At 38.1% G+C, this 144,179-nt stretch overlaps 1 protein-coding gene across 1 annotated transcript; it reads right to left on the minus strand.

Moving 5' to 3' along the window:
• Positions 1–6,893: 6,893 nt before the first annotated feature.
• On the minus strand, positions 6,894–61,296 carry RAB27B (RAB27B, member RAS oncogene family). Its single transcript, XM_037508484.2, has 6 exons — positions 61,061–61,296; positions 23,022–23,193; positions 21,310–21,395; positions 16,438–16,541; positions 12,185–12,308; positions 6,894–11,116 (listed from the first exon to the last, which is right to left on the minus strand). Exons 2-6 carry the CDS (start codon positions 23,172–23,174, stop codon positions 10,927–10,929), a joined length of 657 nt encoding a protein of 218 aa, XP_037364381.1. The 5' UTR covers positions 23,175–23,193; positions 61,061–61,296; the 3' UTR covers positions 6,894–10,926.
• Positions 61,297–144,179: the final 82,883 nt, after the last annotated feature.

A 144,179-nucleotide genomic window follows, 5' to 3' on the forward strand; every position in this document is an offset into this window, starting at 1 on the left:
GCACCAGGACAGGCAGCCCCTGCTTCAGGACTGCAAGGAGGACCAATGGGCCAGTTCCAGTGCTATGGCTCCCACTAGCAGCAGGCAGTAAAGAGGCCGTTGGATTTGGTGCCGAGATCGTCCAATGGACAGATCAGGTGCAAACTATGAGCTGATTGGTAAATGGTCCAGGCACAGGGTAATCCAGGGCTTAAGCCAAAGGCGCCCCCAGGAGGGGGTTGCTGGTGAGGATGAAGAGACCCAGGGGAAGCATCTGTGAGGGTGGAGGAAGGAGGGAGGGAACAGAGCAAGGAGGGAGTGATGAAGGAAGGAAGAAAGTTACAGTGATTATAATTTGAGAGAATTTTGAGTTTTGATGCACTGGGTCCCTAATAATGGAATTTCTATTATTTACAGGAAAAGGAAAGGTAAGAATTTTCAAAGTGAAGAGTATGAATTTATCATTTTTTAGGTGCTAGTCACTGGAATATTGGAAAGCAAAAAAATGGAAAGCAAAGGAAAACTTCATTTTTGTAGCTCATACAATTGTTGGTAGAGAGAGACAGTTGTATCAATGACTGGAAAGGAGAGTCCATAACTAGACCCATATATGTGATTGATGTTTGATGAATTTGTCCAGACTATTCAATGAGAAAGGAAAGTCTAGTAAATGATGCTGGAAATACTAGATATTTACATGGGGGAAAAAATGAACATCAATCCTTACCTCAAAATATACAATAATTAACCTAAAATGTATAATATGTCTAAAGGTAAATGTATCAGGAAAAAAAAAAAGATTATCTTCTCAGTATCAAAGGAGCACAATTCTTAAATAGTAAAAAATGAGCACAAACATTTAAAAATTCATAAATTGAACATTGAAATTAAATATTTTGCTCTTTGAAAGACATAATTGAAATACAAAAATGAACTATAGGATGAGACAAAATAATCATAACATATATAGGATTTGCATGCAGAATATATAAAGAACATTTAAAATGTAAGATAAAATGTCCACTAGTGATAAAAATGAAATCACTTCACAATGAAAGATGTGCAAGTTACAAATACACCTAGAGAGAGATTCATAATATATTGTTATCAGGGAAAGCAAATTAAAACCAGTAAGAAATATCTCCAAACATCCATTTAAACAGCTAAATTTAAAAACAAAACTAAAAGTCTACCCAAAGGACACAAAAAAACACTAATTTAAAAGAAAACCTGGGCCTCCCTGGCCACGCAAGGGGTTAAGACACAACCTATGAAGCTAATCACAGCCACTGCAGTGTGAGTTCATCCCTGACCAGCCGGTGAGCTACCCACATGGCACAGCAGACCTCTCCTGGCTCGCCTGCTGCTCCCCTCAGCAGTGCATTTCAGTCAGTCTGCCTGTTCTGTTCCCCACTGTCTCCGGTGAATCCTCTCATGCCCCACACCTCTGGCTCTTCCCCAGTTCTTGCATGCATAAATAAACAAATCTTTAAAAAAAAAAATAAGGAAAACCTGTGCTCCTATCTTCATTGCAGCACTATTGACAATAGCCAAGCTACGGAAACAACCTAAATGCCTCAAAACAGATGAATGGAGGGCCTCCCCGGTGGCACAGTGGTTGAGTGCCAGGTTGTGAAGCTGCCAGCAGCTTCTGCAGCGCCGGTTCGATCCCCAGCTGCTCCCTGGCCACCGGAGGAGGGTCCTACATGGCGGGCAGACCTCTCCTGCCGCCTGCTGCTCCCCTCAGCAGTGTACTTCGGTCCTTCTGCCTGCTCTGCTCCCCGCTCTGGCTCTGGTGAATTCTCTCACCCTCCCGTGCTTCTGACTGTACCCAGTGCTTGTATAAATAAATAAATAAAAATAAATCTTAAAAAAAAAAATTCTAGTAAAAAAAAAAAAACAGATGAATGGATCAAGAAGATAAGGTTTATATAAGCAATGGAGTACTACTCAGTGATCAAAAAGATAAACTCATGCCTTTTGCAGCAACATGGATAGAGCTGGAAGGGATTATGCTCAGTGAGTTAAGTCAGAAAGAAAAAGGTAAATATCAGATATACACATGAGAAAAACCAATCAAAGGGTCAGAAAAAAAAAGACAAATCTCGAAAGCTGACCATAAACCTGAGGCATACAGCAGGGGAAGGGGAGGGAGAGATACCAAATAGGGGAGGCAAGAGCACAGGGGTTATGGTGATGGATCACAGGAGTAGGTGGGGGGGGGGAAATACAGGGAGCACCAACACCAGAGGGGGAAATCAAATAATGTCCAAATATTAACAAAGATATAAGAAAATAAATTTATTTTAAAAATTAACATAAAATAAAAACAAAACTGGCCATACTGAAGGCAAGGAGCAACGAAACTCACTCTACACGTAGGAATGCAAATATACTACCACTTTGGAAAACAGCCTGTTTCGTTAAGTTAAATAAATGCACATCTTTGTACAACCTAGCCACTGCATTCTTTGACTTTCACATAGCTTCTTGTCCACATAAAGCTCAGTCCGTGAATTTTCACAGCCTCTTTATTTGTACTAGCCCTGAGCTAAGAACAAAACAAATATTCAGGAACCTATGAACAGGTGAATAAAATGCGATTCTTCCATACATTGGAATATAATTCAAGAATCTAAAGAAAACCAATCACAAAAAAAGTACTACTACAGTGAATAAATTGCAAATTCATTAAACTTAGTTAAAGGAGTCTGAAAGTAAAATAAAATAAAATAAAATAAAATAAAATAAATGACCCCACAGAGACAAAGAGCAAATCAATAGTTGCCTGGGGATGAAGAGATGGCCAGGGCTTCTTGAACAGTATTCCTTCCTTTCGTCTTTCGACAAATATTTATTGAGTGCACTCGGCAGGATGCTAGGGCTACAGCAGTGGATAAGGGGATGCAGGTGGAGGAAGAAAGAAAAATCTCTATCTTCATGTAAATATAGTCTTGTGATGAGAAACTCATAACATAGTGAAGAAAAATAAAGCAAGAAACGGGGACAAAGAATTATCAGTGGTGAGAGGCTGGGATGCGATTTTCAATAGGGTGATAGGTTGAGTTATGGTAAACTCATCGTTTAGTAGATTGGCCATTTAAATAGCATAGTAATTTTAAATAAATACTCTCTCTTTGAAGGTAAAATTTAAGCAAAGATAAAAGAAAGCTAAAGAAGTCATTGGAAGTTGATATTATTTGGAAAAATGAGGGGTTCAGGAAAGGACAAACAGACACAGAAGTCCCCCAGGATGGGCAGCCCAGGTGTGTCCTGGAAACAGCCAGGACGGCAGCATCTTTTTTATAAATCCTTGTTTTTACTTGGTTAGCATTTATCCTTCCAGATCTTTGAATTCTAAGCTGTGGGAAGCTAATGATTTTAGGGATCCTCTATAACGGTCCCCGTTTTGTCTTCATTTCCCAAATATACTGAGAGAACCTGTGTTCTCTGGAAGAGATAGTGAAGAGAAAGGGATCCTGAAAGGTTTGGTCCATCCAGTGGTCTGTTTTAATCTACCCTCTTGACTTAGAGAACTCATGAAGAGTTGCTCTTGGAAAGCAGGGGAGAAGCAGCCCAGGAGATGGTGGCAAAGCAATCAAGATGGCAGTAAAGCACTTAGCACTCATAATCCAATATATTAATTAGTAGGACTCCAAATACCCACATTGCTCCTTCTGCTTCACTTTTTCATCAGAATGAATGCACCTGTGATGTAAATTTCTCTGGGGAATTGAATAGATTGAAGTCTTCTGCTTTTAACCATGTAGTTACTTTTTCAAAAATGATAAAGGGGAGTCTTTCAAAGACCTACAAAGGTGGTCGAAAACTATGAAACTGTGATCGCTTCACAAATCTGATTACTATCACAAAATGTTTCTATTACCTATAGTAAAGCCTTAGTCAAATTACAGTGTGTTGCCTTCCTAAACCATGATGCGAGTCACCAAATACCTAACAGAATAGTATTCCTCTCCACTTTTATAGCTTTCTCCACACATAGCAATCCATATTAGAAACACAAAATTTCTTGCTATAGAAACTAAACAATATCCAAACTTTACACTCAGTTTCATAAAAATGAATGCTGAATGGCCTTTTTTTTTTCCTGCTGAGATGGCATGGTATCACCATTTAAAAATTCTGTGTAAAGGCCTCCCTGGTGGCGCAAGGGGTTAAGCACCACACAATGAAACTGTCCGCAGCCTCTGCAGCACGAGTTTGATCCCCGGCTGGCCAGGGAGAAACCAGCAGACCTCTCCCGTCTCTCTTGCTGCTCCCCTCAGCAGTGTATTTCAGTCAGTGTGCCTGTTCTGTTCCCCGCTCTGTCTCTGGTGAATCCTCTCACCCCCCCCCCAACGTCTCTGGCTTGTACCCCAGCTCTTGTATGCATAAATAAATAAATCTTTAAAAAGAAACAAATAAAAATTCTGTGTAAACATGGAGGGAAAAGTCCCTAATGAGTTACCTTGAATTATTTAAGATAAACTCAGGATACAAAGACTGCCTATGTGAAACAGCACTGTTGCTAGTGGGGAGTAAACTAAAGAGGATGATATCAAGGTTTTCTTTACGTGCAGTGGGAGAGTTGTTTACCTTTAAAATTAAAAACTCTTCATTATCTTAGCAAAGGCTGTCTCAACAACATGGAAGGAGAGCAAGTCCGCAAATAGGGCAATATTTGCAAATGAGCATTTTAAAGGCTATTGTATGGTTGTGGTCTTGAGTTGGCTTTAAACTTTGGATCCTCTCACCCACTCCATCTCTGGCCTACACCTCAGCTTTTTTTTTTTTTTTAAAAGATTCATTTATTTATTTTATACAAGAACCGGGGTACAGGCCAGATGCGTGGGAGGGTGAGAGGATTCACCAGAGACAGAGCGGGGAACAGAACAGGCAGACTAATGTAATACACTGCTGAGGGGAGCAGTGGGCAAGATAGGAGAGGTCTGCTGAGCCATGTGGGACCCTTGCCGGGATCAAACCGGTGCTGCAGAGGCTGCGGACAGCTTCACAGAGCTGCGCTCAAGCGCCTGCACCACCAGGGGAGGCCCTACACCTCAGCTTTTATATGCATAAATAAAATAAATCTTTAAAAATAAACAAACTTTTGCCCCTTCATCTGCAAGTGGCTAAGGGAGATTCCCGCCACCTATCTCTTCATTTTGTTAGGGGGAAGAAATAAGTTATAATATATGGAGATACTCAATTACCATGGAATATTTGAACATGTTAATAAATACAACCTTCAAAAGTATTAGAAAATTTCCCTTGCAAATCCAAGTTATCAAACAATAACGGAGAAAATCTCTTGATTGAATCCAAATCACTTCTTTTGTCCTAGTTCCTAACAGAGACCATTGTTCATGTGATACAAATTCTGTGTTGATACCATTTCAATGTCCCTTGCTCACTATATACTCAATTTCAGTTCTGGAAGAAGGTTCTTTGAGTACAGGATGTAGTTGATAAAAATGCATTTTTATTGGAAAAGTATACAGAAACAATCACTAAATACAGTTTTCAACCATAGTATTCAAACCCAAACACCACAAAATTGCTGAATGCTATAATTTCTGAAGCCACTAGAACTTTGGTACAACAAAATAGTGACCTAACAGAGTTTGTCAGGTATCACAGTCTATTCAGGGGCATATAGAATAGAAACTCCATGTTTAAAGTGTTAAGTTACATTTCATAGCACTAGACAAAACAGAGATCTGTGTAGATGACAGAAAAAACAAACGTGCTTAGCCTAGAAACAAGGATAATATCTCTTAACAGTAGACTGCCGGGATACAATGAAGGACTTAAGTGTTATGTCAGAATACTGCCTACCTTTGACATATAAAACAGGATAACATACTTTTCTTAAATAATTCCAGATACACTCAGAATCTTTTACAAGGCTGTGGGTACAAGCCCTATTTGTACAAAGAGAATTTTGACCAAGTTGTAATATACTAACATGTAATTAGATTCCTCAAAAGAAACACCAGGTGACACACAAAATGAAATAGAACTCAGTTTTTTCCAGTAACTTGAAATATATTAAACATTTTCAATCAAACACAATGACCTCAAGTTGACTAACCTTTAGAGCTTCAAATACCTCTACTAAAATGAGTGCCTTCTCCCTGCTAGAATATTCTACTCAAAAATGCTTTAAATTAGGACAGTGATTTTTATTACTTCTTAGCTTATGATGGTAGTGTGTCTGATTATGAAATGGAATATATTGTTGACAAACCAGTTTCTTACTGGGCATGTTCTTTGAGCCTGGCTGACCTCGTGAGGTGTGTTATTAACGGTGATGTTTTTCAGGAGGTTTATGAGCTTCCTGGGAGAAGCCACAAATTTAATGATACACACAAATTGCTCTTTCTACAGTTCTAGGCTTCTTCTCAAAAGACATTTGAAAAATTAACCTAGAGAATGGAAGAGTACGGATAAGCATATATTATTACTTTGCAAGGACAGACACTATTTTCATGTGCCAACAGACATAACAGACACTGGTTAAATAAGGGATCCATTAGGTTAAGGATAGACATTCTGGCTCCCACTGAATTTGCTAATGATCCTATAAGATTGTCAGCTGAGGGATATTAGCCATGACTTTCATGACCTGTTAGAAGGAAAAGAAACTGGGAACAAATGTAAAGGACTCTATTCAAAGATGATTCTTTTGTATATTCTCCCCCAAAAAGATGACACACTTTTAAATAATACTTTTGGTACTGTTTTGTGGTTTGTTGTTCTTTTTATATGTGAAGTCAGAAAATAATCTCAACCATATACTGTTGATAAAAAGAACTCTGCAGAAAAATCTTAGAGATGTCACTCTTTGAAAAATTAATCAAAGAGCAATTTATAAGAAAATTTAATTAAATGGAATAAACAAAAAGTTCCAAGCTTCTTAAATGTTGATGGCAATAATGAAATATTTGGTGACTAAATATTTTTATTAGCTTAGTTGTAAGGGCAGAAACCTTTACCTCATAAATAAATATTTATATGAATTTAGTTAGAAAAATTTTTTCTGTTACTAATTCTTTTTTTTTTAGTTTCATACCTAAGATTTTACCTTTTCCATATTCTGGAGGACATTTAAGAACTCTATTTAGCCAAATTTTAACTCATTTTTCTTTGTAAACTTGGCTCTGCAATGTCTTCATGGTTGAGTTTCCACCCAAAATGCCAGGGTAGTAAGGTTATAAAATTCCCTATTTAACTAACAATGATTTTTATCAGATTTGATTTCTGAAATTTTATACCTTCATGGATTTATGAAGCTTTGACACTCATTTATAACACTCATCTCAGGTAATACTTTATATGTTTTCCATATTTAAGAACTCAGCAGTATCCCCAGAAATAAGTCTAGATCAACTCAGACAAAGAATAAGAAAAATATAACTCATGGTGAATTTTTAGACAACCTTTTCAAAAGAGACAGCATCTTAGCATTTCCCCAGTTCATACTACCAGTACAGTTTGGCAAAGAATAACTTGTACTAGAAGCCAAACAAAGAGACCCCTGATACACAGAATGGCCCATCTGGGTTAAAAAAAAATAAATAAAATACTTACTTTAGAAAATGCTGGTTTTAAATTTTTTTGCTTATAATATGGAATTGATAGCAAGTTGGCTAGATTGCTGACTTGCAAGGATTTTAGAATCCTTATCTAGAGACCCATAGCTCAATTCCCAGAATTTAGCATTTTCTCTGCCAGTTCATGACTTGCTACCCTCTTGATACGAAGATAAACATTGTGATATATTTTTAAAGATTTTTTTCTTATACTTTCTAGATTAAAAGGTCACCTTGTACCTAATCACAGTTAAATGTCTCAAATAATGCCCATTCTACAAAAAGTGAGTTAGGAGACGAGGAAATGATAGTAGCAATCTCCAGTTTCTGCTAACAATCTTGCACACGGTACTAGAGATATCAGAGGACCTTTAGGTGTGAGACTTTCCTGCAACATGATATTCTGGGAAGTGAGCTATGTGTTTGGTGATCAATTTGGTCATAGAAGTATCTGAGGCACCATGATAGAGCAATGTAAACATCAAACCGGTGTAAACACTCCAGATATGGTTTCACTCTCAAAAAGGAATTTCATATATATTTTAAATATTTCTGCAAAATACAACAGTGTTTACTAAAGCATTTGGGAGGTTGTGATTACAGGACACATCTTAGTTAAAAATGTGCTATTGTAGTTTACAGGGGAGTCTTCAATTCTTTATAAGAATCCATATACTTCATGGTTCTATATCAATTTGAAATGGTAAAGCGAATTACACAGAAAAATTAATTCTGAAAAAGAAGAGAAGGAATGTTAGGTGATGGCTACATATAATTTGGGCCAAAGGCCAAGCTTGAGCACGAAAATGTTTTTTAAATTAAATATTTATTACTAAGTAGAATTTCTTTTTCTAGAGATATCACTTGTACTGGGAAAGCTACAAAGGGAAAAATGTTAATAAGAAACAATAGAATCCTGTTTTAAATTTCTTGTCTGTTTTAAACTTTATTCCTCTTGAGACCACTGCCCAACAATTGTTATTTTTATAGGCATTTTCTGTAGTTGTGGGCATCAGTATTCTCTGTTTCATGCTACATGATCAAATGACAATCTTAACGTAGGCCCTGAATAAATGCTTGTTAGATTACTCACACTGACAGAATCTTGGCATCAATTAATCAATCATATAACTGGAAAATTAATAGAAACAAAAACATGTATCCAAAATAGAATACCTTTGGGTTTTACAAAGGCCAGCATTCCTGACTATGGAAATGCAGGGAACATGACACTGAATCCAAAGAAGAAACTGATGTTATAAGTTACCAACGTTCACCAGATTTGGCCACAGCAACAGCCATCTTATTTCTGCATGCTTTTCTACTAGAACAAACATCTTTAATCTTAGGTAATCACATTGTGTCCCCATGGCCCACGCATGGAGATCAGGAAGAACTACAAGGAGAAAACATCATTGAAGGGAACAATCAACCTAGATCCAGTCCAGGTGTTGGTGTTGCGCCAGGGACACAGGAGCTCGGCACTTACCACTGAAAGTCCTACCAGGACTTAACCCCATCCGAGCTTCCAAATTGCTTTGATTCATGGTACATTTCTGAGTCTAGTCCATTCAGAACATTATATACAGAGAATTCCTAGAATCTGTATTCCTAAAATTGATTCAATGCCAGATGGAAAGTTGCAGGGGAGTTTAAAGAGGTTTCAGGCATTGAGGGTTTCCAATGTTTGTAAAAAAAAAAAAAAAGTTCAGAGCATGAAAAAGTAAAACACAGTTGGCAAAATTTTGTAGGAAGACCTATCCTGTTGAAAATCATATACTCAACAAAAACAGGAAACTTGACAGACAATGTCTTTGCTATTGATAAAGTTGACTGAAATATTTAAATGATAGTTTAATAGAAGTAGCTTCTTTTAATCAGAAATTAAGGTAAAAAAACTAATGTGATATAACTTTAGACAATAAGAAGAGGCCAATGTAAAAGACTTTTGTGATCATTTTTTAGAAAGAAAAGGCAACTTTATGTAAAAAAATAAAATGACTAAATTTTTGGTGTGATACAATATATAGATCTATTTCTGCCCAAATCCCAAATATAATCCATGAGTATTTTACTTCAGGCAAAATAAAAATGAATTGCTAAATATATTGTAATATAGCATGTCATCCATTTTTATGTAATTAATGACATGACAATCCAGAGTGATCATAAAATTGATCCATCATTATTCTAAAGTTGTTGATCTACAAAGTGACACATCTGTATTTTTGCAATAGATTCAAAGACATGGTAAGTTGGGTTGGAGGGGAGAAATATGATATTGAGTGTCCAGTGCTTGTGTGAATGAAAAGAACCCTAAATTCATAGTGACTTTTTGTGTGAAATCACCAACATATTTTTCTAAAAAAAAAAATTTAAGGCTGAACAATTTTTCTTGACTGCACTTAAAAAGAGATATTTAATAATCTTTAATATTTCCTTGTGACTATTACCTTTACTAAGACTAAAATGAAATATGAACCTGAACACATTTCTAGATGTTGTTCGAAATGGAAACTGCTGGAGATCCTCTTCATCCCAACTGATGTCAACTTTTCATTGCCTTGAGTGAAATTTGACTAAGTAACTCTTCTAGACAACAGTAACAGATATATTTAATTTTAGTTCTTCAAATACCATATTCCTATGCTTTTATTTTTTGCCAGGGCATTTCTCTGGCATTTTGTCATTCACAGTGCTACCTGCCATTTAATAGGAATATAAAATGGCATTATTACACAATCTCCTACATTTCAGCAGAAGTCTGACATTCACTCTTTCATAAACTTCCATAATATTTAGTCATTCAAGTACAGCTTATCGGATGTATATAGTAATGTCATTCTTAATAAGCCATTAAGAATTCTTTACTGGACATCCATTTTTGGCTAATATATTCTTCCCCTCCCCAAAGCAAACCCAAAAGTACAGGTCAGAATCTATATAACAAGTATATCAAATTTTTTTTTTTTAACTCTTCCATGGTCTCCCTTTAGAAGCCTATTTCATTTCCCAATGTGACACAGGAATTTTTGCTCTGATTTAAAACTCCCTGAAATTTCTTCTTGTAGACCCTTTTATATACTCATTTTCTTTCTAAGAAAAACAAATTGGGTGTCCGTGATGGGGAGATCACATTAGGAAATCTTTGATCTTGTTTGAAGGGACCTCACAGATAAGTGGTCATTCTTTTGAACACTTAATTATTCTTTTTGCTTAAAAGAGAATTTTCTGGCAGAAAAAGACAGACATGTCATTATATATGGTATACTCAACAACAAATCTGTGGTTCGTTGCTGTTTGGGGCAGTGTTATTTGGGTGGGTGGTTGATCACCACCTTCTAAGTAAAACCTAGCAAGCACACTTCTTCTCAGCTGGCTTTTCTCCATCCAGCTTTCCAGAATTTCCTCCATTGACAGCGTCGGGGACTTGTGTCTTCTCTACACACTGTTCCATTCGCTTCATTATTAAGTCCAGAAGGGTTTCCACAGCTTTCTCTACATTCTGGCCAGTGGCTGCACTTGTTTCAAAATATGGAATGCTAGCACAGAAGATGTGACAAACGTTATTAAGAGGAAGAAATCAGGAAAAGATACAAGATGTACAAATGAGTCACACATACAAAACTTGACTGCTGACAGATGCTCATGATGTTGTTGGCTGAGCTGGAAAGCACCCTTGTTTTTTCTCATGTGTAAAAATTGGGAGGATTGCTCTTTCCTATTTGTGCTGAGACCCTTTTTAGTTTTATAGGGAAGGAAACTGATACAGGAGGTCTTCAAGAAATTGAAGCCAAGGGATTGTCATTCTGAATTTTGAGAGTAAAAATGCTTAAATGAACAATCAATATTCCATTAAATTATTCCATCCCTTCTAATCGATCATCTAAAAATCTGATTTACAAACTCAGCAAGCACTGAATAGGATATTCATGTAAGCACAGTCTATTACTTGGAATCAAAATTTCCAAGAGAAAAATGTGTTTTTAAAGATCTCAGAATTCTTTAATAAACATATGGCAGATATTCTGATGCCTCTTTAAATTTTAAAAATGACAAATTTTACTGTGGAAGGCAATTTTGCAATTGCACAGGGTGTTTAAAAATTTTCTTAATCTGCATTTAAATTGAACCGGGACAAAAGTGACAAAAGCATGCTCATGCCACGTAGTATTCCTTAGAGTTTTATTGTATTGAGTCAGAAGAATATAGTGTAGAAGAGCATGAACTCAGAATCTGTCTGACTAGGTTGAAGTCAAGATCTGATATTTATTAGCTATGTGACTTCTCATCAGTTACTTGACTTTTCTGTGCCCCAATCCCTCATATATAAAATGGGATAACTATACACCTCTTATGTATGGTTATGAGAGGTTAAATGAGTTAAAATATAGAACAGTTGCTTGTACATTTTAAGTTATTTAATAAATGTTAGCTACTATTATGATTATGAGCTTTCTTAAAGACATCACACACATTCCTTTGGGAGCTGGATTTCAATCACACACTGTTGTTGATTCAAGGGAATCCACATGTCAACTTCGTGTCCCTGCTCCATCACTATGTGGCAGGACACAAAGTCAGAGGGCAGTACCAGGTAACTGACTTACCCGTATTTGTCAGCCAGTTCTCGGGCATGCCTTTCATTGACTTCCCTCTGGTCTGGCAGGTCTGCCTTGTTGCCAATTAATACGATATCTGGATTTTCACAATAAGCATTTGCTTGCAATTGGCCTTGGAAAGAAAGCAGATGGAATCAGCAAGTTAGTTATAAACAAGTGATGTCAAATGACTGCTCATACTTCAGATTCCTTATCTAACTGTTCACCTCCAGTTTGGCAGTTAGTTCGTTATATTTGCCAATTTACTTAACTCTTCTGAGCCACAGTTTCCTCATCCATAAAGTGGAGACAGGGCCTCACAAAATGCAGATTATGAAGGCTAATCATAAATTATAGGAAGCACCCTCATAAACCCCTATGCATGCTCTTCCACCGCTAGAGAAATACCTTCTGAGATGGACCTACTTTTTCATATCATTTGTTTCTCAAATATAAGTGGAGATAATAGAAGATGAGTTAAAGCATGTAAGTCTGTTCTTTCCTCTAGGAGGTTGCTGTGTTTCTATCTCCTGAAATTCAGTGCATAATATTTTTTATTTATTTTATTTAATTAATTAATTTTTTAAATTTTATTTTTATATTCCCCATACAATTGCGACCCCCTTATTTTGACCCCAATCCCTCCTTTTCCCGCCCCCAACCCCCATAGAGTGTCTCTGGTTCATAGTTGTTTGTTGATTTTGATATTTTCTTTCTTATAGTTATTCTTTTTCCTGGTCCCTTATTTAAGTTTTCTAGATTCCTGCTATGAGTGAGACCATCTGGTATTTTTCTTTTTCTTTCTGGCTTATTTTGCTGAGCATGATCCCTTCCAGCTCCATCCATGTTGCTACAAATTGCATGTGTTTATCTTTTTTGAATGCTGAGTAATATTCCATGGTGTATATGGACCACATCTTCTTGATCCAGTCATCTATTTTTGGGCATTTGGGTTGTTTCCAAAGCTTAGCTATTGTAAATAGTGCTTGCTATAAACAGGGGTGCAGGTGCTCTTTGGAATTGATGTTTCTGTGTCCAAATGGCCATCCTACCAAAAGCAATATACAGATTCAATGCTATTCCAATAAAAATTTCAATGTCATTTTTCAAAGAAATAGAACAAGTACTGATGAAATTTATATGGAATCACCAAATACCCCCAATAGCCAAAGCTCTCCTGAAAAAAAAAAAGAAGGGAATGGAGGCATCACAGTCCCAGACTTCAAATTATACTACAAAGCCATAATCATCAAAACTGCATGGTATTGGAACAAGAACAGACACACAGGTCAATGGAATCGAATAGAAAATCCAGAAATAAACCCACAGATATACGGTCAACTAATCTTTGACAAAGGAGCAAAGAATATGCAATGGAGCAAAGAAAGTTTGTTCAATAAATGGTGCTGGGAAAACTGGGTCGCTACATGCAAAAGAATGAAGCTTGACTACTACCTAACACCATGCACAAAACCAACTCAAAATGGATTAAAGAACTAGACATAAGTCATGAAACCATAAAATACATAGAAGGAAATACAGGCGAAACACTACGTGATTTGCACATCAAAGACATCTTTACAGGCACATCACCCAAAGCAGTGATAGTGAAGGCAAAGATAAACAGCTGGGACTACATCAAATTAAAGAGCTTCTGCACAGCAAAAGAGACAATAACAAAAACAAAGAGAAACCCCACCAACTGGGAGAACATTTTTGCACACAACACTAATGATAAAGGACACATAATATTTTTAAATCATGACAATTTTATGTATCTATATGAATCCAATTTCATGTAAAAACAATTTTGAGATACATAACTTATTATTTTTCCCCTTCTCTTGAAAACACCTGTCAAAAGACAGAGATGAAAGAGGGAGACAGGAAGAGAGGGAAGGAGGGGGGGAGGGAGAAAGCGGCAGGAAACCTTCAGCTGTGTTTTCAAGGTCACCAGGGCTACATTAACATCTATGTCAGTTATACCATGTGCAATCTTGCTGAGGCTGGAGGAAGGAGACAAAGGATTATCCTATTGTTATAGGATATATTTATATTTGGATGTTAGAAATTAAAGTCTTATTAGACATGGAAATTAATTAACTTAAATCCCAACAGAATTCTTCTGTTAATTTTTAAAATCATTTGCCTTTATAAAAGGATGAACAAATCATTCTCTGAAGGAATCTAATAATCTTATTATCTCCTTATCTCCTCAGAATCTAATAATACCACCAAAATTTGGATAAAGAAATGTAATAATAAAAGAAAATAGAGACAGATCCTAGGATAAACATTCATTTGGAGAAGCTATTAAGGAAGTCAGAATTTGTTGATATTTTCCCCAGTGGTAACAACCGTATCATTGAGTTCATATTTAAAGCAGTTTTATATAGATATACACACACGTATATAATTACATATTATATATCATTATAAATATATGTAATAATATGTAATTATGCATCATATATAATTTATGTGTGTAATGTATAATTATAAACATAATTATAAATGATATGTAATAATAAGAAATATATATATTTTGAGCATTTGCTCTGAGTTAGTCACCCATCCAGGCTCTAGGCAACTGCAGTGGGACAAAGCAAAGTTTGCACTTCCACAGAACTTACATTCTAGTGGTGGGAAGAGTCAAAATCACAAGTAAGCGAAGAAATAATTAATGCTTCAGGTAGAGGCATGGCCAGATGAAATGTGCTGAGGGGATGCAGAGTCACAACAAGCCCTGCTTTAGGTGGGGTGGTGATGCCAACTTTCCTGAGAGATAAGTCAGATTTGAGCAAAAACTGGAGATGAAAGAACTAGCATGTGCTGTTAAATAGGAGAAGAGAAATGAAGGCAGAGGGAATCAGAGATGTGAAGTTCCCAGGGTAAGAATGTAGTTTCCCTCCTGTGAACAGCATGAGTGATGAGAGAGGTTCAGTTGGAGGCCAGTGATGGGGCAGAGAGAATCAGAAAAGCCCCCAGGCCAGATCACAGCAGCCTAGAAGGTGGGTGAAGGACTCTAGGCTTTATTCCAAGTGAGATGGTTACTCCTAGCAGGACTGTGAGCAGACAAACAAGATGATCCCATTTAAAAGAAATTACTCTGACCACAGACAGCCGCAACAAGCCTAGAAATGACAAAATTAGCACCAACCTCTTAGAGGGCTAATATGTCCCTATTAGGATCAAAATGTGTATTTGTAAGAAAAATGCAAATAAAAAATTCTCTTTAATGCTACATCAATTTTTTAAAAAGGAAAAATCAAATACTTCTATGACAACATATACTAAATTGACTTTAATAAGTGATTAGACTGTGTTTAAACTTTATGTTTAAATTGTCATAGAGGCTGAAAATGTTTCCATTAAAAAGACTCCTTATAGGGCCTTCCTGGGTGGCGCAGTGGTTGAGCGCTGGGCTGAAAAGATGCCCGCAGCCTCTGTAGCACCGGTTCGATCCCCCGCCGCCGGCGAGGGACCCACATGGAACGACAGACCTCTCCTGCCTCGCCCACTGCTCCCCTCAGCAGTGTACTTCGGTCCTTCTGCCTGTCCTGCTCCCTACTCTGGCTCTGGTGAATTCTCTCACCCTCCCGTGCTTCTGACTATACCCAGTGCTTGTATAAATAAATAAATAAATAAATAAATAAATAAATAAATAAATAAATAAATAAATGAATCTTTTTTTAAAAAAAAAAAAAGACTCCTTGTATTTAAACAGATTTTTAAAAGTAAAAATTCAATATGCTCCGACTGGCATTATACTTTATCTTCATGTGCCTGGTCTGCTCTGAAGCATTTTCTCACCTAATTCATCCATTAGATAAAATTAACCCATTAGTTAACCCACATGCAAGGGCACACATTTTAGTTACCAGTGTATCCTCTCAGAAAGCATGGCATTTTTTTCTGTGTCTTTTTCAGATTAAATTTAGTAGATGTGCTCAGTTTTGAAAAGTCATACAAGACTTACTGCACAAGTGGAATTAATGGCCTTTCCATGGCAATAATAAAGACCTGTAATTCAGGTGATGATGAATTAACATAGGCTTCTTGTAAGAGTCTCTGAGAAGACACATTTTCAAGCCATCATCAGTGATCCATACAAAGGCCACCACTTTGAAGGTGACACAGGAAACACAAAACTCATGACTTCCCAAGGTGAGTCTGTGGTGCTCAATCTGGTTTCATCTTGCAACAGCACATAGAGCTGTTGGGTTTTAAAGCTGTCAACACAATTACTTGTTCCCACTTACTCATCCAGTTTCTGACATTTAAGAAGCTCTGTTGACTGGTGAGGTCAAACATTAGTAAGAAACCCATGGCGTCTCTGAAAAATGCAGTGGTGAGGCTCCGGAACCTGCCAAGAAAGCACAGTAGACATTCCTGAAAGTTACTCACTATACACATGACAATGACAACACAAACATGACCTCCCTTTTTTTAAAAAGATTTATTTATGCATCCAAGAACTGGGGTGCTGGCCAAAGGTCCGGGGGGTGAGAGGACTCACCAGAGACAGAATGGGGAGCAGAACAGGCAGATCTATTGAAATCACTGCTGAGGGGAGCAGCGGGCAAACCAGGAGAGGTCTGCTGTGCCATGTGGGTAGCTGGCACCCACATGGCTGGCTGGCCCAGGATCAAACTTGTGTTGCAGAGGCTGCAGGTAGATTCATAGTGCTGTGCTTAACCCCTTGTGCCACCAGAGAGGCCCACGACCTCCCTTTCAAACATGAAATCCTACAGCATCCCTTGAGGACTGTTTCATGGAATGGGAGGGTGGACAGAGTCTGCTGAGGGGTCATGGGGGGACATGTGGTTGTAGACTTTTTTAAACCACATCCTGGCTTCATGTGCTATAGCAGTTACACAGGAGTTTATAATTCAATCACACATTTGCTTACACAGACTCTTGCTAGTTCACAGGCATCTTGTGGCCCACAATAAAAATGTAAGCCACTTTAGAATGCGGACCTTAACTTATATTTTTTAATTTTCCTTGTCTGTGCCCAGAAGAAAGCTTGGCACATGTGGTCTGAAAATGAATGCTTGTGATTACAGGCAGAAAACCACAATTTGTTGGCAGCTGGAATTAGGAAAAACAATGTTGGTGAGAAAACTCTTAAGTAATCACTTTTTGAGGAGGAAAACTGAGCTTTAGGTTGTCATCCATGTCTCAGGGGGAAGAAGAATGACAGTGAAGAAAGGAAGATGATTAAAGGAACAGAGAAGGTCAGAGAGAATTAGTAGTTGAGGAGAAAAAGCAAGAACGCTCATCTCCTGTGGATGACTTTGAATAATATACTCTGTCCTGTGTGATGTGAAGACTTTATCTCCCTTGTTCCTACCCTTCCACCCTAACATTTTCTTTGAGTCGAAGATGTGCTCAGATCCATATCAGTGTCAGCAATCAGTGAAACCAGAGACCACATCCAGGGACTAGAGAAGGTTTGGGTTATAAAGATAAAGCAGCAAATTCAGTAAGGGTTTTTTGAAAAGCATATAACTTTGAAATGCAATGAATTCACTTACTATCCTAAAAGTTCTTCTAATTTTCCCACTTTAGCTTATTTATAAATCCTTTGGTTTCCTTCGGGTTCTATTCTGCACTCCATATCACTCTATATGCATTCACTGGACAAGACCATCCACTTCTCTGGCTCAATTATCACCTATATGTTAAGAAACTCAAATGTATAAGTCTAGACCCTTCCTGTCTTCACACTCTGTGGACAATCACTCTGTAGACAATTACTCATTGAATATTTCCACTTGGAGGAAATGAGGGCAGTTCTAACTTTACATGTCCCAAATCAAACTAACCCTGGTTTCTTCTTCTGACAATGGAATCTCTATCTTCTTGGAAGCATAATCTTCTTCTCCTTCACCCACTGTAAACAACATATACCTCTTGACCTTCTCTCTGCTGCCCATCAACCCTGTCACGACTCTAGTTTGAACCCATTATGTTTTCTTGGATACCTTCGAAAGCCTTCTCAATGGACTTCCTGTTCCAGCTTTGTTTGGGACCTGCCCCCAAATGGCTTTCCACTGATTATAGAAATCCTCTATGAAAAACATTTCAATGATGATGCATTGCTCTCAAGATAATGACTCTTTAATAAGCTGACAAGGTACTGCATTAACAGGCCCTGGCTAATATGTCCAGCTTCAGCTCTTGACTACCTACCAACATGCTCTTCTTCTTTTAGTTCTTAGAAAGTTCACTCTCCCCCCCTGGGTTTTCACACATGCTGCTTTTTCAGTGGGCAACTTCACCTTAATGCCACCCATTCAGCCTGTGTAACACATGTTCATACATTGTGAATGAGGGTGCATTTGTGATATTAGAGGAATATCAGCGCCCCAAGAACTTTCCAATGCCCACATCTGGGTTCCAGGCTCCTCTGGGAGTATTTGCTGCTGGCCCTTTGCTTTCCTGTTACTCTTTGAAATCTATATTGCATTTCATTGTTATTAGTCCAGATATCCACCCTAGTTTTGTAAGCTCCAAGAGGAAAGGAGCTATCTTTCTAATTTGCTATCCATTATATTTTCATGGCCCTGAACATCATATTTGCCTACTAAGTGTCAAGTTGAGGGGAAGTAATAAAGAGATTAGCAAAGGATATAAAATCATTAAAGATTTAAATGAATTCAGTAGAGAACAATACTTATGGTATCGCGGGAGAGAAAAGAGATATATTAATGACTGTTTCTGAATCAGGATTTTTGATAAGCATCATTATTATGATTATGAACTACGAACAACCTACTCAAAAATTTCTTGTGGATTTGTCTCTAGAAGTTGATGGAAGTTTACAGATATTATAGTGTTTTTATTGAATGGCTCTCTCTCTCTTAGCAGTAATTAAAATTATCTCCTGCTCAGAGTAGGCTGCTCTCTGTCCTCCCACAAAGGATATGTATGTGTGTGTGTGTGCATGTGTCTCATCTGAGGATAAGATTGTGTCTTAGCCTCCTCTCATTGCCTACAACACATGAAAAAGTTAATTAAAAGTTTGCTTGTTGTATGGCTGTCATTGGGGCAAAAGCATTTGCATCCACAGTGACATGGATATGCCATGCTTGACTGGACCAGGCTCATCCCCTGAAGCATTCTACCAAGACCCTTGTCCACACCACTCTTCCAAGGGTTTTCTCAGGGAGGAAGGTAATTCGTCTCCAGATTCACCCACAAATCTCCTTCTGGCTGATGATTTGGCAGGGTGGGGAAAACAAGAACCACATTAAAAAAAAAAAAAAAAGACTTCAAGGTCATGTTATCATTCTTTCTCCCTCTTTGAAAACTGAGACAATACCCTGTATCTTTTAGGTTTACACAAGGGTGGTGGTTTTTCCCTCCTTCCCACAGTGCCACCTTTTTCAATAACCATTATCTTATACGAGTCATACTGTCAGATAGCTCAGGCACAGGGTGAGGTGTGAGGCGCTGTGTGCCTTGTTGCCTAGCTACACCTTTCCTATAGAAAATGTAAAATTCCCAAGGGATGAACAACCTCCGTGTCACTAGGACTGTCCCTGGTCTTCCCCGATTCCCTCTGAGAGCAGCTATGTTAAGGTGACAGATGAGAGAAGCCTGCCATCCTGCTAGGCTGACATCTCATGTGCGAGGACATATGGGAATCACATTTTCCCATATTACTTCAAAAATGAATTAAATTGGTCTATAAAACATACATCTTTGTGACAACAAAACTGACATCTGAACAGAGATTCTTGTGAGGAATGACTTCAAAGGAACCAGCAGTGTTGAGGGATGTGTGCAAATGGAATTCACAGTCAAAAAGAGCTAACAGAGGGCCCAGCACCTCTCCTGGCGTTTACACTCACTGAAAGCGAGAACATTTTGGATGCATTTCAAAAACTGAAGTGTTTACAAGCATAAACATGCTTCTAAGACATGCAGTGCAGAATTTGGAGGTATGTGCCTTCTAAATATCTTCTCTGCCAATGTATTGCCAATTTTTATTGAATCTAATATGGAAAAGTTCACTAGCCTGGGGTCTCTAGGACTTGAAAACCTTGGATCACAAAGAAATCTACTTTCATCAGACAATGGGGTAGCACCTTGAGCTTTAAGCCATCCGTACCTCTGTCTCCTGAGAAACTCTTATCTTGGAACACTGTATCACAGACTATGCTGAAAAACCAGGCAAGATCTCTGCCCTTACAAAGCTGATAATTTTTGGGGGTTGACGACACTGTGTGAATCAATTAACAGCAGTTGGAGACAAAAATAAAAGGTCAAGGTGATAGCTAATAATGCAAAGACTGAAGGGGTGATGGAATAGGTGCGACGGTGGAGTTTGTTTCACTGGTGGTATTTAGCAAGGCCACACAGAGGAGGTGAAATAGAAGCCAGATGTGGTGAAAGGAGAGGATCCGGGAGGCAGGGAAGAGACTAGACATTCTGATTGGAGGGTGATGTTGGGACCAAAATCTTAGGAAAAAAAGTCAGTCAATTGGCATGGGGCAGATGAATGAACGGATGGAAAGAGATGAAGGAGTCAACAGCCTTTCTATCAATTCTCTAGTTAAGTAGCACTTACAACATTGTTAATTTCCCACCTTGATTTGATTAAATCCTGGAGATTTTTTTTCCCTGTTAGAAAGTACAAAGATTATGCATAATGAGGATCTTCACAGAGAATTTTGAGAGTCTGATTTTTTAAATAGGCACCAGATAGGTCAAGCTAGTGAAGGTGAATTAACTATTAAAAAAACTTATTTTTATTTCTCAATACAAATGTCTACTTGGATACCAGGAGAAGAATTGCAGATAGCGTGATTTTCTAGTTCATATACAATATTCACTTTAAAGTAAGTCTTTCTTGTTTTCATTATTGCTTTATTTATAAATTTATCAGTAACTGATTTATTATCAATGATTCCTGACATCTTTCCATCTTATGTAACAGTAAATAAATCTAACTATGAGAGATGTAGTTTTTAATATCAATACCTATAGGATTTTTGTTTTTATTTACTTTTATTTGAGGCAACATTGGTTTACCACACTATATATGATTTACATGAATAGGTTCCCCTAAAATAAGTTTTCCTAAACTATTTGTAACTAGAAACAAAGTCATTGGCTCTTACCGCTCTTGTCCTGCAGTGTCCCAAAGCTGAAGATGTACTTTAAATGCTTTCCCTGAAGTTCCATTGGGTCCCTGTGTATTATAAACCTGAAATAAACAATTTTCATCAGTAGATACTGCTTTGGATTTTGTCAACGTTCAAATTCTCTGGGTTTACTCAGCATGTTTTTTTCTCAATTACGATAATCAAAGTTCATAGTGCAGAATAAATATTTGCTCTGTTTTTTTCCAGAAGTATCACATATACTCTCACTTTTAAATGTCAAGTACAAGTATGATTTTCAACACAATTTAAGCATACTGCAAACTTAAATTAGACACCTTCTGTCATTTCCTCATGGAGGCAGCAAACATTAGATTTAGGACCCAAGTTCTAGGTTCAAATAACTCTTTATTTAACCTCTAAGTCTTGCCTTCTTATCTGTAAATTGTGATCCATAATCTCTTCCTAACTTAAAGAGTTATTATAAACCTAAAGGAAATACCAGGTGTGGAGGCAATTTTTTTTTTAAGCAGTAAAAAGCTTTACAAATACCTGAATATCTTTCACAATGACTTGATCTTTCAAAGTGACTTAGCCATGAAATATGCACAGAATTTCTCAACAAGTTTATGCAGGATATTTCAAGTCTTCCTTTACTAGACATTATATAAAAGGCTCATTTGAAAATAAGTTGACATTTTAAAACTAGGACCTTTGATTTGTTATTTAAGCAAAGCTTACAATTTTAATATTTCATCAGCTCCCTGGATTATGGTTTAGTGAAAATGTGTGAAAAAGTAAACTTTGCAAAGATCTGTACCTACAACAGTAGAGGCACATGAGAAAACAGAAGGCAGGACACCCCCAGAGGGGCTGGAAGCAAGTTCCAAAGTCAAAAGTCCATTGACTTTCAGAGAAGGTACAGGATGTGGATAAGGACCCATGGTTCAACTGCTCAGCCACCATTTCCCTTTCCCCCTCAGTTCTCAAGGAACGAGTACATGTGTGACATCAACTGGAAGCCGCAGCCATCTTGGCACTCAAGCGCACCTAGGGTGGCAGTAAATCTGGTGAAGCTTATGTGCCTATGCTACACGTCTCACATGTCACAATATCCTTATTCCTGTCATTAGCGTCTAGCATAGGAGAAGGAAGTGGTTGTGATTCTCACTTAAACTCCCTTATCTTGGAAAATAGCATGGATTTGTCTCACATTCTGTTCATAATAAGCCAGTGATTGATGGCTGAGTCTCCACATAAATACAAATGCAGTAAGAACTCACAAAGCTCATGTTCATGTTATTTGCCAATCATCCTTTTAACCTCTTTCTTAAGAGTAGGGAAGTAAATACTGGTTCTTACTAAGGAACTTAACTCAGATCAAGAGTTAATGTTTTTAGATACTGAATAAATCAAGTTTTGAAAGATTCTTTAAGAATTCATAGAAAACACACTTACAAACCCATAAATTATTTATTTTAGTTGCTCTGTATACTTTTGGAGACAAGTGATAGTGCCACTCAATATTTTTCTAAACAAAATGTTATTTATAATTTGAGAAAGTAAGAAATAATCTTCTAAAGTTAATTAAAATGACAGGTTATGAATTTCATGTGAGAAAAGACAGACACCTTGCAATGTACTAAACATAGCTTCTTGAGCCTCATTTTATTGCGGGGGGCTGGGGGGAGAGATCAGCAATAAGGATAACGGGATAGTTAAAAACTCACCACACGTTTTTCCCGAAAGTCTATTCCTACTGTTGTGATGAATTTGGGGTTGAATTTATTGTCTGTATATCGATAAAGAAATGTCGTCTTCCCCACCCCGGAATCTCCAAGGGCCAGGAGTTTGATCAGATAATCATAGTCCCCATCGGTCATAGTGATGGTCTTGGTGGGCCTGTGGATGACAGAAAAAATAGCACGTTATGATTAAAGTTGGTTTTCCTTTACTTTTCTCAAAACACAGCATGGATTTAGTTTTCAAGGTTAAATTGTTTGACCACATTCTGAATTAACTAGTTCAAAACAGCTTTCAGGGGTAAGGGCATATCTGTTGTATCATTCAGTACAAATCTTTTTTTTTTGGTAAGACTTACTGACTTTTTTCAATGATTTATAAACTGGGCAGTGCCCCATCTAGCAGAGAGGAAGGATCTCTGAGGAGCAGTGCAAAATTTGCTTGTGTCATGTCTGTCACACATGGAACAAAAATCTAAATGTTGCTCTTACTAGCCATTGCCACAGCAATATAAGAACTTAGAGTCATATATATATATATATATATATTTTTAATTTTAAAGCCAATGTCCTTGGGCCTCCCTGTTGGCACAAGGGGTTAAGCACAGCATTGTGAAGCTAGCCGCAGCCTCTGCAGCACGAGTTCGATCCCCAGCCAGGGAGGTGACCCACGTGGCACAGCAGACCTCTCCTGTCTTGCCCGCTGCTCCACTCAGCAGCGTATTTCAGTCAGTCTGCCTGTTCTGCTCTCCACTGTCTCTGGTGACTCCTCTCACCCCCTACACCACTGGCCTGTTCCACAGTTCATGTATGCATAAATAAATAAATCTTTAAAAAAAAATAAATAAAGCCGATGTCCTTTGAAATCAAGAGTATGAAGCCACAAAGAGGAGAGAATCACAGGGGACTGGTAAACATGTCCCAGATGATGCAGGCATGTTAGAGAGAGACTGACATTATCTATGGGGAGTGTCAGAGAAAAGCAGATAGGAAAAATGATTTATATCTAAAAACACTGATTTGAAATCATTTCAGAAGTAATGTCTAAAAACCTTTGTTTTGAAATACTTAAGCCTCTGCTCTCCAATGGTAAATCTGATGCAACTGGCAGATCTGTTGAATATGTTCCAGGCCTTGAAAAAAGGGAAGAGCATTAAGAAGCATAATTATGGTAATTCTGCTATTGCTTCTTGGGACTGAGGGAATAATCACTTGCCATTACTTCCAGTGCTGTAACCTCTCCTGCCTCAGTGTTATCTCACCTGGTAATACAGTGACTATGTGTCAGGATGATCCAAGGGAACAAACCAGGTGTGGCTGCACAGGTAAGGCTAAGTCTACTATCATATGACTTTGGATGCCACCATCACCTACTAAATACTAAATATAGCCTGAAGTTTAGAAAAATGATCTGCCATTTGGTACAACTTTCTGGATTTGTGGGTTGGTCATATCCTTTTATAAAGGAAAACCTACGAAGATTTTCATAGAGTGAAAGTTTTTCTCTCTGTTCTATGGAAAGAAATCACTATACTATTTAGGAGTTCTGAGGTGTTTAAAATTAAATTTCAACAATACTTTATTACATGGACATAACCAAAATTCCAGTCATTTCCTGCATGTCAGAAGATGATGTATATATTCATTAAAGTAAACAAAACTTTATTTTTAACTCTGTCTTTGTAGTTAGTGGCTGAAAATAAAAGTTTTCATGCCTTGGAATAAATAATGATGAAGATGACAATTAGGTATGTAACAATCAGTATCATATCATTTGCAAGATTGCAATTTTTTACATTAAAATTTTCTAAAATTTGAATCATACTGCTGCTAAGTCTAATAAATGTATTATGGATGCATATTTTTTCAATTAATAGATATTTTTTAAGGCAACGTGTTTTGACTTACCAATATGTACTTTTTGCAAAAGCTTCCCTACCTGAGTAGGACTCTCAGGATGGATGTCTGCTGACCATGAACACTTTCTTTCTCCCTTTTAAATATCTGTGCAAAGTATAAGGATTGCCCAGGAAGAGATGCACTGCAGCCATCAGCAACCAGTCTTTCTTAATAGAAAGACAGATGGCTCAACTATTGATCTGAAATTCTCCTTGGAAAATGTCTGCATTGATTGACTGCCTAGCAGTCACTAGTTCTGAATTTCGATGGTTCTAAATATTTTCCTAGGACTTTAGAGTTGAAGAAGCCACTGCTTCTAGCCTTTGAAGCAAACTGTTTGCTAGAAGAGAGTATGCCAAGTAGACTGATTTCCTCCCAATTAAAGAAACATTGCCATCATTCTACCTTCTCTCTTCTCCCAATCCCCAAACTTGCTCATATAAAACCCTTCTGAAGGATGATAAAGCCTGTCATTGCACTAGTAGTATTAAATGAAACTGCTCGTTCTCTTGGGAAAAGAGATGAAATTGATTCTAAGTTATTTAACTGACCACACCCTTCTCTGGCCACACCTTTGATGATTACAAAGGAGAAACTGAAGCTACTTAGTTGGAGATTTTGTAGAGAAAGAAACACCTGCATTTAACCTTCTAGTACAGGGAGGAATTAGATATGATGGACCTGCAGGGCCATGGTGAGGGAGATTGTATCACACGTGTGGAATGAGATGATCATCACTTGCCAGTTACATGACCTACCATGTATGCCTGATCTGCAGCCAATTTGTTCTCTGTTATTTGTACATAAATCTGCCTGGGGCAGTACTGGGGGGTGCTGTGCTTCCCAATTAGGCTCTAATCCAGTTGAAAGATTCTGGTTAACATGGATAAAGTCCACTGGCCCATACTTGTTCTTTCCTATCAGTGAAGGGTGGAGGACACTGATATTTAACACAAATTCCGTTCTTAATGAAGGCAAATAATTGTAGATAACCTTTACTTCATGTCTTTACAGACTAAGGAAGTTGACATATAAAACTAGGCATGAGATAGGGTTAGCATCCTTGAGTATCCTTTGAGCATCCTTGAAGTTTCTTTTGAAAATGAATTTCAGCTGTCATCTCTACCTATACGCCTATTCTTCATTTTTTTTGTATTTCATTTCTCTTTTATTACCATGTGATTTCCTGAGTCCTAAATTTATGGGACCTCAATATTCTTAAGTTTTAATAGAGTAATTGCAAACATTCTGTCCTTGGCACTAAAAATATAACACCACAAAGAAAAATAAAAGCCTTGACAAGATTTCCATTTCCAAGAACTGGGCTAAAACATGGACTGGAAAGGATCAAAAAGCTGACAAATTTAGCAGTATTGTTTATTTTGTCACAGTTATTAATGATCTTGTCAGTACTTGGTTCTATGAATTTAAAAGGGAAGAAAAAGCCCGAAGGTTGCTGTATCTCAGGAAACACGCCTGACTCTCCATAATTATCACTGTGTCACCAACTCTACCACAAGAACCAGGAGATTTTTTAGATACAGAATCTAAAGCCTCATCCCCACAGCCCTTCACGAGTGGACAGTACGAAAAGGAAAACAAATTTAGTTACACCCTCGAGGCTCTGCTTAATGAGTCTTACAGGGAGAAGGAAACCTAAGCAATCATGTGATGGGCCCCTTCCCCCACTCAGTTTACAGATAAAAAGTCTTGTGCAGAGAATTTTCATGACTTGTGACAGAATAAAATCTAATACCATTGTTTTTTACCACTGAAAATGAAAATTGGGATAGGTAGAAAGTAGAAATATATTCATTCTACGTAGAAAGGGAATTTTCTCTGATATCGACAGAAACATGATTCTCATAGTTAGAATATCTAACATGTGGGTGCCCAGCATCTCTCTCTCCACCCCCATGCTTCATTTTTTCTAACTTAAATTCCATTAGCTCAGGATTTACTACTGTTGTCAGCACTGGACCTACAGAGTCCAGCACAGTATGAGCCCAAGGCCTATGTATTGAGTCTATAAGTATGTATAGGTATGTTTAAGCTTCTCAAAGTCATGCAAGATGTCATAATTAATAAAATTCATCGCTGAGCATTTGATGGAAGAAGATTCCTTCCAAGTCCAAGACGTCTATTTTCTTTCCATCCTCACCTATGTGTTGCATATTTAGATTTAATGATCACTATGCTGCCTTTCAAGTCTGGTTTCCTAAGCTCATTTTTCTGTTTTCAGTTGCAAAAGAGTATAAGTACTTAAAATAGAATATTTTATCATAAAGGATCAGTTTTAAATAACCTGGGAAAAGAGAAAGTACAATGGGACTATAATTTTGAAAGTGAGATTTGTGCTGAGAGAGAGCATGTGACACTGTCAGTGAGTAGGTCAGGGTTTAGAGAACTGGGGTCTTCTGGAAAGCATCCATTCACCACCTAACACGTGGCACTTCTTATTTTTCCATGACCCACGAAGACATTCTTTTGTTCTTTAGCGGAGGGCTTAACATAAACTTCAGTTATGTAGGGATGGCAACTCTACAGATGGAATTGGCTGTGCAAATTTCTGTCGTTCCTTGCTTATCTTCCAAGTAACTAAGGATGCCAGAAGTGATGACCTTGTGGCTTTACCCTATTCAATTAATAAAACCAATGTAATATTCTTAATTCACTTTGGAAAGCTTAAAATGGGTGACAAAGTATTAGTGATATTATTTTGCAGGCAGTGTGGATGGTTTCAATAAAACTGTCAAGCATGAAATGGACAGATGTTCAATATTTCCTCAATCATCTTTCTTTGATTGGTTTGTGCTGGGCTCCAGCAGGTGCATTTTGAGTACTGGGACTCTGAGAGCAAGTCCTTCATTGTCTGAAGGACAGTCTGAGGGTGCTTCACCAACTGACCTTGAAACACTGCTTCCCATAACCTCATCCATGCCCTGGAGAAGAGTTAAATTATGATGACTGCATTACTCTAGGAAAGGTAAATTTTTTAAAAATAAATTTTTTTTTTGTGTATTCTATAGCATTTTGGTCTGTTAAGAAGGTTTATTTGCTTTTTTTTTTTTGCAACATAAAGTTGTGCATTTTGTTTATTTTTTTTGTAGAGGTACCATTTATTTACATTGTATATGATTTAGAGGTAAGGTAATATACTGAAAGTTCTCCATAATAGTCCATTGTGTTCCCTCCCTACTTTTTTCTCCACCCCCTCCATCTGGTAGCCTCAATTTTACAGTTTGATTTCCAGAGTTTGTTATTAATTGGTTTTGACTGACTCTTTGTTTTGTTTCTCTATACGCTACATATAAGTGATACCATCTGCTATTTCTATTTTGATTAGCATAATCTCCTCTAGTTCCACCTAGGATGTCTGAAAAGGCAAAAGTTTATCTTTTTGATAGCTGATTAGTATTTCATTCCCTGTGTATCTGTTTCTCTGTGTGTATACACCACATCTCCCTAATCCATTCATCTACCTTTGGGCACTTCAGCTGTTTCCATAGATTGGCCTTTATAATAAATATCAGTATTAACTTTTATCTAAATTCTTCTCAAGTCTATTTAGAATTAATGGTTGTGAGCCCATAGGTTTATTTATTTATGCATACAGGAACTGGGGTACAGGCCAGAGGTGTGGGGGGTGAAAGGATTCACCAGACACAAAGTGGGGAGCAGAACAGGCAGATGTACTGAAATACATTGCTGAGGGGAGCAGTGGGCAAGATTGGAGAGGTCTGCTGCCATGTGGGTTAGTTCCCTGACTGGGGATTGAACTCATGCCACAGTGGCTGCGAATAGCTTCATAGTGCTGTGACCCAACACCTTGCACCACCAGGGAGGCCCCACATTTAATTTTCATGCAGGATCATTTTAACTAAAATTCACAAAATGTTTAATATCTGAAAGGGTTATCCTCTCCTTGTTATTTTTTTCTCAACTTCTTTATAATACTGAGTTTTCTAAGCCCTAAACATGTGTCTTTCCATTTGGGAAAGTGACCCATCTATTACAAGTTTTGGGATTACTTTATAGTTTTCCTTCTAGAGGTTTTGGGTATTTTCATTTCATTGATTTTCATTAATGGTTCTTCAATTTTCTATTTTGAATTTTTCAGAAATATAGACTGAGATATATAATCATATCCTTCATTAATATAGTTTTTGTTCTTCCTTTCAAATCCTCAGCTATGCATTTTTACTTTCTCTATTTGCTTTTGTTACTTGCGATTCATCTCTCATCTTCTGCTTGTCAATGTTTTGTTGTTTATATGAAAATTATTGACTTTGTGTGTATTGGTTTTTATTGTCTAATGCCAAATTTGCTTAATATTATAATGGTTCTTCAATTTTCTATTTTGAATTTTTCAGAAATACAGACCCAGATACACAATCATATCCTTCATTAATAGTTCTTCCTTTCAAATCCTTAAATGCTTCTCTTTGTTTTCTGCTGCCTACTTTCATTGGTTAATATTGCCATAAAGTTAGAGAAGAGACACTGGGCATCCAAGTTCAGTTGAAAGTTTTGTGTGGAGGTATTTTTAAAATTATCTTCCCTGTTTCTTCTATGGTAACTGGTTCATTTAATCCTGTTTCTACCAGGGTCAATTTTGCAAAGTTTTAATTTAGTAGAATATAAATAATTTCATGTAGGAATTCAAGTGTACTTGAATAAAATCACTTTCACGTGATTTTTAAAGTTCCTTGTTTTGATACTTAATTTCTCACTTGACATTTCTAATTCTATATATTTCTATTTATTTGTGGAAGACTTTAGGATACCAATGGAAGTACCAAGAAGACCTTGGAATATTAGACTCGAATTTGCTAAAACCCAAATTTGCTCAAGGAGCGGAGCACCTCACTGAGAACTCTGAAACTTGCCAGGAATCCTCATAATTGGACTCTTGGGGTAGGGATAGTCTTGCTCCGTGATCTAAGATGTTATTACATTAATTGAAAGAACTTTTAAATCATTCTGTTTACTAGTATCAATCCATTTAGATTGATGTTTTCCATATGTTTCCCTACTATTGGATCATTATAACTCAGCAGGAAACAGCCAAGCACAAAGCTATTTTGCCCCCAGTTCAGCACAATATTGACAGTTGTTCTGAATGGAATTTTTCTGAGGAGGACACAAGAACAGACAGGCATTACCCCTAAGGCTCACATGTGTCCCTGGACAGAAACAAGACCCCTAATGAGTGTGTGCTTAAACATTTCTTAGCAGACATGACCCAAATCTCAGAAGTGTTAAAACAATGTAGGTTTTTGCTTCTGATGAGTAACTCATCAATAGAACAAAACAGTGCTTTACAAAGTTGCTGTCTTGGATTCCAAGAAAACTCTGCTAGGACGCGTGTTTTTTGTAGGTTAAGGTTAAAGGTGTGTTTTTGTAGGTTAAGCGTTCCTTAATCCGAGGCCAGGTATGTGCACAGCTCTGTGGGGAGGCACAGCCTCTTCTGTAGGTCACCTGCACTGTGGATGTCAGATGTGGGCATCTCCCTGGATTCCAGTTTATCTCTATAGGTTCCTGTTTGACTGTATTCTCCCACCCCCACCCCTTATTTATTGATCTTTCTTTCCAATTCTGAATCTTCAGGCACAGCACAAGACAGGAAAGAAACAGGCTTACATCGATTGCCTGGCCAGCTCCCACAATTGCATGCAACCTGATCTGATCAATAAATCTCATTTTATGTTTTACTGATTGTGTTTCAGTTTTTTTTATTTTGTTTATAAAACCCTCACTGATACAAAATGTTATAATGTTGAGACTCCAATCTCAGGTATTTGTTTTTTTTCTTTCAGTTTAGAAAATCAAACAAATAGACATTGTTGTAACTAAGATTGTGCCATGCAAAGGAATGTTATTTCATATCTGATCTCCTACATAGCTTACATTAAACTCATAAATTCCAGTTTTGAAAAAGAGCCACACAATTGCTATGCAAAGGATTGCTTAGATATTCTGTTAACCAGCTGAGTGTATCTTTCAGGGACCTAGCATATAGCTGAAGCGTTTGTTTGTATACTATAGTAGTATTTCTTTACTGACTACAGACTTGTAAATTTTTCAAATTCACTTATTCATCTATAAGGCAGGATTATGCCATTCTCTGAAAAATCTCCAAAAGACACCAAGTTGATGCTAAAACATCTTTGTAATCAATGAGTAAATGCATCTAAGAACTTTTACTTCTAATGTATACATTAGCCTTCAGCTCACAGTGATGAATTAAGGGGAAACGCTGGCTTCTAGCCAAATTTATAATGTATTAAACAAATGAGAGAACAATTTTTTATGGCCTGTAATAAGAATGTTTTTAGATAATGCTCTAAAGTTACAAGACTTTCATGACATACAGAAATGGTAATTAGAAATGTCATAGTATGCTTCTCTACAATGCTAAAGTGTAAAATTTTATGACTGATTCTTCAGGTAAAAATTACATTCTGGCAATTCTGATAGACTATAACAATTTCATATGAAAACAAAATTTTCATATGAAAAAAAGTAACTTTTACTAAAGGGAGTAACTATGAAGAGGAAAATGCCATGCCCCCAAAAAGGAAATTGCAGTAAAAATAATAAAAATATCAAACTATTGGGATATTTGAGATAACTCAAGTGATAATAGAATAATGATATCTAACAAAGTAATATTGTCTTATTACACTTTGAGCACTGTTCTAAGCACCAAGTTTGAAGGATTAACACATTTAATCTTTAAAATAACCCAACAAAACTACAGATTAACTTAATCACTATCAAAATCTAGCTGCCTTTTGCCTTAGCTTCACCAGCTAGAGGTTAATAGTTGTCTACAAGGAAGCCATATATAACTGTCATGTGTATTCAGACAATAAAACCTTCCTGAAATTTAGTGAAAATGACCTATAGACTTTACTCTAGGAGTCTAATTCTTACAAGTAAAATATTAATTATTTCACAGGGTCAGGATTGCCAGCCTATTGAAAAAAATAGGTGCTCACAAATCAGGACTGAATGATTGAAAATCACTAAGAAACAACAGAGAACACGGGTTAACAGGACCCTGTCAAATAACAAAGTACTGAATAAAACACTAATCACTTATAACCCAGTGAGTCCCAATCCTGGCTGATCCTCAATGTTCCTTGGGGAGACAGATACAAACTCTAGAGCTTCACTAGAAGGACTGAATTGGAATCTCTGCAGGCAGGCCCAGGAACCTGGAGTTTAATTATTCCATTAAGGTACAACAGTGAATAAAATGTTTCCCTAAGTTTTCAGACATTGACCTAATAATTTTGTAAATTGGGTTTGTTTTCTAGCTGGCTGCTCCTTGGTGTAAGTCTTGCTAAGCTTCCGTTGCTTTGCCTGAGAAAGGGCATACTAATCAGAATTATCTGCCCACAAATTCTGTCCCTCTGAGATGTAAGAAGCCAAATTAGACAGCATCTTTGGGCTTCATAGGCCAATATCTGTAAAATAAGATAAGTGGGCCTCCCTGGTGGCGCAGCGGTTGCGCACTGGGCCGCGAAGCTGCCCGCAGCCTCTGCAGCGCTGGTTCGATCCCTGGCCCCCGACCAGGGTCCCACTTGGCGCAACAGACCTCTCCTGCCGTGCCCGCTGCTCCTCTTAGCAGCGTACTTCAGTCCTTCTGCCTGCTCTGCTCTCTGCTCTGACTCTGGTGAATTCTCTTACCCTCCCGTGCTTCTGACTGTACCCAGTGCTTGTATAAATAAATAAATAAATCTTTTTTTAAAAAAAAAAATAAGTGTCATAATATTACAATGTTCTCACTTAAACATGACTTTGGCCAATGCTTAAGCTGATATTTAACAGGAAGCATTTCATGAGCTTAGTGCTGGAAAAGAGATTATATCTACCAAAGTGGAGCTCGTCCAAAGAAAGTGCTTATTTGGTTTGCAAGGGTCCTCTGTAGATTATGTAGATGCTTAGTTAATTGAAATTTTGAAATTGGAATTTTATTGCTGCAATAAGTGTGATATGAGGTTGAAAGAAAATAAGGTTATTCCACATGGTTCTTAACCTTTATGTGGCTGGGGAGGAAATAATCAACTGTCTCTTTATCTGATAAATTATTTGAAACAAGGTCCGCACCAGAAAATCTAGGGCTCTAAGTCTCACAAATGTTTGGATGAAAGAAAAAAATCTCATAACAGATGCATATGTGGAGACAGAAATAATCAGGAGGGCATCATGGAGGAGGTCAGAGCTGAGAGTCAGGGCTTGATGGGAAAAGAGGAAAGACAGGTGTTGGGATGAAGCAAGTATTCAATGGTCTCATTAGCAACAGAAAATGTGTGTTGTATGGAAGCAGAAGCAGCATTCTGGGGCCTGGATTGTGAGGTTGAATCTGCAGAATTAAGTACCAACTGTGCAATAACCATAAGAGGTGTTTTTGGTACCCAAAATCCTATGTTTATTGTAATCATTTACCAACCATCTTGCTGTTGGTAAATTACTTACCCCTTTACTCTTAGGGTGTTTATCTGAAGGTATAAGTATTGATATATAAAATATTCAGTTCCATGCATTCAGTCACCATGAATTCCCCTCAACTCTTGCCAAGAAATAGGGAACCATAAAAAAAATTTTGACCAATGACACAAAATAATGAATCAATCAACATAGGTTACTTTATAACCTAAAATGAAGTCACCAAATTCCTCAGAACAAAGGTGGTGTAGAAATACCAAGGAACAGGCATGGGGAAATTTTCAAAAGCTGGTTTTACTTCTCTTAGCAAATCATTAGATTATTTGGCCACTTTATCCCCTGCTGGAGCTCTGATTAAAAATACATGTCAACAAGGAGTAATTACAGTTTTAATGAATCTATTGTTTACTTCCAGACAGTCACTTAATCAATAGACCCTGTCTTAAGCTCACCTAGCATTTTCTAATATAAAACATTTATAATTTTATCTTTGACAGATTTTACCCCCAGCTGTTAACTGGTGAGAAAAAAAGTCCTCATTAGCACAAAGACATGTACAGCTCTATCCACCTTTTTGTACAGTTTGGTGCATTTTAAAGTCTGATCAGAGCAGAAGGCAGCCACTGATGGCCCTTGAGAGCCTGTTAAGGTTCTGAGCACAGAGGGGGCCCAGCAAGGCTGTGTAGTTCTCCATTTCAGAATATTCTTAACTTTAGAGTTGATGAACTTTTTTTTTTTTTTGGCTTGTAACCATTTTGGGCTGAGAAAATTTGTGAAATAATCAGAAGTGAGTGCTTATTGAAACTACACTTATAAAAATGTTGCCACTCAAACTCTTACATTATACTTTTGCCCATTTTTTTCCTGAAACTGAGAAAGGGACTTTCATGTGAAAATGTACTCTGTGAGCTGCTTCTCATTGAGAAAGAGTCATGACTTCAGCAAATAAATATATTTTTTTATAAACAAGGATTTCTTACAGTTTTTATGATATTAGCTTTGTCTATATTGTCTAGAAATGTTCTAAAAGAGGAAGAACACATCTAGAATGCTAACAGAACAGATTGATTGGTTATCTTATTCTCATCTCTGCAAAATAACCTCCCTAAAGTCCACTCCTGGTCATGGACAAAAGTGATATTTTCCATTAATGATTTACATTTTACTTTCTGATACTTTTGACAAATATCATAACTTACTACATTAAGTCAAAATATTGAAAGGTTAATATTAACAGTGGGAAAAAATTATAAGCTATCTGTCATAAAGAATACATTTGCTATATATGACAGTTCCCAATTTACTGAAGATCTGTGTCTCAAAGAAAATCTCGAGACTCAATCTATTTCCCCAGGATCCAAGAATGCTCTTCCATTGTCACTTTCATCAACTTTTCAAAAAGAAAATTGAAATATCTTTCATTCACTGTCTTCCTTGATAAGGTTCTATCAACATTAATTGTAAGCATGCTAACTAGAGTTAGTAATACCTAATCTAAAGGTTTTCCTGATGAAATCAGAGCCTATTTGGTAGGTTTTACTATTATAAGAGGCAAAATCATGAAAGTGAAATGTCTGCATACTAAGTTTCATGACTATAAGTTGTAATTACAGAGGATAACAAGATAAGGAAGTTCCACATATGTTCTACCCACCTCTTTCTGTTGAATATGTTATGGTAAATATGCATTGTAACTACTGGAGAGTTTGTATTTTAATAAAGTTGGTTCTGCCCTTGTTTGAGAATGTTACTCAGTAGCTAATCTTCTAGTTCACAGTTACACAGTGACAAAAAGGCTGGTGTGAAGTATTTGTCTTCCCCCTAATCAAGCAAAGTCTATCATAGCTATCACAGAAGCTATGATAGCTTATATCTTGAACTCTTTCAAGTTTATCCAAGAGAGTACACTTTCCCTAGACCCTAAAACAGAAACTAGTGTTATAAATTTCAGTAATTACAAGGAAGATGTCTTTATTGAATAACCACAAATGTCAGCAAATGAAATAGCTGATCTCCTGGCAGACAGGTTTACATTTTTTTTAAGGGGATAAGATAAAATCTGAGAATTGTCTCATATTTTAAGAAAGAATGAAAACTGGGACATTATGTCTCCAGCATAACAACATTAATTGGGTTTCATCAAATGTGGACTGTAAAGGATCAGGAAGGTAACATGAGCACATGTGAGTGCATATACCATGCATACCTGCACACACTCATGTTACCCACCTGCACAGTTGCAGACAAGCACATCAAGCATGGGAAGGTCACTAGGCCTCTGCTTTCATTCCCTGAAAGCCAGTCTTCTACTTAACCTGATCTTGTCATATATGTCTGCTTTGAAAATTGCTGGAGCAAGTCAAAAAGTTATATAATTTACAGTACAAATTTTATGAAATATACAAACTTGAATATTTCCCATGCCCATATTTTAAAAGAGAATGATAACATCTTATTTGTAATCGAGAATTTGGTGCAAATTATACAACATGCAAAAACTACTTACCTATAAAAAGTGGGGTTTGGTAATATAGAAATGATCCCTAGTCTCTTTACTTGGGAATAAGGTGGTGCTAATTTCCTGGATGGGCAGAAGAGGTCAAGGAGGAAGCTCCTTGTCTAAAGGGTGAGTGTAATCTCAGGGCACCGAATACCATCAGCCTTGTTAAATGAACCCGGACAGATACGCAGGTGGTGGCTCTAAGAGGTTGGGCATTAAGTGAAGCACAGGAGGCTTCAAAGGAACGGAGCTTGAGAGTGTGCTGTCAATGACTTCTGTGTGCCTCTGATAAAAACTAGCATAGCGAGCCTCCCAGGTGGTGCAAGGGGTTAAGCACAGCACTGTGAAGCTACCTGCAGCCTTTGCAGCACCAGTTTGATCCTTGACCGGCTAGGGAGCTACCCACACCCACATGGCTCAGCAGACCTCTTCTGTCTCACCCACTGCTCCCCTTAGCAGTGTGTGTTAGTCAGTCTGCCTGTTCTGTTCCCCACTCTGTCTCTGGTGAATCCTCTCACCCCCACCCCGCCCCGTACCTCTGGCCTGTACCCCAGTTCTTGTATGCATAAATAAATAAATCTTAAAAAAAAACCAGTATAGCAAGTACATTTGCAGAACCTCTGTATATAGAATACTAAACCTGGAGCAGAGGAGGAAATAAAGAATATGTATATAAGATGGTCTAGAAACATTTAAAAAGCAACAGTCATGATGGGGCCTCCCTGGAGGGGCAAGGGGTTAAGCACCACACTATGAAGCAATCCACAGCCTCTGCAGCATGAGTCTGATCCCCGGGCAGCCAGAGAGCAACCCATATGGCACAGCACACTTCTCCTGTCTCACCCACTGCTCCCCTCAGCAGTGTACTTCAGTGGACCCTCCTGTTCTGCTCCCTGTTCTGTCTCTGGTGAATATTCTCACCCCCCACACCTCTGGCCTGTACCCGTTCTTGTATGCATAAATAAATAAATCTTAAAAAAATTAAAAAGCAACAGTCATGATGTATAAGATAAGCAATTAAAGAATGTGGGATTTATAACCAAAATCAGACTTTCCAATAAACTTGTAAGACAGCAACATTTATAAAGCAAGGGTAGTAACTGTTCCCCAGATTCACTCACTTACACATCCACTCACCCAGCAAGCATCTATTAGGCACCTCTGTGCACAGGCTACAGGGGTGGAATGAAAACACGTACAAGCTTCCACTCTCTCATCCTCCACCTCACCCCCCAACACTGTGATGGCCAAGCCTGGTCTGCTCACTGCCAGCCCTGCTTCCACTTCCTCTTCTGTTAATGATCTCTTCTCACTCCCAAAGGGTGTTAATGTCAACAAATAATGGGGTCACTGCAATTAATGGGAACCACCTCCTAATATGTTTTCATGCATCCAGTTTTGCTCCTCAGTTATTTTTTTGAAATGTAAGGCAAACTGTATCTCTGTTCTGCTTAACATTTTCTTTTTTTTTAAGTATCAATTTTTTTGAGGTAACATTGGGTTACAGTGCTGATTATGATTTTGGATGTATGCATACATACCCACCACCAAGACACCCTAGTTCTCCACCATGGTCCATTGGGAACCCCCCCTTTATTCCCCATCCAACGCCTCCCCTCCCCATTGATGGTTTCAATTCTTCAGTGAGATTTCTAAGGGGTGTTTTGATTTGGTTTTGTCTGTTCCTTTTTTTTTTAGATTTATTTATTTATGCATACAAGAACTAGGGTACAGGCCAGAGGGGTGTGTGTGTGTGTGGGGGGGGTGACAGGATTCACCAGAGACAGAGTGGGGAACAGAAAAGGCAGGCAGATTGACCGAAGTACCCTGCTGAGGGGAGTGGCAGGTTTCAGGAGAGGTCTGCTGTGCCATATGGGTTGCTCCCTGGCTGGGGATCGAACTTGTGCTGCAGTGGCTGCAGAAAGCTTCATTGGTTGTGTCTTAACCACTTGTGCCTCCAGGGAGGCTCTGTTTTTGTTTTTTATAGTTCACATATTAGTAAAATCATCTGGCATTTGTCTTTCCCTTTCTAACTTATATCACTTTGCAGAATCCCTTCCAGTTGCATCCATGGCATTGCAAATGGCAGGATCTCATTTTTTAATATATATATATATATATAGCTGAGTAGTACTCCCGTGTGTGTGTGTGTGTGTGTGTGTGTGTGTATTCCACATCTCCTTTATCTACTCATCCCTTCTTAGGCACTTAGCTTGTTTCAATAACTTGGCTATGGTAAGTTAAATAGTACTGCTAAGAACATAGAGGTGCATATATCCCTTCAAAAGTGTTTTTGTATTCTTTGGGCATTTTCTAATGGCAGTCCATCAAACCAAAAATAAAGCCCCAAGTCTATCTTCTGGCTTACAGAATGCTGTGTGGCCTGGCTCTGACTGTTCCCTAGTTATACTCTTCCTTGAAGGAGCCATGTTTCATCCTGTCTTAGCCTTTTCACAGAATGTTCCCTCTGTCTATATTCTTAACTCCTCTATTTTCTTTTTTTAAAGATTTATTTATTTATTGATTGATTGATTTATACATACATACATACAAGCACTGGGTACAGTCAGAAGCGCGGGAGGGTGAGAGAATTCACCAGAGCCAGAGCAGGGAGCAGAGCAGGCAGAAGGACCGAAGTACACTGCTGAGGGGAGCAGCGGGAGGCAGGAGAGGTCTGCACGCCATGTGGGACCCTCCTCTGGTGGCCGGGGAGCAGCCGGGGATCGAACTGGCGCAGCAGAGGTTGTGGGCAGCTTCGCAACCCAGCGCTCAACCGCTGCGCCACCGGGGAGGCCCTTAACTCCTCTATTTTCAAGAACTGTCTCCTTATTGCCATTCAGTTCTCACTTTAATTTTTCTTCCTCATAGAGATCCTGTGGGTCCCCACATCTAAGGAAGCTCCCATTTACTTTTTATGGCATTGCTCCATTTTAATCCCCATAGTTCTTTTCCCCAACTCTTATGTCTCTTCTTGCTTATCATTCACATTCCTCTCTAGAATGCAAGCTCTGGAGGGAGAATTACTTCAGAGCCTAGCTCAAAATAGGTGCTCAACAAACACTTGACAGATATATGTGCGTATGTCCTGTTACATTCTAGGTATGGTGTAACAAAGACTTTTGGTCTTGGAAAATTTTAGGCTGTGTATAAAATGATCTATTTAAGAAAGAATATTTTGAATAAGATAACATTGATGAAGAAATTAAAGCTCACAAGTGTACAACTACAGAATTAAAGGGCATTGATAGATTAATATACGATTTCCAACTCTATTATTAATAACTGTTGTAGAGATAGGAATGGGCTTAATACCTACCTCTGCATGCTTGGTTTTCATGAACAAGTCCAGCAAAAATATGTGATGGGAAATTTTTAACCAGGAGCTAGAATGGGTCTTATTTAAGTGCATGTGGGGGCAATAATGGAAGAGGGAACCATATCATTGGTGCAAAGCCTCATTTTACCACTTAGTATGCAAGATTCAAGGGAGCAACACATTATTGTGGACATCAATGTTTGAGGATACGTTATTCAAATAATTCATATTTCAAAAAAATAAACCAAAAGGCACAAAAGTGACTTGCATTTCACAAAACACGAGAAAACATCACCATAGGGTGTTGATAACTCACATTACAGATAAACTAAAGGCTGAAGTTTATTACTGAGCCACTGTTTCTACTGTGGACTTGATTCTTGCACAAGTGATAAATTAATTGCTCAGTTGGGGACTCGACTTGGAGGCAGATCTACTTGGGAACAAATCTCATCTGTAATAAATCCTTAGAACCTGTATTTTAGAGATCTACAGTTGATTAGGAATTTTTACTGAAGCCACCTGCTTTATTTTTCAACTTCCACATATTTTCAAGATAAATCCTATCGTTGATCTTCCTTTGTGTGATAAAAAAAACGAACTGCTAGAAAATCTCTTGTATTGTTCCAATTTTTATAAAGTCTGAAACTCATTAAACTCATGCCCAGGATCACCTAAACTAGATCTTCCAAGGAACGTTTTGCTTAGCAGACTATCTGGTAAAAAGATATATAAAATATTTTGTCAAATGGATAATGGAAAAGAGGCAAAATAAAAAAGACTAGATAATGAAATTCCTGAATGGGAAAGTAGAAGGGAAACTGACAATTAAGATCATTGGGAAGATGGAAAGACATGAAAATAAAAAGGAAGTGTTGGCCAAAGTCAAGTTCCTACTTCCCCTTCCTCACCATTTTGTTTCTAGCTGGCCTGCTAGAGATGTCATAGCCTATTCGAAACATCTGTCTTGTAACTGGTCTCAGCTCACACTCTGGAGCTCTTCGGATGCTATCAGCTGTTGTAAATAATTAATTACCTTGCAGAAACCACTCTGCCCTTTATTGGTGGAATTTCATTGAATCTATGAGAAGCTGCACTTTCACTAAAACACTGAACCCGAAGCTATGTGTTGAAATAAGATACAATAAAGTGGTGAGGAAGAAAGGGGAAATATCAAATTGTTTACAAAATTTACAAAAATTTACAAAAATATTCATGTTAATGAGCTCCTGGTATAAAACAAGTCATAGGCAAAAGCTATAAAAAATAATAAACAAATGAAATCAGACTGAAGATGAAGTGAGGTGAAAATATTAGATGGGGGATAATGAAAAGGCATTGCTGTATGAAGGGGAGTTTGCTAGCTCCCAGCAAAAGCTGTAGAACATTCTGACTTAGTACAGCCAGCCCTGTCACCCAAACATGGCCAATGACAGTGATACACCCAGAAAGGAGCCACCAGACAGTAAGGCCCACTTGACTGTGATGCCTCTGAAAAGACAGAACCAAGACACTGCAGACTAATCCAGAGAATTAGCATAACACTCAGAGAATTAATAAAACAAAACAAGTTGACCTGGTTTCTAGGTTGCTTCTTCTTTCAGTCTTTAGAGAAAACTATACTTTTATTTTCTATGCTGCTGTCACAACTAGACCCAATTTCAAACTACTGGAATCATTTACATCATGGTTTCATGGACTTTTAAAAAATAAATTCACTCTGTCATAGACTGCCAGGCAAACTGTCTCTGAAACTCACTGGACCTTCAAGAGTTCTTTCTCATCTACATGTTGATGAATGATATGATCTCAAATCCAGTTCATCTTCTAGAGATGTTTCTGGGTCAACTGTCAGAATTTAGAATCCCATTGCAACTTTACATCTCCTATTCCATGATATTTGTGCTTGCAGACTCAGTCCCACTGATAACCTCACATGGCCAAACTACCCAGTAAGTGTACCTTCGGTTGCAAAAGGGAATATCAAGACAGTTCAACAAGATTTACTAAGCATTAACTATATGTGAGACTTTCATAACAGAGGTATTGATAAATATGGGGGCAACTAAGTAGAAGATAGAATTCAGTTTCTTTTCTCCTCCCTGAAACTATGCCTCAAATTGACTGAAAAGTATCATTTTCAGGAAATGATCTTGAAACAGATACTCACATTGCATTCTCTGCTACACAACTAGCATGGTTTTGTGGTCTATCTCTATACCATGCATTCTATAGGACACATCCATAAAGGAAGAGAAAGAAAATACTGAGCATTTGTAGGAACAAGATATCACCCCTAGGGTTTTAACTCAGTTCCACATTAAGACATGGATGTGGGCCTCCCCGGTGGGGCAGCAGTTGAGCGCTGGGTTGCGAAGCTGCCCACAGCCTCTGCAGAGCCGGTTTGATCCCCAGCCACTGGGTGAGGGTCCTGCATGGTGTGCAGACCTCTCCTGCCGCCCGCTGCTCCCCTCAGCAGTGTACTTCGTTGGTCTGCCTGTTCTGTTCCCCGCTCTGGCTCTGGTGAATTCTCTCACCCTCCCGCGCTTCTGACTACCCAGTGCTTAAACAAATAAATAAATCAATCTTAAAAAAAAAAAAAAGAGACATGGATGTGACGCAGACACAATTTGAGCAGAAAAATCAGGTTCTTTAGCAAAAGACATTGCTCCCCGCCCCGCCCCGCCCCAAATTGTAACTTGTAATTTTGTCCTTTCAACTTTTTTTCTTAAGCCCTTCATGCTCAGGTGATCCAAGGCAGGTGAGCCAACAAACACAAAATCCAAAAGTACCTTGTAAAGGCATTAATAGAGATGACAGAAACTTGAACCTGAAGGAATTTTACCTTTTTGGTTTCTCTCGCTTCTTCTCTCTAGAAGGCGTTTTAGTCATCCCTTGAGAAACAGAGATAGCTGTTCTGAATCTTTTTCCAAATTAAAAACAGGAGTTTCTGAATAGCATTAAGAGAGGTGAAATCTCAAAATTAGCAAAGGTATGAGGTGACCCTAGAAAGACTTTGGGATCAAACATGGTTGGAATCCAGCTCTCCTCTTTTTACTGGCTACTTGAACAATTACTTCACCTGGGGCTCAGATCCCTTTTGTGAAACTGGAATGTGGAAGGTCAAATAGTATATAAGAATCACACAAAACCTGGCTGATGGTCTATGTGTGGACAGAATTTCTTGCTAAATTACAAAGGATTTATCAAGTTAGATTAAATTTCCAACTTGAGCCTACCTTTAACTAATTTATCATTTAAAAAGTATAAGTAAATATTTGCCAGGGAGAAGCAGAATGTCGCTAAACTTATCAAACAAGTACTATTTGCATAGCTTATCAGAGACAGCAATATGTTAGAGGGCTATTTAGTTTCCTATTGTGAATGGTTATTAAATTCTCTCCAAAATGAGCTATACCTTCCCAAGTGATCTGTCTCCTTTATATTACAGGGTGTGGGTAGTGGGAGGAAAGGGATTATCTGTTGGACATGACAATGGAAAGTTAATATTTTAAGAGTCTTTTAAATTGGAGCAGACACGACTATGTAAACCTACTTTACCTCAATTAGCATAATTTGGAAAAAAGAATAAATTCATTTTAAAAACTATTGCCCAAAAGCTATGGTCCCACTGAGCAGAGAACCTGAACCTCCCTAAACAGTTGTCAGAAGTTGGGGTGGGACAGTAACAGCCCAAGTCTACAAAGCAGGGCACCCTGGCTAAGCGTCAGGGATTCTTGGATTCCTCACCTACAGACTTTGGTTTTGCTCCCATTATATTACCAGGACCAACTCTTCTGAGCACCCAACATTATGATTTGAGTTTATTCTATTTTAAAAGTCAACTCAGAAATAAACATTGAAATGATGCCCCAGAGATACTGCTGACATGACAATGAGTTCATTTACCAACATGGCATGCACAGCGATATTTGCACCATCTCTTAGCATTCCTTAGAAAACATTTTCTTAAAAAGAAAAAGAAAATTAGGCTTCCTGCTATCACTGAGATAGCCTAAGTTCAATTCTGGCAAGGGAGTTATTCACACAGTGTAGCAGACCTCTCCTGTCTCAACCACTGCTCCCCTCAGCAGTGTATTTCAGGAGATCTGCCTGTTCTGCTCCCCATTGTGTCTCTGGTGAATCCTCTTAAACCCTGTACCTCTGGTTTGCACCCCAATTCTTCAATGGAAAAATAAATGAATAAAATCTTAAAAATAAAGAAAATGTCTAAAATACTAGAGCTGCACTATTGAAGATCGTATTTAGAAAGTGCTGAGTAATTGAGAATTTTATACTATTTTTTATCTCCCTGGGAACAGACATCTTTGTACCCTGCACCTCTTACTACCACTCGCACACTGTGACATTCATTTATTTTTTTATATTTAGCCATATTTGATTCAGTAGATATTTTGCAGAATGTACTACATTCTGTTAAGGTATGCCAGCAGTTAATCTGTATAAAACTCATATTATTTCCAATAAATCAAATTGTATCTCTATTTGATTGTGTTTGTTTTGGCTGATTGAATCAAGTTTTTTTGTTTACTCTTATTAATTTTAAAAATAGGAAAATTGTACTGTTTATATATATATATATATATTTTAAGATTTATTTTATTATGCATGCAAGAACTGAGGTACAGGACAGAGGCGTGGGGGGTGAGAGGATTCACCAGAGACAGAGTGGGGAACAGAACAGGCAGATTGATCCAAGTACACTGCTGAGAGAAGCAGTGGGTGAGTAAGGAGAGGTCTGCTGCTCAACGTGGGCAGCTCCCTGGCCAGGGATCGAACTTATGCTGCAGTGGCTGCAGACAGCTTCATAGGTTGCGTCTTAATCCCTTGCACCACCAGGGAGGCCTCCTGTTTATATTTTTTATAAACCACGATGGTTTCATTTTTTCCCTCCATTTACTGAGGTCCTTATTTTTTCCCCCTGTAGGTCAGCAACATGTTCTTATTTAAATGAGTTCTTATCTAGAGTCTGGTGAAATATATGTACATTTATTTATGACTAAGTTCCATGAATTTTTCCTATTTAATATTTGAAATATATGAAATGAGGCCAAAACTCAATATAAAAATCTCTAAACAAAATTGCTGATAATGTAGGGTTATGAAACAGTCATGCATGCTTATTTTTATAAATTCTGACAAGAATTGTGTTCCTAATCAAATCAGAACAAAATCAGGACAAATTCGCTCAAGAATTTGGGCACCAACAACCAATCCATGAAACATATATGGGGAGGTTTAAATGAGTTTATAAACTTTTTATAGAATTGCGTTTTCCTTAACATTTCTTTACTCACTGAGTTGATACTTTATACCATATTCCAAATCATATCAGACAGTTGTTAGCAGATGTGACAGGATGAATTAATAGACAGAATTGGGTAGGCTATTTAAGAGTCAAGACTTGGGGTGGGGGTGCAGTTTCAGCATAATTAACGCCATGCATGATATTTCTAATTAGCATCATATTCATTATAATCATTATTACTGAGGCAACATTGACTTACAACACCATATATGATTTGGAGGTACAGGATCACTCCCTTCAAGAGTGTCACCACAACACACCCACCACCAAGGCATCCATAGTCCTCTACCATGGTCTATTGGGCACCCCCCACTTTTCTGTCCACCATTCTCTTTCCCATCTGGTAGTCTTAATTCTACAGACAGATTTCTAGGGTTTGTTATAGGTTTGGCTTTGTGTGACACATTATTTTGTTTTTCTATATTCCACATATGAGTGAAACAATCATATTCTGAATTGGAGCAGTCTGTCCAGGTTGGAAGTGATGTGCTTCCTCATTCTTCTGCACTGTTCTAGGTTGACTCTCCAACCCAGAGGCAAATGAAAATGTCTTCTTTCTAAAGTGACTTTACTATGACCACAACCGTTGCCTCCTCAAGCATATTTCCCCCTCCAACTTACCCCCTCAATCCACCATTTTTGTGATTTCATTTGAAGCACTTTAGAATGCAACGTTAGCACAGGGTGTCATGGTATCACACTATAACTTTCCTGAATGAAAGTCATCTAACACATGCATATTTTCAATAAGCCAGATCACAGCTTTCTTGCACTTAGGAGCACTTTGGCAATACATGGTAGAAAAGTACCATATAAAAGCACAAAAATGCCCAAAAAAGTGGCTCTAAATATTAAGGTGTGAAAAGGACATGTTTTATAGTATAAGGACTAAAATGAGATGGGAACTTGCACACCAAGCAACTCAAGATTTCCCCCATTCTCTGCATGTCTTGAATGACTGCAAAAGCACCATGAATATCCATTTGGGGGTTACAAGTAAATTTCAGCCTGTAGAAAAGTTCTCAAATACTCAAATTAGCAAATCATTAGAACTGATTGTATGTTATCCTACCTCTAACATTATTACATTTTGCTAAGTAACACCATGAGCAACAATTGGAATATCAGATTATTGAGTGGGAAGGCAGTTCCTGGTCAGGTCCACTTTGTAACCCTGTAAAAACGTAAGAAAGTTTAGATCAGAGTCAATAGGAGCATGTGCAAGAGGGGGCAGCCAGGGAATCCCACAGGGAGTCAGGGCTTAGGAAAAGAATAAGGACAAACAAGATGAAACTAAAATGGAGATATTAGTCCACAATTTAACATTTTTCCTGTTACAGTGAATATTATTAAATCTGTTATTGCTTAACTAGGAGAATTCAGGGGTTGATTTTTTTCTTCCTAAATTGATTCCTGCCCTAAACTTTAAAAAACTATAACTTTAAATTTTTTAAATTTTTATTTTTTATAATTCCTGGCTACATGACCAGGAACTATAATGCTAGTGTCTCTATGGGAAAGTAGTCTAGTAATGAGAGTTAATTGGGCCAGTTTATTAGTATAAGTTGTGATACCAGGTTCTGAGGAGAGACCCCCTCTTTCCATAGTTGATAATGAAAAGCATTATTAAATCTGAAAGTCACTCCCTTCACACACATCCCAACCACCATTTTTACAGTGACACTAACATAAACATATATGCTGGACAAAAATTGGTAGAAAAACAGGTAAGAAAAGATACATATGAATTTTATAGCCCATTCAATTAGAAGGTCGCACATAGTAGGTCCTCCACAGACCTACTCCAGTAGAACTACTATGGAAGAAGTAAATTAAATCTAAATAGCTCCTGAAGCGAAAACTCAGTGTGGTTTTCTGTCTGCACTGGGCTTATTTCTAACACTAGTGAGCCCTCTTGGATCTTTTACCCAGTGAAAATTATTGGGATTATTAGCGCCACAGAGTCCTGTAGATATTTTTTAACTCATAGATATTTGTAATGATTGACAGTTAATTCAATACCTTTTCTCATGAAGTTACTTCCTGTAAAAGATATTGGTAGACAGATAACCAACAATTGTGCACTGTGCTTTATTCATGAACTTGGCTTGGTTCTTAAAGCCACACCCTTGTTGTTTCAAACCCAACCCTGATTACTATGACACTCCTCGCCTGCTCACTGAAGCCATCTCTGGGATATGGGATGATTTTCTTCCCATATCAGTTCTGTAGAACTGATACCTCCTGTTCTTCATTTGGGCTGTTATCCTAACCTATTAATAGAAACAATTGCCATGTAGATTCTACTATATGAGGGATGCTTGAAAATGTTTCAGAAATATATTAAAGAAAATATATTAATCTTGATTATCAGAAAAGGAAGAAAAATATATAGTTCCTCTTTAGCAAAGGTTTATAGAACGTGAAGGAATATTTCAAAGAAGAATTCATTCTATGATATTTTAAAGTGTTAGAATCTAGCAGATTGAGTTGAAGGTCAAAATGCGTCTGATTTCCAAATAAGCCAGTTTTCTCTGCTTACTTTGTAGTATTATAATATTAAAAATAAAGCTGGTATGGCTTAAATGTCCCTGTTATTCTGATTGGTCAACAGCATGCTAGTTGTTCCTCATGTTTGATGTTATCCTGGGAATCAGGAGAGGCCTCAGGAGAGATGAGTGTGAATATATCTTGATAACTATTTTTAAAACTATCTCAAGGGCATGTTCTCCTTACAGAAAGTCAGAAGCTTCTTCTTAAACTACAGCACTGCTAAAACAAAGGAATGAATTTTATTGAAAATCTGCAAGTATAGGTATGCTATTACCACAGAGCTTAGTAAATGCCAACTGTACATGAAACTAATTTATTTTAATGCTTTCCTGAGACCCAATCATCAGAAAAAGTTTCATCACAAATTCAAGAGAGGTGATATTAACTTGCTGATACAATTCCCTAGGGACAGTAAACTTGAAGGACAGTGACTGACTTCTAGAGGATTACAGTTTCTACTCATTAAAACATAAAACAAATATATATGAATTCAAGATGTTTATAAAATATTTTTGTCTGAAATGAGCAAGTCTAAGGTAAAACAGCTAGCTACAGCAGCTCTGCAAACTAATAATATTTTAAAATAGATGTTGGGCCTCCCTGGTGGTGCAGGGGTTAAAGACACAGTGCTATCAAGTAATCACCAGCCACTTCAACATGAGTTCCATCCCCAGGCATGGAGCTACCTACATAGCGCAGCAGACCTCTCCTGACTCAACCACTGCTCCCCTCAGGGGTGTATTTCAGTAGATCCACTTGTTCTGCTCCCCACCTTGTCTCTGGTGAGTCCTCTCACCCCCACACCTCTGGCCTGTATTCCAGTTCTTGTATGCATAGATAAATAAATTTAAAAAAAAAATAAAATAGATATTTTGCAAGCCTTGAAAGTGGACCACTGATCTGTGGCTTTGGGGTGAGAAACGAGGGAAGCAAGGTGCACAAAGCACAATGGACGGTGGTAGAGGACTGCCGGTGCTTGTGGTGAGAGGGAGACAGTTGACTACACTGAGGGAGGAAATCCTACAGTGTCAAAACACTTGTAAGGATATAAAACAATGGTACTCCAATAACAAAAAATTAAAAAATGAAAGGAATTTGTCACCTGTAGGGGCAGGGAACTTTGAAGGTGACAGCATTCCTTTTTTATTCAAATAAGTTTGAATGATGATTTCAGATGAATGGACTGAAAATATTTTTTTAACTTCCAAAGTATGAAGATGGAAAACTTAGACCTTTTTTTAAATTTTCATTTTGAACTTCCAGAATTGTTAAGAAATTTAAATAGGTAGCTTGGCTTGATACCTTTAGAATATCTGGTGCAAGAATGAGCGTTCAAAGACTCATAAACATTATTTTCCAAAATTCTCTTGTACATGAAATAAATATCAGACACTTTCTGATATAAGTGTTTAGTAAATGTGCTAATAGGTGGGCATTTTGCTCTTAAAACTAAAGGTAGATAAAAGCCTACCAGCAATGAAGATCTTAAAAGATTGCAGTCCATGTTTTGACATCTGCTTTGGCCCACAGGTGAAAGTATTTCTACTGAAACTATTGATATGTTCCTGACAGTTTTGCGCCCCCTCGTATTGTCATCTAAACTACATGGACTTCAGAATGTCCTGAAAAATCATATCACACTCTAAAATTATTTGAAAATATCTACCCAAATTTCCTTTCACATCCAACACTTTACCGAAACCTTTTTCTGAATAATAATTTTAAGACTTCAAGTTTTGGAAGAGACCAGATGCTTTCAGTGCATTTAAATGTTCTGCAAAGAAAATCCCATAAACCTTTTGAAACATTTCAGTAGGTATCTGAACTAGATTTTCTTTATGGTGGAGTAAGTAAGAAGTTATATACATACCCTTTCTTACAAACAAGTGGGTTAACCACTTTCAAGTCAGTTTCCTAATTTTCACTACATTGAAATTGTTTGGAAATAAGTCAAGTAGAGATAGAAATACAGCATCAAATTTTTATGATGAGCTAATTCGTATTATTGGGGGTTATTTCTTACACTGCAGACTTTTCCATTAGACACTTTACCTACATTGTTAATTGAAAGAACTTTTAAATATGTTTATGTGGCAAAAGCTGCATTCCATTTTGCTTACTGCAATCAATAAAGCATGTTTTTGTCTCCAAGGAAACTCAGACTGTTCTCTCTTTGTGATTCCTGTGAAATGTTTGAATCCTTAATTTTGAACCACTTTTTTTCCAATATCGTGTCTATTTTTCTATGCTAGCAAATTGGAAATTCGACTGAATTGACATGTAATAAATCAAGAGATCATGTGCTGTTATATAGCTATGAGCTTGGCTATTTACTTTGTGGTTGTGGGCAGGGACCTGTTTAGACAAAGCACAATAGTTTACAGACCCACCACTTCTACCAGCAGTTGGCCGAGGCTGGCTTAGAAAAATGCCACCATTTCTGATGGAAAAATGCTCAGGCTCTTTGAGCAGGTACTGTTACTTTAGTCCAAGGACTAACCACAATATCTGTCAACATTATAGATACTTGTGACTTCTTCCGTAAGACAGGAAATCAAGAATTTATTGTTAAGGATACATAGTCATGAGTTGTAGACAAGATTGGTCTGCAAGTCTATGCCAGAACTACTTATCTAAGCCAGGATTTGCCCTGATCATTGTATATTTTCAATAATGGCTGGTCTAGAAATTCCAGGCCATCGTATTGCCACCATATCAACCACACTAGCTTTTACTGATTATGTTCCTTTTGCCCCAAATTGTTCCCCTACAACTCTATTTTTAAGCTTGGAACGTCTAACATCAGACATGCCTTTGGATTTTTGCTACATATTATCAGGAAAATATGCTTATTGGGAACAGTAATTTATTAACTGTTTTCAGTCATAGTTATTTCCACAGAAATTAATTTATCAGAAAGACTGGTCAACAGATCATCAACTCCTAGCTTAGGAACAACAAATTGTTACTAAGCACTGCAGAAACACATCAAAAGAGAGAAAAGTGGCTCTGAGATAAAGTTCTAGGAAGGATCGATTTTATCATGAACTTGAACTAAAAAGAAAAATCCTTGTTTCACCTTCAATAAATATCAAAGAAATAAAGACATAAGGAGACAATCTTATTTCCATGATGAAATGGATACATAATATTATTTTCCCAGACAGAGGTTTAAAACCAGAAGGAAAAATGAATAACTATAAGAAAGTGAAAATCAAAATCAACAAAAAACTATGAACCAGAGACACTTTTAGGGGGGCGGGGGTGGGAGGGGAGGGATTGGGGTCAGAATGGGGGGGCTGCAATTGTATGGGGAATATAACAATAAAATTTATTAAAAAAAAAATTAAAAAATAAAAATTAACTAAAAATTAAAAAAAAAAAAAAACCAGAAGGACTGTTTGTTTTATAAAGAGCATTATTATTTCCATTTATATAGGAGAAACTAGGTTGTATCATTTCTCTAAAATGTCTAAAATGTAAAGCTTCATGACAAAAGCATTATTGCTATGGTTGTTATTGATTTACTTATAGACACCACTGGTGCAGAATAAATGTATTTTGGACACTCACTACAGGAATGGAGATGATAAAAAATATTCACACTTTTTGAAAATTCTAATATCCATTTATTTCAGCTCCAATTAAGCAAAGTAATTGGAGAGTGAAGGTGATTAAGTAATATTTACTGCTTAAAGAACAAAAATATATTATTCAAGATCCAGTCTATTCCTCAGACTTTTCTTAATTAATAATGGATCTGATATATGCTTTCAGTATCTGGGGGGCAGACCAGGGGAAAGGCCCTACACAGTTTTAAAAAACATGAACTTCCTTCTTCATGTACCCTTTCTCTTGGAGTCCTGCAGTTTGGTGATCTCACTACCTCTTGGATTAATCAGTTAAATTTTGCCCTTAAATCTTTCCTTTTGGCAATTTTGTTAAAAGAAAATAAACTCATAAAGATTATTGCTAAAGTGGGAGAAATGTTTGCATACTTGATTCAACTTTTTTTCATATTTTAACATAGATATCACATGAATGTGCTGAAATCTCAACAAGTTGCATGTAAAAAATGATACCAAACAGGAAGCTCTAGCAAGAAAAAAAAAATAGAATTTGCAAAACTGTGCCCATTAGAATGAAAATGATCCAACTTTGATTTTCTTATACTATGGCATTAACTTAAAAATTGGTACATTCGGGGGCCTCCCTTGTGGTAGAGGAGTTGAAAACAGCGCTATCAAGCTCTTGGCAGCAACTAAAGCAAAAGTTTGATCCCCAGCCAGGGAGCTACCCACATGGCAGAGCAGACCTCTCCTGTCTCGCCTGCTGCTCCCCTCAGCAGTGTATTTCAGTAGATCTGCCTGTTCTGCTTCCCATTCTTTCTGGTGAATCCTCTCACCCCCCCACCCCACAAATCTGGCCTATACTCCAGTTCTTGTATGCACAAATAAATAAATCTTTAAAAAAATTAGTACATTCAATGAATATATTCTTTTGGCAATATTTCAAAGCTGAAAATGATAGCGCTTAATTGTTAATTATTAATCAAGGACTTGATATCAACACAAATTTTCATGCTAAACAACCATGTCAAACAGTCATAATTTATAGAAGTCCACAAATATTCACCATAGGAGTTTTTGCGATACTGATATTGGTTACCTTTTTTCCATACTTATTTTTTAAACCCCAAACAAGTTGAAATAGTCTACAAATCAAGAAATTTGTGCCTATAATGATTGTTTACCTATACACAAACTCAAACATTAAGAAACACACTGGTAATTCCCAAGAGAATATGAAATATTGAAGTTACAGAGGGGGAATAATCCAGAACATCACAGTTGGATAAAAGCTTAGTAAATAATGTAAATAGAAAATGATTGAGGGTAAAAGAACAGAAGGACTAAAGTCAATATGGCTCTAATTAGACATCTTGAGTGGGACATTTGTAGACATGGATTATGTGTCTAAATCATAGATGAGTCATTAAGATGTTGTTTAGGATTTTTTCCCATTTATAATAATTAGAACACAAATAACTGTGTTATTGGCACATTGTGAGAAGCTTTCATGAAAAAAAAAAACACATTTTTTCAGAACTGAATGTCTTAAGTGGTACATCCTTAACAAAGGAAGCTTTTTATACACCTGGAATCCAGAAAGAACAGAACATCGCAACTAGGCAAGTAGGGAGGCAGAATGTCTTCATACAAATTATTTAATAATCAGAAATACTCATGAGAGAATGAGTGGCAAGTGGTTATGTAAAGCATTTTTTAAATGCAATAAAATATTTCAAAATTGTTTTCAAAATCAATGAACTGTAACATTTTTCATGGAGATGGAGGTGGAGCAGGAGAGAGAAGTTGAGAGAAATAATAACTTGAGCTAAACTAGGTCAACACTTGACATATTTACAAGTCAATCATTTGACAATATTTTATATAGTATCATAAATAATATAAAACTTTCTCTAAATTTTCAGGTGTCCAGGTAGAATTTGCCCTCTCCAAAGAGTATCAACAGGTCTTAAAGTTTCTTATTTTCTTTTTTTATATCAAATGATCTACACAATACCATGTTTAGGGTAGAAAAAGACTAATTAGGAGGCTAATTACCCAATATAGGGTGATTACTTTAACCCTCACATTCCAATTCCTACATACTTTTTAAAACATGGTTCCTAAAAAATAAGGCAAATAAAAATGTTCCTACTGGTTACAAAATAAAATGGTGAAACAGAACATCTTTCTTTACATATATGGTTAGCATTTATGAATTTGAGTTATCCCTTTTCTCTTTTGAATAAGTTCTCACTTCTCAAGGTGCCAAGCCTATCCCTGGAGGTGTCTGAATACTTACTATATTGATTTTTAGAATCAACATTACTCTTTCAGACTAATGGCACCACACATTCAGGCTTTATTTCACTAACATCACCCTTATCCAACACTCTCTAGAAACTAAAGGAGAGGAGATTACTTTATGGTTCCTTGGGCCTCATGCATGAATTTGCTTTAAAAGTCAAAGTGGAGGGCCTCCCCTGGTGGCACAGGTGGTTGAGCGCTGCGCTGTGAAGCTGTCTGCAGCCTCTGCAGCACCGGTTTGATCCAGGCGAGCCGGCAAGGGTCCCACATGGCACGGCAGACCTCTCCTGTTTGGCCCGCTGCTCCCCTCAGCAGTGTATTACGTCAGTCTGCCTATTCTGTTTCCCACACTTTCTCTAGTGAATCCTCTCACCTTCCCGCGCATCTGGCCTGTACCCCGGTTTTTGTATAAATAAATAAATCTTTAAAAAAAAAAAAAGAAAGTCAAAGTGGAGTTTGAGAGAATGGGCTTCTGGAAGGAATCAGGACCTTAAAAACCACACTTGATTAGAAAAGCTGTGGGGAACCAAAAAGAAGAGCATAATTTATGGGAAATTCATTTTTCTCAGAAGTTTAGTTATCATCATACAGTAGTTTTATAAAGAAAACCACAACACAAAATTTAAAGATTCCCTCCAGTTTGTACTGGAAGTAGAAACCCCACAGGTTTTCTCTATTTCTGCAGAGGAGACCATACCTCTGCTGGCATAACTTTCCCTACTGGAAGACAAAACACACTAGATAAGGGTTCTTACCATATCATCTCCCCCTCACTTTTATTTGAGTAAACTCTTTGTAATGTCAAATGGAATGGATTCTCCTCAATATGTAAAGTCACAGGTAGGGGACAGGGCACCACAGTTCAAGAGGTGTCCACAAATAGTACTGATTTTTGCAGTCTACATACTTTTGTTCACTTGGTTTTTGCAGGAGGTAAGTGAATAATTCAAATTTAAGGATATAAGAGGGGATTATACAGGTCAATTCCAAAATAACTATCATCTGATCATGGTCTTGTGCAGTTCTGAAAGAAAAGAAAACTCAAATTTGCTCATTTCACTTTATCACTACTATGCAATCTTCACCAATCTCCATCCCCCCTTTATTCCCACCACCATACCTTCTATCTCCTTGTGCCTTTCTCCCTCCCCCCATTAACCTCAGAACTCTCACTGCATTTATTAATGTGGGCTAGATTTTTGTCACTTCATCCATATGTCAAGCATTTGTTTCTGTCATTCTGACTTTCTTTACGACACATGATTCCCTTGAACTCCCACCATTTTGCGTGAATGGCTGCATATCCTCTCCTTATGACTGAGCAGTTTTCCACTGTGTGGAGAGACCACATCTTCTTGGTCCGATCATCTATTGATGGGCATTTAGCTTGTTTCCACTTCTGAGCTATTATAAATGGTGCTGCAATGAACTCTGTAGAGTATACGGTTTTTTGCATTGCTGGTTTCATGCTCTTTGGATAGTCTCCCAAGAGTGGGATGGCTGGATCATATGGTATTTTCATTTGTAGTTTTTAAAATGAACCCAAACTACTTTCTCCTGTATACTGGCTGCATCAATTTACTTTCCCACCAACAGTGTAACAGCATCCCCTTTCAACTGCAGGTAAAGTACAGGTACTTCTCATCCTTGCTTATTCTTTCACAATATAACAGTTCTATCCCCAGGTATGGTCACCATAGTTTTTCCACCACCAAAACACACATAGTACTCCACATAATCCATGGTATTCTCCCCTTTTCTTCCCCCTCCCCTCCTGAATGTCTCAGATCCACAGTGGGCTCACAAGTGTTAATCATCTTACAGCTTGTTTTTGTCTAATCCTTTGTTTTGTCTCTCTAGATTCCACATATAAGTGAAACCAACTGCTATTTATCTTTCTTCTTCTGGCTTACTTCACATAGAATAATCCTTCCAATTCTACCCATGTTGCCATAAATGGCATGCGTTTATCATTTTTGATCTCTGAGTAGCATTTCATTGTGTATATATACCACATCTTCTTGATCTGCTCATGTGTTCTGGGGCATCTAGGTTGTTTCCACATCTTGGCTATTTATTGTAAATACCGGTGCAATAAACATAGGAGTGGTTTATTAAAACCAGAATAATTTCATGAAAAGTGATATTTTCCTGAGAATGGTATGCAGTATTGGGAATTTTTTTTATTGCTACTAATAGAAGCTTTTACTTCCCAGTCCTGAGAGACAGCATTTAAAAATAGGTCCTGGCAACTGTAGAAGATTAGATCAAAGCTCCCATGTAGAGGCATAAGAGCAGAGAGTGAGAGTAGAATTTCTGAATGGTTTTGGTATTCATCTTTAGTTCACTCAAAGAATTAAGAAGCAAGAAAATGGGTTGAATTACTCTTGCATTTCTCAACATTTGGGAGAAAACCAGTAAACAGAGACATGTCAGGAGGAAGAGGCCCCTGAGGCTATATGAAATTTGGAAGTTTTTGATCTTGGAAAATGTTTTTCCTCTCTCTTAAAAAAAAAAAACAAAAACATTAAGAGATGACTAGTTCTTTCCCTTGTTAAAAAATTGTATGGTGGGAGGGGAGGGATTGGGGTCAGAATGGGGGGATTGCAATTGTATGGGGAATATAAAAATAAAATTTATTAATTAAAAAAATTGTATGGCACTTTTTTTATTTTTAATGTTTTGATGTGTCCAGAAATATTTATCAACAGAACATTTTATTTATGACAACAGCATATTTTGAATAATCAACTATGAAAACTGAGTAAATCTTTTCATGAACTTCTCAGACTCTGAGGTCTTGCTTAAGTTCGAATGGACAAATATCATACAAACAAATTTTTCTTTTTCTAATTATTTTTGTTCTAGTGTACACCTAAGTCAGATTTGACACACAGTTTCATTTTTCTAAGCAAGTTATGGAGAAAACCAAAAAGAAAACAAATTGAGTTGAACTTGCGTTCACTAAAATTGAAATAAATGTGCTTCCAGAAAGAAGACAAAATCTTATGCTTTTCCCTAAGCTTCTTAAAGTGGAAAATTTTCATCACTTATTTCATATGTATATATGATACATACAATACATGTGTATCATGAAGATGTTATTTATCTTTATCTGTGTGTACGCATATACATGCACATTATACACACACATATATGCATCTATATCTATGGTTATCTATCTGCCCATCCATCTATCTACTAATCTATCTATCTAAATGGGAAAACAGGTACATAAATGGAAGGGAGAGAGGAAACAAACAAGGAAAAAAGGGGGAAACATGAAATAAGATTGTAGATTACCCAGATCTATAGTAAAACAATAAAGATATTGAAATAGTCAATCTAGTCACTTTATTTTACAAAGGAGAAAATCGGGCCTTAAGGAGACTCATTGTCATGCTTTTAGCTGTCCACTACTCAGCACTCGTAGTATTTGATTAATAACAGACATCTAAATGGTTTGATTTAAATCCCACCAAGTCAGATACCTGTATTTGCCTTCTATGAAACTATTCCCTAAACAATGTGGGTACCTTCATATACTTGAATGTAATTTTGTCTACTAAAAACGTTATTCCAGCATTTCTGGATTTTAGACAATGGTTTTTATGGCAGCATTAGCTTAATTTACATTTATTAGTTTTGTTACTTTTTATAACTATTTTAACTAAACTTTCATTACTACCTCTTAAGTTGTGATGTAGAGTATCTATCGAATGTCAAACTGTGGTCTTGTAGTGTAAGGCCAAAGTTTTAAAAGAGAGCTTAAGGGTCATTTAATTCAACTTCCCAGAACAGGCTATCTCCACAACATTGAGTCTTGGGGTACTGAGCCTCTCGGTCTCCTTTGGGCTTAGCTACTCCCAGAGTGACATCCCAAGTGGTTGCTCTAGCCTTAGCTTGTTTCTAGATTTGCCTGTTAGTTTATTGAATGCATGGAGTTCTTTGCTAGGTGTGAATTGTTCTCTCCCTATTATCCACCTGACTGTCACCAGATATCCTTCAGATCTCAAGTGAAACACTGTTTCCTCAGACAGGTATTCTTGCCCACACCCACCTTTATTCTTTCTATTTTTTTTAAAGATTTTTTTATTTATACAAGAACAGGCCAGATGTGTGGCCAGATGTGAGGGAGGGTGAGAGGATTCACCAGAGACAGAGAGGGGAACAGAACAGGCAGACTGATTGAAATACACTGCTGAGGGGAGCAGTGGGCGAGACAGGAGAGGTCTGCTGTGCCATGTGGGCCTCTCCGTGGCTGGCGGGGATTGAACTGGCATTGCAGAGGCTGAGGACAGCTTCACAGCACTGAGCTCAACCACCTGCACCACCAGGGAGGCCCTATTCTTTCTCCTTTAAAGAGGTTAGTTAGCGTCACAGTAACTTCTCAACTTTCTCTATTTTAATGTTCATTTAGTGTTTCCTAACCTTTCCATTTTTGAACACTTTAATGAAGAAAGACAAGAGCAGCAAGCTAGAAATTGAGTAATTCCACTTTCTCTCATGTCCACAAACTTCATTATTCACTGCTTTGCTCTAGATAATGGCAAAGAGTCATTAATTCTCCTTTGCATTTTTGTCTAAGCCTCAGCCCGCTGTGGGGCTCACTCTTCCACCTGCAGTGTTCACAGCTCAAGTAGCTCCTTTGTCTCCGTGTTCGACCAGCTGCTTTCAAAAAGTGATTTTAGAGCTTCAATGTAGCCTCATGAATTTCTCTGGTGGTCTCTATGGATTATAGGAAATGCTGCTTCCAGAATTTTTAAGTTTAATTTCCCTGAATTCCTTATCTTTAAGAACTCCATCTCCTATCAAAGTTGCCAATAATTTCAAATCGGCACATGTATTTGCTGAATGAATCTTCAATAGACAATATCAAAATTATAGTGTTTTCTTATTTCACTCAGAATAAACATCAAACCCCAACGTGTTTAATAGACCTTCAAAGCCCTGTATGACACGGCCCTCCTATTTCCTCCCCATTTATTGCCACCCTGTTCCGCCCTCCTGCTGCAGGTGTGCAGGCTTCCTTGCTGTTAGTGGAAGATGCTACGTAAATCCTTCGGTGTTGTTCCTCCAATCCGGTAAGCTCTTCCTCCTCAGAGCTGCATGGCTCACTCCCTGACCTCCTTTTTTTTTTTTTTTTATAGATTTATTTATTTATGCACACAAGAGCTGGGGCGCAGGCCAGAGATGCAGGAGGTGAGACAGAGACAGAGTGGGGAACAGAACAGGCAGACCGACCGAAATACACTGCTGAGGGGAGCAGCGGGCGAGACAGGAGAGGAGAGGTCTGTCTTGCCATGTGGGTCGCTCCCTGGCCAGCTGGGGATCGAACTCATGCTGCAGAGGCTGTGTGTGGATTGCTTCATAGTGTGGTGCTTAACCCCTTGCGCCACCAGGGAGGCCCTCCCTGACCTCCTTTAAAGCAACAATCAAATATCATCTTCTCAGTGAGGCTTTTTCTGAGTAAGGCACCTGATCTAAATTTTCCACAGTAGCTGGTCCATGCCACTACCACTGCAAACCTCCTCTGGTCTTTCCTTAGCACTATCGCTAATGTATCACAGATTCAATTTTATCACCCTGTTCACTGTCTGTCTCACTCTGGGGCCAGATCTTTGTCTATTTTGTTTATTTCTGTCCACACAGACCCTGCAATGGTGTGTGATACTATTAATAATTACTGACTGAATAAATGAACAAGGAATGCCTCAATATATGAGCAGTCATTTAGTTAAAAGGACACCTGATTGGAGATTGTTTGGCTATGTGTTAAAGTTTCATTCCCCGTATTGATAATGGAGGCAAGTTTCCTTCATTTAGGGAGGGTCTGTGAGAGATGGTTAATGTTTGCAGAACATGAGTAATGATTGCAAAAGGTGTGAGACAAGTGAAGTAATACTCTTACCTCCATTTATGGGGTCATGGTAGGTTTGTTATTATGCTTAGTGATGTAGTTCCTACTGTAATATACACCTGATAACAAGTAAAAAAATCTTTTCCCCCTAGCTGCCATCTTTAGAAAGTGACCTGCTCTCCATAGGAAACACCTGGTTTATCCTGTTTTCACTGTAATTGTTTTCCTGCAAATCCACATGACAATTACTTGCTTACTTGCTTACACAATTACTTGGTTAACCTGCCTTGATGAATCAACTCAAGAAACTGGAATAATTGTGAGCTATGCTTTATGTGAATAGTTGGTCTATGCTTCACACTCCCCTGATTAAAAGACCAAAAAAAAAAAAAAAAAATGAACCAAACATTTCCCCAGAGTAAGGGTGGGAAAAGAGCAGATTTCTGTTCTCAACCACCTGGCACTTTGGATGAATTCCACTTTTCCAGAACAGTTAAATAAATGGAAAGCCACTCAGAAACTAGTAGATAATTTTAGTATAAACTGGTGTGCTAAGGAGCTGAGATTAAGTATATTAGTGCAGATCACCTATTTCTCTTCCAGAAATGACCTATGAAAGACATGTGGTTTGCTTACATTTGACAGATTCCCTTTATTTCTTCTTGGCAACTCTGAGAACAGGCTCATCCAGTTTCATCTGAAAAGTTTTGTTTTTCTTTCAGAAGCTATGATAGTAACATTCTATGGGAGGCTGTAATCAGTTCTTAAGAGAAAAATCTCATTAATATTAAACTATGTGACCTCCCTGGTGGTGCAAGGGGTTAAGCACAGCACTGTGAAGCTATCTGCAGCCTCTGAAGCACAAGTTTGATCCCTGGCCGGCCAGGGAGCTACCTACATGGTACAGCAGACCTCTCCTGTCTTGCCCGCTGCTCCCCTCAGCAGTGTATTTCAGTCAGTCTGCCTGTTCTGTTCCCCATTCTGTCTCTGGTGAATCTTCTCACCCCCCCCCCATCTCTGGCCTGTACCCTGGTTCTTGTATCCATAAATAAATTAATCTTTAAAAAAAATATATATATATTAAACTGTGGATCAACTTTACTTTTTATGGGTCATTCACAAGAATCCCCTCTCACCCTGAAGAGGTGTTGATCCCCTCTGGGTAGAGAATTATGTAGGAAATTATGAAAATAATAATTTGAGGAGGACTGGCACAAGGCAAATATGACTCTCACATCTGGTATAAGCAATTCAATGTAAGTCATTTAAGTTTATACTTGAGTATATAATGCTGAAGACCATTTTTCTGCCAAATTTTAAAATTTGGAACTACACAACTATGTATATAATATAGCTAATATTAAACAGAACTATGTCAAAATGCATAATTACTATTACATTAAATAATAATTTTGTTACCAATAACCCTGAAACCACAGGTTGTTCATTTGGGTTTCATTTTAATAATGTATCATGTAAATAGCAGGAATCTTTTAATTTTAGATCTTGAAATCAAAAGCTAATAATCACAGGTGTGATGCTTTAACCAACAGCCTTTTCCTAGAAACTCGGCCTCTAGCTTTTACTAGTTACCTTTTACCTGCTTCCATAGCTGTAAGATAATGAGGATTGGGTGGGTACCTTGGCAACTACATAATCGTGACCTCTTGAAGGAAGACATAACATACACATCCCCGCAGCTGCAACACTGGCTCAGGATTCAGAAGTAACCGTGAAATGTTGGAAGATAAAATTACTTTGATCTCTCTGCATCGATATCAGAGGAAGTGCAGAGAAAAGTCCCATCACTTACCTGCCTTGCCTCACTAAATAACTTCTCCTTGAATGAAACTCCAAACAGATCGCTCTTATTACCATCATTAGCATTATCAACTATTATTTTGTTGGGGTTGGAGATCCAAACGGAAGCAAAAGGGCTTTGCTGGCTCCAGCTTTTGAAAACCCTAAGCAGCTGTTTGACAGGCAAACACCCCACCCTGAACCCGCAGTCTCCCTTTTCTGGGGACACCTGTGCCCACGCAAGTGTGCGCTTTCGGTTTCCCCGCCGACCTGGCGCTCACACACACCCCCCCAGGTCGCCCAAGGCAGGCACCAGGCTCGGCTCGCCTCCCGCCCGGCCGGCCTCTCCTCCACGTCTCATTTCCTTTCCAGGCTCCAGCCGCCTGCGCCCCGGTGGGTGGGAACACATTCCAGCAGCAGCAGCTTCCCCGACTCACCAGCCTGCGAAGTTTCCTTAAGGGAGAGGGCTGGGTTTCGGGTTTCAGAGGTTTCCTTCCAGGTTCCCAAGCTCTAGACCTCCTGGGCGTCCACGCGGCATCTGCTTGACGAGGCCACGGTCATGGGGACAGCTCCTGATTCTCCAACCTGTGGCGCCCGACCGGTCCCAGGCGCTCCAGCCCGTCCCCAGTGCCGGCCCTTGCGCACGGCCAGTGCCAGGACGAGTAGCGCCACCCCCGAGCCCGCCGCCAAGCCGGGATCTGGAAGGCTGGGGTGAGCAGAGGCGTGTCCCCGGTGCTCAGGCGGATGTGCGGCGCTCACCTCCGCCAGACCGTGCTGGTGACTCAAGCGCACTTGACTTCTGGTTAAATTCTCCGCACTACAGGGCTGAGCGCCCTAGCAGCCAGCTCTTTTGTATTGTATTATTTCCTCCTGTTTTCTCTGATAATCACTTACTCAGAAAGCCCAGAGCACTGAGAACTGCTTCCAATGCCTCGCGTTCTCTCCTCCCAGGGCAGGGCTCTTTAACAATGGAAAGAGCAAGGGATTGCCAGTGGAGAGTAGAGAAAGCCCAGGAAGTGAAAGGAAAGTTGGGAAGAAATTAGTATTTTAAAAGTGAGACTCTATTAATACATCCATTAGTATGCACCAGCCTCATCTTTGCGTCCTCAGGTCGCTTCAGATATCCTCCCGTGGGTTAGTAAATGGAGAATGTTTATAAGATCCAACAGTCAGGGGCACAGGCGTTTATTAAATAAATATTGGGTACCTATATTTGCAACACTGGCTCAGGATTCAGAAGTAAGCGTGAAATGTTGGAAGCAGCCCTGTTCTGGATACTGGGCTCATCCCTCCATCACAAAGATCTTGGCCCACTCGAGGTTACACTGGAAGCCTTAGTTTACAGGCTGATGGCAAAGATAAGAATGTAAGCTTGTATACATCGAATAGCAGTTAATTTAATCCTCTGTGAAGAAAATCACAAAGTTGGAAAATTGTTTGCTGGTATTCATGTTGGTAAACAGTGAGCTGACTACTTAGATTTTCATTGTTGGACCTAGTTCTGACTGGGTGCCTGAAGGCTGGATCTGGGAGGCACTGCTACAATACCACCCCCTTGGGAGTATCCCCTGGGAAGTGCTGTGGGAGGGAAAAGGAAGAACCCAATTCAGAAACCAGGACAAACAAGCAACCTACAGCCAAGAAGTTTGAAGCAACATTCCATCCCTAGAGATCTATCTATCGCGAAAATAGGAAAGAAATTTTTTTTTTCTGTGCCTCAATCTTGAAAACGAGACAATAAAATGCCTTCATAGAGATATTGTAAGTAAATGCACACTTATCAGCAAAGTTCATAGAAGGGTGTCTGGTGCAGAAAGTTCTATATATGTGTTGGCTGTATTTATTCTCATAGCAGCTATTTACTCTATTCTTCCCAAATAAGGTCCAGTTCACAAAAATTATTCTGAGTTATTAGGAGAAAGGATAGGGGAGTCAGGTTGTAGATTTTCAAAATAAGTCTTCTAGGAGCCTATACTGTATTAGAGTAAATTTACTTTGTATCTGTCAACAGTAGATAAGTCACAAGTGCATGTGCAAAATTTGAAAAGACTTAAAAAAAGACCATAACTGTAGATAGAACATTTGACTGTATATAGCACACTAATTAAAAATGATCCCCCCAAAATAAATCAATGAAAATATGCTATGCTATGCCAGCTGACCATAGGTCCATTCAACAGGGGAAGGTGAAGGTGATGGGTTAAAACAGGGGAGGGAAAGGCACAAGGGACTATGGTGAGGGATCACAGGTACTAAGGTGGTGCGAGAATTACAGGAACTACACCTGATGGGAGAATTCAAATGCTGTACAAAAATGAACAATGATGTGAAATAAATAAATTTAATAAAATTAAAAAACAAAAGATCAAGCAATATTAAGAAAATTGATGCCCAAAATAAATGAGTATATAGCATAATGTGATCTAATATATGCTTCTCTGCACCATACAATAATAATACATATTCTTCACCTAGTTTATGTGTCACTTACGTTAATCCTAATAGCTATAATTTCCTATGTGCAATAGAGTTTATAAAGGCCTTGCCCATAGATCATCTCATCAGATTTTTCACAACCTTACTTTGAAATAGGCATGGCATCTATTATTTTTATTGTCCCCATTTTAAGCATGAAGAGCTGAGGTTGAGAAAGTCCCAGCAATGTCCAGATCACAACCTTGCTGATCCCCAAGGTTGAGATCACGGTGGCCAGAGACCAGGCTCCCTCCCTGCTAAATCTGAAAAAAGAGTTCCTACTGTGACAAACTCAAACACACAACATTTGTCTGCTTTTCTCGTCAATGTTCCCCCATAAGTGTGTCAGCTGCCTTTAAGGTCCACTCTTGTGGGTACAGCTCTCCCAGAGTTACCTGCCACTTTAAGTCTTATCTTTCGGGTTCTGAGGCTCAGAGAGAGGAGAGTTTGTAATGATGCCACTTGCGAGCTGTGGGTCTTGCCCTTCTTCATGAGAAGAGGGTTTCCAAGTAGGAGAAGTTGTGGGAGAACATGAGAATAATAACACTTGGCTACTTTGATTAGAGGCAGATCCCAAGACTGCCAGCGAAAGCAAGGTGACTATAAGACATATCATTATAAATAAAAATAAAAAACACCTCCCTGTAACTGGAGTTTATACACAAATTAGATAAAATTTCTGCCCTCAATTGGATTAACATTCCATAAATGCATCGCCAAAGGAAGCAGATACATAACTGTACACAAAGACTTCTGCTTAAAAATGTTAGATTGAGCATGGCCTTTTCCCCAAATTTCTCTCACATGGTAAAATATAACATTTTTAACTGTTATTAAACCATAAAGACAAATAAAGATGAGAGGAGATAGCAAAGGGAAAATAAACAGCAATGGATTTTTATAAGAACCTAAATCAGATGGAGGTTTGGTAACTTGGAAGAGGAGAGGTGTTTATACATGGCAGGCCTTTAGGAGGGTGATGAATAAGAAGAAAGACAAATTTCCCTGAGTAAGCCTGGGAGGCCCCAGGTCTAGGAGGCAGAAATACCACAATAGAAGGATCCCAGGTGGTGGAATGAACACAGGGGTTTGGGTAGACATCTGGATGCACAATGCTTGGACCCAACGTTCCCTTCCCCACTGCTGTGCAGTCAACCACCCATACATTCCTCCATCTGCTCAGCCCAGCCTCCAGGAGACTGGAGGTTTATCTTCTGTAGAAAGTAAACCGGAGTAATTTGTGGTTTAACAAGATGAACTGAACACATACAATTTTCTCCTCTCGTACAGAAAATGAATTTAACAATTTATATACCGTACAAGAAAAAACTCCTTTGAAATTAAAAACATTATCAAAATTTTAAAAATTTGACAGATAGGTTAGAAGAGTAAGTTGAAAACTCCAGGACAACAGAACAAAAAACTGTGGAAATAAGACATTGGAGAAAAGGGAGAAATTTCTGACCAATGGGAATCTTAGAACCTTTCGAAAAGTTCTTTCCATTCAGAAAGGGGTGTTAAAATTAAAGAAGTGATGTGAAACAATTCCAGAAATAAAACCAACATTTTTTGAAATAAAAAATTCCATGAGAAAAAAGTATCAATTAATTAAAATTACCAAGATACATTAGTTTGAAATATTATGAGTTCAGGAACAAAGAAAACCTAAAACACCCTCCAGAAACATAAAGCAGCTCACATGCAAAGGAAAAGAATAAAAATGTCATTATATTTCTCAAGAGAAGTAATGAATCCAGAAGATTCTTTAAATGTTTTCACATTTTTAAAATAAAATTATCTTCAACATAAAATTGTATACCCAGACAAAATATCAGACAAGTGTGATTAAAGATATTTTCAGACGTGGGAGGATTCAAAAATTTAATTCTCGTACCATTTTTAAAGAAGGTCCCCAAAGCAAGAAGGAAGAGATGGAACCCAGAATGTAGAGGTCCAATAGTACTGAGACAGTAAAGCGAATTCTCCAGGAAAGTTGTGAAGTAGGCCTACAGAGAAGCAACAGGATTCACTGCAGTGGAAAATGTCCATGAGAAAAATGATAATTATTTTCTGTAAAAATACGTTTGAAAAAAATTGTTGACAAAAAAATCCTGGAAGTATTCATCAGATTCTGTTTTTTTTTTTTTTTTTCCTGAGCATCCCACTAGGCTTCATTTCTTAGACCTCTGCATGTAGACAGGAATGTAACTGAACGCTAGACAGTGAAATGCAGGCAGCAGTAATGTGTACCACTTCCACACCATTCCTTTAAAATGACTATGAATCCTCCATTCTTTCTGTCTTTCCTTATTAGTATGCAGACAGAGACTCAGTGAGCAACTCTAAGGTCTTAGAAAATATTGAAGTCCAAAGATGAAAGAAATTGTAGCCCTGAATGTTTATGTGGCATAGAAATCCTAGCTGGCACACATTGTGCTGTGACATGAGCAAGAAACAAACTTATACCAAAAATAAACCAAAACACTGAAATGTTTTGGATTGGTTGTTATAGTAGATTATTCCAATGACTGCAGTTATAATGAGTATATGGAGGCATTTGTGAAATAATTTACAGTAGATACAAAGTACACTAAACAAATTTAAAAACAGGAAATTACTAACTCCAGGAAAAACATAAGGCTTTGAGGGGGAAGAATGCACTGTGATAATACAACATTTAGTTCAGATGTAGATAAAATCAAAATAATGGGAACATGAGCCAAATGGCAACCCTAAACAATGATACAACTTTATGAAGGAGATAAGAAAAGCTTGCCTGTGTATATATGTATGTAAAACAACAAAATCCTCAACTTTTATAAAGTCAATAAATAGTGTGTAAAATTGTTATTAGCAATAGCAGGATAAGCAAACCTTTTAGAATTATATAAACAAGTACAATAAAAAAGTACATGAAAAATGTTTGCCTGTGAAGATTGAGACTATGGTTTTGGAGAACTGTGGGACTACTTTTAATAACTTTAACACTATTTTCTTTAAGGTATAGATGTATTACCTTAATGAAAATAAAGTAATATTAAAATGGTGCTGATATATACAAATAAGAACCAAGATAGTTGCCCAGTAGAGAAAACATAAATTATTAGATTATTTGCAAGTATAATAACCTATAAGTACTGAAGAACATGAACTTGGGGTAAAGATGAAGATAAGAGAATTAAGAGAATTTGACAGAAGAAGATTTAAGAGAATTTTACAGCCATTTAGTCATTCAACAAATACTTGTTAGGAAATGTGACAGGACACAGAGGATACAGTAGAGAACATAAAGGAAAAATAGCATGTGTTCTAAGAGAAAATGAGTATTTTAAAGCTTTAAACAATAAATATATTTGGTTTATTCTCTCTTGTCCTTGCAGTATAAGCCACTGACATCTTTTGAGCAAGGTCCTGCCTTTCATCCTTCAAAATACTACTAAATTAAAATTGCCTTCTTGTCTCTCAACTTGAATCTGACACTGATGAGATCAAAGCTTACCTAACTCACCTCTCCTGGGATTGCAGGGAAGGTTTTTCCAGGTCGTCATGCATAGGTTTGTCTCCACCCACAGCTGCGTTTCAGTTCATATGAAGATTGTCTAATCACAAATAATAATCAACCCTTCCCCAGTTGGAGGAAACCCCATAGCATGACTAAATGTCACAAGACTGGACGCCCAGGTCATGTGAGTTCTCCCAACTACTTTGAAAGATGTAACTTCAAGAAATATATATGCTTATGTGAATTTCTACTGGCAATTGCTTTAAATGTGTAACACATCAAGGCTTATTTGAGACATCAAACTGAACCTGTTCACATAATTATACACAAGGTATATACTCAAGGATGAAGTCTCATCCTCCCCATTTCTAATCTGATTTTGTCTCAGTTTCTTAGTATATAAAATGAACATCCACTGGGACTTGCTATGGAAGTTATTGTAACTTAGGCTAATTATTTCTTCTTATGTAAAAAAGAACATTCTATAGGACAGCACCAAATAGTTTCCTGAATATAGTTTGTACAGAACCTTCAGGCAAGCCTTGACTTGTAAAGAAGTCAGTAGTGTGGGTAGGTTATGATTCTATGAATAGCATTAGACTCCTTTATAAAGAAAAAAAAAGTGTTCTAAGTATAATTATGGACATAATTACCATCACAAAGTGGTTTAATTTCTCAACTTTATTAAAGAGAAAGAAATCCATTTAAATAAAGCTAAGCACATAGGGAAGAAATTCAATATCTACAAGTTACTATGACAATACATATACTCACATATGTGAATAAGTATAGCTATATTTTGATGTATGTAATTGTGTGAGCATAAATGTGAGCACAAACACATGTAAAATATGTAAACATAGTATGCTAACTTTACAGTCATCTATAAAATAATAGAACATTTATGCTTACCTTCTAAGTATAAAAAAATGTGTGGTGATTCTTTCATTTTACCAAAAGATGTGCCAAAAACATTGCTTTTTAAAGTCTGTGAAAAGTCTTGCCTACAAATTCTGCTATTTTTAAAAATTTATATATTTATGCATACAAGAACTGGGGTACAGGCCAGAGATGTGGGGGGGTGAGAGGATTCACCAGAGACAGAGTGGGGAACAGAACAGGCAGACTGACTGAAATACACTGCTGAGGTGAGCGCAGACTAGTCAGGAGAGGCCTGCTGCGCCATGTAGTTCACATCCCTGGCCAGGAATCAAACTGGTGCTTCAGTGGCTGCAGATAGCTTCAAAGATTGCCTCTTAACCCCTTGCATCACCAGGGAGGCCCAATTTTGCTATTTATTTAACTGCAAAAACTTTAAATTGTGATGTCATACACTCAGGAATAACTAATAAAATTTAAATTACTTTGCCTTTTAAAATTATCAGGTAATTTTTCTAAGTATCCAAACCAACGGTGATTGGTATTATTTCAGGCAAATGTCTCCCCACCACCAATAGTTTTTGATCATATTACTTTCATTATAAGAGACTTACAATGACTCCTATATAAGATAAACATCTAATTTTTAAGTTATGATTTGGGAGATGATCTTGTCTTATGTTTAATTATATATATGAAAAGATAATTTGCAAAAATAACATCTAGTAAATGATGATTTGGGCAGAGTAAAGAATCCCATGATAAACAATTATTTTATAAACTATGCTTTTAAGAAAGAGTAAGACTGCCTTAATAAATAAATAATCTTACAGTTATGTAAACCATGATCTCATCTATTTTTATCATCAATTTGGTAAAAGTTTATAAGCCCATAATGAATTATTATATTTCTAATATATATTTTAATATCCTATTTCCAAATTGACATGAAAATTTTAAGTACTATAGCTAACCCATACCTCCTGAAATACACACCCTGCCTTAACCCCTAAGCACATGTCTGTTCTGTGGGATTTTTAGCTACAGATTTCTAAGATAGCTAGAGAGGATGAAGAAAATGCCCGCGTATTTCATAATTTAAGATATATGCTTTTATCTGAACTATTTAGTTTATTTTAAATAAATATCAAACTTTTTATAATCATATTATTTGTTGTGAGTGTGATTATTACATTTCTCCACCTGGTAATGAGATGAATATTAGTCATCTTCTTGGGATAAGGTATTAAAACCCTTCCCTGTTTGTGGGGTCTCCTCCAATGCATGTCTTAGTGGAGTTCTCTAAAAAAGTCAGAGGTCAGATAGTCATGGCAGTGATAGCAGTGTGTAGGCAATGGCAGGGTCTAAAGGTGACAGTATTGAGTGGTTCCAGTGCTGGCATTCTAATCGCATGATTTAATGTCTGTGGACTTACATCTCTAGTCCTATGTCAGCATGCCCTGGAGAGGAGGTAACAGAATATTAAACCTGGCAAAAGCAATCAAACAACCAAAAGAAAAATGGATTTTGCCGAGAATCAAGAAACATGTATGGGAATGGATTTAAACCAGGATGAACTGATTATATGGATGCCTAGAATAAAATGTACCAGTTCGATTAGTTGGAGGTACTAATAGCAATTACGTCCTCAGTTTGATGAAATTCAAACCTAGAGTAAGTCCTGTTTTAACGCAAAGGCCACCCTTACTCTTTGGGGCACTGCAGTAACATTACAAATACATACACAGGGTCCACTTTTCTAGATTTTCCCAAAGGATCATGTGGTTATTAAGCAAGGTAATTGGCATTGGGGAACAGAAACTTTTCCAGAATAGTAAAACATTAATCAGCATCACTAATAGCTGATTAATTAGAAAGTCATTGAATTCTAAGATTAGAGTCAGAGCTTACGGTTTCATCAAATTCTAGTTCACAGTGGATTCAATAGGAGTCTCAAATCCATCTCATGTACATTTTGCCATTGTCCACTGATTAATAGATTAAAGAATATTGTGATTGAAAGGCTAACTTGGAATTACTGGGATTATGTAACACAACTGTAGAGAATATATCCAATGAGCTAGGCATTCTTTGAAAGAATTGCAGATTAGTGTCACCATCAAAAATATGCATGATACAAGGGTGGTAATTCCTAGCATACCTCCGCTTGATTCTCTCTATTGGCCTGTGTAGAGTGTGGTTGGGTCTCTTCAAGAATGATGACAGATGACATCAGGGGACAATTTCAATTGCAACTAATGCAATTAATCAAATAGAACTAGATTCTAATTACTTGGAAAGGTGGTTCAAAGTCATTTATTTACTGAATTCCTTGCAAGACTTTTCAGCTGATTCAGGTTTTAGACAAAACATTTCTGCTTTTTGTAATTTCTGCTCAGGAGATTTAAGTAAAACTTATCTGTAGCAAAATAGGATGCTGCATAGAATATTCAATGTTTCCTACAGAGGAATACTTTTGGAAACTTCTACATATAAAATCATAGAATCATACTCTATCCCAAGTTCTGAATAGAGTATAATGAACAAATTTCTTGATCAAGAGGCTTGATTTTACTCTAAACTCTGTCAAAATACATTTGTGATTAATTTTCTTTAATTTTACATGTTAAATATGGAGGGTCTTAAAACAATTTGTTCTGTTCATAAAAATTTCACATGTGCAAACTACTACAGGTATCCAAAGAATGAATGACTGTTGAGTCAATAAATGAATGAAGCTGTTTATTCCCTTACCATCCTTACCAAGAAGAGTTTCAGAGGAAGTACCAAAGAATCTCTTGTCTAGTCCGTCTTTATATTTTTGCAAATCTGGTTTATCACAGAGATATTAGAAGTTGAAAACAAGATTTGTGAAAAGCATTCAAAGTGCTGTACATTGGATTCTCAAAATGAATGTGATTTTGTAATAAAAATGCCACAAAAAATTAAGGAAACTCCTTGAGGCATAATGGTAAAATATGTGTATTTTTTGCTTAGTGAAAATTAGAGAGAGAAACTGACTCCCTCACACTGGTAATGATGACCTTATGTCACAATTAAAGAAAAACACATTGTCAACTCTCTTTCCCACTATCTAAAATTAGATAAATAAGGCATAGGAATGCCTTGGCTGTTGCCGGGTACCATGACCCTTGCCTCAACTCATTAGTGGTAGAACTGGATTTGTAACAATCAGAAAATACACAGCCCAAACATGTACTTAATGATCTCAGATACTTTTTTTTTTATTTTTTGTCTCAGATCTTTTAACATTGGTCATCAGAATTGAGACTCTGATTTCTCTGATTAACTGCAAGTGTTTATAAGTTTTTTTACATCTTCGTCTGCTCTAAGACTAATAGTGTAAAGATTAAATGTTTATCCTTAAAATGTCCCTGTTTTAATTTTTTTAAAGATTTATTTTCTATGCATACAAGCACTGGGGTGCAAGCCAGAGGTGTGGGGCAGTGAAAGGATTCATCAGAGACAGCGCGGGGAGCAGAACAGCAGATCTACTGAAATACACTGCTGAGGGGAGCCATGGACAAGACAGGAGAGGTCTGCTGCGCCATGTGGGTTTCTCCCTGGCAGGCCTGGGATCGAACTTGTGCTTCAGAGACTGGTGATAGCTTGATGGCGCTATCTTTAACCTCTGCACCTCCAGGGAAGCCCAAAACTTCCCTATTTTAAAGTGAGAATCAAAAATGAAATATTTGCTTTTAGAATTCATCAAGCATTACTAACCACCCAATAAATTTGAGAAATTTTTAGTATATAATGTCACACATGTTGATCCCTCAGTTGTTTTGAAATAAATGTTTACAGGATCTCCCAGGTGGCCTAGGGGTTAAGTCTCAATGCTATCATCACTATGATCTGATTTCCATCCCAGGCCAGGGAGCTACCCACATGGTGCAGCAGACCTCTCCTGTTTCAACCAACTGCTCCCCTCAGCAGTGTATTTTAGTTGAGCCAACTATTCTGCTTCCTACTCCGTCTCTGGTGAATCCTTTCACCCCCTGCAACTCTGGCCTGTACCCAGTTCTTCTGCATAATAAGGAGGAGAAGGAGGAAGTGCAGGTGGAAGAGAAGAAGAAAGAAATGTTAACAGATCTAAAATGCCACCAATAAAGTCCTTTGATAATTTGGAAAATTACGAAGCATCTGAAAGTTAAATCCAATCCCTGACCCCATGACCCTATAAGTCTACAATTCAGGTATTAGCAGTGATTATAGTATTTTATCTATTCTTGATTTGACATTGACTTTTGCTCCCCAGTCCCAGCATTTCTTGTCCCGCAATAACCTCTTAGGACTTTGGCACAACTGATATTTTTTTGGCTCTGACAAGGAACGACCAATAATATTTCTCTGTAGTAACTCCAGAAGAGCTTGCTGATTAATAAAAAGTAGTTTTATGGGGAAGATGAGAGGCTGTCAAAGTTACATTCTTTATACATTTGGTTTCATGGAGGAATTGATTTTACAATAAATAAATTTGATTAATTGTATTCAGGTACATATACTACTAATACAACTACAGTTTTATTTATGCTGCTGAATAATACAAAACAATACATCTATGTTCAATAAACTCATTGAAGAAGGTAAGGGATTAGATGCTCAAAGTTAATAAATGCAAATACTAAAATTAATTTTGATATTAACTCCTTATCAGAATGTGACATGTAATATTTACTCTCAGTCCTTAACTTTATCACTCCCTTTGATATGCAGAAGCTTTTTAGCACAATGTAGTAGTCCCACTTGTTTATTTTTGCTTTTATTTCTTGTAATTTGAATGTCTTATCCATAAAATTGTGAAGAACAATGGCAAGAAGTTTTCTCTATATTTTCTTCTGGGAGTTTTATGCTTTTAGATCTTACATGTAAGTCTTTAATCCATCAGTTATTATAAGTGCTATAAGATACAGGTCTAGTTTAATTCTTTTGTATGTGGCTATCCAGTTTCCCAAGCACTATTTAATGAAGAGATGATCCTTTCTCTAATGAGTGTTCTTGGCTTCCTTGTCAAATATTAGTTAGCCATCTATAAAAGTTCATACTTCTGAATGTTCTAGTATATACTCCCACTTGTAGGTTTTTATATTAAAAACAAAAACTACTACATTTTAAAAAAGTTCTTCTTACCCCTGTTTCAAACATGCAATAGGAAAGATTAAAATTTCTATCTCATTTTTCTTTTTTCAATAAGTGTATGGAATACAAAAAGGGTTAAGTCTCAATGCTATCACCACTATGGCCTGAGTTCGATCCCAGGCCAGGGAGCAACCCATATGGCGCAGAAGACCTCTTCTGTCTCAACCCACTGCTCCTGAAAGAAAATTCTTTCAGGGCTGGGACATTCTCCATCACAAAAATAAATGACAACAGAACCCCAGGGAAAGGAGTCACAACTGACAGCAATGTGAGAATAGGGTGTTAGCAGAGTTCTATAGCATGACATCAGATGGCATGGGTGGTTGCACGAAGGATCCTATTATCAAAACTCATCTGTGAGTGAAAGTGTAGATGAAGTGATTAGAAACTTGGTCAGTTCCCCAATGAGGGTTCAAGAAGAAAACTCTTATACCATCACCAGCAAGACATTGCAGATGGTACTTAAACCCTACTAAGGCATCATTACTGATATACACTCACCATTAAAAATAACATGGGCTTGTTGTTATAACTGACTATCAAGTGATAAACATATTGATAGAGTCAAGAAATTAGTGGGTTTTGACAATCAAGGGGAGCTAATTGGTGTGATTCAAGTTCTTGTGGCTACGTCTATAATGTCCCATGTTCTTGAGGAGGATATGCTCTTGGGGCAGCAAGGTGAGGACTTATACAAAGTCTGACTGGTGCTTAATCCTCAAAGAATAGTTTAATATCAAGGAAAGGCTTATCCTCAAATTGAGTGTTCATAAAAACAGAGACTTTTTTTCTCCAAATGTTAATACTGCATGTGATAGGTGACAGCTCAGAGCAGGAAAACAAAAGCTAAACTAAAGCTAAAAACCAATTAATTTACTGGCAAGAACTGATCCTGTATTTCAGAACAAACTTCATGCCTTCTAGTCAATTCAATTTGCTCAAATCTATTCATTTTTGCTCTTAAGATTTATAATGTTTGTTTCTGATATTAAACATATTGCTATTGCTGTAATTCTTTAATTTTTTAAATGTTATTTTTGCTAGTTGTTAACAGTTTAAACATGGTGTTAATGACTCATCATCCCTATCCACTTATCCATCCCAGTTTGATAACTAAGAAAACATCCTGAAAGTTAATCAAACTATGCCATATTTTCAACTGAAAGCTGTGATAAAATTACATGTATATAGTCCTTGAATATGTATTTATATTCCTTTAAGAGGCTTTAAAAATTTAATTTTTCATTAGTATCTTGAGATATTTAATTATAGCAGTTCTTCCTTCTATTTGTTCCTACCAATATTTATTCTTGTTTTCAACTCATATTAGTCCTTAAATAAAAATAAGGGGATTGCTATTGTATAGGGAATATAAAAATAAAATAAAAAAAGAGTATAATGTAGGGGCAGTAAAATTCACCTTTTTGGTGTATAATTATGCAAATTTGGGTAAATGTATGCTGTCACTTAGTCTTCACCACAACTGAGGCAGAAGCCTGCCTTCATTTCCAAAACTTCCAGCATCCTGACCCCAACCTCCCAGCAAGGACTGATCGAACTTCTGTCTCCATACTATAGGTTTGTCTTTTCAAGAATGTCAAATAAGTGGAATCATTTAATACCTGCACTTTTAGGTATTTTTTTCCAGTTAGTTTAATATATAAATGCAAAAGTTTGCTACTTACTCATGTCCTGCCAGGTCTCAAAATTTGTTTTCTTAATTCTTATGGCATTATATATATATTTCTGACTCATTTTCATAATTTGATGTTTATTATCTAGTAATTCCTAGATACAAATTTCCTTCCATTTGACATCTTTGTTCAGGTTGCTTTCTCCTCCTGGAATGCCAAGCTCATCATCTTGATCATTTCAAATCCATTGCCTATTCCTATAGCCTCAGATCAAGTCCTGAATAGTTTTCCACTAATAATGATTAACAATATGATACCTGAATTATGTCATGTCCATTTGTGTTTTCTCCCATTGATGCCAAGGTCCCTGAAAACAAGATAAGATCTTAGTATAAGAAGGACTATAGGCAAATGTTCAAAGGAATAAAATGAGAATTCCTATAGAGAGGTGATGAAAAGCAAGTAGGGCACTTGTACACATTGATAAATTTGATTAATTGGTATTCCTATAGAGTGAGATATTATGTCCAGTGAATTGCAAAATGAGAATGCTGGTTTCGTAATTTTTGTAGATACTATTTTCAATTGCTACGATTTTGGGAGACTGATGGAAATAGCTGTTACTCCTGACATTGAGTCACTGATTGCATGAACAACACTGGAGACTTCTTGTTTTCCACAGACTTAGCAAATAGAGGGAGAATGGCAGGTTCCTAACAGAAGAGCAACTGACTGCAAAGGAGTTGTTAAATGAATACTATTCCCTGATGTAAAGTTCACCAAATGAATTGTGAAATTTTCCTTGAGACCCCATGAACTAGTTAACACAAAAGAAGTGATAATTCAGTGTTAGTTGTCCATTCCTTCCTCAGATTCCTGGGAAACTCATATTTGGTTCATAGTGACTAAGAATCAAGGGAATCAAAAATGAAGCATACATGGCTATACGATAATCACATATTTCAATCTGTAGATGGTTTGCATTAGTACTGGAAGTAACATTATCACTAAAGAACCATAGAGTCTGAAAATAAGTATTTCTAATGCCTTTATTTCAATATAAAATTTATTTCCTAAAGATAGGGACAACCATTAGCTCTTCATAGTATCTCATTGAGTAAATGATTTTAGAGTAGGATGAAAAAACTTTTTTTTTCAAAATATAATGAATGAAAGGAGACCGAGGGGTTATAAAAAAACATGCCCCATGAGCCACTGACTCAGTTCCTTGCACCTTCTCTTCCTCTTTGATAGATGTCTTAGTGTTTATTTTTCTTCAGGTCCTATTTCTAGGTCACGTTGAAAGTGATAAAAAAGAAAACATACTTTCTAAATACCTATTATTTAGACTGAACAGAAAGAACCTGAAGACAAGAATCATTATTGTGACAATTCCTACACTAACATTTGAATTATCCACAAATTTAAGCTCTTAAAAATACAAACAAGGAAGAAATAGCAATGTCTAATAGGTTTAGAAGGCTTTTGTTTTATTTTTCATTTGGACACTTGATGTTTTTATGCACTTGAAATCAAAGTGAATAAAAGGAGAGACTGGTCCTCTAATGAGTCTTCTGTGCCTCCCACAAGGTAAACACACAATAGTCTCTATGTCATATCTCATCACACAATAGACTATCACACAATAGCCTCTATGTTTCATCTCTCTAAGAAGAGGTGGATTCTGAGGTAGGCAGATGATTCTTGTTGGAGGACACCCCGCGTAGTGAGCAGAAGGGCCTTGACCCGAGTCCCTAAGGCATATGAAAACACATGCGTCTCAGAGGAAAACCTCTGAGTGACAGGACTTGGTATGCTTTAATGTTACACCTGCTGCAATTAAAATAGTATACCATGAGCACTAAGACAATAAAAATTTACTGCATGCTAGACATGGCAGTCCCCCATGTCTGATTTCCATCACCGCCGTGTCCCAGGTCTCGGACTCACTAGAAGTCCACAATTCGGACCCACACCCAGTTCCCAGTCCTTGACCAAAGGTTGAGTACGTTGCTTATCTGTGTCACTATCAACATATTTCAAAAACCATGACTCCACAGAGTATAGGATGTGGGTTTCAGAAATAATAAAGGAAGCAGCAGCAAAGTGTTTCATATCTCCAAAAGAAATCCCACAGCTCGCTAGCAAGTCAAGTGCATGAAATGCATCATTTGCTTTTATTGCTCTGCGTTTAAAACTAAATCAAATGCTCTCCCATAGACCATCTTGAAAAAGTGAGCACACAGTTTCACATGTAACGGGTTTGTCTCAACTAATGTATAGTAATGCATGATTTTGATAGCGCTCTGCTGACTTGTTCCATCCACGCCCTTGAGGACCTAAGGTACATTTTCCAATGGAGTAAAAACCAAATGCTTTTCCGAAGCATTTTTATTATTCAACATGAAATCTAACTTCTTGAAACCTGATCTTTTATTTAGGAGTTTAGGAGTTTGGTGAATGATGACTTAACTTCGAGACTGTTTTCAATTTCTAATATTATAAGAATAACTTGCCCTTTGTTTTTCGGGCATGATAGTACATGACCTCTAAACTCACTAATTACATATGCAGGATTTTTAAGTCAACACTGCTAGACTGTAGTTTTTCAGAAAGTGATATCTTCAACCATCTTGAGATGGATTCTCCAAGTTTATGAGTAAGCCACCACTTACAGTTATGAAAATTGTTATGCTGAAGATAGCACTTGGACAGTTTTCAATAGAAAGGCATAAATTTCTACACGTGCAGAATAAAGCAAGTATAAAGTTTTATTATACAATTATTGATGGAAAAAATGAAGTAGAGAAAAGGGATCTAGAGTTATAAATGTTTCTGTGGTGCTTACTTATATAGCATTACGGTTTTATAATGTTTTTTACAAATGTTGGAAATCATCATAAACATATGCATTCCAAATCTGTGCATACTCTAACCAATGTAGATTTTAGACTGGAATGACACAGAGTGACATGTGGCCCTGGGCCATTGTTCCTGCTATGTCTTGGAGATAATAAAGTTTTGCAGAATCATACTAATCCAACTAGACTTTATTATCCTCAGAGAAGATATCCTAATGTCCCCCATTCCAACCAGGAAACTTCTTCTAACTTATCCTTGCTTCAAGATGGTGAATTAAGCCCACACATTTAAACTTTCTTTGCCCCATGCTCTATTGTAAAAACTAAAGAATATAAAGAAGAAAAAATAACTGTAGCAAAATAAGAAAGGGTAAAATCACTCAGCAAGAAACTTAAAAAATGTCAAGAGGATATAAAGATAATGGATTTGGCCTGAGAGAAAATCTTATCAGTCAAGAAAAAAAAACAAACATGTGGGACATCCATGAGTTGATTTCCACATGTGCTAGGGGAAAAAAAGGCCAGTCTTGAATCACTGCACACCAGATGCAAGAATTGACACTGAACCAGTGAAGGTCAACAGGATGACAAAGGGGCTGACCACTAACATTATTCTTCCAATGCAAAGAAAGGAAGAAACTCAACACTCAACCCAGGAGTAAAATTTTAGTGTTCTTCCTCTTTGAGAATTTCTCTGCTACTCCCCCAGTAATTATTGCTTGAAGGAAAAACACACTCTCCAGTGATAAGTCCTTTCCTTTCAGAAAGGACTGAAACAAAGAAAATGATCCTGTCACCTCCATGAGCAATGGGCTTCACTGTCCCCCTGTCAAGGTCTTTTACTTCTGTGGTCAACCTCCTGACAGAAATGGAGGCTTTGCTGTTTCAAGAATTCTGCAGGCAAACATTTTACTCAGTGAGAAGGAAAAGGGACCAAGACAAATAATTGTTGTTCACCCTCAGCCTGCACATTCTGAAGGAAAGTCTATAGTTCCATTTCCTTCTATTCCTAGGTCCCAAATTTGAGCTCACTCACAGTTCTCTGAAATCCTTCTCCACACTCAAAAACAGCAGGGGTAATTTCAAGAAAGGGTGGTGCCAGGTGACCTACACAACTGCTAAGAGAGCCTGTATCTTTTGCAGGTTTTACCCAATGTAGTCCCACTAGATTGGTAGGTAAAAGTCAGGCATATTACTAATCATCTTAAAGTTCACTTGACATCTTCCTAACTCCCCCCCAAATTATATGGCTCAAAACATCAATAGTTCCAAGATTTAAAATTCTGCTCAAAGGTCAATGGACCCCAGATGGCCTATGGTGAGTGTGGAGCTGCCTTTGAAGCAACAGGGCATCCTAGGAATGGCAGTGAGTTGTGATGCACAATACGGACCCAGTAGTGACAGGCTTTCCAATTTTTGAAATGTGGGAAGGAATCTGGGGTTTTAATGGCAATTTATATTGTTGCAAACCAGTTTTATAATGTTTTTTATAAATGTTGGAAATCAATTTTATAATGTTGAAATCCAGTCCAAATTAAAACACAAAACAAAAAATAAATAAAATGACTCTATGAGCCAAATAAAACATGCCAAGGGTCTGAATCTGGCCCATTGGCTGCTGGGTTGCCAGTGCAGATTTACTCCTTTATTTATTATACATGAGGTCACTAAATGACACAATAAAGTATGAGCACCTAGGAGGACAGTTTAAAAGTGAGCATTAATCTGAGCGATCACACAAGGAAATGCCTACCACTAAAAAGTGTTAATATAAGCAAGAGTTAAATGTAGGTAACATAATCTGCTTGATTACAGATGATGGTGAGGAGGTCAGCAGGGGCCAAAATTTCAATATCTGTAGCACTATTAACTTAATTTTATATTAATCCTACCTTGTAATATCTATAACACTACTTCAAGTAGAGCAAAAAATAAGCAGAAGAGTCAACAAAAGAAACCACAAACAGGTAAATCTCAAAAGAAGAATTGCAAACAATCAAAATAAGACTGATACAGGCAGAAAACAGATTAATGATTACCAGAGGAGAGAAGGGTAGTGTTAGCAAAATGGGTGCAGAATAGGAGATATATAGCATAGGGAAAGTCAATAACAGGGAATTGCACATTTGAAAGTTGTTAAAATAGATAGTAAAAGGATTTATTGTAATGACCATTTTGCCATGTAGGAAAAAAAAAATAGAGTAATCACGATGTATACTTGAAACTAAAATAATATCGGGGCCTCCCTGGTGGTGCAGGTGGTTGAGCTCCGCACTGTGAAGCTGTCTGCAGTCTCTGCAGCTCGAGTTTGATCCCCGCCGCCCAGCGAGAATCCCACATGGTGAAGCAGACCTCTCCTGTCTCTCCTGCTGCTCCCCTCAGCAGTGAATTTCAGTCAGTCTGCCTGTTCTGCTCCCAACTCTGTCTCTGGTGAATCCTCTCACCCTCCCGCGCATCTGTCCTGTATCCTGGTTCTTGTATAAAAATAAATAAAAATCTTAAAAAAAAATAAAATAAAAGGTCTTTCCCAATTTGAAAAATAAATAAATAAATAAAACAATATTGAACATGAATTCTACTCCAGTTTAAAAAAACTGCAAATAGATGCTCTATTGCAATGCTAACCAAGTATACGCAAATTAAAATAAGAACTTTTTATGTCAATAAGATCGAAAAGGAAATAGTACCTAGTGCTTTTGAGCAATGGGGGTAAAGGTGTACTTATTCCCTCCTGGCAAGGGTAAACATCCTTTGATTTCTAGAATGTGTATCATATTTAAATTATACATGTTCTTTCATGCATTAGACCACATCAAGGAAATTATCTTAAGGAAACAATTGAAAAGGTTGATACAGATATGCGAACAATTCTGTTCATTGTAGCACAGTTGATAGCAAAAGATTGGAAAGAACCAAAATGTCCTTTTATAAAGGTCTGATTAAATACATTATATTAACAACCACAGAATAGAGTTTTCTACAGCTGTCAAAGAGAAAGAACTCTCCATGTGTCAGAAGGAAAGATAACTTGTAAAAGAAAAACTCAAACTGTTATAAATGCATAAAATAGATGAGAGGGCATAAGAGAAAGTGAATGAAAAGGCGCTGAACAGAATGTTCTCAGTAGTTCATGTTCCTATTGGCTCATGTTTTCATGCTGCTTCTAGGTGGAGAAGATAATAGTTATTTATTCTGATTTTAAAAATCGTTGTCTATGTTTTGTGGGGTTTTCCTTGTATATATTACAAGCATATCCAGCTTTCATAATAAGTAAAAAGAGTTGCTATTAAAACAGAACATAATACATTAAATTCAGACATAAACTAATTTGAAACATAATAAATCTTTAGAGGTAGAATATCCGCATGTACTCTGTAGGCAACATTTAGTGTTGCCTAAATGTATTTTTTTTTATGAAGTTGTAATTCACAACCCAAACAACTTTCAACACCAGATTTTACTTGATCTGTCAGGAATTAAGAAAATTTCAATTGATGTATTGTGTCTGTATAAGTCTGAGAAAAAGTTGGTTAGCAAAAGAAAGGTGCAATTGAGTTAGAAAAAGAGATGGTTTCTGTCATTGATGATAAATTAAGACATCCAGATAAAATAAAGAAAAACATGTAAATTTATTATTTCCCCCCAAAATCTAGCATTGTCAATTAACTGAATTTGGAAATGAATCACAACTTAAATTAAAAAAATAAATATCAGTCTAATGTTATAGAAAATTTAACTTTTATAACTAGTGCTGAACATAATCTAAATTAAGAAATTATTTGCCAATAGAAACTAACTGGCATTAGCAACTGTATTTTACTTTTAAATGAGATTTCCAGAGGCTTTGAACAAAAGAGGTATCTTTATGCAAGTGATCTTAGAGTTAGTAAATATAACTTCGAAAAATGTATAACTTGGTCTTTGCCCTCATGTCCACTCTTCTTTATGATTTCAATGTTTTTATAATCTCTTAAGCGTGAACAATATACTTAAGACATAAATATTCAAAAATTTTTGAAATGTATGAGATAGGATATACTCCATTAATATCTGATCTATGAGTAAAAACAAATGCACTAATAAATAAATAATACTACATTAAATTCAAACAACTAAAAACTTTTGATATTAAGTTTGGATTATAGAGAATGATCTAAAATATAACTGAATATTAGCAACTTAGAAGTTCCAAAACTTACAAGAACTTAATTTTTCATAGTATTATTCTGAAAAAGTCATAGCTGACAATATTTTTCCTATTTTCTTAAAATCTTCACATACAGAGAAAGTGCACAAATGTAGGTTGTTGATATAAGGACTTTTCTCTGCTTTGACACTACATGAAGGGACTCACATACCCCCTTCTAACAGAGAAGCCAACAAATGTAGTGGACAAGTGCGTTTGGTACCCTGTGACCATGGTTTTCATTGAACTCTGTCATCACTGGTTCTCCAACCCCCGTATCTCAGTGCTTCTGCTTCATCATTTGTAAAATCAAAGAATTCGGCAACATGATACCTAAAGGGCCTTCAACCCTAACCCTCTATGATGCTATGACCAGATCTAGGAACACACTTTCATCCTGGATTCCTTGGGGCCTTCTCTTAGTGTCTCTCAGCCTTTGAGGAGAACTGCCCAGATGTTCAGCTTATTCTCGGGTGTCTCTTAGGTTTCTGATGTTCTAAGAACCAGGAAATGAATTGCCAATCCATAAGCAGGGAAATGAGTACTCCATGTGAAACATTAATGAGAAAGAGAAACAGATAGTACAAAGAAATATGAAGTCAGTTGTTAGATTATAGAGTAACCCAACAGCAGCAAAAATAAACAAGTGGGACTATATCAAACTAAAATGTTTCTGCACAGAGAAAGAAACTATCATTTAAATAAAAAAAATCCTACTAAATGAGAGAAAATATTTGCCAATCATACATCCAACAAGGAACTAATATCAAAAATCTACAAAGAACACATACAACTCAATAAAAAGACAGCAAAGAGCCCAGTTAAAAGATGAGCAGAGGGCCTCCCTGGTGGCGCAGCAGGTTGAGCACCACGCTGTGAAGCACCACACTGTTGAGCACCACGCTGTCCACAGCCTCTGCAGTGCCAGTTTGATCCCCACCGACTGGCGAGAATCTCACACGGTGCAGCAGACCTCTCCTGTCGTGCCCACTGCTCCCCTCAGCAGTGTATTTCTGATTTCTGTCATCTGCCTGTTCTGCTCCCTGCTCTGTCTCTGGTGAATCCTCTCACCCTCCCGTGCCTCCTGCCTGTACCCCAGCTCTTGTATAAAAATAAATAAATCTTTAAAAAAAAGAAAATCTTTAAAAAATAATGAGCAGAAATGCTAAACACTTCTCCAAAGACAACTTGCATGTGGCCAAGAAGCACATGAAATAATGTACAACCTCACTTATCAGGGAAATGCAAGGCAAAGCCATAATGAGAGACCAACCTCATTCCTGTGGGAATGGCCTATGTAAAAAAAAAATCAAATTACAAATACTGGTGAGTATGTGGAGAAAAAGGAACCCTTGTATATTGCTGGTGGAAACATAGAGTGGTCCAGCCCCTGTCAAAAATAATGTAGAGGTTCTTCAAAATGGTAAAAATAGATGTACCATATGATTCCACACTTCCACTCCTTGGTATTTATCTAAAGAACGCAAAAACTAACTTGAAGGGAGAGAAATATGCAGCCTATGTTCAATGTAGCACTACTTATAACCACCTAGGTATGGAAACAATCTAAGACAATCTAAGACAAATTAGTGGATTAAGAAGATGTGGCGTGTGTGTGTGTGTGTGTGTGTGTCTGCATGTGTATACAATACAATATTATTCAGCTATAAAAGACAATGAACTCTTGCCATTTGCAACAACATGGATGGAAATTGAGAGGATTGTGCTAAGTGAAATTAGCCAGAAGAAGAAAGACAAATACCGGATGATTTCACTTATATGTGGAACATAGAGAAACAAAATAAAGGAACGGACAAAGACCAGAAACATGACTGTAGAGGGCCTCCCTGATGGTGCAAGGGGTTAAGACGCAACCTATGAAGCTGTCTGCAGCCACCATAGCACGAGTTCGATCCCCAGCTGGCCAGGGAGCAACCCACATGGCGCAGCAGACCTCTCCTGTCTTGCCCGCTGCTCCCCTCAGCAGTGCTTTTGGTCTGTCTGCCGATTCTGCTCCCCACTCTGCCTCTGGTGAATCCTCTCATCCCCCACACCTCTGACCTGTACCCCACTCTTGTATGCATAAATAAATAAATCTCTAAAAAAAAGAAATATGTCTGTAGAATTGAGTCTAGTATAGTGGGGGGAATAGAAAAAGGGGATAATGGTCTACAGTAAAGGGATAGGGTGCTTTGGTAGTGGCTGTGGTGTGGTGGCGTAGATCTGAAAAGGTATGAACCCGTTTCTCTAAATCATATACAGTATTGGAAACCAACATTGTCTCAATAAAAAAAGTATAAATACTATATCTTATTTAGTTGTATTTTAAAATATATTTTAAGTATTTGCAGAACCTTAAAAAATAAAAGTTGGCAAAATTTTTAGGAAAATTTTAGAAAAACAATAATCACTTGAATTTCTAAATTCTTTTTTTGAAGATTTATTTATTTATGCATACAAGAGTGAGGTACAGGTCAGAGGTTAGAGTCACATTAGAGTCACTGCTAAATAGTATATTTAGGGCTGTGGATACCTTATACAAAGTCACTTTTAGGAAAAGTCAAAATATTTCTTTGTTGAAATTGTGCCTGTTAAGAATCTGCTAATTACGTGATTCTGAAGACATGTATCTATTTTCTCTAATTATTTATTTTCCCCTCAACATTTTATTTTATTTTATTTTATTTTATTTTATTTATTTATTTATTTGTACAAGCACTGGGTACAGTCAGAAGCCTGGAGGGTGAGAGAATTCACCAGAGCCAGAGCGGGGAGCAGAGCAGGCAGACTGATGAAATACACTGCTGAGGGAAGCAGCGGGCATGGCAGGAGAGGTCTGTGCACCATGCGGGACCCTCCTCCAGTGGCTGGGGAGCAGCCGGGGATCGAACCGGCGCCTCAGAGGCCACGGGCAGCTTCGCAACCCAGTGCTCAACCGCTGCGCCACCGGGGAGGCCCTCCCCTCCACATTTTAATAGGCAAGACAGTCTTGATGAGCTTGCCTTCTAGCATCATGCAAGATTAAAGCACTCATGATCTTTATGCAGTCAATATCCAAAACAAATTGTGCTATGATTGTGACAAATGCCAGAAAAGACAGCTCAAATTCATTGGGAAGAAATAATTTTTCACACACCTCTTCTGAAAAATGTTTCAAATTTTTCTTGAATACTACCTTTAAACACAGTAGCTAAATTTCACTTTTACAACAATCTGGTTTATATACCTACTTGTCATATTTTTTTAATGACACACTTCTAAATACGACATACTTCACGCGTAATTTGATATAGTTCATCCAGACATGAGCATTCAGAGAATACTTTGAATATGAACAAGTTGTGTGTTTTTTTAACAAAGTGGTGATTTCATTAAATACTGTTTTCTGACAGAAAAAGGATGTCAATGTTTCATTCCTTTGCTTCATTAATTTTCTTGCAATAAGATGTTTACTTCATTTAAGGATTGCCTCAAAAGAGCTATGAAATCCGTCACTTTCAATGATTTGATGGGTCAATTAAAACCAGACAATTTAGTAAAAAAATACTTTAGAACAATTGAGCTCAAATTTAATCAAAACAGCCTACTTTGCTCAAATGTAAATGTAAAATCTTAGCAAATGTAGAATAAATGGGTGGGATTGGTATCAGTATAAAAACAAATCCTAGTAACAGAATGTTTTATTTAATTTCAATCTGTTAATGAGATAGGAAACAAGCAGAAGGTAATTTGAATTTGAGCATGACCAGTCCTTCTCACATACTAATTGCATTACAAAGACGGTTTGATCTAAAATCCATAGGAAAGCTATGGAAGAACATTCTTTTTGTGTTTCCTTCTAATAGTAGTTATTTGCAAAATATTATTAACATCAAATGCAAAACATTATTCATAGCATTTTACTAAGTTCAAATGTAAAACATGTCTTGTTGGAAAACAGGGGAAAAAATTTCAAGATAGGAGATCCGTAAAGTGTTTTTGTGCAAAAACATAATCAATCAGTATGTATGCATGCTTATTCTGTACCACAGTGGAGTTTTTATAGTTTCAAATATTATTTCTAAATTGTTGGTACAATAATATCTAAACATCTAGCAAATGTACTGTTTACTACAATTGAAAAATAAATAATTGCCAAACAATTTTTTACCTACCTATTTAGGAAAATATTAATCAGTTTGGCAGAAAGTTTATCATAATTGACAAAATTTAGGAATTTGATATTTAAAAATTCACACAACATAAATTAAAAGTCATGGTTATGAATATAAACACAAAATGTTGATACATTCTTTTATCTCACAGGAGTATTTGAAGAATTTTATGGATATCACCACAAATAAGCACTGAAAAATTTCTTAGTGTTCTGGACCAGATGGTCTACATTTCTTCAACCTCAAAGCTGGAATTAAAATGAACCTTTCTTCAAAGTGGTGAAAATCTCCCTTATTAGCAAGATAATCAGACCCATCTCTAAAATAAATGTTGGAAAAGTTTCACAATTACTCAGCGCCATGAATGAAACAGAATTTGTGAATTTCATGGTTTGCCAGGTATGTGGCATATGCTCTCTCGCCTGTGTTAATGAGTTCCTTGTAAGCCCCATGGTGGCCAATTCTATGTTTTATTTCCTGACACATAGTTGGGTGATGAAATAAAGACCCCTACTCAAAAATAAGTCCTTTCCAGATGCCACTATTGAAGGACATCATCGTGGTGTTGAGTTCTTAAAAGCAAATTCCCTAGTAAAGCATATTCTTTTTTTAGTTCCCTTTGATATCAAGTCTAAGGAAATAAAAATTAGTTGGGATAGATTTTGCTTTGATTGACAAGGATGCAAAAATGTCAGAGATGGAGGAAGAAACTGTGCACAGCCCCAGGGCAGTAAGAAATATCTGAAAGTCAAGGTAGGAGAAGAAATGAATCATTTTTCTTGTCTTATTTTCCTTCCTAATTTTATTTTAAGATTGAAGAAAATGCCAAAGATAAGATGATCAGATTTCCAGTGCCACAGTTATAGTCTCAATATTCTTAAAAATCAGCAAATTCACCACACTTTGGCACCATGTGCAATGAGCAGTGATACATGCAATTATGGAAACATGGGCTTCTGCAAAGCAGGAAATGTCAAAGAGTCTTGTTGTAGTTGTTCCTCTAACCAATTCAAAGAATTCTTTGAATTGGTTAGAGTAAGTCTGGAAAGACTCAAGGAAAGAAATGTTGGCTTTTTTATAAAACGAAAAAATTATGTTATCTAAGGAAGGTGGAACTAATTTTCAGAAAACAAAAATGACAAAAAAGTATAGAACATGAAGGAGTACAAAAGATGAAGGAATATTTGAAAGCAGAAGCAGCAAAGTAAGAAGATGCAGATGAACCACAAAAAAATGTGGAAGGAGCGTGTGTTTCTGGAAAATGTCTATCAAATTATTATGAGGCAGTATCTATAAAGTGTGCATTAATGCATTTGAACTACAAATATTTATTTACCTCCCATGTTCCTGGCACTGAGCAAAAAGCAGGGAACAAAACAAGACTCAAAGCCCTCATGGAGTTTATATTCTGATGGAAGAAGATAGCTATAAACAAAATAAATAAACTTCATACAAATTAGCATATAAGAAGTTGTCACTGAGAGGCATAAAGGAGGGGGTAGGATAGCATGGGAGACCCAAAGTCCTAAGAGTTTTCAGGCCAAACCTTACCTATAATGTAGCATTTTGAGAAAAGAGCTGAAGAAACTCAGAGCTTTTGATCTGGAAGGTGAAGAACATTCCAGTTAAATGGAAAAGCAAATGTGTCTGACAGGATGAGCAGGCAGTTTTTGAAACTTGAAATTTGGAAGTGACTGGAGGGATAAGTAAAAGGGAAAAGGGTGAAGTATGTGGTCAGAGAGGGTAGTGGGCAAGATGATGGTAATGGGCAAGACTTTCCTGGGAGTGAGCGAAGCCACTAGAGGGTGTTAAGTGAAGAAGTGACACGTTTGATTAAGATGTTTTAAGAGAATCACTCTGGCTGCTGTTTTGAAAATGGGATGCATAAAGGTAAAAGTCAGTGATGAGAGAAAATCTGGAATTTGCAAACTATTGGATTCTTTAGCTGAACCTTAGCTACGTAATGGAAACAGGTAAGGCATCTCTCCCTCGGTCCCCTCACGCTAACCTCTCTGTTGTCCCAATTAATCATGTGACTCTCCAGCCATAGCTTAGTGATTATTTTCTTAAATGTGACCAGCTTGTTTCAAGGAATTCCTTCCTTCCTTCCTTCCTTCCTTCCTTCCTTCCTTCCTTCCTTCCTTCCTTCCTTCCTTCCTTCCTTCCTTCCTTCCTTCCTCCCTTCCTTCCACTTGCTTTCTCTCTCTCTCTCTCTCTCTCTCTCTCTCTCTCTCTCTCTCTCTGAGTCCAGCCAGATGCTGACTATTTTCTTGAGGAGTGGAAATATAAGTTTGGAATATGTTGTTGGCATCCATTTTTCCACCATGAAACTTAAGAGGAAGAATTTGGTTTTGAAAGATCTGGAAGAAGAAAGCCACGCCAAGAGGGAAGCAAGATAATGAGAGAGGGAGACTGTAGCCTGACTTGTTTCCAGGTCATTCCTGTGGTCCAGCTCCCTTGGTTTCCACAAGACACTCGCGCATCCTCACAACAAATTGCCTTTGCTTACTGTGAGCTTGAGTTAATTACAAGTATATGTAATCAAAAAACTTTAATATAAGAATCTGATGTGATAACTAGAGATCTAAAAACACAATAATCATCGTGCATACTCTTACACTATACAAACACACATACATATATCTCCACAGGCTCCATGATTAACATTTTAAACCTGAAAGTGAAATATTTACTAATTCAGCTACCACGTTCAAAATGATTTTTAGATATGAATATCAAGTTGCAAAAATCACAGTAGGGGAGATGATAAAACATGTTCTTCAAACTCTGAAAGAATTTGATGATGATCATAATCAGTTTGGTGTGGTTCCAAAGCAATTTCAAATGTTGTCATAAGAATCTTGTTAATGTTATCCTAAGAAATCCATAATGACCTGTCACTGTGTCAACCACTTGTTTAGTTCTAGTTTTCACAGATTCTGACACTTTCTGTTTATCTTGTTAATGGAAGCAAGTAAAGTTCTGCATGGTATAACTATAAGCTTAAAAAATATCTTGCCATAGTTATTATTTACTGATTTGTTCCTCTGGTTTTTGGAAGTTGCTCAGGAGTTGATAACACTCCTCTTTGGAAAATGATACATGTCTGAACAGTCTGTGTTTTACAATCAAATTTAAAGGATCACTTGAATTTTAACAATTTTTGAAAATCACACTAGGAATTTTTATGACAATCAATGATAAAAATACAGGAGACTAGACAAAAAGTTGTATCTTTATGTTGCTTCATACCAGAAGAAAAATAGGAAGGGATCAGGGTAGGAAGAGAACATTCTTTAAAACCTGTTGTTGGTCTGAAGAGTCACGTGTCAATCTCATCCTTCTAGCTGATGGAATGACTTCTCAGTCTAGACCCTATACTTTGTAGCATAGATTATTTTCTGGCTATGCTGAACCTGGTTTTGACTCTATCCTTGTACTTCGAGGTCTTAGTCTTTGGATTCTGTCTGAGCCCCATAGAGCAGAGCCTGTGGATGTGACCCACTCCCCTCAAGATCCTGAAGCTGGAATTTTCATGGAAGAATAGAAACCATGTTCTTCTATGGGGTCTACTTTGAATGCTTCTAAAACCTCTACTTTTTAATCTCAACACTATGCATGCTGGTATATACTTCAGTGTATGGGGAATGTATCATTGACAAGATCCCCGGGTGATTATTATCTTGCTCAATGGAGAGGATAATTCCTATAAAATTTTAGAAGAGGGAGAAAAATTTGCTACCTTAATAATCTACAATGATATCAAGGGGGCCAGTTAACTCTTAAAGGGTAAAAAGGATATACTTGTGTAGAAGTAAAGAGCGAGTGCTTCTGGGTAAGCAGAAGCCAAAGTGGACAAAGCAGAAAGTAAAGAAGGCATAGAGTTCATCTAGGGACCCCCCACACACACACACACACTATCTTTATTGGAAAAAAAATGGAGAGGGAAGAAATAAGGAAGAAAATTGGGTTATACCAGAATGAGACAGCCTTGAATATAAGATGAAAATCACTTATGGCAAGTATCTTCCATTTATTGAGCATTTACTAATGCTATACAGAAACTCTAGGACAGGGTCTTTTTTATCTTTTATCCTCAAAACCAAGAGCATTGCCTGGTACCAAGCAAGTGCTCAGTGCAAATAAGTTGGGTGAAGGAACAGAAAAACCCTATGCTACTTAGTATATCATTGATTTAAACTGCTCTCATCTCCTTTTATGGATTCACAGAAGGTAATTAGCTTGCCCAAGTGTCACAGGTAGAGTTGAATCCAGAATTGTGGGATGCAAGGGCCAGTCACCTTCATCTGAGTTGTGTTCTCTGTGTTAAAGAGTTAAGTTCTGATGCTGCCTAATGGGTCACTATCCCCACCTTCATGGGGAAACATTGAGCAGAAGAAATGGGGCAAAGGAGTCACTGTGGAGAAAAGATGATAAATAGGTTTTTAAGTGTCTTCTATTGCAGGCGATGACAAGTTGCAAACCCTGGAAGCTCCTTAGATAAAGGAGTTGCAATTATAACCTTTCTGAGGTACATAGAGAAAGAGTGTATGACTTGTTGGCCAGAGGGAAATTGCCAGGTCTTTCAACATTAGGCAGAAGAGCTCTGTGAGAAAAAATACATATAAATTCAAAATTCTGATAAGCTGTAAACCATTATAGCCATTTGACAAGGGAGGGATTTCTTCACATGCACACTGACTGTGGTCAGTAAGTTGACTTTTAAAAACTTTCCTTGTCAGATACAGTCCTGTTGCCTGTGGTTTTCTATTTTTACAGACTAAATAAGTGAAAGTGAAAAATAAATATAAAGGTAAAAGGAGAGGGAGGGAGGGAGGAAGAGGGAGAGGAAGAGAGAGAGAGAGAGAGAGAGAGAGAGAGAGAGAGAGAGAGAGAGAGAGAGAGAGAGAGAAACCCTTATCTCCAAAGAAGCACTTACAAACCAAATATTTAATTCTTAATTAAATTTGTGAGCAACATTGTTTTTGCGTGTATCATGAAGGAAATAAGGAAATACTGTTTGTAATTTAAATCTATCTTCAAGGAGGTAAAGGGGAAATTAAGACAAATAGCAAACAAACAAAACTTAATACCTACTGTATTAAGAGGAACTACAGCCGAAGGCACAGATCATATACATCTTGGTACAGGAACTACATTGCATTTATTTTCTCTAATCACTTAAAAGGCTTACTAAATTTCTCCCAAATCCTTTCAGGTTTTTATTTTAGAACATTCCACTGGGTTTAAGTTCAGTGAGGGCACAGCCAGGCTGCGCAGGCATGCCAGCTGTGGAGACATTGCCCTTATTCCTAGCTGTAAAATCCTGTGTTCATGTCAATGTATTTCTAGCAACTTTCTTATTCCCCACCTGCCCCCACCCTAATGTCCAACCAGCCCGTGAGCACTGCCAGTTCTGTGGTTTGAATGTCCTTTCTCTGCTCCTTTCTCACAACTGACCATTCTTGACTCCTTTGTCAGGTTAAAGTTCTAACTCAATGCCAGCACAATTAATTTAGCTTCTCAGAGTTATCATAAATTTGAGAATTTCTCTTGTTCTCCCAAAATGTCTTTGCATAAAAAATACTTCCAAGTACCCTATTTACATATGTTCTAAACTATTGTGATGAGATTCACAGATGACAAAGATAAATAAGAATGCAAGGATTTTCCCAGTCAAGTGACAGGCAACTGACAAATACAGAACATTACTGCAGGGGCCCATGGAGAAATCTGCATAAGATATTATGGCAGCGCCCCCTAGAGTCTATCCTCCGAGGTCAGAAGTTGTCTGTTTTGTTCACTGCTGGTTTGGCAACCTCCCAAAAAGACAGATAACAATTCTTTTCTGGGTTGTTCTTACTTAGATTCAGTCAACCATTGGTTTTACTTCAGGAAACCAAGGAATAAAGGGTGGTCAACTCAGCTGTACTGACCTTTTTTGTCTACAAAATGCAGGTACCAGCAACACAGGTCTGCCTCACTTAACAGGGATACGGTGTGAGAAAGGTGCTGTTAGACAATGTCATTGTGTGACTATCATAGATTGTAATTTCACAAACCTAGATGCTGTGGTCTACTCCACACCTAGGCTATGTACAGCCTGTGGGTACCACCGGTGGTAGCATATGAAGACCACTATTGAACAAAAAACAAGGAAGCAGAGCTAACTGTTCCCTCAATAAGGCTCAGGCTGCCCTCCTCTGTCTGAAGGCGAGGGGCTTGATTTTATGAATGACCAAGGCCTCAGAGAAGGGTCAGTTAATGTGATCTTCGGGGTGGAATGCAGAGAGGTGTGGGAGTCTTGGGCAGGGGGCTCTGCCTGCAGCTAGGCCTGGCCAGTCTAAGAGGAAACTTTACAAAGGCCTGAGGTGCTCTGACCCCTTTCATTCCCCACAGCTGAGATTTTGGGCAAGTTTCCTTCTTCACAGGAAACACTACGGGGCCAGATTCACTCTGTTTTGCTGAAAACACTTAGTCAAACATATTTGGTTTGCAAACAAATAGGATTTGTACCAAGGGGGTTGCAAATTCCTCATATTCTTCTCATTGTGTTAGATATGACCTATTTTCTTATTAAGCAGCAATAAATCTTGGAATAACTTGCTTATGAGCCATAGTTTGGTCAAAGTATGTTAACTTCAGTAGCTTTTCCACAGCAAAGCATTTGTGGAAATGCCAGAGGGCCTAGCAGTCCTATGGGTAGCTTAGAGCATCACTGTGCTCTAAGTATCCTGCAGGGTACCTAGACACTCCACAGGTGTGTGAAGGCACGGGGCTGACTATGCTCTCTTGTGGCTGCTGGGGCATCATGGAGCAAGTTGGGAAGACTGGAAATTGGCTAGGTCACAAAGAGGGGAGGTAATATGGGTATTCCAGAGGGAGACAGCATGAGTGAAAAAACAGTGGAGGCAAAATGACTGACGTGGGGGAAATGATGAATAATTCTGTAGGAAGGGTGATGGGCGATGAGGATGAAGAAAATGACAAGGGCTAGATCACAGAAACACTGAATGTCAATTCACTTCGCTAAAACACTTCTTCTGGGTTCAGACTCCATGTGGTCCACATATATTAGTGGCATCCCAAGGGCCAGGATGCAAGAGTTGGCAGAGGAAAGAGAAAGAAAGAGTTTCTGGATGCTGAGAAGTTCACGTTATTGCCTGGGGGCAGCAGGTTTTCAGAGACAAAGCCCTAGACACTTTTTTCTTGGCGACATGATACCATGAAGACAAACATTAGGCCAAGAAATTCAGCCTGTTCTCTGGAAGAGTAATGGATGGAATATTGTTAATTTGGCATCAATTCCAGAGTAAAAAAAAAAAAAAGTTCTAAAGTACAACTGCTACATTCCATCATTTGGCTAATGGGAGATTGATGATTTGCCAGACATCATCTCTGGGCTTTACATGATTTCAGAGGTGCTTTCTAGTGACACTGTGGTCATGGCCTTCTGCAGGCAGGGGCTATGTAAAAGGAGAAGGAAGGACACACTCCCAGGTGTGGCAAGATGAGCTGCTCGTTCCTAGCTGGAACTGCTAAAGAAATAGTGAAAAGGACAGAGGCTAAGCTCCTACCTGACGCAACAGCAGTGACAGACAGTCCAAGAAGGCACATGGGCCCCTTGTGTATTTAATCAATTCAACCACCAGCAGATAGTTGCAGATTTATTGCATGCATTTCTAAGGCACAGTTCCAGGCTCTGCAGATGTAGCTGTGAATAAAACACAAGGAGCCTCAGATTGAGGAGAGATGGACCATACACAAATGAGTACAGAAATTGTCAGATGGAAGTTAGTGTGTATGAAAAAAAAATATGGCAGGATAAAGGGAACAAGAATGACAGGAAATAGATGACACTATTTTAAGATCTTGAAAGGAGCAATTACTGAACAGTAGTTCTTTACTGTAAAATAGAAATAGAAAGAGTCTACTTCTCCAAGTTGCAACAAGATTTAAAGACTCTGCTATCTCTCTGGAATATAGCAAGCAGTCAATGATCAGTGGCTGATGTTATTACTGAAAGTAATATAATGAGCAGTAATATCATAAGTGCCATTAGAATAGTTAAATCCTCTTAGAACTTAGAGTCTTCCAAACTTGAACCTATGTTCAATTGTTGAACAGTTGGCAGAGATTCCTTAAATCCTCCATAAGTATTCAATTACTGCATCTCTCTGGATCTCTATTATCTCATCTGTAAGATGGAGAAACAATAGTTCCTTCTTTGTTAATTGTTGGAAGAATAATACATATAAAGTACTTAGCTCTGAGCTTGTCAAGTAGAATGGACTCTTAATATATATCTATTAGAATGGTAACCTCTTCAGAAAAGTTTTTCCCAGTATGGAAAATCAGCCTTACAGGGTTACAAATATTCCAGAGAATATTACTTAATTTCTTGTAGCATCTACCTTTTTTTTTTTTTTTGCTGGGGGGGGGTGGGTTGGTGAGGAGAAGATTACTCTCTCTTTTTTTTTAAAGATTTATTTTTTATTTATACAATAGCTGGGGTACAGGCCCGAGGCACGGGAGGGCGAGAGGATTCACCAGAGACAGAGCGGGGAGCAGAACAGGCAGAAGGACCGAAATACACTGCTGAGGGGAGCAACAGGAGAGACAGAGAGGTCTGCCCTGCCATGTGGGAATCTCCCTGGCCATCTGGGAATAGAACGCATTGCAGAGGCTGTGGACAGCTTCACAGTGGGGCGCTCAACCCGCTGCGCCACCAGGGAGCCCCAGGAGGAGATTATCTTTGAGAGTATAAATTGGGGGGGGTAGAGATTATATGTTTTTTAGCCATTCACTCACATGTTGTTTCTTAATGATTACCTCTGGCACCTACTATTGAAGACAATATGTTAGCAAAAAATAGAAGATTAATTTCCCACTATTCAAAAGTTAAATTAATAGACACTTTCTGGCCTTAGAAAGCTGCATATATCCTGCATTCTGTGTCTGCTAGAGTAAGTGTTCCCATGTTAGGAACTATTCCTTATTCACGTGAATTCACAACACCTAAGACAGTGCCCTGAAGATAAAGTTGGAAGATAAGGTTCGTTTGACCCGAATGGAAATGGAAATGAATATTAAGCAACACCTCAGTGATAGCACTGGGGCCATAATACTAGGCTGCATTTACATAAACCAGCACTGGATTCACCACTATGGCAATACTGTCTATGCTTTCCTTTTTATAGCCACTTTTGGGGTGCATCAGGCCAAAGTCACTGCCCCTTTTGTGCAAGTACCTCCTTTGCCTCCTCAACCACTTCCTCAAGGCAGTGTGCTGGAAAGCTGAGCCTACATTTAGAAGGTGTATTCAAGAGCATCCTTGGAGAGGATGGACATCGCTATATTAAATCTTGGCCTTAAAAACAGGAAAATATTGATCCCTCTAACTGTTTACTTGATTCATAAAAACATTTATTTTCTTTTGTGTTTCAGAAAATGAAATTTCAAAACAAGCGTTGGCTCAATTCAATTAAATTCAGAACAAAATACGAGATAATCTTTGCCAAATGAACCAAAAATGATTGGTGAGGCTAAAGAAGGAAATAGAGGCATGATAATTGCTCATGCATTGTTCAAGTTCTGAAAATGCATTGAGTTTGAAATTGCATGTAAATAATCAAGTCCAAAATGCATGAAAAGAACATGGAATTAAATTATGAAGGAAAGGCATTTTTTTCCTTCCAGATAACTAAGGGAAAGTTATATGAAGAAATGAAGAAAAAAATGAAAGCAAGTGAGAAGCAAATGCAATAAAGCACAGAGTGGGACATGTGCTGGTGATGTCATTTTCTTAATAAAAACTTCTTGAATAAGTGAATGAATAAGGAGCATGAATTATACAATTAAAATGTAATAAGTTGAGTATAAAATATAATTATTTTGCAATAATTAATACAGGAAACTTGGATTTGAGTAAGGATTTTAATGGTCTCAATTCAGTGTAATTAGTTCAATGCAAAACATCTCTTATTCTCACTCTAGAAATCTATTGGAAGTTTGGATGCACAGAACTATTAAAACAAAAGATCTCACATTTGGATTCAAATTGCTGCAAGGAAATGTGGAACAATCAATATGGATAAGCCTAGAGGCCAGTGCAGAATTAAGGTTGAGCCACCAAAACATTCACTTTTCTCCAGCAGAGGAAGGAGAGCTTTAATTCCCAGGCTTCATTTGCACATGCTGTTATTCACAGATGAATAAAGTGTGCCACTTTGTTAGTCCCCCCCTGGGTCCGTAGCCCACAAGCACAGAGAGGAAATGGTCCAAGAACCATTGGCATCCAACTCATGATACATTATGTTACTAAATATCTGGCATGGCAATTGGCTAAACCTCACCAGCCAGTTGCCAAATGTCATTTAACAAAGTAGTCCCCATCCAGGACCTCTATGTGACTATACTGATAATATTATCACTGGAGGTGAAGACACACATTCCCTAAAGAAATTCATCATTAGAAATAAACATGGCAGGTCATCAAAAAGCAAAAATGACATGAAGAAATTGAAGAGAAGCTTGAAAATACAGCAGTGGTATTTGTGTGGGCTCGCACGTGTGTTAGTGAACACGTGCAAATGTGAACATCTTTATTCCATTAAGTAATAGACATGATTCATTTTTTTCTCCTAATTGCCTAAATTAGTGACTAGACTTCTCCAACACCATAAATTAAATATATATATATATATATATATATATATATAATATATATATATATATATATATATATATATATTATCGCCAGCAGTGTCCAAGGTTGCTTATATTTTAGTCCTTCATTTTATTTGGGGAAAAACTGAGCAAAGATTTCTTCTCACTCTGGCTTCTTAACAAGTAAGAATATCCTTTGTCACTTTGCCAAGCATGAAGTTAAATGTATTTTAAAGAGAGAATTAAAGAGAGAATAAAAGAGTTCCTTAATGAACTTTTGATTTTCTTTTGAATGGGTTTTGGGCAATCTCATCCTCTACCTCCCCATCCCCAACACTCTCTCTCTCTCTCTCTCTCTCTCTTCCTCCTCCCCACCCGCCCCTCCAAACCCCACCCCACCCCACCCCTGCACCACCCAACTATGCAGTCAGCCACTAGGATACTTCTAACCCAGATCTTTCATCGTTTCCAAATTCATATCTATTATTAGCACTTCAAAATTAAACATGTTCCATATTCAGCTCATCACTCCTCTATTCTTGGAAAAGTTTACTTTACTCTTCACTTTGTGAATGGCACACACGCGAATCCTGTCAGAATCCAGGCAACGCCCTGTGTCAATGTACTGCTATGTCTCCTGCAACTTCTGAACTGATTCCATTAAGAACCAAAGTTGATTTTACCTGTCAAGTAGCTCTTTTTCATTCCTTCTTTGCCAATATGACTGTCACAATCTTAGCCAGATACGGCCTTTTCTGGAGGGAGGCAGTAACTGACCACGGTCTTCCTCATTCAGTTTTACTGCAGTCTACTACAGTCTAATCCATCCTTTATTCTAATGCTGCACTGAACCTTTAAAATATAGTCGATTATGTCCAGCCATTGCTGATGGTCCTCCAGCTTAATAAGGACTAGACAGATCCTCAGTGAGGAAAATTACAGTAACTGTATTCCCAAATTACATATAAATTTAATGCAATTGTAATTAGAAATTCAATAAAGATTTTCAATTTAGGTCAAATGATGCTAACATTTATATGGAGTCATAAAAATAAGTACTGGAGAAAATTTTGAAAAGGATATTAAGGGTGGGATAAGCCTTACCAAATAGTAGAAACTACTATAAGGCTTTTATCAAAACAGAATTGATACAGGGGTGGAGAAATAGATCAATGAAAAAGAACTAAGAATCCAGAAATAGATCCCAGAACATATAAGAAATTAGTACATGATAAAAATTCTACTTCAACATAGTGGAGGAAATGTAGTTTACTTAGTAGTTTGGGCCCAATAGGCTATTTAAGTAGTATGAAAGGAAATTGGACGGACCCCTGATATATATTATATTCAGAAATAAATGTCATGTTATTGGAGACTTAATTGTAATATTTAAAACCACAAAATCTGGCTACATATGGGCGAGTGTTTACTGTATCCACAGAGTAAGTAAAGCTCAATCATCTAATAATAATAACACTCCATGTGCAGGGTGGTACCTGTGGTTATTTCTGTGCTCTTGGGAGAATTATCCTCTTGGGAGAATTATGGGAGCAAGCAAAAGAGTCAAGAGTTGTAACTCAGTTCTGGCAAAAGAGTCAAAAGTTGTAACTTGGTTAAGGAGTGACCTTGGTTAAGGATTGAGTGAATTGAGTACATAGTAAAAATAAATAAATAAATAAATAAACAAACAAACAAAAAACAAACAAATAAATAAATAAATAAATAAATAAATAAATAAAATTCCATAATTTTGCAGTATTCAGGACCATGGTCTAAAATTCAAAAGTGGTACCTAATTGTATTTGTGAACAACTTGACATGAACAGTTCCTACCTATGTTATTTTCAGTTGCATCTTGTTTTAAAGAAAGAAAAGGCCATTAATCAGCTACTCTCTACAGGTGGTTCTCTCGAAAAATCCAGAAGAGTAAATAGCCTTAGCAATAAAATGTCCTCATTGTCATTATCCTACCAGGAAACAATTATACTCTGAGCCCTCACTGTTTAGTTAGAACAGCCAGGCAACTCCTGAAAAATCAATACTACTACCACACCTGAGTGTAAGCCCTGGGTAAACCTAGGTTGGTGTGAAGTTATTGGCCCATTTCACCCATGTGAAACCTACCTGGGAGGATTGGAGCAAATATTTAGAGAGGAAATGGAGAAAGCCCTCCAGTGTTTCATTTCCTTGAGGCAATATGTTAAAAATGCAGGATAAAGAAAAGAAAATCTTTGGTTTCTATGGTGGGAAAGAAACCTTTCTAATGGGCTAAAATTTTGCTCCCTTTCTCAGTTTAGTTCTAGAGTCCAACTTTGTTTTCATTGACAAATTAAGTGAATTGAATACTCTTTAATTGTTCCTCATTAGCTGTGGCCGAAGACCCACATTCTTGTCAGATGTACAGTTACGAATGAGCCAAAAATGAACCAGTAACCACCTTCTAAAGAATCCATTAGAGAAAGTCACATCACCATGCATTTGCGATGATTTAGCTTCGCAATTCACATTAAAAATTCCCTAGGCAGTCATTGCTTCTTCACTCCGCAATGAGTAACTGAAATGACATTTCGAAACGAATGGGCTGTGTTTATTATCTCTGGGGAACCAGCACACAAACTACCAGAGGGGAATGAAACATAAGCCACCCACCTACATACACCTTGTCATGGATTTGTAATACGACATGTGCTATGGCTGTCTGCAGGCATTTTTCCTAGGTTTGCCTGCGGAGGTAAGACACAACTAAATGTAAAGAAATTGCATTATAGAAACATACACTTAGACCTAAGAGGTATTTCAGCACTTTTTAATCTAATGCCTTCATTTTACAAATGGAAAAAAAAAAAAAACAGATCTCAACACATTAAATTACCTGACCAAATAATAGGGCAGTTGAGGGCAAAGCCAGGAAAGGAATTCAGGTCCCCTAAATGCTCTTTGGGTGCTCTCTGCCTCTGCTTGCCTGCTGCTACCCAGCCTGCTAAACTGTCACTACCAGCTGTATGTATAGAGCCATGTTTGCTCTGCTTTGTATCTTTCCATTATTTGAGGCATTTGATAATTCCTGGAGGAACTGCCATGAAGATGATAAAATGGTGAGGTGGAGTAAAGCCAGATGTTACTTCACGCAGCTATCAAAAGTCTGGAACTGAATTCCAGGAATTCTCAGGTTGATCGCAGTCTAAAACTGGTCATTCTGGAGGTGCGATTGTTGTACATTAATTCTAAAATATGTGCCACTACCACCTAATCAACATGAATGGTGGGGTGTGGGTTAATATCTCGCCCTTCAATACTTCATTTTATTAAGCCATATCTACAAAATGTTTCCCTGCTGCCAGCTTGTTGTATGGTGGGGGTGGTTTTGGGGAGAACGGAAAGAGAAGGCGATATAAGCTGATGATTCTAGACCTCATACAAATAAACAAAACCATAAAGCAATTCAGTGTCCAGTATCCCCATTAGGTACAGATTTAAGATTTTAGACTTGAACTTAATGGAGGCAAAGTACATTTTATTTATTTTATTTTGTTTTATTTTATTTTTGAAAATTTATTTATTTATGCGAGAACCAGGTACAGGTCAGATGCATGGGAGGGTGAGAGGATTCACCAGAGACAGAGCAGGGAACAGAACAGGCAGACTGATGAAATACACTGCTGAGGGGAGCAGCGGGCAAGACAGGAGAGGTCTGCAGCGCCATGTGGGTTTCTCCTCTGCTGTCCAGGAATCGAACCGCCACTGCCGAGGCTGTGGACAGCTTCACAGTGCAGTGCTCAACCCGCGGCGCCACCCAGGATGCCCCAAAGTACATTTTATTTTATTTAAAGAGGCATGTATTTTATTCATTTATTTATTTTTATTTGTTTGTTTATACATGCACTGGGTACAGTCAGAAGCGCGGGAGGGTGAGAGAATTCACCAGAGCCAGAGCGGGGAGCAGAGCAGGCAGAAGGACCGAAGTACACTGCTAAGGGGAGCAGCGGGCGGCAGGAGAGGTCTGCGCGCCATGTGGGACCCTCCTCCGGTGGCCGGGGAACAGCCGGGGATCGAACCGGCGCCGCAGAGGCCGTGGGCAGCTTCGCAACCCAGCGCTCAACCGCTGTACCACTGGGGAGGCCCCCAAAGTACATTTTAGATTAGACCGTGAAGGTTATGTAGGAAGGAGAGAACCTTGCACAATGATAACTGATACATGTTTGCTTAACAAATATGACATTCAGAGCTGGGGAGCAGCATGAACACCTTGGTGAAGTCAAGTTGAATGTAATGAGTTAGTCATGGAGGAGTAAAGAATCTAAGACTCCTGGAGTGGGGTTGGTGGTGCCAGAGGAGAGAGGAAATTAAGATCAGAAAGGCAGAATATATGTAGAATTTTGAAATCTCTATTCTGATGAGAACTCAAGAGTCTTCCTGAAGTTTTAGGTCTTTTCTTTTTCATCCTCAGCATCTTGTACAGTCTGGGCATAAAACGAATTTAAAAGATGTTAGTTGATTCAAAGAACAAATGACTGGACATGAATAAAAGAAGGAAATGGCGAACAGCTGCAGTATTTCTGTTTAAAAAGTCAGATGATACAAGTTATCTTGTTTGGGAAACAAATCTGGTTGATGTTTGAGTTGGGCTGGGTTGTGAGATACCTCAGAGAGCAGACATCAGTTAAATAACTGAAGTGGAAGTTTGGGAGAAACTTCTATCCTGGAGTAGACAAATTTGAGAATTTGAAGGAAGAATCAATAAGCCCAAAGAGCAACTAAATAAGGAAAACAAAGAAAAGGCACAGTAGGGGCCTCCCGGTGGCGCAGCGGGCTGAGTGCTGCTCTGTGAAGCTGTCTGCAGCCTCTGCAGTGCAGGTTTGATCCCAGCCAGCCAGGAGATTCCCACATGGCGCAGCAGACCTCTCCTGTCTCGCCGCTGCTCCCCTCAGCAGAGCCTTTCAGTCGTCTGCCTGTTCTGCTCCCCGCTCTGTCTCTGGTGAATCCTCTCACCCTCCCTCACCCCTGGCCTGTACCACAGCTCTTGTATGCATAAATAAATCTTTAAAAAAAAAGAAAAAAATAAAGAAAGAATAAAAGGCATAGTAACCAAATTTAAATCCAAATCGTATCATTAGTAGACAAAGGAAGTTAGGATCTGCAGAGGGATTAGTGCCCAGGCATGAAGGCAAATTTCCAATGGGAGATGTTCTGTCATCATCACGGTGTCATGGGGAGCTCACAGTGCTCACCCACCTTGGCTCATTTTCCAAATGAGATAAGGATATGACTATTATCACTTCCATTTTGCTGGTGAGAAAAGTGAGTTGCAGAAATATCAGGCCTTGCTCTAATTGGATACACTCAGCAGGAAGCATAGGCAAGACATTCCTCCTAGGTCTGGATTTCATACCCAGGGCTCTTTCACAATGTTACATTTTTAAGATGTAGGATTGAAAGAAAAGGTCTAGTCTGAGACAGAGATCTGAAATTTATTCATATAGATTGGAGAGTTAAAGTAGGACTTATTCTATGAGAATTGAATTCAGTTTGATGAACTTTAAGAGGGTGGCTGGCATGTGCTCTGTGATTTTCAGGGATGTTGGGGAGATCGTGCATGGGGTCAGAAAGTGACATGTAGGGAAAGCTAAGAGGAAGAGAGAGGAACAGTCAACAAGTCAAATTATATAAAAATCAAGTTGCTACTGCTTTATGAGTACCTACTGCTTGCAGGACAGGGAACAGTGGGCCCTAGAAGAATGTACAGATGAGAAATACACAGGGAACAAGAACTTTCTCCCCTTCCAGCAACAGAGAATGAAAAACAGGCTCAATTCATTCCTCTCATTCATCCAATTTGCTAGTTTCTTTTTGGTCCAACTTGCTGGAGTCCTGGAGTGAGTGTGGGGCCTCAGTGATTAAAATGAATGTGACCAAAGGAGAAGAAACAAATGATCTATAGGGACTGAGGGAAAAGGCCTGACATGGAACATTCTTCAAGTATATTTGGATCACAGACTCCTCTTACCTATTTCTGCATCCAGCAGAATTAGAGGAATCAAATGAAAGTAGTATATACCACAATATTGCCATCTATCATTATCTTTCTAAGATTCTTTCCCATGAAATCTGAATATATGCACATCTGTTAGATCAGATGTCAGACGTCTTGTTTTGCTATCCTTGGAGCACATTGTAATAACGTCCATCTACCAAAAAATTTTGCATATCCTCAAAACTTTGCTCATATACCACCTCCCCCAGGAAGCCTTTCTTGAACACCATGACCTGAAATGTCCTCTCCTTTCCTCGGTTCTCTAGCACTTTGTGGTTTTGAAAGGAGCCTGTCATGCACTGGTCTGTATTTTGACTTCACAAAACACTTCATCTATAAAAATATGAATTTATTAAAATACTTGAAATACCAAAAACAATGATAAACACAGAATGTGAAGCATAGTTTGATCCCCCCCATCACCCGCACACACTCTTTTTGGATATAATAATTACCCTTTTAACTTTCAAGTCCCTTGAAGGCAACAACCAACTTTTATACATCATCATATTTACAAAGCATTGCACTTAAGAAACCGATACACATTTAATGATAAATGAATGAATGAATTTTTAAAATGTGAGGTAAAACAACCTCCTTAATTTAGCACCTATACCTTGTTAGCTGTGACACGCACTGTCAGTGGTGCCATGTGAGCCGAAACACTAGAGATTCCCATCCATGCTGCCCAGTCTAGAGTAAGCAGCTATTTGATAAAGGAGTAAAAGACTTCCCAAGAGTGATAAGCTAGGATGAAAAATAAAACAGGGAGAAAAGGGCCTGGTGGGGGGGGTTGAGCGCAGTGCTGTGAAGCTGTCTGCAGCCTCTGCAGCGCCAGTTCTATCCCGGCTGGCCAGAAAGCAACCCACATGGTGCAACAGACCTCTCCTGTCGCGCCCACTGCTCCCCTCAGCAGTGTATTTCGTCAGTCTGCCTGTTCTGTTCCCTGCTCTTTCCTTGGTGAATCCTCTCACCCTCCCGCGCATCTGGCCTGTGCCCCGGGTCTTGTATAAATAAATAATCTTTACAAAATAAAAACAAAACAGGGAGAAAAGATAAGAGTAGGCAGGAAGTCAGGAAAAAGGATGTACAATTTTAAATAAGATGATCAGCAGGGAAGGTCTCCAGATCAAATGTGAGCAAAACATTAAGGAGGTAACTAGGAAGCCAAGCACAGCTCTGAGGGAGGACTATTCCCACGAGAGGGAATAGCCAGTGTGAAGGCTCAAGACAGGAAGAGGGTTTGGTTGCTTAAGGTACAGTGCAGAGGAAAATGTGGCTAATGCAGACAGAGCCAGGAGACAGCAGATGGAAGCAGGCTGTGCTGCAGGGCGTGTATTCATTTCCTAGGGCAGCCAGAACAAGTTACTGTGAGCAAGCAGACTGAGGGCACCCTGGGACGCCTAAAAGGGTTTTGCCATCGTGTGCACAAAGACAAAGCGAACTCAGAGTGGAAATTTTAATAGAATTAGTGAGCATAGTGAGAGGATAATAGCTTCCCAATAAGACACATAAAGTTACTCATCTCCTTGTGAGTAAATGTCCAGCCTAATAGGATTGGACTCACACGGGGTCACTGAGGTCCGAAACCTTGCCATGAATCTAAGGTGTCTTCTGTGGGACCCATAGCAAGGAGGTGAAAAGAGCCAGGAAAGTCTGGGACAAAAGAAGTAAATTGAAGCACAAATCAAAACAAAGGCTGCCATTGTTAGCCCCCCTCGTCTCTCACCCTCGTCTCTTCCTAGTGTGTCTCCCATTCACGCGTATCCTCCAGTCCCTGGTGCACATCCAAAGCTGAGAAATGAGTGAGCCCTTCTTCCTGTGTCTCCCCTTCTGTGTGTCTCTCTGGAGCTCACCTGCCCTCGTGTTATATATTTTCACCTGGCCACTCAGTTCCATCCCTCATTAAGTGGGGCATGGAACGTGGTAACTCCCCCTTTTATGGAGAGATCTGTTACATTCCCACAAAATGTGGGACTTAAAACAACAGCAAGCATTCAGAAGTCCCAAAGCAAGGTGTCAGCAGGCCTGGCTCCTTCTGGAGACACTGAGGGCGCAGCTGTTCCAGGCCTCTCTCCTAGCTGTGGTGATTGCTAGTAATCCATGGTGCTCCTTGGTTTGTAGATGCATCACTTCAATACCTACCTCTATCTTCACATCTTCTCTGTGTTTCTGTCTTCCACTCTCCTTCTCAATGTCTTAAAAGACATTCTCATTAGATTTAGAACCCACTCCAATCCAATATGTCTCCTCTCCATTCTTACCTTAATTACTTCTGCAACGACCTTTTTCCAAATAAGGCCACATGTTGAGGTTCTGGGTGAGTATGAATTAGGGGGTGAATGAATTTGCCCCACTACAGAGGGCAAAGGTGAAATATCAAGATCAGTTAGAAGGACATTCAGGTTAACAATAATACATTTGTATGGGCCTCCCTGGTGCACAAGGGTTAAGACGCAGCACTGTGAAGATATCTGCAGCCTCTGCAGAACGAATTTGATCCCGGGCCAGGGAACTACCCACATGGCACAGCAGACCTCTCCTGTCTCACCTGCTGCTCCCTCAGCAGTGTACTTCAGTCAGTCTGCCTGGTCTGTTCCCCACTCTGTCTCTGGTGAATCTTTCACCCCCCACACCTCTAGCCTGTACCCCAGTTCTTGTATGCATAAATAAATAAATCTTTGAGAAAACAAAACAAAAAACAATAATATATTTGTGGAATTGTGACTTGAGTTGCTAATGGTGGGTGGTGAGAAGGGGTCTTAATGATATACTTTTATTTTTACTGAGGTTAACATTGATATATTTTTAAGTAGAGCCAATGGTGTATGTGGACACATATTATTATTAACTTACTGGATTTTCTATACTGTTTGATGAAAAGAGAAGCATTGGTGTTTGGAACACAATGGGTCACGTGGTTGCCCAAAAGCAGTAGTTTCCTGCTTGAATCAGCTGTGAGTAGAAGATAAACCCTATTGTAGGCAAAGAAAGTAGGGGGGTCTTTTTCCAATTTTATTTTATTATTATTATTTTTTACAGATTTATTTCTTCATGCATACAAGAGCTGGGGTACAGGCCAGAGGTGTGTGTGGCGGGGGGAGAGGATTCCCCAGAGACAGAGTGGGGAGCAGAACAGGCAGACGACTGAAAGGCTCTGCTGAAAGGGGCAGCGGGCGAGCCAGGAGAGGTCTGCTGCGCCATGTGGGTTGCTCCCAGGCAGGCTGGCGAATTGAACTCGGGCTGCAGAGGCTGCGGAGGCTGCGGACAGCTTCATAGTTTGCATTAACCCCTGCGCCACCAGGGAGGCCCCCTTTTCCAATTTCAATAACTATGTTTATAACATTTTTTTGAAATTCAAATAGATCAAAGATGTAAAGCTAAATACATTATTCTGAAAACAAGAAATACATTTCATATGCCAGGTATGGACAAATGTATTAAATTTCTTATGCAAACCTTAGAACAAAACCAATTCTAGATCTGATTCACAGTATCTATTGGAATGAAAATATTTCTCTTTAGGGCAGGAAACCGATCTCATCCATTTAAAAGGAAAGCAAAGACTTGCGTTGTAAAGAGCCCTAGGAGCTGAATTCAGCTAGCAAAAATAACAATGAGATGTAATGTGAATGCTTTGGTAACAGTTGAAATCTTGATTAACTTCCCAATTTCTTACTTCTGGGAGCCAGGACAAGCTGAGAGAATGAAGGAAATGAAATACTATAAATTCTCCCCATTCTGATGTCAGATCCTCCAGCAAATTTCTTGATATTCATTACAAAATAAACAAGAATGCCTCTCATTTTACAATTGCTTCTCCTGACCTTCCCTGTTGATTTAACAATAGTGACTTATGTGTGATCTAAGGAATATTCTCTCATTTTCTAAACTTGACATTCAAAAGCCTCTCATCTGATTCTCATGCTTTCTCCTCTCTCCATATGAGAAACCAGGGCTCTATCTAAAGCCTTTCAATATTCCTCCAAAATTGGGGTCCTGATGATTACCCCCACCCTGCCTAAGGATCACCGTCTCTCTCAAAGTTTTTCCATTTTTCACCATCTGGTTTGAGCCTTACCTCATCTGTGAAACTTCACCCTGTGACATCCTTTCAAACATCAAAAACTCTCCTTTCACTTAAATGTTCATAGTCCTGCCAGTCTGAGTTGAAGCCATCATCTCTCCATGGACTAATGCTATAGTCTTCTAAATGGCCTCCCTGCTTCCACCTTTGACTCCACGATCTACTCGCCACATAGCAGTCAAAATGATGTCTTCAAAACACAAGTGAACTTGTTTTTCATGGCTCAAAACCCTCCAGAAGCTTTCCATCTTACACAGAGTCAAACTCCAATCTATGGCTACTCCTGGTCTCGCCTGCCCTGGGCAGGCATTGCCTCTGGGCCAGACTTCTGGGCACATGCTCAATTGAACCCAAAGGAATAGTCTCTTCCTAGTTTCAATCTCTTCATCATTTAGGTCTCAGTTCAAGCATCACATCCTCAGAAATTCTTCAATCTATCAGACCGGTTTATTACCCCTTATATTTTCTCATAGTGCTTATCACAACCCACAGTGCATGCTTAAGAGATTATGCAGTTCAGTTCTGTGTAGATAAGGAGTCATATCTGAGTCGCGATGGTCTCCAAGTGTCTGGGAAAATGACTAATTAAATTTTTGTCTACTGAGTAAATAATACCTATTTTCTCTACCACTGCTTTGATGGCTTATGATTTACCCAGCATTCCTAGTTTTCCTTGTATTTACACATCCCTTGGAATAGACAGCATCTTGGAAACCTTCTCAGCACCAGTTAGTGACTTGGCATATTTCTCGACACTCAGGGCACCTAAATGGGTGCTTAATGACCAACTATTTGCGTAAAAATCAGTGCTACTCACAACCTTAAAAAATGAAGGAAAAAAACATTTCCTTATTTCTAGTAAGAATATGCAGTAGAAACTGGTGCTGGGTTTGTGTTTACACAATTCCAGAACAATAGAAAGATTTTTGAAGCCTTCTGATTGTTCCATCTCATCTTGAAATGAGGCATTGAGGCCTAAATGGGTGACAGAGCTAATAAATGGCCACTTAGGATCAAGACACTCAAGCCCTGTCTGCTGCTCGGATTGCACATTACAGTCAGCAATCCAGCGCCTGCATCTTCGTGGGGGAAATACATGAGTCACTTGGTCACCCAGAGTGACAATGTGAACTCAAGGCAGAAATTTGTACTGGAATCTTGGAGGGCCTTCTCAATCTGTCCTTGCTCCTTCTTCTGTGGTTTTGACCTCATATAAGTTGGAGACAAGCATCCCATTTGAGACTATTCTTCATGAAGTCTATCCTCACCCCTTCCGAGGCTGGCATTTTTTTTTTTTTCTTCTTTAACTCTTTTAACACTTGATTTATGCTAAATTGTGGGTATTTCTGTCATTGAATTTTGCACAATATTTTCTTGTACTGGCTTTATTTGGATGCTTGTTTAATGTTCTTCATTAGGTTGTCAGTTGGGTAAAGATAAAACCACAACCAGCTCTATTTTCATATCCTCTGCAGTGCTGAACACAAGTGGCTGCCGTAGTTTTTGGCAAATGCAATAGAATTCACGATCAATGACAATATATTGTATCTGTTCTGTAAATTATAGTGAAAGCACTTTCTGAATCAAATAACTAAGGAATTGACAACAATCTTAATTGCCATGTTTCCAACTAGCAATAAGGACTTACAAATATTTGGTTATTATCTAACAGAGGGCAAAGAATTGTCAGGAAAAAACGCAGGTTACAAAGCACAATATTGATCTTACACATAACATTCATCAGCTTCTTCAGAAATGGTTCCTTTGTTCAAACCAACCCCAAACCCTATTGCCCCCTGAGAAAGGAAAGAGATCAAACTCAGAGTAACAACCACTTTCACGGAAGGATTTCTCTCTGTGGCAAAGGAAAACTAGCAAGATGAGTGACAGAAAAGTGCAGTTCTTGATTTGTATCTGGTTTCCTATGCTGTCCTATACAACAGGCATATTGTATTATTTGGGGTAAATAATACAAATGAATGCTGTGATGAGATTTTTCAATAAAGTGTGTATCTCATAAGTAGTGTATCTCATAAGTTAGTGTGTATCTCATAAAGTGTGTGTATCTCATAAGTTAGTGTGTGTATCTCATAAAGTGTGTGTATCTCATAAGTGTGTGTATCTCATAAGTTTGTATCAAAAATACAAATTGAAAGCACAAAGGAAAGTTTTAAAGGACTATATATCTTTGATGAATTAAAATAGTAACTGGAGCTTTCGGAAATTAAATTTTATTTTGAATCAACTCATTCAAGCAAGAGAGCTACATGTAGACATTCAGAGTCTCTGCATTTACTAGGGGAAAAATTTGAGCTAAGACAAAGCTCAGCTTTATTTCTGGCAGGTACAATAATTTGATTCAAATGCCCAACAGCTTTTATTTTATTGAAGGTTATAAAAAATACCCAATTCTTGGCTCAGATGTGCTTTACATTTTATGTATTAATAACTGCCTCTATCGATTTCACACAGCTGGAAACAATTTTTCTCAGTTGGGAGAAGAAAAAGAGCAAGGGCAGAACTGGCGAGAACTCGGTAGAGGTCAAGTTTATGTGCACAAACTTTGGGCAAAATGAGATTTCCAAGAGTCAGTTTCCTAAACAGTGACACACTGAATGCACTTAAAAAAAAAAACAAAAAAAAAACAATAGCAACAGAATACACTTCTCACTCAGTTCAAATCAGCAAATGTTTATGGACACTCTGCTCTATTTAAGGTATAATGAGGATAGATGTTTTACTAGGATAGAGTCACAAGGCAGAATCATACATTCTTTCTGATTCATTGTTCCAATTAGAGTGGACCTTCCTGGGCATAAAAGGGTGGGCATGAATGTTTTGGGTATTTGTCTAAGGGAATGTTGATATTCAGCAGATAAATTGTAGTGGTTAGAGACCGAACAGATAATGGTAGAGTAATAGCTTCTGTCTGCACCTCTTCACCCACAAAGTTCTAATTTTATCTCTAAAATCTGGGCAACTTTTTCTGATATTGGCTTGAGTAGCTGATGGCTTCCAGGCTCCCTGTCCTATGACTGACTCTGTGACCTGCCTGCTTTCCTATTCTGCTCATTCTTCCTGTGTTGATATTTGTGTACAGCTCCTAAATGAGCTTTAGCCCATTCCTGCATTGGATCCAGCACTGCTGGGCCTCAGTCCCCACAAACTCACAGGTTTGAGCCTAATGGCCGTCTGCCCGCCTGGTTCCTGGCTCTACTCTGACCTCTAGTGACTACTGCAGGGAGTCACCCAGTCTGAAGCCCTTACCACATGAGAGCTGGGATAGAGATCTGGTTGAGCTTCTCGGTGAGGATAACATTAGAAATTGTTTACTTATGTGAAATATGAAGGTTTCATTAGAAATCAAAAGCAATAATGTGCTGCAAATTAAGGTGACAGGTACAGGAAATCAATCCTCTTTTAAACAATGATGTTTCTCAATGCATCTTTGTAATTTATTCCTGTACTACCTTCATTCTTCATCATTTAGCTATCCATGTATTTAGCACTAGTAAGTAACCAGTAAAGTGCTAAGGTAGACTAGACAAAATTACATCACAGGTTGTCCTAAGCTCATCTTGCCCAGACTCATAAATGCATTCAGCCGAGAGTGGAGCAGAATAGGCTCCCGTTCAACACACCAGTTTGGAGGAAACAGCTACAGTTATTCCCTTACTGAGCACATTGAGCAAGCAGTACTTAATAAAAATGTGTTTCATTCCCAGGGGCTAAAGGAGGAGTCTGGGACAAAACACATGCTAGGGAAGTATTATCTGTGTGTGTGTGTGGGGGGGGTCTGGGAAAGTTGAACCAGCTTTCAGAGTTCTGAGTGGATGTGTGATGCAGAGACAATTAAACCAATCTGATCCAGTCAATCAGATGCAAGAGGAGTAGAAAGGAAAGTCTTTTAATTGGAAGAGCATATCGCAGATGATAAGGAAAGGCAGAATGGTGGCAATGATTCCAAGAAAATGCAAGATGGTGCTTTCGCATTGCGGTTCTCTTACTTGAGAAGAATATCACTGAGAGAGAATAGGCAAGGTTTAGGTAATCCATCCATCTTTCCTGTTGGCTTTTGCATAGCGGGGGTCATGTTTTATAGAATTATCTAAGTGACAGATCAGTTTTCATTTCATAATTTTTCAATAGCTTGATGGCACTGCTCAGTGATAGATGTTTTCACTTTTGTTTAAACACAAATAAACTACAAATAGACAATATTATCCGGGCTCCTCTTGAAATGCCCAGTCAATATAGCATCATGGTTAATGGACTGAGATCTCCATGGGTTAATCATTTTTGATGTCATTCAGTGGTCTGGGCAAAGAACAGATTCTGAGGATTCTTTTATTTGCTTTGCATATGATATTTAGCATCCTCTTGTGCAATATTTTTATAGGACCCTCTCCATAAAACATCTAGGTTACTTTCTTAGAGACTCATTTGATTGATAGGACTCTATTGGAACAGGGGCATTTGCAATTACCCACTTTTCCTCCAAAAGATTCAAACCGAATATCAATAAATGTGGGGATTAGTTGTCAGGAGTTTGCACAATAAAATTATTGCTGAGTGAGGATCTAATGGAGTGTGCACTGTTTGTCTGTTTTATGTGGGTGCTTGTTAGCTCAGAAAAGGGTTAGATGCCAACATGCCTAGAAGAGGGAGCCACCCACTTATCATTTAATGTGATCTGCAATCGTGGGATCACATGGTCACATAGGGGAAAAATATTAGATACTCTTGTAAACCAATGGAGAATCTATTTGTGGATCCAAAAATCTTCACTTAAGTGAAAGTTTTTTTTTTAAAGATTTATTTATATATACAAGAACCGGTTTGCAGGCCAAATGGGTGGGAGGGTGAGAGGATTCACCAGAGACAGAGCGGGGAACAGAACAGGCAGACTGATGAAATACACTGCCGAGGGGAGCAGCGGGCGAGACAGGAGAGGTCTGCTGCACTATGTGGGAATCTCCCTGGCCGGCCAGGATAGAACCCGTGCTGCAGAGGCTGCGGACAGCTTCACAGTGTGGTGCTCAAACGCCTGCACCACCGGGGAGGCCCTAGGTGAACGTTTTTAAGTGGTTTTTTAAATGTAAATGTACAAGTATTTCCAAAGTGGCAAGCAAGCAACATGCCCTGTACAGAAAAAGTCTTTTTACATTCATATAGCTAATGCAGCTCACAAAGTAATTATGTAACAAGGACGCACATCAAGAAATAACAGTCCCATCCAGCTATCATTCTGTATCCAGCACCCCATTCCCTTGGTCAAATCTTTCTATAGATGAGTAGACAATCTATAAAATAAGTTACATCTGCTGGTGTAAAATTTCTTCCAAACATCAAGTGTGTAATAGTGTTTTACGAGTGTGTATGGGATTGAGAATTTGATTTGGGAATTAGTTTAATTCTTTATAAAATAGCAAACTATTAGATATGAGTAAGTGTAAAAGATTATGCAGTAAAATAAATTATGTACAGATTACCATACAACTAACTTACATAGGTATATTATTTCTTTTGTTGTTCATTAGATCAAATGTATGTGCAAAAAACAATGGACATGCTTTTGTATTAAAGGAAATCTGGGTGGAAGAAAGAATGAATAAAAAATAACAATACTATATAGAACTGCAGCATGGCTTATTCATTTGGGGAATACTTAAAATCTGTCTAGAATGTGCTTAAGCACTTTAGTTTAACTCAATTTTCATCACAAACTTGGGTACAGATGAAGTAAGCCATGCTAGAAGATTAAAAACAAACAAACAAAACAACTCATCCAAGGCCAGTTAGTATGTAGTCACGTCTGGAAGTTAGAATAAAAGTCAGAGAATATGCTGTTTAGATACCTACAGAAAATGGAGAGGCAACATGAAAATTAGAAGATCAAAAAAGACACAGCAATCCCATGGGAAGCGAGTGTAGCTATATCACTGGCACTGTATGCCCGCTCTAGCAGCAACTTGGACTGCACGCCTTCATAGGTCTTCTGGCTACTAGAAGGGGAATAGAGATTTCTAAGTTGCCTACTATCTGTGTCAATTCCCTACGCTGGCACAGGTGTTTTCAAAGGTTAAAAACAAGAAGCAAAGCAAAACCAAATTCCCTTTTCCTGCTTTATTAGGACCTGGCTATTTTATTTCTCAAAGCTCTCTTATACTGTGATCACCATTCACACATTAACTACCTTATGTAATTTCTTCCCCACTACTCTGATTTGACAAAGCACGTAGGTATTTCCTTACTTGACAGTAGTGATTCTCAATCTTGTCTGCACATTAGAATCACCTGGGGACTTTAAAAACCTTCAAATGCCTGGGTCCCACCCCACAGCAATTAAACTGTGGTCTCTGGGGAGTGGGGCAATGCACTCTGCTTTATGAAATCTCCCCAGATGATTCCAGCAGGCAGGCAGGACTGAGCATCACCATGAAATCTGAATGTGCAGAGACTCTTGGCTAAAATTCATGGAGTAAGTATCTAAAGTGAGGTGGTCACCTACTGTATCCCCCTATTTCAATTTCCATTGTAGTACAGCACAGAAAATATATGCTATGGTGTGTCATAAAGTGCTAAATTGAATGGCTACAAGCAGTAATAGCTTCTTTGACAAGAAGAACCATGTTCTCATCCTATCCTCACAATGTAGGTCCTAGAATGTAAGTCAGATGGGATCACTGAGGACTAAGAACCTCCACTAGTACTTGTTAGTATGCAGTCCCAGAAGTGACCAGAGAAATTTTAATTTCAGGAACTGTTTTCCCAACTTAGCATTTTTTCTTATTACTATGTCACTTCAATTGCTTTCTCACAGCCTAATAGATGTGATCTCCATTGTTACAGGTCTTTTTATTCTGAGCTTTGTTAATTGCCATTCATCTTTTATAGCTTCCCTCCAGCACCTGCACAGACTTAACCAATTTGTGAGCCATATTTTGCATAACTGAGAAAAATACAGTCCACATATGCTGCTGGCTTCAAAATGTGTGCCTCCTTCCACCTGACTTCTGAGTTTTGGATTTGCATTGCCATGTTCCACTGGTTTCTCAGATTTGTGGTTTCCCCAAAATTAAACTCAGGGTTTTTTTCAACTAGCCCTGTAGTCTGGTGAATCCAACTCTCTTTCCATGCCAGGATCACCTTTCACATTCAAATAATAACCTTGGAGGGCCCCCTCAAGAGGCAACCCAAACTCAATGTGTCCAAAAACAAGTGAATCCTCTTCCTCTTTAAACCTACTTATCCCCCACCCCCAAATTCTCATCTGGTGGCATCAGTGTCCTTCAAGTCATACAAGCTAGAACTCTAGGTATCATTATTGATTTTTCCCTTCATCATTACTTCCCATGTCAATCAATCACTACATATTACTTCCTCTGTATTCCTCGGCACTATCCTCATCAAACTACCTGCCTCTAACCCAGGATAGGATAAATATCCCAGGATAGGATAAATACCTCTATGCAGCTGACCTTCAGTCTCTCTGTGGACTGGCAACTGTCTCTCTTTCCACTCACAGTCACTCACAATTTCTATCGGCCTCAATTCTTCAAAAGTAATAAATTTTTTGCAGCCTCCTTCCAATCTGCTTTCTGACTGGTGTCTCTGGTCCTCTGCCGTTGTTTGGCTAACTGCTTCTCATTGCCTAAGACTCATTTCTGTTCTATCCACCTCCAGGATACTACGTCCCACATTGCTTCCCATTTTCTCCTTCACATTTCTAATATCCTTTGCAGTTCTGTATCATTAAAATTAATCCCCTCTACCTCTATGTGAGTTTCTTGAATTCAATGACTGTACTCTGTATCCGCAGCAGATAAACAAAGCCTGGAACTCAACAAAACACTGTGAACTATGAACACCTCCATGGTACTCAATATATACTCCCTCCACAGCACCTATTACCTGCTATAGTATTTACTGTGTCCTTCCTCTCTCTTTTCAACTTGACTGCTCACTCCAGGAGGAAGATCAAAGACTTTCATTCATCTTTGTTTCTTTAGTGTAAACCATATTTCTGACCATGAATAGGTGTGCTATTGGTGACAAGTTAAAGGAAGGAAAAAAAAAAGAGGAAGGAAAAGAAGGCCCAATTTCCATATAATGGTTCAGTGTAATTTCAAAACTTTAAATATTAAAAATTCAAGAAAAATGTGTAGTGTTAGTCTCCACTCTCTACTCCAACAAATAAAATTCTATTCCAGGAGTTTAAGGTAATTACTATCTTCACATAGCTTATTAAACTAGCATATTTGTTTTATAATCTTAGAATAGAATCATTATAAAATTCTAAAATGGTTCACAGATTTCATCAATAGAAAATTGAAGTTGTTTCCTTTACATGTATGAAGGGACAGAGACATACTAGAAAGAATGGCTGTAAGGAAAGATGGCGCCTCCGTTTTATGTATATACAGCAGGAGTCATTTCTCTTTTCAGCTCAAGCATTGTGTTGTTGAAAGCATGATGCAGATGCAAGAGCTCAAACATTAGTGACTAGGGATTCAAAAACAGTACATATTGTAAAGTGTTTGTCAAGAAATATCTTTAAAAGGTAGATATTTTTAAAAGCCAGAAACAAAGAGCATAACTGATAAATATAGATTGGTATGAAAGTTATAACTAACACTGTTATAACTTGCAGCAAGAAACAAAGACAAAACAAAACAAAAAAAACCATCTAATATTGCTTGAAGCATTGCTGGGGAATGCTATGAATAATTAGAAAGATTTTGTTCCTCCTCTATGATCTCTTCGTATCCAGATAAGACTCTGATAATTTTAGCTCTTTTGAACTCTCTTATCCCATCCATTTTGTAGCTTTTTCATATAATATGTTATTTTTGGAAACAAAAAAGTGTTTTTCAGTTACTTCTTTGCTGTTATTTGTAGGTGACTCCTACAACCTTTGTTAGTAAAGTTGAGGAGGAGGGTGACTCATATTAGGAACTGGCAGCTGTCAGCAGCTGTCATAAGAAGTTAGGGTCTGTGAGCCAAAACTCTTGTTACTGAGAAAATTCTCCAGCAAGTCTCAGACTGGGAATGAGGACAGAGGCATTCAGACTAGAACAAAGTCATAAGATCCATTGGAGGCCGGTGACTTTTGTGACACTGAACTGCTATGAAAATGTGACTCCTACCTGTGTCAGAATCACCTGGATTACTTATTAAAGATGCACTTATTATGGGGGAAATGAAAATCAAAATCTAAAAGAGATATTGTTGCACACCTGTGAGAATGGTTATCATCAAATTATAATAAAGTAAAAATCAAAAGCAAGAAGCAACTATAAACCAGAGACACACTACAAGAGGGGAGGAGGGAGCAGGATCAAAACAAGGGAGGTGGGAATTGTATGGGGACTATAACCAAGATGAAAATGCATACATGGTGCAAAAATGAATAATGATATAAAAAATATATAAAATAAAAAAAAATTCCCCCTCCCAAAAAACATTAGAAACAAATGCAGAAAAGAAGTCCTAAACTGTTGGTGGGAATAAAAACTGGTATAGCTATGGTGGAAAACAATATAGACATTCCTCAAAAACTTAAATTAGAAACAACACTTCTGGATATTTATCCAACCAGTACAAAGCACTACTTTAAAAAGATTTATGAATGTCTATGTTTACTGCAGCATTATTCTCAATTGCCAAGTTTTGGAAAGAACTGAAGTACCCATCAATGGATGAATGGATAAAGAAGATGTGATATAAACACAGAATGGAATACTACTCAGCTCTAAAAAAAAGATGAAATCTTGCCATCTGTGACAACATGGATGGAACTAGAGGATACTATGCCTGGTAAAATAGTCAAATGGAGTAAAACAAATGCTGTATGATTTCACTTCTATGTGGAAGATAAAGAAACAAAACAAAACAAATTCTTAGATTATGAGAACAAATCGGTAGTTCCTGGAGGGGAAGGAGCTTGGGGAGAAGTGGGTCTATAGAATAAAAGGGATCTATGGTGGAGGATGGGAACTGGACTTTTGGTAGTGATCATAATATAATATATACATGTTAAATTATAATGCTGTACAACTGAAACCTATATAATGTCATAATTTAAAAAAAAATACTGTTGTGCCCCACCCCAGACCTATTATATCAGATTTATTGGAGATAAGACCCAGGAATCAGCAATTTGCCAGTCACCCCAGGATTCAGAGACATGCTAGATTTGGAGGCTATCTGCTATAATCCAGATACAAGATATCTGTATCTACTGCCCTGATCCCTCCCACTCAAGGCAACTACGTTGTTTTAGGAAGATACTCCAAATTTGAGAGCTACTTAAATTTAGGTAACTCATTTGGAAACTTTTGTATTTTACTAATAATATATTACTTGTGCCATACAGCACAGCGAATCCTGAGATGTATTAAAGCACAGGATAGAACTACAGGGAAATGCTGGGAGAATCTAACTTGTTGAATTCCTGCTTTTCTGTAGAACATTCCAAAGGCTGGCCTCCAGAGCCACCCTCACAGAAAATGTATTATCCTTCTGAGAGCTCAGGTAATTCTATGGTTGTAGTACAACATTTTTACTTTAAATAAAATAGGATCAAGCACTAAGAAAGTCTTAAGAGAATATAAAATAGTTGAGCTGGAAATTCTAATTTCACAACCTGATAACTTACATTGTCTCTGAAATCCATGCATAATTTTCAAATGACAAAAATCACCATTCAGATTTTGTTTAAAAATCCTCCCATATTCTTCAGACTGAATCATCCACTCTGGTCTTTTGTAAAACATCACTTGCTATTATTCTCAATTTTTAATTTATATCCATGGCCAAATGGCATTGATGGCATTGATTTTATCCAAATTCTAATTTAAAAAAAATCTATATTTAAGACTAAGACATATATATATATATATATATATATATATATATATATATATATAAGCCTTTGTTTTAATCATGTCACTTGGGAAAAGCAACCCAAAGATATTAACAACTACTGTTGAATGAATTTGTATTTGTTTATAAGGTAATATGAAGAAAGTAAGACACTGGGTTGGCAAGCTTTGATCCTCACAAGAGGACAGTAAAGTTCTACTGGATGAACTCCACCTTTTATCAGTTTGAAAAAAAAGAGAGACAATTCAGGAGTAGTTTCTAGCTATAGAGGATTTGAGACAATTCAGGAGTAGTTTCTAGCTATAGAGGATTTGAGATCATGAGGAGGAGGAGATACTACTACACTAAATAGAGAGCAGGCTGGTGAACATCAAAGCCAAACATGGAAATCTCACCCTGCTCTGGGCTGGTGGGATTGTTACAAGAGAATCAGGAGCAGATGCAAGTTTCTTAGCGACATGGAAATCTGAGCAATAGGCAGCTTGAGGTTATTTTACCTGTAGGTCAGCATTAAATCTCTGGACTGGTTTTCTAGTCTTTCTTTGCTATTTAAGAAGCAAATCAGGATTCTTAGATAAACCTTGGTTTATGTTATAAAATTTAGAATAAGCTACTTGAAGGAAAACCACTACGGAAAAGCAAATGTTTAAAAAAAAAAAGTGTAACTATTGTGCATTATGAGCTTAATAAATGCCATCCATTTTGCTGTTTTACATAATTTCACTTTCACCATAATTCCATGATAAAATACTATTATTCTCCCAATTTTTCAATGACAAAATAAAGGCTAACAAACAAGAGTAGCAGTTAGGTGAGGTTTATGCTTAAGTCTGATTTATTCTAGTCCTTTCTGACTTAACTACAAGTTCAAATGCCTCCCAAAATTACAAGTGTTAAGTACATAACAACCATTACATGTGTGATTCCTATACCTATCCATTCCCCTGATCTGAATAAAGTCAAATTTATTTTTCAGAATTTCAAAAATGCTTTCTTAGATCAAAGTATCCCCTATGAAGAAATAAATTAAAACAGTTCTCAAAAAAAAAAAATATTAACATCACTGAGCTCAAATCTTCTAGTGGTTGTATCTAACAATATTCTTGCCATCCAGAAGCTGAAATCAACTTCCTGCCCTCCATTGACAATAAAGAATCTTACCTCATCCGGGGACCTAATCAGAGGATAGTAATGCCATCTAATAAAACTGGCATGTAATGTTTTTTGATTTTCCCCAGTTGAAGATTCTTTTGTTAGAATAAACCCCTATTAATTTTACACAAAGACAAGAACTAGTCAGCGGACTTCCTTTTCCACCTAGGAATCTCCTTCTAGTTTCAGCTCATACATCCACATCTTCCGACACTCTTCTTATAGGGACTACATGATTTTCCATCTCTATGCTCGACAGCATTCAGCACAGCATTCAGGGTACACTATGTACCCTGTAACTTGTGCAGGATGCTTTGGATAGCTGTAGGTGATGGGCCATTTCACCAACCAGATTAAAACATCTACCTTTGTATGAATCTTGGTCAGTGTGGTCACTGCCATATCTCAATAAATGTGTGCACTGGCTGATTGAATAAATGCTGCCCATGACTTCAAAAATACTTTAGAAGTATTCTTCTTCTTCAGATGGCGTTGGTCCTGACCTTCCATACATCCTCCCATTTGAAAAAGAAAAAAAAAAAAACAAAACGAAATAAGCTAAGAGTTCTAGATCATGGGTGTTGAGATACAGGGGTCACCTATGATCTGGGTCTCACCATTATAGCATTATCTATGTAATCCAAATCTTAAATTAAAAAAGTGGTTTTTATCTTCTCTTAGAAGACTTCTTTATCACATTTTGAAACCAATCTAAGTAACCAAAAATCTTATCCTTAAATGAGGTAGGAAAGGTAAAAGGAATATTAAAGGTTGTATCTGTTCATCTTCTTGAGTCCAGTAAGAGCTGCCTAGGAGATACAGACACAGTTGTGGCTCAGCAACCTTCAAGTGAGTGAAGTCAATCTATCAATATTTTATTAATGCGACACTCATCCACTGTTTTATTTTAAAGAAAAGCGGTATAATGGGGAGACTCCCTGGTGGCACAAGGGGTTGGGCACCGCACTATGAAGCAATCCATAGCCTCTCAAGCATAAGTTCAATCCCCAGCCAGCCAGGGAGCTACCCACATGGCGCAGCAGACCTCTCCTGTCTCGCCCGCTGCTCCCCTCAGCAGTGTATTTTGGTCTGTCTGCCTGTTCTCTTTCCCCACTCTGTCTTTGGTGAATCCTCTCACCCCCCACACCTCTGGCCGTGCCCCAGCTCTTGTATGCATAAATAAATAAATCTTTAAATAAAAAAAAAAGAAAGGTGGTATAAGAGTTAAGCACGCAAACTTAGGCACACTGACACAAATTCCATCAAGAGATGTTTACTAGCCATCAGTTATGTCTCTTGCCATTATTATCTCTTATTATATTCACCATTATGGCCTCTCGCACCCTCAGAGCTCACGTCTTTCCTTTGCTCCATCTCCCCAGCAGCTTCCCATTTCACCTGGCATCAAGCTCACAGCTCCCTGAGGTCACGCACTCTATCCACTCTGGCTCTCTCCAGCATATCCAGTCTCACCTCATATTAATCACTTCACTTTCATATTTTTCTAGCCATATTTAGCTCCAAGCTCTTCCTTGAACCTTGTAATCACATTCCCATCAAGGCGGGGACGGGGTGGGGAGGGGTCGGTGTTTACCACTTGCCTTTTCGTCAGCCTTGGTGTTCTTTCCTGCTTTTGTTTTCTGTGTGACGCCTTCACTCACTGAACTGGGTCTCTGCCTAAGAACCACTTGGTCACAGGTTCTTCCCCTCAGCCTGTGCTCTTCTTTAATTATTCTTTCTATATTATTATAGATTCAAACATGCCAAATGAATATTTTGGGTGTATTATCCCGAGTTCTCCAGGAACACAGATTCAATCACCAGCCCCTTAAAGAGCACTTGGTACACAGTAGGCACTTGATAAATATTTACTGAATAAATAATGGAATACCTCTGTGAAAGAGCTTATAAATCAGTTGTGTTAAAAGAATATAAAATGCTGAGAACTATAGCATATAAAAACTAAATAGCACATGACTTGAAACATACACCACATGCTGGCACAGAACTAAGGACCAGCTGTGGCATAATTGGCACAGACAAGTCTGACGTCTTGGCATGTTCAAGATTATGTATGGGCCTCCCCGGTGGCGCAGCGGTTGAGCGCTGGGTTGCGAAGCTGCCCACAGCCTCTGCAGCGCTGGTTCGATCCCTGGCTGCTCCCCGACCACCGGCGGAGGGTCCCACATGGCGCGCAGACCTCTCCTGCCGCCCGCTGCTCCCCTCAGCAGTGTCCTTCAGTCCTTCTGCCTGCTCTGCTCCCCGCTCTGGCTCTGGTGAACTCTCTCACCCTCCCGCGCTTCTGACTGTACCCACCCAGTGCTTGTATAAATAAATAAATAAATCTTTGAAAAAAAAAAAAAGATTATGTTATATAAGATAAGGAAGGAAAATGATTCTGCTTCTGTCTGGATAATTAGGAATCCCTGTCCCAAATTGCAAGTCACTCATTGGAGGATAGCCCTCTGCTGCAGACAAGGTGGAATCATTCTGTCAAAAGTTGTGCCCCAAGTATGAGTCGACATGAATGCAAAATTTATAAGGTTGTCTGGCTCCATCTTGAGATGCAACATCATAATGTTGATGTCCTGGGTCTAACCACTCTCTGTGGAGGAAACCAGAATATCAAACAGAGCTTTGTGGTCTGATAGTCAAGTCGGCAGACACCCCCTTGTGACTGGTCTCCAGTGACGGGCTGTGCTCTCTCTCACAATCTAGAAACAATCTGGAAAGACGGGAAGTGTGAAGCCAGACTGGTTTCCACCTACCACTCAACTGTCTTCAGGGTACTTGTTTTTATAATTGCTTGCTCTGTCCTCAGAAAATGCAAATAAACTTGATTATTAGCTGAAGCAAAACATAGAAATGAAAATAACTCTTGCAGAAATAACATGAATCCTTAGTAAACAAATATGAGTGATTTAAGCAGCCTTATGCTTTTTAATGTTTGTATAGCTGATGCTAACTTCCCCCTGCTTTTCATTATTATAAATTCAGATAATTGTACGCCTATACATTTAGGTTTTTGAAAACAAGCTAGAATGCTTATACACTCACAAAGATGAAATTGCATTCAGAAGCGCTAGCATTTATGACAGTGACTTAGACACTGTGCTCCACCCACCATTATGACTCAGAGAAGGACCACTCTTGTATGTTCTCGGGAGATAAGGTTCCAAGAAGCCTACAGCTTCCTTTGGGGTTACAATTAAGTTGCCTTTACAAGCAATGCCTTAGAAGGATTTCCTCCTAGTCATCCGCCCTCATAGGAAATAAGATTGCATTAGATTCCTTTTCCTTTTCAAGCTTTACATGCAAAAATACACACTCTTCGATGAAAAGCTGCATTAACTTTTATGCTGGTACATATTTTTGTATAGTACAAGCCTTCAGGCTCAAATCAACCTCTCCAGACTGATTTTGCCAAGAGGAAAAATGTCATGAGTTTATTAATCTCTAGATGGTCTACCAAAATTATAGGGAACTTGATTCTTCCCTATCGCTACCCTCTAGGCAAGAGGACAACCCAGGCATCAAGGCTGAGAGGTACATCACTTTTATTTAGCAACAGAATTTTCAGGGTCAGCTTCAGCATTTTATTCAATTAGGTTGCAGTTCTACCTAGAAGCTTAGTTCACCCCACTCTGTAGGGTGATGTTGATTCGTGATGCTTTCCATAGATGTGCTTTTAAAAAGCTAGATGTACAGCAGTAACTTTTGGGTAAGAAACACATAATCATCTGTGTTGGCATAGAGAGACCATGAATAAGTAATAAACTGAGTAGCTACAGAGAGCAGAAGTGTGGGGCACTGGAAGGGCAAGACAAGTTATGGCACTGACGTTGGTGTATAATTTTAAATTTTAAACCAGGAAAATTCATCAACAATTCAAAAATTTAAAAGGTGCTATAGAGTGATATAGTTTCCTTAAAAATGATTAACTTTTCTTACCTGGGAAAATAATTGTGATACTGTTTTGTTCTTTGGTTTTGTACACCAAAGACATTATTCAATGCCCATTGCTTCCAACACTTGCTTCTTGTGAAATTAGACAATCAGATTATTATCATGACAAAAACCTAGGTAAAATTTATAGAAAATAAAGACCAAGTTTTAAATTTGTCATCTTTTTTTTTCCTGTTGAATTTCTCAATCATCCTTTTTCTATTAATAAAATAAACATTATTGAATTGTATTATTTTTTATCAACTAATCTTGGTACATGGCCTCCTTGGTGGTGCAAGGGGTTAAGATGCAACCTATGAAGCTTCTGCAGCTTCTGCAGCACAAGTTCGATCCCCTGGCCGGCCAGGGAGCAACCCACATGGTGCAGCAGACCTCTCCTGACTCGCCCGCTGCTCCCCTCAGCAGTGTATTTCAGTCAGTCTGCCTGTTCTGCTCCCCACTCTGTCTCTGGTGAATCCTATCACAGCCCCCTGGCCTGTGCCCCAGCTCTTGTATGCATAAATAAATAAATCTTTAAAAAATAAAACAAAATAAAAGTAATCTTGGTACATAACACTGTATATGATTAATAGGTGCAGTTTTGCAACCCTTCAGATGTATGTTAGCACACCACACCCATCCCCAAGGCACCAATATTCATCTGCTATAGGCCATTGGACACCCTTTCTCTTCAAGTTTGCACCCCCATACTCTTCTCAATGAAGTTGCCTCAATTCTACAATCAGATTTCTAGAGTTTGTTTTGGTTTAATTTTATCTCTTCCTTTGTTTTGCTTCTTTATATTCCACTAATAAAATCATCTGGTATTTGTCTTTCTCCTTCTGATTTACAGAAATAAAATTCCATTTCATCATTTACAGCAATGATCATTAAAAATATTACCATTTTGTGGGCCTCCCCGGTGGCGCAGCAGTTGAGCGCTGGGTTGCGAAGCTGCCCGCAGCCTCTGCTGCACCGGTTCGATCCCCAGCTGCTCCCTGGCCACCAGAGGAGGGTCCTACATGGCACGCAGACCTCTCCTGCCGCCCGCTGCTCCACTCAGCAGTGTACTTCGGTCCTTCTGCCTGCTGTGCTCCCCGCTCTGGCTCTGGTGAATTCTCTCACCCTCCCGCGCTTCTGACTGTACCAGTGCTTGTATAAATAAATCTTTAAAAAATATATATATATTACCATTTTGTGAGAGCCTACTGTATTCTGGTGTGCATGTCATAGTCTTCATGTTTTACAGATGAGGGAAATTGTGGTTCAAGACATTCAAACAACATGCTCAAGTTGATAACCACAGGATTCATGCCTAGATTTGTCTGATTAGAAAGCTCTCATTCTGTCTATAAGGCAACTTTAGCCATTCCAAAGGCACAGTTTCACTTGTAAGTTAAGTGATATATTGACTGGAGATGTTCTACTGCTAAGCTGTGGAAACTCAGGCAGGCATGCTATAAATGAAAAATGAGAGAAATTCCTTATTTCCTTCCTGTTCAAATATTCAGATGAGTTATGCCACATTGCTGCCTATTTATGAAAATAGGTTCTACAATGTGCAGTAGAAAAATGAACTGACTGCTAAAATGTTTACCCAATGGTTAGAAAGAATATCTTATCATTTCCTTCCTAATCCTGAGGCTCCATAACTCTTTCTATTTATACATCCCAGGAGTTAGGAGGACAGTGTCTATGAAGCATTTCATTCTCCAGGGGACTAGTTAATAAAAAATCTTAGATAAAATCAATCCTATATGAAAATTCTCAATATTACTGCATTATGTACAGTCAATCAAGGAACAGAAATTTAATAATATTAGTTGTGGGATAAGTTCACATGTCATGTGAACTTCTCACCATACCATGCAGAAATCATAAAAGATTTTTAAAAAGCGAATAAGACTATGTCAAAATTAAAACCTATTGCTCTAAGTAAAGAAACAGTCATGAAAATGAAAAGGTACACAAAACTAAATCTACTCTTACCAAACAATCCAGCTATCATACTCCTTGGTATTTACTCAAAAGAATTGAAAAATGGTCACACAAAAATATGCATGTGTATGATTATAGCATAATACAAAACTTAGAAACTACTACATTCAGAGATTGGAATATTTCAATGCTAAAATGAAATGAACCCTTAAACCATGAAGACAGAAAAAATCTATGAGCACATGACTAAGTGGAAGGTCTATATACTGTTGGGTTCCAATTATATGACATTCTGGAAAAGGTAAAATTATGAAGACAGTAAAAAGATCAGCGATAAGCCAATACTGGGAGGGGAGAGAAGAATATGTAGAACACAGAGGATTTTTAGGGAAGTAAAACTGGATTTTTAGGGAAGTTGAACTATCCTGTATAAACTATCCAAAAGGTGGATACATGCTATTACACATTTGCTCATACCCACTGAATGTACACCACCAAGAGTGAACCTTTAGGTAAACTATGGACGTTGAGTGATTACGATGTATAAATATGACTTCTTCAGTTATAACAAGTACACTACTTTGCTGGAAGATGTTGAAAATGGAAGAGGTTGTGCATGTATAGGGTCAGGGGCTACATGCGAATTTCTTGTATCTTTCTTTTAACTTTGCTATGAACCTAAATCTGTTCTTAAAAAAAAATTCCAACAAAAACAAAAAAGATAAGCCATAGAATGAGGATACATCTTTGCAGTACAAATATCTTACAAAAGAATTGTATCCAAAGTATATACAGAACTCTTACAACTCCGCAAAAAAACAACTCATTACCAAAGTGGGCAAAAGACTTGAACAGATACTTCTTAAAAGAAAATATATACCATGTGTAATATACCCCCTTAAAGATGCTAGGTACCATTAGACTGTCAGAGAAATGTAAATTAAATTCACAGTGAGATATACTTTATACTTTCTAGAAAGACTAAACACTAACAACAGCAAGTGCTTGTGAGGAGAAGTATGGGGAGAAACTAGAACTCTCATATATTTCAAAGGGAAAAAGAAAAGAACAAAAATACTGCAAAACAATTTGGAAACATCTAACAAAACTAGATGTACACTTACTATATGTTTCAGCAATTTCACTCTTAGGTACTCAACAGAAGAAGTAAAAACATGTTTCTATACAATGACTTGAAAATCAAGATTCATAGCAATATTATTCACTGTAGCCACAAGATGGAAGCTCCCTGCATATCCACCAATAAATAGGAGAATGGATGAACAAATTGTGTTGATAGTATAATCGTAAGTGGAATATGATCTTGAGCTACAGATAGATGCATGTACTAACGAGGGGGAATCTCAAAAACATCACACAGAGGAAAAGAAGACAATCACGGCTTGCAAATGAGTTTAGAGTAACAAGAAGCATATCAGAAACTACCTAAGATTAGGGTTCACTGCCAAGGTGTATTTAGTAACTTTTAGGAGTGGTGATAACATTCTCTTTCTTGATTGTACCCATGGTTACACAGGAGTATACATATTCCAAGATGCATTGAGCTTTACCCTTAAAAAAGGTGCAGTTTAGTTTATGCAAAAACACCACAACAAATTTGTTTTATAAAAAATTTCCTGTCCAGGGGCCTCCCTGGTGGCGCAAGGGATTAAGATGCAACCTATGAAGCTATCGCAAGCCACTACAACACGAGTTCGATCCCCAGCCAGCCAGGGAGCAACCCACATGGCGAGCAGATCTCTCCTGTCTCACCCACTGCTCCCCTCAGCAGTGTATTGCAGTCAGTCTGCCTGTTCTGTTCCCCACTCTGTCTCTGGTGGATCCTCTCACCACCACCCCCCCACCCCGCACCTCTGGCCTGTACCCCAGCTCTTGTAAGCATAGATAAATAAATTTTTTTAAAAAAATTCTTGTCTGGATCAAGTTCTGCCCCAAAGCTAGCAAAATATACAAACTAAATTTTTTAATTCTTGCAAATCTCTTTATATTCTTTTTCAAAAAGAGTTAAGGTAGAAATAACATTCTGTAAAATTCTGCTGAGTGTTGGGGATATGGTAGATGAGCAATGAATATTAATTTCATTTTTTTCTTTCCAGTTGTTCTAATGTGGAAAATATATGGTCATTACAGGCAGTCATCTATACAATACTGAGAAATATACACAGAAGGCCAAGTTTTTAAGTCGATAAAAACAGTCCGTTATTACATGGAAGTTCTTCCCTTTTTGTGATTTATTATAGTAGCTAGTTTTAGAATGTCCTTGCTGTTTTATCCTCCAAACTCTGCTGTCTCTCACTTTTTATTGTACTCATTTAGCATTTTCACACACAGTCTGGTTTTTCAACTTTATCACAAGGCAAGATTCAAGCCCTGCAAGGCAAGAATCATATCCAATCATTTTTCAAATGGATGATTTGTACAGAGGAGGCACTCACTTAAAGCTGGATATATTGTGGATATCGATATCCTCATCTTTGAAATTTTCTTGCTTTGTCAATAATACTTAATCAAATAACTTGGATATTAAGTGATTTCCACATAAAGTGGAAATGTTATTTAAGAGATTTAACTGGGTAATTTAAGGTATGTTTCTTTCTCTTGATAAATTCATAAATTTAGGATCATTCATTCATTTACTTGATTAGTCTCTAATAAAAATCTATTGAACACCTTTGTTTGTCAAGCATTATTTTAGTGCTGAAATACAGAGATTTAAGTGCCCACATTCTAGAAAGGATATCAAATTACAATAATAAATGTCTAACAGTGGGATAAATACATCATGAGAGGGGTAGGGAAAGGGAGAGAGATGATGTCAACATAAGATTGTAGATAATTTCAAAATAAAATTTTGATCAATGTATTCATTAGTGAATCTAAAATTCTGCAATCAAATTAAATGGCACTTTGATATCCAAATGCAAATGATCTATAATTGATACTATAAATAAAGGTTGAGTTATTTGGGCGTTAAAATTATTATTTTCCCAGGCAGGGAGAAACTCTTTCTCTAATTATTTAAATACTTGTAGCTAGGCTGAGCCCTTCCAAGGTTTGACACTTATTTACAAGAAAGAAATTTGGTGAGCATGAGACATCCTAGAGTCAACAATGAATCAGCAAATTATGTTTAGAAGCTGACTTCTTTCATTTCAGACCTTAGTGGAAGGTCAATGTGACAAGTTGGACAGCTTTCTTCCACAGAGGGCAACATTTTTGGCAATTTTGAATGAGAAGATGGTAGTCAGCATTTCGTTAATGTATGCATTTCTTTGATTGCAACATGATATAAAACCGTAATCTATACCAGTCTACTTTTTCTTTCATTTTAGAAAAAAGGAAGTAACGTTAAAAAATCAAGTTTTTCAAGTACTAAAAACTCATCCAGTACAAAACTCAAATGCGTATGCCATCTTCTTCCTTAGAATTAACATGTTTACATTCTGAAATTTCCAACACACTCCCTCCCCAATCCTCCCTTACCTAGAAAATATCTACTTATCCTCTAGACCCTGATTTAAATGTCTCTTAGAGATACCATTCTTTCTTGACTCTCTCCAAATATGTGCCCAGCTCCTCTCCCAACAACCCAGGAAATAGACCCTCATGCTCTCTATGAATTTCAGCAAAATTTATAATTAGTTATTGCTTCTTGAATTATTATTCTTCATGAATTTTAGCAGAATTTATAATTAGTTAATGCTTATTTTCTGCATTCCTGATCAGTCTACACCCTCACTATGGGTAGACACTGTTTCTCTCTTGTTTCTACAATAGGCTTCTAATATTTATTTAATAAGTGATAAAATTTACAAACAATAATGAAGTTCAGGGTAAGACAGTTTCATTTTGTTAATGAGAAATCCAAAGTGAAGGAGTTCTCTATTATAAAATTACTTTGTATGATTTTTAAATAGCATCCTATTTGATTATATTGTATTTCCTTACTGCACTATTGAGTATTATAATAAAATCTAGCTTCTACTTAGCACGAAGTTATTTTTATGGCAATATGTGTGATCTCATTTTATCATAATTGAGCAGAGAAAAATAAAATTCTAAAAGAAGCAAAAGGTAGTACGAGTCTCCTAAGATACTATGATTGCCCTGACCCATATCATTCCTCTGTGCATGCTATGTTGGTTGACTAGAACCATTCATGAGACCCCAATTCTATGGTTTTGCAAAGGGCTAATTAAATCCTCCAGTAAACCAAATAATATATATATATAGTATATATATACATATATATATACTATATATATAATGGTTTGGTATTATAGGTCTTTAAAAAGTGTGCATTGCTCTGAAATAATTTTTTTTGTAAAGATTTATTTATTTATTTATACAAGCACTGGGTACAGTCAGAAGCACGGGAGGGTGAGAGAATTCACCAGAGCCAGAGTGGGGAACAGAACAGGCAGACTGATGAAACACACTGCTGAGGGGAGTGGCGGGCGTGGCAGGAGAGGTCTGTCGCACCATGTGGGACCCTCGCCTGGCGGCAGGGGATCGAACTGGTGCTGCAGAGGCTGAGGGCAGCTTCACAGCCCAGCGCTCAACTGCTGCACCACCAGGGGAGGCCCTGAAATAATTTTTTATATTACTACTAAGATATATCATGCATCATTTATTTCACTCATGTAAACATCCCGTTTTTGCCTAATCATGCTACATGTAAAGTCTATTCAGGTAACAGGCATTTGCTACCTAAATTTACTCTTACATAGTTTCAAAATCTGTAAGTATTCTATAAAACTATCTGTGTTCTATTAAAACTATCAGAATCAGATATATTCTCTGAAACTTGTAAGTAAGACAAAGGAAAGAGGGCAATGTTTTCTTTCTATATCATTCAGGGTCAATGGCCACCTAAGGATTATTAGGTAGGCACAAAATGTCCAGAACATTCTTTGAAGATGGAAATATTGCCCAATATGGCAGCCACTAGTCCAGTGTGGCCACTGAGTCCATGATGTGAATATTGCGTCTGAAGTCTAAATTTCTTTATGTTTAATTTTAATTAATTTCAGTTAAAATTTTAAGTACCCATATTTAAATAGCTAGTGGTTACATTATTGGACAGCACAGGTGTAGAGGAATGTATCACAGTTTGTCTCATTTTTTGTTATAATTAAATATCTCAAACATGGTATATTTATTCGCTAAATAGTATTTTGTCACTAGATGTGCAAATCAATTTCCCAGTGGAACAAATAACCTCCCCAAATTTATGACCTGTTGGATATTTGCTAGTTTTAAAATCTGACCTGATATTTGTATCCTAACATCTTTGTTAATTGCCCATATATACATAATTTCTCATATTTTCTCTGAAACAATTATAACATCTGATTCCCTTATTCATTCTTAGTCATATAAAATTGTTTACATGTCTACTTATATTTGCCAGAGTCATGATGTGGAGACTAGCTTTAGCAGTTTTGGAAGTCACTCCCAGTAGCTCCTAAAATTCACTCATAAAATAATTTTTGAGACTTCTTAGAAAGTACCTATGAAAACAGACATTTGTTGTTTTAGTTGATAAAAGTAAACAAAAAATGCTGGTAGCTTCATAATCACTAATTGGGTGAATATTATTGTAAAATCTCCATAGAAAAACTGTAAAATCATAGAGGCTCAGACTTCCATGGGCTAATTTGCATAGGTAAAATATTACTAATCTAAATATTTTAGAAATTAGATGATTTTCGGGTAAGACCCTGGTTTCTTCATTGCCTTCCAGAATGGCCTCTCACCTTCAGGGAAAATATGGATCAAACTATTCTGAGGACCTAGTAGAGAATTTTACTCTTCTCTATCCTGATGTCACTGATCATTGATAATTAACCACAGACAATTAATCTAATCATTAAAGAGCTCTGTTTCTTGATGCTTGCCTGAGGCTCTGCTATTTTTTTAAAGGTTTATTTATTTATGCATACAAGATCTGGGGTACAGGCCAGAGATGTGGGGAGTGAGAGTATTCACCAGAGACAGAATGGGGCACAGAACAGGTGGTTCTACTGAAATCACTGCTGAGGGGAGCAGTGGGCAAGACAGGAGAGGTCTGCTGCACCATATGGGTAGCTCCCTGGCCCATCAGGATCAAACTCATGCTGCAGTGGCTGAAAATAGCTTAACCCCTTGCACCACCAGGGAGGCCCTCTGCTATTAACTATAGGTTAGACTTGCTGTCTTCAACACAGGATGGTCCCAGGTACTTCATAGAATGGATAGTACCAAGCACTTTTCCAAAAGTAGACTCACAGACATAAGCTTCCCACCTCACATGGTTTAGACAACAGTCAGGACTTCTGGACTCCTGTGGTGCAGATGCAGACATACTGTATGAAAGAAGGCAGCTGGCCTTGGTGCCAGGGCCAAGGCTCACTCATCAGGATGGAATGAGCTCATGAGGAGAATTTAATTGTCTTTTTTTGTCTGGAATATAGCTAGCATTATTTTACCTTTCTTTTTTTTAATTAATATACAAGGAAGCTGTTTTTCTTTCTTCTTAAGCTATCTCTAATCCTCACCTTAGAAGATTATGCTTTTGTCTACTGTAATTGAATGTTCTAAATGGTGTCTGAATCTCAAGACCCCCACTTGAAATGTGAAAACAAATACTTTTCACTGAATCTCCTTATTTTCTATGGCAATAGGTTATTTATATGGGATCAGTGAGAACCTGTCCCATTTTGCCAGGATGGAATTGTGCAAATCAGTGTTGCCATTAAATCTCTGATCAGAGTGTCAGATGGAAGACATATGCTGGCTGAGGGGACCCCGACAGAGCCTTTCTAGGAAAATGATCTAGTACCTGTTTCTAAAGTCCCAGCTATGGACCTACGTGGTGGCGCAAGGGGTTAGGACAGAACTGTGAAGCTGTCCTCAGCCACTGCAGCACAAGTTCAATCTCCGGCCAGGGAGCTACCTACCCACATGGCACAGCAGACCTCTCCTGTCTCGTCCGCTGCTCCCCTGACCAGTGTATTTCAGTAAATCTTCCTGTTCTGCTCCCCACTCTGTCTCTGGTGAATCCTCTCACCCCCTGCACCTCTGGCCTGTACCCCAGTTCTTGTATGCATAAATAAATAAATCTTAAAAAAAGGAATAATAAAAAATAAAGTCCCAGCTTCCAGATAATCAATTGGTTACTTCCAAGAAGCTAGGGACCTCGGCAAAGCTGAGGACGTGCAAAAGAAAAATTTTCACCTAAATATATCGTTACTGCAGATAAAATCTAGCAGTGAGGGGATTTAGGGGTTGGTTTCCTAAGCATTAGGATAGAAGAGATACTAAAAGAGAATTTTGAAAATCCAACTCAGGTTTCCTTATGAAAATTTCTAGACAGATGTGGCTTTAGTGGTTGCTCAATACTACAAGGCCCTAGATTTAGAGAGCAACCTCCAGGAAGCCTTATTGTTAATGAGCATTTTTGATGCATCCATGGAAATAACCACCTTAAACCTGTGCTCCAGTAAAACTTCATTTACAAAACAAGTAAGAGCTGAATTTGGTACATGAGTTTACTGTCTCCACCTCTGCCTAGTTTTTCAAGTGCTTTGGAAGAGGCCATTAAATCCTGCTGACCCTTCATTCATCAATGAGTTAAAGGAGAATTTTTATATGATAGTTAAGATTAAATATGATAGTTAAGATTTCCTGAGAGTTAAGATTTCCACTTTGAAATTGCATTGTAAAGAGCTACCTGCTAAAACTATAAGGCCAGGTGAGTATCCTAGGACATGGCTTCTCCTTTCATATATGGTACATTAGGACCTGACTTCAGCCTGTTCAGCCACCATTTTGTTACCTGCAGTTCTGCATTCCTATACAAGGTCAGAACTGCCCCTGTCAATCAGTTCTAAGGAGCCCAACCTTACAAGGTGTTTTTCAAATCAATCAAGAGCAGAAAGCTTGATCACCCTAGGAAGGGTATGCATTATGAGGTGTGACTGAAAATACTACTACTCCCCCTATCCCCCCATCATTGAGTGGTGAATAACAAGGGACCCCAGAAGCTATCAGTGGAACACTTTGTTGATAAGATTGAAACCCTGGCTGAGAATCTAGGGCTTGATCTCAATCACAATACTGAGTCATCAAGCAGATAAATGCCTGGGGGGCAGACTCAAGACCCCAGAAACTAGAGATGACATAGCACATTTTCTAGTTTCACCCCTCCCTTTTCTCTTTGTCCTCCTTCCCCACACAACTGATGTTGTATGACTATTCTAATAATAAAAAAGCCAGGATCTTGTTCCTTTGGCATCATCCTGCATTATGTAGCCTGGTCCACATCTCCCGTCTCTCTATCAGTGTGGTGTTGCCAACACAACACAGGTTCATCATCTATGAACTGGAAGTGGTGCACCAATATTTCAAAAGTCCTTCCAAATTTTACTGCTGCAGTCTAAAACCGAGAATTTTTTTTAGCTTTATTTATTTATATTTATTTTTGAATTGCAGTAATGTTGGTTTATAGCATCATATGTGTTTGAGGAGGTTCACATCTCTTCAAATGTGTGCAACCACACCACACCCACCACCAAAGCATCAATGATCCTCAGCAGCAGACTTTGGGCCCCTGTACCAACTTGAACTGAATTTTAAGCAGACTTGAAATATACTGTCTTTTTATTGTTGTAACTAAAGGGATCCATTCCAAATGAAAAAGCACCATTTAAATGATAACTTTGCCAGGAGCAATTGCTCTTAGATTGAGCCATTTGTTCTTCAGATAGATGACTTTTGACATGCATAGAGAATGATGCAAGATTTATGTCGTTCCTGGAGTGCTAAGACATAAAGCAGGATCATTCTTTATCAAAGAGCAGGGATGCTCAGATAGTGTCTCTCTACCCTTTTGGACTGAGAGCAATGTGCTATTTGCTATGAAATGGAATTTTGATCTACTTTGAATTTAAACAGTTGGAAAGAATTTAAACAATTGGAAAATTGTAGATAGTAAAAACTTTTCCAAAGAAGTGAAAGACAAAATAATAAAAGAGCACTTATAAAAGTTTAACACAATATTTATGACATAGATGAATCACTATGGGCTTGTATCAATAATGGATTTGGTTGGTATTTATTTCATACAGTGACTGAAATATTTTTCTTTACTGAAAAAATATAGGATATTATAATACCAATCATCTTAAATTCAGTTATTATTTAATTATAACCATGAAAATAAGGATTTACCCAAACTGCATGATAGTTAATAGAGTAAGTCCATTAGAATCATGGACTTATTACAAATCAATAATTTATTTGGTTATGACATATAAGGATGAGAGGGAAAATTTCAAGGATGCCCAGTTCCCAAAACTGACTGTTTTATCTACTTACATCTTTACCCACTACCCTAGGTAAAGGTGAAAATTTACAGAAATAACTCCACTAAGATGTAAATATAAAAGGGAAGCTTTTTAGGGATCAAATGAGGTGACTGGGGGGGCACTGCATTTGTTGGAAGGGACAGTTTTACTTCTGCCCCACTGTCCTCATCTGTTTTCAACCTTTGGAAACTGTAGGGTTATCAAAATGCACTTGAAAATAAAATTACAAGTACAGAAAACTTCCTTAGGACAAAATAAAGACTGAACACAGAGCACCCTAAAATCTGTGGAAACAGATATGTAACAGACTTAAGAGTCCTAGGTGAGACTACCTCTTCATTCTTCCATTGGGTTTACTCAGATTGCATAATTTGCATCACGAATGTCATTACTTTGTGAGATATTCTCTTCCCAGAAAATATTATGTCAAGTACACTGGTGAGTGTCATTGCCTAGAGAAATACCAAATTATTACTTCTTATTGCATATTTATTCAGTGTGTTACACCAAAGAGAGTTCTCTACAAATTAGGACCGAGAGTCAAGAGCCTTTAAGGCAAACAGATTAACTGAACAGTCAGTGAGTGGAGCAAGTTTCAAATTTACTTCCAATCTTTTTCACGTCATTATGGATTAAGAGTATCTTTTATAAGAAGCAAATAATTGGATTGTGTTTTAATTTCAAAATGAGTTTAATCCATCTACAATATCATACTCTTGTATATGTTGGATTTCTTTTGTACTTTCTTCGTACCACTAGACAGAACAAATAGACTACTTTCATCTTTCATGTTTATTATAATATATGAGTATGAAAGAGAAAATTAGCATTGTCTGATAACTTACGGTGTTTGGTGTATGCTATTATTTCCCCTGGAAATCTGTAGCCTCCAAATGTTATGATTAATGTTCATACCCATTTTCTAAATTGTATTATGTATGAAAGTAGTGGGCTTCCTAAATTCACCATTCCTTCCAAATTCTACTGATGTGTTCAACACAAGTATAAATTTCTAAGTTATAAAAGCATAGTGATTGAACAATAGATACATTTTAAAGAAAATGGCAAACAGAAAATGGGAGGAAGAGCACAAAGGTCTGAGGAGACAGATGGATCACAGATACCATGGTGGTGGGAGAACTATGGGGACTACAGGTGAGGGAGAAATCAAATACTGTCCAAATAGTAATAATGATAGAAGAAAATATTTTTTTTAAATTTTTAATGAATGAGACTATAAAAAAAAAGAAAATGACAAGCTAATTTCCTAATATTATTTTCATAAAATTCAGCCTCAGGATATTGTTATGGAGAAACTACGATGGAAAGAGCTCTTGCTACATTTCTGAAGACACAGACAGAGTGTGACGGAGCTCAAAACAGATTTCAAACAGAGGCAGTGCTTCTAGCTAACCTGACATCACACTGCCTTCTTCACCTGAACCCTTAACAGTTTCCTAGTCCTGCACAAAGATCGATTTTATTCTGAAATTGTCACTTGGACTGCGACTGACACTCTGGAAGATTCCATCTTCTTCTACAAGATCAGAAACTTGACAAAGTTATATCCAGACCTCTCACTGACTTTCCTCCAACCTTGCCTTTTTTCAGTGCCAGTGTCTCTCATGTTTTTCTTTTAGCTTAGTTTTCCATTTTGGATTCTGTCTGGTCGAGTTTCTTCAACTACATCTAGCAAATAACATGCACAATTCATGTTATTTGGAGAATCGTTGTTGAATAATTTTGCTGCTGTTATATCTAACTGTATATATGGTCAAGAACAATGGAGGATATAAAAATATTATATACAATAATCATTGGTTGGTGCAGGTATATATTTTATGGTGTATGATGATGAGATTTTGGATATGAGTCACTCCAAGCATTGATGAAATATTGCCCTCATTAATAAACTCACTTCTTGAACTTGCACCTAAGCCCTATGTTGTGCAGTGTGAATGCCATGTTCATCTCACCAATCGGTCGTGCCAAGGGCTATGAGTCCAAACCTCCTGGTATCTCAGCCCAGGACTCCCTATGAGGAATAACACCTTAATTTAATTGCCATCAACCACTGTGTTAGTGGTTTCTGAGGAAGCAATCTAAAATTCACCACAACTGCATCTGACAAAGTTTACAATTGAGACTTGATCTTTATGCAATTCAGGAACAATCTCTTTCTGCTGTCAGGAGGAACACTTGCCTATTCTCCCTCAACTGTAAAATGTAGACTCACCAAAAGAATTTAAAGAAAGGGACACAAATACTTATCTATTTGACCAGGTATTCAAAGGAGAGAATTCCTAAAGTTGTAACAACATTTTATAAATCATAATGGAAATTAAATTTGCCTCTGATATTACCATGGACACTCAACATAGGCAATCTCATGTCTCAAAAACTTCCTAAAGAAAAACTCATTCTTCCCAAACTCTGCAAATTTTTCTCAAGGAAACTCAAAGCACCACATGTTCAAGACCTCAAGGGTTAAGAATAACAAAGAATGGATTGAAATTGCAGTAAGTTTGCACTAAGTCTTCATGCTCTCTTTTATAGCACACAGCCACTGATGCTTCGGCTGCTTCTTTTACTAGGATCCTTGAGAACATGTTTGTCGCCTATTACCCTCCACAAAATGATGAAGACCATGGATGGTGGGACATATCATGTTTACTACTCTAATTTCTATACCTGACATACGATGAGGAATTGATAAATATCTATTAAGGTAAGATAATACAAAAAGATTAAATGTTGTGACCATCAAATTTTACACTGATTTCAAAGCACAACTAAAATTATTATGTTATATTTTGGGGAATAAATAACCTCATTTGCAACTTAAACATCTATGGAACCAAGATTCATATTTATCAACAATTAATATTTATCAATAGCAGAGTCTTTCAGCTTCTTCCCTATTAAGCACAGATGTAAATGAAAGGGAATAAGGGTAGGTTAGCCATGTCCTGTGTCAAAATCAGTGAGAGATGGGTAAATCAGGAGGGAGAGTTAAAAAATTTTTAGATAAACTGTGTATAGTCAATGCACAAGGTATACAGTTCTTTTAGAATTCTTTTTTATTGAGATAATGTTGGTTTACATTGTTGTTTGAACTTCGGAAGTGTAGGATCCCCCACTTCTGGTGATGTTGCCATAGCTCTTTCATCACCAAAGATGGTGCACATTTCATTCTGCTAACTGGTCTTTTATACCTAATCGTGTAATTTCATTTATTTAAAAGCTTTATGTTGTATTTATAAACTTAACTCTTCATTAGTAAATTCTGAAAACAAGATCTTTGCTTTCAAGAAATGCTTCTTCCCAAAATTAGATGGTCAATAACCATCCAATTTGTCAAATATCACCAAAATAGATAACTTATCCCTACTGGTTTATGCCACTATAACTGATGTGGACAGGGCAAGCTACTAATACATCCTCATTCCTTTCTCTTTCTTCATTTATATAACAAGGGAAAATCATAATTAGATTTCAAAGAAATTCTCTAGTTATGTACAGTTCCTATTTTTGTGGCTTGTGTATATGGCCAATGAGTTATGTAGGCACTGCAATCACCTTTAAGTACAAATCGAATGTAAGCACAAATCATTTCTTTACATTTGTTTCAGTATCCCTGCAACAAACACTAAGTGTTTCTTACAGGTTTAACCTTAGAAGTAGCCTCCAGAGAACTTGCTGCATTTTCTGTGGTTTCTACAAGGAGACCTTTTTTTCTTACTCAAAACTCAGCAAAACAAAACGAAAGTAATCTGAAATGCCAGATCCAGATTGACTGATGTTCTTCTTTTCCTTTCATATTAATTCCTCAGGTTGTTTAATAATATACAACCTATCTTCTTTTGTCTTTCTTAAATGTCTTACTAAGTACCCTATTCATGTGGAATATGTCATGTCTTTAAAAAGAAAAGCTTTGCTGAGAGTAAAATCCGATTTGCTATTCACTGAACCTCGAAATTAATCTTTTAGAAGCATCTACATTGCTATTAACCAGTAATAGTAATTAATAGTGATATTTACCTGCACCTCCTGGACAGCCACACTTTTCAAGACCTCAAGGGATTGTCCTCAGGGATAAAATCACCAGATAATCACCATTTTCACACAAATCAGTTTTAGCTTTTGCAATTTAGTCTTTCGTTTAAAGTCCCACTTGTATTCCAGGAATTTGAGATTTCTGCAAACCATTGTTTTTTCCCTGCCTCCATCTAGCCAATGGACTTTATTGTAGAACTTAAATTTAGGAAAGAATGTTCATGATTTGAGAAGAGTATCAAATTCTGAATTAGTATATGTTCTCTGAATTTCTTTCCCTATCTCATTGAATTCAATGATTTTTTTTTTTTTTTTTAGATTTATTTATTTTATACAAGCACTGGGTACAGTCAGAAGCGTGGGAGGGTGAGAGAATTCACCAGAGCCAGAGCGGGGAGCAGAGCAGGCAGAAGGACCGAAGTACACTGCTGAGGGGAGCAGCGGGTGGCAGGAGAGGTCTGCGCGCCATGTGGGACCCTCATCCGGCGACTGGGGATCGAACCGGCGCCGCAGAGGCCGTGGGCAGCTTTGCAAGCCAGCGCTCAACCGCTGCGCCACCGGGGAGGCCTGAATTCAATGAATTTTAATACTCAATCAACGAATCTTAAGTTGGCAAAGTATATATTGGGCAAGAATTTTCAAAAGTTAGTTTTAATTTGAAGAATTGAGTCATCTTCCCAGAGTGGGAAATAGAAAAAAAAATTGAAAGCTGGAGGAAGAAACTTTATCAACACAAAATTCATAGGCTTATATAGTGTTTTCTCTCTCTTTTTTTTTTTTTAAGATTTATTTACTTTTATACAAGATACAGGCTAGATGCGCAGGAGGGTGAGAGAATTCACCGGAGACAGAGCCAGGAACAGAACAGGCAGACTGATGAAATACACTGCTGAGGGGAGCAGCGGGCGAGACAGGAGAGGTCTGCCCCGCCATGCGGGACCCTCGCTGGGCAGCCGGGATTGAACCTGTGCTGCAGAGGCTGCGTGCAGCTTCACAGTGCGGCATTCAACCGCCTGTGCCACCGGGGAGGCCCCATATAGTATTTTCTTATATCAACTTGAAAATAAGTTTTAAAACTTCCCTGAGTTTCAAAAAATATTGTAAGTCTTTTAATATCCCCCAATCCCAGTTTTCCTAACTTCCTCCAAAAACAAGACAATATGTTTAAACAAGATTTTCCCTGCATATGAAATACCATATAGCAATGTTAATTGTCATTTGCATTTGCATCTTAAGGATACTTTCAACTATTATTACAACCACTTAAATTTAGGTATGTTTTTAAAAATGTGTAGCATAGGGCCTCCCCTGGTGGCGCAGCGGTTGAGCGCTGGGCTGCGATGCTGCGGGCAGCCTCTGCAGCGCCAGTTCATTCCCACAAATAAATAAATAAATAAATAAATAAATAAATAAATAGCATATTTTTATAGTAAATACAGCATATATAGTAAATATTCAATTAAAATATTTAAGTTAGGGCCTCCTCGATGGTACAGCAGGTTGAGTACAGTGCTGTGAAGCTGTCCGCAGCCTCTGCAGCACAGGTACCATTCCCAGCCCGCCAGGGAGATTCCCACATGGCGCAGCAGACCTCTCCTATCTCACCCGCTGCAACCCTCAGCAGTTTTTTCAGTCACCTGCCTGTCCTGCTCCCTGCTCTGTCCCTGGTGAATCCTCTTACCCACCCGCTCTTCTGGCCTATACCCCAGCTCTTGTAGAAAAATAAAATCTTTAAAAAAAAAATTAAGTTATAATAAGTATACAGCAATAAAATAATATTCTGTCCCTCATGTCCTTTGCCCTTCTTTCTCCCACCAGAGGAAAAGTTTTAGAATAAGCATATTCTTTAAAAGCTTAATAATTAAATTATATGAAACCCCATTAAAGGCAGTTCAATAAATCAAGTATGATGTACCTAAAATATATTTTGAACCATTATAAGTATTTTTAATTTTTTAAAAAAAAAAACTATTCATTAAAGTCACATTTTCAATATTGATGCATTGCTTTGAGACTTAATTTGATATTTTCTTTCCTAAAATAAATTTAATGGTACTATTTATCTTAAAATGTCCCATGAGTGGACTGCTAATATGACTCAACATTTCTTAATTTATAAACACATTCACCTATTAGCATTTTGGTATAATGTATCCAAAATTAGTCTAATTCCTAATTATTACTAACTATCTAAACTAACAATTTTGCAAGTCTTGAAAGTTTTCAAAAGGCTTTTAATGCATGAAATTGGCCCCAAGGCCTTGAAAAAAGCATCTTCAACTGATTTTTAAAATAACTGCAGGAGAATTTCCAGTTCTCTCTAGAGTCATATTCCTTTGGGTGCTTAAACAGCAAATTACTCCCTTATCACAAATAACGAGATTCATTGTTGAACAGAAAGGGAAATCTTAGGTTATTAATTTTAAAATGTTTCTGGGTGCAATCTACTCATTGCAGCATTGAGTAGGGCATGGTCAAGAAAAAGCAAACTAGGTTTCTCTTTGATGGCTTTACACTGTAAGGTGCTGGGTGGTTTAGCAGCTTTCTGGCAACACACATTCATCACAAGAGTATTTGGAATGCAGAAATAAAGAAAGCATAAAAAGACTCCTACACTGCATCACAGCAATGATGAGAGAGGACAATCTTTGAGCTTTGAAAACAGAAAGCAGAAAGCAAGCAAGCAGTCTGCAGCCCTGAGCAAAATCTCTTTCCCATCAAAACTCTGTTGCAAATTCAGTGTCTCTGCTTGCAAACCCACAGGCTGGAAGAGGGAACCGCAGCTACTCCAAAGTGGAGTTTCAGGCCCATCATTAGTGGTTTAGTCACCGTCTTGGTGCTTTTCCTTCATGAATGAAATATGCAGATAGCACCTTACATTGGCTCTTTCAAGAAGGAAGGTCAAGAGACACAGCTAACACAGGCAGATGTTAGAGATCTGTAACTGATGTACTTACACCTCCAAATGCCTCCAGATTTCAGCCTCTGGCTATATCTAGCCCATTTCTTTATGGCACTGTTGCTTCCATCAGCTGTGGAAATTAACATAAAATAATATAGTAACCCCACAAGTGCTGGACAACATTTCAGAGCATCAGATTAAGTGAATACTAACAGCACGTTGACCGTGTGCAAAATACAGGAATAAATAGCAAGTAAATACCTTCCTAATGACCAGAAGGGGAAGACTGCTGTGCTGCTACTGCCGCTCCTGCTCTCTGCTTGTGTAACTGCAAAGGCAGCTCAATCCCTCTGACAGGCTGTGAAGCGTGGCTGCCTATCGGCGTCTGGGCGGTCCTAGTGCCTGCGCCAGGTTGCACACAAGCTAACTCCAGGAGCCCCCCAGGTTTCTTAGGCCAAGCACAGTGGGTGTCACCAGCGGTCTTCTGGGAAGTCAGCTTGTTAAGCATCAGGACAGTGGGGTGCACCTTTGGGGAAAGTGACTAGTAAACAGGGTCTGCTCATGTTTCCCAGCATTGCTGTGGAAACCAAACTGCATTACAGATGATCTCGTTTGTTAAATAAACGCAGCTCTTGGAAATGTTAAAACCAGAGGACTTTTAGAAGGTAACTAATTTGCACATAGACTCTACTGACTGCAATCCATCTATTTTAGTTTTTTCCCTCATAATTAAAAGTGGAAAGGGAAAAAACAATATAGAGAAGTAGGGGATTTTTTAAAGTCTGACATTTCTTTTTGACTATTTGCTGAAAGTATGGCAGGCCTAATGCACCATGTTTAACAACAGACTCTATTCAAAAATATGTAAAATCATACAGAGTAGACACCTCCAGAAGCTCATTCTCCGAGAGGCAAAATGTACCACCAATACCACTCCAGGGAGATCAACACCATCCTCACCTATCTCCATGCCTTTCCCCATACAACATTCAAATTTTTATTTAGCTATTTTCTTAAATCTCCTACTGCAACATAATATTGCTAAGGGGAATCTGCTCTAGTTACCTGAAGAGCAAAGGTATTACTCAGCACATAATAGACCCGCAATAGATATTTGTAAACTGGACATTTAGAGAGAAATTATACTTTTAAAAAAGTACAGAAGAAAATCATTAACTGGTTAGATTCCATTATTATATGTCTCTAAGCTGATGTTTTTATTTAAGGGCTATCTTACATACACCTTTGCCTTTAAAAAGCTTATCATTTAATAGAGAAAAAAATACTATGTATATATCCAAACAGTTATGTTTCCACATAATATTTGCCACAGGAGAATGAGCAATGTAGGTGAGACTGTGTGGATTTGCTAGGGGCTCATGTGTTTTGATGTTAGAGGATGGTGTTGAGTCAGGGGGTTGGGTTTGAGAATTCAGCAGATTTCTTTTTTCCCTGAGTATATGAGTTTGCCTGGCAGTGGGCAGGATTGGTTCAGAAGGGATCAAAATCTGGAAATTTAATTCCAGTAGTAGAGCAAATATGTACAGGTACTTGGGCAGGTGCAGAGAGGAGCAGGTAGGTGCAGTGCGGCAGACCCGGGTCAGGGCCTCCCATGGGCGGTCATCAGGAGGAGGCTCCCGTGTTTGCCTTCCAGAGAATGGAGGGGCCACTCACATCTAATATGGATAGTCTGGGAGGGAGAGACACAGTAGCCAGAAGCAAGGCATAACGGCAGATAACAAGGTAGGCTGGTGTGGCTGAGGCCCAGGGACCCACAGTCCAGGAGAGGAGAGACACAGAGGACCAAAGATCAAGGCAAGACTTGCCCTGTGCAGCAGTCAAGGTGTGTTTTTCTCATAGAGAAGTAGAGTCAAGAAGCTCAGGGAGTGACAAAGCCCATCAGTGATATGCACTGATGCTTTTTAATATCAAGGATCCAGAAATCCATTGGTTGGATGGAGCCCAAGTTGCATGCAGTTCAAGCAGCTGTGCCTGCTGTTGGGAGGACCTGCAGGGCAGGGAGTCTTGCTGGTCATGCAAGGTCACTGAAGCCAGAATAATTCTGCCCCAATGAAAGACTGCTTTGTTGGTTTTTTTTAAAGATTTATTTATTTATGCATATAAGACCTAGGGTACAGGCCAGAGGTGCAGGGGATGAGAGGATTCACCAGAGACAGAGTGGGCAGCAGAACAGGCGGATCTACTGAGACACACCGCTGAAGGGAGCAGTAGGTGAGACAGGAGAGGTCTGCTGTGCCATATGGGTCACCTCCAGGGCGAACTCATGCTGCAGTAGTTGTGGGTAGCTTCATTGTCCTGAGACTTAATCCCTTATGTCACCAGGGAGCCCGAAAGACTGCTTTGTTAAGCCCACCAATTGTGATTTGTTTATCTTTGCATTTCCTTCCACTTCTATTCAGCATATTTCAAAGATGAGATTCTGTTAAAAGAAAAATGTTAGCCAGAAATAAAAGGCTCTAACATGTTCTTTAGTGATGCTGGTAAGTGGGTGTGGAGACTGGCCAGTGGCAGAGGGCTGGCTGTGGCTGGCCCCGGCGATGCCCTCTATCAAGCATCTCTGTGTAGCCACCGCCTTCCATGAATGTTGGAGAGCCTCTGGGGTGTTTCCAGGCAATGAAGCTCTATGTCCACAGTCGACACTCAGAACTGCACTGACATGTCACCTGTATGATGATTTCAGGTGGAGAGAGGATGAATAGGGCCACTGAGAGACTGGCCACTGTGAATCAGAAGGAACCCAGCACAGGGCACCAGAACTGCCCTCAGGAGTGTGGTCGGAGAGCAGTGGTTCTGTGCAGTGCTTTGGGGCTGAGGTTGAAATGTTCTGAGTAGAAAGAGACTGTGCACTGAAACCCAAACAGACATTGCATACATTCTTTTGGCTCAAGCAAACTTGAAATGTTGGGCACTGTTTTCCTCTGCCCTTCAGCCTGCTCAGGGCGCCCACAGCTGTGTGAGAGCTGATGTCTGGAGAAATCCCTGGGTCAGTTATAGGGCAGCCCTGATACAAAACGGGGTGCCTGACTGTGGGTCCTCACCCACGCGCTTAAAAGCACTTATCAATGCTCTACTGCAGGCACACGCGAAAGGTTCATAAAAGGTTTATTTACAAGGGAAGGGGAAATGAGGAAATGGACAGCTCAGGGAGAAAAGTGGGAGACAAAGTTTTAAATGAGTCCTACCCGATCCGCCGATCTGGAATCCCAAATGGCACTCAGAGACCTGGCTGCGAGTCAGGAGCCGTGAAGCCAGGAGGCGAGCAAGAGAGCGAGCCCCCCAGGCCCACGTGTTTGGTTTTTATACCAAACCTGGCTGCTTAACTCCACCCTCAGGTCCCAGGCACCTTCCCTTTGGTGGTGATGGGATTTGTCTTTCCCAATGTCTTGATGGCTTTGGTCTGGAGTGGGGGTGGGGTCCACAAAGCCTGTATGGAATTAGCTCGGGACATCCTTTCCCCCTAACAGGTCCGTCACCAGGCCACACTGCCAGCTCCAGCGTTGCGTGGGCAACACCACACTGATAGAGAAACAGGAGTCATGGAACAGGCTACATAATGCGCGATGCTGAGATCCTGGCCTTTTTATTTTATTGATAGCATAATCATATAGTATCAGTTGTAAGGGGAAGGAGGAAAAAAAGCAAAAGGG

This window comes from Talpa occidentalis, unplaced genomic scaffold, assembly GCF_014898055.3.
Source record: "Talpa occidentalis isolate TD23 unplaced genomic scaffold, MPIMG_talOcc4v2.1 talOcc4.13, whole genome shotgun sequence".
Classification (NCBI taxonomy): domain Eukaryota; kingdom Metazoa; phylum Chordata; class Mammalia; order Eulipotyphla; family Talpidae; genus Talpa; species Talpa occidentalis.

Bases quoted from the DNA above. Each gene is read 5' to 3' on its own strand.
- RAB27B (XM_037508484.2), bottom strand. From the start codon at position 23,174: ATGACCGATGGGGACTATGATTATCTGATCAAACTCCTGGCCCTTGGA. The intron at 21,396-23,021 runs GTGAGTTTTTAA...TGTTTATTTCAG, and splicing joins ACTTTCGGGAAAAACGTGTG to GTTTATAATACACAGGGACC. The intron at 12,309-16,437 runs GTAAGTGGGAAC...TTTCTTTCCAAG, and splicing joins AAATGTCAGAAACTGGATGA to GCCAATTGCAAGCAAATGCT.